Source organism: Impatiens glandulifera, chromosome 5 (assembly GCF_907164915.1).
Source record: "Impatiens glandulifera chromosome 5, dImpGla2.1, whole genome shotgun sequence".
NCBI classification, from domain to species: domain Eukaryota; kingdom Viridiplantae; phylum Streptophyta; class Magnoliopsida; order Ericales; family Balsaminaceae; genus Impatiens; species Impatiens glandulifera.
In genome coordinates, this window is record NC_061866.1 from 1,763,157 (window position 1) to 1,907,335 (window position 144,179).

At 30.5% G+C, this 144,179-nt stretch overlaps 7 protein-coding genes and 1 pseudogene across 7 annotated transcripts; 1 reads left to right on the forward strand and 7 right to left on the reverse strand.

Annotated features, from left to right (window-relative positions):
- Positions 1 to 13,612: 13,612 nt before the first annotated feature.
- On the reverse strand, positions 13,613 to 14,723 carry LOC124940651 (protein FANTASTIC FOUR 3-like). Its single transcript, XM_047481184.1, has one exon. It carries the CDS (start codon positions 14,487 to 14,489, stop codon positions 13,809 to 13,811), a length of 681 nt encoding a protein of 226 aa, XP_047337140.1. The 5' UTR covers positions 14,490 to 14,723; the 3' UTR covers positions 13,613 to 13,808.
- A 35,565-nt stretch (positions 14,724 to 50,288) lies between these two features.
- On the forward strand, positions 50,289 to 51,895 carry LOC124937579. The gene is made up of 5 exons (XM_047477865.1): positions 50,289 to 50,498; positions 50,644 to 50,952; positions 51,038 to 51,109; positions 51,278 to 51,349; positions 51,459 to 51,895. The coding sequence occupies exons 1-5, from the start codon at positions 50,442 to 50,444 to the stop codon at positions 51,648 to 51,650; spliced, it is 702 nt and encodes a 233-aa protein (XP_047333821.1). The 5' UTR covers positions 50,289 to 50,441; the 3' UTR covers positions 51,651 to 51,895.
- A 1,149-nt stretch (positions 51,896 to 53,044) lies between these two features.
- On the reverse strand, positions 53,045 to 59,061 carry LOC124937578 (ARM REPEAT PROTEIN INTERACTING WITH ABF2). The gene is made up of 19 exons (XM_047477864.1): positions 58,736 to 59,061; positions 58,476 to 58,636; positions 57,444 to 57,616; positions 57,250 to 57,370; positions 57,091 to 57,165; positions 56,905 to 56,999; positions 56,700 to 56,775; positions 56,508 to 56,615; positions 55,860 to 55,988; positions 55,668 to 55,736; positions 55,457 to 55,516; positions 54,767 to 54,890; positions 54,527 to 54,666; positions 54,334 to 54,397; positions 54,176 to 54,255; positions 53,951 to 54,015; positions 53,740 to 53,857; positions 53,538 to 53,662; positions 53,045 to 53,453 (listed from the first exon to the last, which is right to left on the reverse strand). The coding sequence occupies exons 1-19, from the start codon at positions 58,980 to 58,982 to the stop codon at positions 53,360 to 53,362; spliced, it is 2,124 nt and encodes a 707-aa protein (XP_047333820.1). The 5' UTR covers positions 58,983 to 59,061; the 3' UTR covers positions 53,045 to 53,359.
- An 18,786-nt stretch (positions 59,062 to 77,847) lies between these two features.
- On the reverse strand, positions 77,848 to 86,482 carry LOC124937799 (ARM REPEAT PROTEIN INTERACTING WITH ABF2-like). The gene is made up of 10 exons (XM_047478127.1): positions 86,204 to 86,482; positions 85,944 to 86,104; positions 79,564 to 79,736; positions 79,370 to 79,490; positions 79,211 to 79,285; positions 79,025 to 79,119; positions 78,820 to 78,895; positions 78,598 to 78,735; positions 78,055 to 78,183; positions 77,848 to 77,931 (listed from the first exon to the last, which is right to left on the reverse strand). Exons 1-10 carry the CDS (start codon positions 86,448 to 86,450, stop codon positions 77,848 to 77,850), a joined length of 1,299 nt encoding a protein of 432 aa, XP_047334083.1. The 5' UTR covers positions 86,451 to 86,482.
- Positions 86,483 to 104,577: 18,095 nt separating this feature from the next.
- Positions 104,578 to 105,857, reverse strand: LOC124940525 (probable inactive patatin-like protein 9). Its single transcript, XM_047481051.1, has 2 exons — positions 104,931 to 105,857; positions 104,578 to 104,859 (listed from the first exon to the last, which is right to left on the reverse strand). The coding sequence occupies exons 1-2, from the start codon at positions 105,855 to 105,857 to the stop codon at positions 104,659 to 104,661; spliced, it is 1,128 nt and encodes a 375-aa protein (XP_047337007.1). The 3' UTR covers positions 104,578 to 104,658.
- A 6,887-nt stretch (positions 105,858 to 112,744) lies between these two features.
- On the reverse strand, positions 112,745 to 115,247 carry LOC124937803 (annotated as a pseudogene).
- Positions 115,248 to 124,674: 9,427 nt separating this feature from the next.
- On the reverse strand, positions 124,675 to 125,216 carry LOC124937805 (mavicyanin-like). The gene is made up of 2 exons (XM_047478133.1): positions 125,093 to 125,216; positions 124,675 to 125,009 (listed from the first exon to the last, which is right to left on the reverse strand). The coding sequence occupies exons 1-2, from the start codon at positions 125,199 to 125,201 to the stop codon at positions 124,675 to 124,677; spliced, it is 444 nt and encodes a 147-aa protein (XP_047334089.1). The 5' UTR covers positions 125,202 to 125,216.
- A 13,118-nt stretch (positions 125,217 to 138,334) lies between these two features.
- LOC124940180 (transcription repressor OFP12-like) lies at positions 138,335 to 139,547 on the reverse strand. Its single transcript, XM_047480663.1, has one exon. It carries the CDS (start codon positions 139,507 to 139,509, stop codon positions 138,760 to 138,762), a length of 750 nt encoding a protein of 249 aa, XP_047336619.1. The 5' UTR covers positions 139,510 to 139,547; the 3' UTR covers positions 138,335 to 138,759.
- Positions 139,548 to 144,179: the final 4,632 nt, after the last annotated feature.

Genomic DNA, 144,179 nt, shown 5'->3' on the forward strand with positions numbered 1-144,179 from the left:
CAAATCTATGAGATTAGAGGGATTGGGAAGGCCTTTTGATAACTAATGGATGATATTGCTCTATTTTTTTCTTTTCTTTTTTGTGTACAAACGACCATTTTTCGTTGATCCACGTGCATCTAGAGTGAACATTTATTTTAGAAATGATAAAAACACTTGCAACCAAGTCATAAAACTCACCAAAAAGAATATTTTAGTATAAGTTGTGAAATTATTGGTCATAAGTTATCTTAGTTTAAACAAAAAAAAAAAAAACATTTTTACTTTATTAATGAAATTTAAACACAAAATTACACTTTCATCTAATAAGATTCACAAGTAGAAAATACATCATTAGCAACTAGCGTCGACGAACAAAATTGTCGCCCGTCGTCGCTAAAAAGTTTGTCGTTAAAAGATAATAATTATTATCGACGACGATATTCTCCTAACGCCGACGTTGATAATCCTTTCTCTCGGGTTTTTTGAACATTTCTGATTCTCTTATTAACGTCGACATTCCCCTAACGCTGACGTTAATATTGTTCTTTATTAACGTCGGCGCTCCCCTATCGCCAACGTTAATATTGATTGCTCTCGTGTTTTTGACAATTTTTTGAATTTTATTAAATCTGTTTCATATTTTGTTGTACTACTATTAGCAAAAAAGATCATTCATAAATAAAAATCATTTCCAAGTTTCAATAAAAATCTCAAATCGTATTAATACAAAAACCGCAAATCTTATGTCAATCACTACTGATCGGGGGAGGAGGGAGAATCCTAGACACAAGCGTCTGTATAGACTCTTGTTGTGCACGCATCATCGCACACGTCTCTTCTATTTCACGTCTCTATTGCGCCATTTGTTCTTGCATGTTCATGTTCTCCTCGCGCAACGCTTTCGTCTCTTGATGTTGAGACATGCGTGAGTTGCTGATGCTCAAGGACGAACTTTCCTACTGATCCTCTCTAAAGTGCGTTGGACGTACTCCTGATCCCATCCCGATCACCCTCCCGTGTCTATATGGTCCCACAACAGTCTCAAACACATCAAACAACGACATATTAGGGTTTTATTCTAGTCGCTCGCGCATCACATTCTGTAATCATTTACAACACTGTTAGTAATTTTAAACTTAGACATGCAAACTAAAACGATAGAAATGATTAGAACTTACGACGACCTGTATAACATGAGGAGAAGGCACAGGAGTCGGATCTTCGTCGGTCGCTTTCCTAGTATGCGTATGTAGGAAGAAGTCTGCATAAGTAGGGGCGTGTCCAATCTCCCTATCATTTACAAATAACATACATATCATATGTTAGATAATATGAAAATTTAATAATCTTACTAAAACATACAATCTGTCGCTCCACTTGCAAAAATGATCTGCTGTCAGTGTGGAGGGTGTATATCAATTTTGATTTGTTGCCGACGTTGGTCATACTTTGTAATGCAATTATAAGATAGTTATAGTTGTTAGTTAATAGTCTATTAAATATATAATGAATTAAAATGACTATTATACCTTAAATTTAGTCGTGAAGTAGTGATGGTCAATGAAATAATTTCTAACATCGTAGTCGAATTTAGGAGGAAGGTTTATTTTAATCGCCTCATCGTCGTCATTATGTGGTTGGATGTAGTCCCTCTTGTTCATATATCTCCACCTATCACATGCTTTATTCACACTTGGCATCGCCCTATCTCTATAGGCGTCAATGTGATTGGGTGAAGACTCGAAAGGATCCTGAAAAATAACAAGATATTTTAGGATTATGAATACTTCAAATTATAAGATAACACATTAAAAAATATCAAACTCACGGAGATGGACCGCCATATATGGTCTAACTGGGTATGTGACATATAATACCAATTTTTTAGACAACGTGGCACCACCGTGTTATTCCAGACGATGGTGCCAATATGTTGAGACCAGTAGTCGGCGTTATCACAGGTGGGCTTTCCATCCACTTCTCTAAATTCTAAACGCATCTTTTGCCTAGTTGACAGTTTCCGATAACTTTGTTTTTGTTCTTCCCCCATACTCTCCTCCTATTTGAAGACCCTACAAAATAAAAGTGAAACGACATTTTTTAAAATTTATATAATAATTTAAATATAATGTATAAGTTGTAATTAACTAGCTGCAGTCTCGGGAATAGGGGAATCCTCCTCCAGGGTGACAAACACCTCGGGAATGGTGAAATAATCTTGTCCCTCAATTTTTGGAAGTGATCCCATATAGATAATATGATTATCGGATTGTACATCATATGTATGAGCTTGAAGATCGTCTATTTTGTCTCGATAGAGCTCGTCGTGTATCCCGTCCCTTGGGTGCCATGGTATCTGCAAGAAAAATAAAGTTAAAATTTATATAGGTGATCCTATTCTATTTGACCCAAATTAAACTTAAATGTTCGAATAACGGGGATTTATTTTTTTGTGACAATTTTCTATCCAAGTCTAGATGCCATATCCATAGCGTAAAACACTTGTTGTGCTTGCCTTGTCATTACAAACGGATTATAAATCTGAGTTCTCAATGTCCTGCTCATATTAAAACTTATAAACCCATATTTATATACTTTTATACCAACGGTCCTTAGAATGTACATCAAACCATCTACACTTGAAAAGAATTATGATATTTGTGAGGACTCCGTAGTAATTTATCATTTCAGCCCCATTGTTGCAAATTACTAAGACACCACTATTTTTCCGGTTAACCATTTGTCATGCTTCTCGGTGTTGAGCTTGTACCCATTTATTTTACAAGAGTTATACTTCTTAGAATAAATTGTCGGGCCACTCCCAAGAATCTTTAGACTCAAAGTTCGATCGGATTCATCATTCAATTGCCCCACTTTTGTCTTGAAAAAACTTATGTAAAGTTTATCGCGTTCAAGATTAGAAAGATTGAGTCGCCATGTATCAGTCAACTCTTGCGTGAATTCGCTGCATATAATTAAATTAAATTTTAATTAGTTAATTACAAAATTCACACTTAGTCACCAATCAGCTTATAAACTCTTACTTTTAATATTGTTCAACTTTAAGATAATTTTTCAAAATGTATACGTGAGCACGCTCCCAATCACCCAATTCGTATGTGTAAAGTGTTGCAATCGATAAATCTTTCATTGCCAATAATATAGAAAGTGTTGAAGTTGGTTGTATCGATGTCTCTATTGACTCGTGATCTTCTAAATATTAAGCATATAAACTCATACTCTCGTGTAAAATGTAACTCTCACTGATTGACCCATCAGGAAAGTTTTTGTTTATAACGTACTTTTTCAAGATACCCATATATTGTTCAATTGGATACATCTATTGATACTGGACAGACCCTCTAGCAAAGCCTCAAAAGCCAAGTGTACAAGAAAATGTACCATTATATCAAATAATGAAGGTGAAAATATCTTTTCCAATTTATAAATGGTCAAAACAATGTAATCCTACAACTCTTTCAATTCATATCGATATAAGGATTTTTGACACAACAATCGGAAGAACCTAGACAAGTGCACTAGAACATCGTACACATCATCCAGAAGTAAGCACGTGTGGCAAGTGGAATCAAATATTGTAATAAGATGTGACAATTGTGACTATTTAATCTAGAAATATTTTCTTATCAATTACGTTTACACACCCTCCAATATTGGAGCAGAACCCTTCTGATATTCTTACATCTTTAAGAAACATACATAATCATTTCTTTTGATTTGAAGAAAGTGCGTATGGGGCTATCGGACATTGAAGAACACAATCGACCTCAACAAAATGCAATGATTGCATTATGTTCAATAATTCCAAATCTTTACGAGCTATGAGTCCATCCTTCGTTTTTTCTTTAAAATCCATTATAGTGCCCAACATGCTATTATAAATGTTTTTCTTAATATACATCATATCCAAATTATGCTTAAATAACAACGTTTTGTAGTATGGTAGTTCGAAAAATATGTTGAGTTTATTCCAATTATCACCCCGAAATTCATGAGAAATCTTTCTCTTTTTGGGACGGTATTTAGTCAAACATATGCCTTTCAAATCTCTTGCCTGCATTAATATTTTTGTTCCAGACAAAAGATCAGGTGCCGGTCTTAACTTTGTATTATCGTTAAAATAATCTATTTCCCTACCTTAACAATGAGTAGGTGGAAGAAACCGTCGATGACCCATGTAACACTCTTTCTAGTAGTGTACCAATCTTAGTGAAACTGTATTCTTATTACAACACGAACATACAAGTTTACCATTTGTACTCCATTCGGATAAATTTGCATATGCCGGAAAATCATTAATGGTCCATAACATAGATGGACGCATATTGAAATATTCTTTATGGCCCGCATCATAAGTCATCACACTAGTACGCTACAACTCTTTTAACTCGTCAATCAATGGCTGACGAAACATCTTAATCGAATCCCCGAGACTTTTTGGCCCAGGGATTAAAATGGAAAGAATGAAGTTATATTTATCTATACAAATTGTATGAGAGACATTGTAAGGGATAATAATAACATACCAAATGATATAGGAAGTTTTTTTATTTGCAAGGGGTTGGAACCCGTCACTTGCGAGAGAAAGTCTTATGTTCCGAGGCTCGGAGGAGAAATCTTTAAACTTTTCATCAAAGGACATCCATGTCATTGAATTAGCCGGATGCCTTAAAACTTAATCATCAACATTAATATTATCTTTATGTCAAGTCATCCCAGGAGTAGCTTTGGAGCACATGTACAACCTTTGCAACCTCAGTACAAGTGGAAAATATTGTAAAATTTTATTTGGAATGAACTTCTCATTCACTTTTTTCCAAAGCGTACCACTTGATTGATTGATCTTCTATCTAGACACACCGTAAACTTTACACTCATCCAAATCTTTATCTTCTTTACGGAATATCATACAATCATTCTTACAAGCGTCACTTTTTTCATATGTTATACCGATGTCTGAAATAAATTTCTTTCACTCATAGTATGAACTTGGAAACTTAAAATTAACTACTAATATTTCTTCTTTGAGAAATTTTAATAACAAATCAAATGACGTGTTGGTCTATTGACCAACATTTTGTATATGAAGTAATTTAAGTAAGGTGGAGGCTTTTGAAATTTGGGATCCTTCGTACAAGGGAAGTTTCGAATCATCCAATAACCGATAGAATACCTTAGCGTCGTCAACAGGGAATTCATTATTAGAGGCTTCGGCGGTTGAATACAAATCATTGATAGTGTCTTCCATAAATTGATTATCTTGATCAATTTCTTCATTCATTTCATCATTAATGATATTCTCTCATACTCCACCATGATTTTCATTTCTAAGGTCATCTTTTTCATCATCATCATCTTATCATCCCATTCATTCGAAGATCTTATTTCTTCATTAAAGTACAAAAAAATGTAATTTTGACCGATCCCAAACGCAATTAGATGATCTTTCACTACTGTTCTATTCTCATAATTTCGATTTGTACACTTTACACATGGACAAACAATCGTTTATGTTAGTAGACCTAATCGTGATATCTTTAAACATTTCAACCCCTTGAATATAATTTAGATCATATCGGTGTAGAGTCATCCAACTTCTATTGGGGACTTCCATTTTAACTAATTACAACACCTAATCTATAATTCCAAAATATTTCTATCAACATACAACAAATTAACATCTACTTAGTTTAATTAATATCAACATATAATCAACTAGTCAACATATTAACCTAATTTTTCAATAACCTATCAGCAAATCTATCAAATAACCTAATTTTTTAATAACTTATCCATAAACCTATAAAATATACTAACAACAAACATTATTTAAAAATAGATCAAACAATCTATCAAATAAAACCAAAAATATATCAATAATATCAAACTAAATCAAATATAAATCTATCAATAATATCAACCTAAATTAAACCTAAAATCTAAATCAAACTTAAATCTATCAATAATATCAACCTAAATCAAACCTAAAATATATCCATCTAACAACCTAAATCAAACATTATTTGAAAAAAAAATGTTACCTGGAGCGGAGCGTCGACTGGCAAACAAACGGATGGCGGACGAACAAAGCGACGACTAGCGAACAAACGGAGCGACGATTGGAGGACGAGTGGAGCAGAGACTGGCGACGACTGGTGGTGAGAGAGAGCAAAGCGAGAGAGGAAAAATCACGTGCGGAGAGAGCGAAGCGAGAAAGGGAAACCGCGGCAGAGAAGAAAGAAGAAAAAAAGAAGTGTGAAGTTTTATATTATTATTAACATTGGCATTATCGTGTGTCGACGCTAATACCCTTTTCAAAAAAATGTTTCAGTTTGGCAGAAACTCATCTTTATTAGCATTGGTGTTCCCTAAAGCCGATACTAATAATATAACATATTAATGTCGGTGTTACCCTAACGCCGACGTTACCATTGATACTCCTTTCTAAAAAACGTTTCAATTTGGTAGAAACTTCTATTTATTAGCGTCGGCATTCCATAAAGCTGACATTAATAATATAATATATTAACATCAATGTTACCCTAACGCCGACGCTGATATTCCTTTTGAAAAAACATTTCAATTTGGCAGAAACTCCTCTTTATTAGCGTTGACTTTAGGGTAAAACCGACGTTAATAGTAATAATGTTAATGAAAATGAAATAGATTGATTTTTTAAAGATTGAAATTTGTGATAGACTGAAAAATGTGAATAAGTTAAATTAGATACTTCAAATTTAAAATAGAGTTTTATTGAATATTTCAAGATCAAATGTTACTAGTACACCTCACAATCCTCAATTATTTGTTTTGGAATCATAAATAAATACTTAATTAAAATATTGCTGCATCATATCATATCATTTTTATTATTTGAAAATGGTTACACAATCCTACACCAGATCATATCTTAAGAATTAACAAAAGAATCGTTCAATCTTACACCATCATATCATTTTTATTATTATCTTGTTATGTGCTTAACAAAAGAATCAATCTCCAAACGTGTTGTTGAGAAAAGATCTAATCTAAATACACGATAAAAGAAGATTTAGAAATAAAGTGGTAAAGAATAATAAAGAACACGAGATATAACAAGGTTCGACCAATAATGCCTACATTCTCATGGAGTCGTCTATTCTATATATTTTTCATTGAATAATGGTCCAAATAACCATAGGTTACAATGTCTCTATTTGTATGAGTACATCAAAAGTCAAAAAGACTAAACTAATACTCCTAAACCCAATAAAAACTTAAAGCTCATTACAATATATAAACTCTAATAAAATATGAGCCCAAAACCCAACAATCTCCACATTGGGCGAATACCACGCTTATTGAGATGTGATGAATAAATTACAAATTCAACAATCTCCACCTCGACAAATTTCACGTCTCTTAGGAAATACACGAGCCGTACCCATCAATCTCCACCTTGAAAAAAGTCAAGCCATCAATAAATAAGTGGATTCAATAATTCAATCTTCACATTTTCTTGAGTCATTCAATAGATAAATTTTTGTACCTCCATTTCTACTTAAGAGTCCTTATAAGAATAACAATATCCACCATCACGTATATCGCTCCATCAAAAGGTTATGAGTCACACATCAATCTTTACTGCTCGAGCATTCACGAGATAAATCAATATACATCCACTTCTGCTTAAAATTCCTTAGAAGATAAAATCATAGAGTTTATAACACAAAGTAATTTAGGTAGCCACGTTATTTTAACGACGAGATACATCCAACAACTCTTCTCAATCTTTGTTCATACCTGTTGACATATGCGAAAACTAGAATTAACAATTCTTTTATGTCAAAATATTCTTTACCCTTGTTTGCGACAAACCGAGTGTCTTATTTTTCAAGTCCAACAATCGATTGAAACCAAAATACCGATTAGACCCAAAAAAACTTTTATCGTCTACTTTTTCAAAATCAGATATCTATAAAAAAACTTAGGACATCCTAAACAAACTTCCATCGTCTACTTCCTCAAAATAAGATATCGATCGAAAGCGAGTAGACCCAAGACGAACTTTTACTGTCTACTTCATAACAAATAAAATATGTTATCATGACATCTCTTTTCTCAAGCTCAAGATTTGACAAAACATTTGTCACCCATCTTGCTTTAAACGTTGCTTACTCAACCAACTTGAACCTCATACTTCTCCTTGAACAAATTAACTTTCAATCTACTAGTTTTTTTAATCAAAAAACAACTAGCAATTCAAGAATATTATTTCAAGATTCACTATCTCTCTTCAATTGTCTTCACCAATGCTTCAAATATTCATCTATAATTTCTCTGAAATAAATCGAATATTCTTCCATTTGAATTTAACCGAACCTCTCAACTAACCCTTTTTTCATGACTAGGAATCTCATTTAAGGTCTCAATCATCTCCTCAATAAGATGACAAATGAATCATTTCATTCATCTAAACTATGATCCACAATACATAGACAATTAAAATAGAACAAGAGAAGTAAAAAATCATCACCTTCGAAATAATTGAGTCTCCCATCTAGCCCCTTTTTCACGACTAAGAATATCACTCAAGATTTTATTTATCTTCTCACATTAGAAGATAATTCAATGATTTCTTCTTAGTTCGTTTGAGAGTTCCTCTCAAGATGTCTCCACCTCAACTTATAAGTGTCTTTCACTAGTCTTTCTCTTCCTGGTCTTTCATTCATATCGTGTGTTAACTAGAATTGTGTCAATCCTTAATCACCCGCCAACTCAATACAATCTTACAATTTGGCCCGGAGGATTGCCATGTCAACATGTCGACAATGTTGTCATCGATAAACACCATTTTGATAACAACTTTCCATACTCAATCATGTTTTTGTGAAGTGTAAAGCACATAATCTCACCACCGTCTTCATCTTGATTAGCTCTTCCAATATGTTTCTTCAAAATAAAAATAAAAGAGCATATCCAAAAGGATACAAACTTTTTAGTCCCAAACAAGTCAAATAAAACTCAAACAAGGCAGAAACTTTAAGCCCCAGAAAATCAAACTTCGAGATGTCCAAACCATAATCCGACCATTGAAAATGTAGAGGAATGATTTACCAACCTCTCGACAAAATTTCAGCTCAATTGGACTACGTTTAAAACTCCAATCGTCAGTTTGATAAACCCTGCGCGACTATGAGCGAAAATCTATTGCTAGATTTTCTCTCTACCTCTTTTTAATTTTGACACCGTTTTCCAAAGAAAAATCTCTCCAAAATTATTTTAGCCGAGAATTTTTTCAAGTTAAAGCCCTCAACATAGTGAATTTTTTTCTACTTTTGACTATCTCCAAGAGTATGTCAATAAAACTTCAAATAATGTCACTAATGTATGTCAAGACAACAATCGGTTATAATAAAACCTCAAACTAGTTTTCAACAAGCATGAAGATGTATCGTTTGTTCTTCATTTCTTCTAGCCAAATCATGCATAGAAAGAATCTAACAAACCATGTATATAATTAATTAATCCTAAACGCATACCTTAGAAATTATCATTCTTGGTAGAACCCTTGAAGCATTAACACCCACTTGACAACTTTGCACCAGCACTTACTAGGGACTGCCAATCAAAATTTACTCATAAGGTTTGATGCAAATCCAAATTTGGCCTTTATACACACATATCAAAACCATACTCTTGTAAACAAACCTTAAAGCCACCCGCTTTAATTAGAAAACCCTTTAACATTTTGCATCAATTGTCTTCCACTATCTACTACAACATCGAATAAGCACTCCACCTTCTTTTTCAATCTCCATATTGAAGAATATAAAATCTCTTAGAAGATAAATCACAAATTCCTATCTTTGAGAAATTCAAGTCAAACAAGCCACAATACAAATTCAAGATCAAAGCAAACAAAGCTTTAAGAACTTGATTAAAATCAAACAAGGCTTTACTTGTGAAAATTGGAATCAAATAGACCTTAAACCTATTTTGTGAAATCAAACGAGACTTAAAGAAAAAATATTAGTTGAAAAAATCTTAGTTGTTGACCGCTTCAAAGATTATTGGCTCATTCTCTATATATATTATATTATATCATAATATAGTATACATATATATGGATATATATTATTCCTTTTTTATATTTTAATAGACCTTATGTCCCAAACTAAAATAACTAAAAAATGGTGGTGATCCAAGCAGTGAAGAAAAACTTTATATGTCGATAATAATCAAGTAATTAAATAAACCACGTTGATGGACGACTTGAAGTCAATAAACCAAGACACTGAAATGACTACATGACATGGTTTTTCCTTAATTTTCTTCTTCTTCAAATAATGTTCTTCTAACCAATAGACAATCAGGCTTCCTAGGAAATCTCCATATTTAATATCTTCATCTTCAATTTCTTTCTAACCAATTGAAGATAGAGATTTCCCAGAAGAAAATTCTTTAAGGAGAAGCGAGAGAGGAGCATGTTATTTAAAGACCATGAAACTTATTTTTAACAAAGAATGTTAGCGACGACATTTGTCTGCACGCCGTTGAAAGTCTTTATAATATCAGCCACGACATTTGTCGGTGCCGTTTATCAGTCACGGTAGTATGTTATTGTCGTCCCTAATAGTCTTTAGAATATTAGCGACGGCCTTTGTCGGTGCCGTGGTTGATGATATAGATTATCAGCCACGACATTATGCTATCGCCGTCCCTAGTAGTCTTTAGAATATCAGCCACGGCAATAACATAATGTCGTGACTGATAATCTATAATATCAGCCACGGCATTATGCTATTGCCATGACTAATAATCATTTTTAAAAATGGCGGGGAAGAGCGGGGAAAACTGGCTATTAGTGACGTCTTTGACAACGAAAATCGTTGCTCATAATAGTGGCGGGAAAGCCATACTATTAGCGTTGACGTCGACAACGAAAACCGTCGCTGCTAATTTTTATCAACGTCGGTGTAACATCGCCGTCGTTAATAATATTTATTAACCACGACGGGCGCTTTGGTCACCGTCGCTAATAATATTTATTAACCACGGCGTAACTTCGTCATCGCCAAAATCCGTCGCTAATAACCCTAATTTTACTAGTGATTTTGTTTTTCTAACTTAATCTTTTCTTTTTTTTCAAAATAGTCCCCCATATCAAACAAGTTGAACTCACCCAAATTCTTTAGAACTCCTTTTAATTGTAGCCTTATCTTCACTCTCATTAAAGAAGACACAAAACATTTTGATCTTCCTCAATCTCTTTGTTGTTTGAATCCAACGAAATAATACAAACATTGCTCTTCAACTATCATCTCAAGTGTCTCAACATATCATATTACCGTAGCTGAATAAAAAGAAAAAGAAAGATATTCTACTCCAATTGTATACATAATACATTAAGCTTCTTATATGGTTATTGATCATGTGTTGTATGCATGGGGATCTCAATAAAGGAACTGAAACAATGTTGACCCTTTTGTTCTTTCACTGACATGGGCATGTGTGATCCAACCCATATGGGGGCGTCCTCTGAAATTTCACAAGTATCTCATTCATTTTATAATTATTATTTTTTTTAAAAAGAGGAAAATATCATTTACTCAATGATCTCGAGTTCTTTGTTTGGGATGTCATAACATGAAAGATTTTACATTGAAAAACTCAAAGGAAGTAGCATCGGCTATTTTGAGTTTCAACGTATAAGTTGGTACTGTTTTGTGTGACTAATAGCGTCAAATGGAAGATCATCACCTTTATTATGCAGCGACAATTATGAAATAACTTAATAACATTTTGTGGATAATGAAGGGGAAATTGTTCATTTCGAGGATATATTAAGCAAATGTGTATATATATGTTTTTTATGTAAATAATGTGTTGTGGAAAGAATATGCGTTTAAGTAACATTACTAAAACAGTTTTGACAAGTGGAGAATCCGTCCAGATAAAGAGGCGTTTTGCCCTTAGCCTTTACTGTAATAGGGCTGAAAGTGCTTTTGTTTGCTTTTCTTGTGCTTTTGCTTCTGCAACCTTTGTTTTGAATGAAAAAAACATAAACCAATTGCAAGATAATCTGAGTGTGCTGTGGGGCAAAAGCTCTCAAGAAAAGGAAGGCAGTTTTGCAGTTGTTCCTGCAAGTCCAGAATGGTATTACATATGAACTATGCACGAAAATGGTATTTAAAAACCATCATTAACTATATGAAAAACAAAAGTTTTTAGTTCAATTGTTTTTAATAGATATCGGTTTTAAATACGGTCATCATTGATCCATCTTTTTACTCTATTTTTGTTTAAGAAGTTAACACCAACCTACCGTAACAATCTCCAATTCAACTCAAAAATATTATAAGTGAGAATTGAATTCGTGAATTTTATCTATTAGACATTGGCATCATTGATCCATTTTTTCTTTATAGTAAGAAAATTAAAATAAAATCATATGTTTAAAATAGGAAATTAAGAATAGAAGGATGCTAAATATTGACCTATAGAAGATAGATATTCCTCAGATGATAGATATGGTAATTAAAGACTACAAATTGTGGGTAATCGAATATGCTAGGGATCTTTCTCTCACACACACACAACACAATATTCAAGAATCAAGGGAGAAATTAAGACCTCATAAATGAAGGGACACAATTACCCTTCCTTCTTCCCACCCATCATTTGTGGGATCTTTGCCCACTTTCCTGTAGGGTACCCCTTTACCTCATTTCCAGATTACCCATAAAGAGCAGCTAGCCTTTCCCATAATTTTTTGTTTTGCTTCTTTTTCATCTTGATCAAGAATCAATGATCGAAGACATGATTCCCATAGACCTTAATACAAAGTGGGAATGAAAGTTAGTAAAATGTTAAAGGAAGAATCTTGGAAAGAAGGTAGCATGCACATGGAGTACTTACTCTTCGATTTCTTGTGACGCCAGTACATGTTACTCTCCTGGGTCCTACTATCAAACAACACACTGTTGATCATCTCTCTCTATATATGTTTTAAAATATATAAATGAAAATTAAAGTAGAGAAAAAATTAACATTAGATTTGAATCCAGTTTGGTGTAAAGATTACCATTGTTTTTTTAGTTTTTTTTTTAATGAATTTAACAGTTTTATTGTGATTTTCGCAGTTAAATAAATAAATAAAAAACTATAAACTCAAACATTTATTCATATCAAAATTAGGGAACGTATATCGTTTCATCTTTTCCATAGTTAATCACATCAGAACTAAATATTAAACTATCATTTATTTTAAAAATAATAATTTATTTTATTATTATATATTAATATTTTTAATTTTTTTTTTATCAAAATAAAATAAAATAAATTGTAACCTCCTTAAAATCACAATTAACCAACGTTCTTTTAAATAAATCAAAATTTATTTAAAAAATTAACTCATTATCTAACATGCTCAAAACTTAAGCCCTTATCAACCAAATATGTTGATAAGGGCATAGTATTCACAAAAAGGTACTTTTAGTTTGTTTGTTTGTTTTTTTAAAAAAAAAAAAGTGTTTGGGCTAGTTTTTAAGTGTTCCACACTTTAATCTGGTGTTGTAATTGACTAGAATCAAACCTAAGATTTCAGGGTAGCCAAAACCTCAATTATTCATGTTGGTTGGATAAAGAAAAGGGTACTTTATAGAATAGAACAAACACAAGGAGTTTAGTAATAACACATTACAAATTACATAAACAAGTGGCATACATTATCTATCCATTAACTATAATAACTAACAACCACACACAAGCAAGGTGAGGTAAAACAGAAATGGAAATAGTAACAATAATTAATAATAATATAATTAGGAGATGCCCACCAAAAATGGCCCCCAATTTGACATGACTTCCTTCCCATTCCCATTCCCATCTTCTTCCTTGCAACTGTTGATCAACGTAGAAATCCCAATTTCACATTCTTCATCTTCGTCTTCATCTTGATCATGATCTTCATTTTCATCATCGGTATCATCGGATTCAGTTAAAAGGGAAAGTCTAAGCCGACCATTACATCGTTCTGCCTGAAAGTAGCCGTTGTTAGAATTAACCATCACTGTTTTGATGAGCAATCTACCTCCTTCCCTATGAGGCAAGACTTGAACAATATCAGATCCTCTAATTGAAGATATAGGAGGAGGAAAGATCATCTTCTCCTTCTTTTTCCCATTTAATTCTTGTATTTTAGTAGATGTACCAATCTGATGGAAGATGAGTTCTTCAATAATGCCTTCACTTCCTGATTCGCTTCCCAGATTCTCAGTGCACATTTCGAGGCTCTTTTTGCTAAGAATTGAAGAAGAAGTATTCTTTTCCATTGGATGAACATAGATTTTTTCAGACCCATTAATTTCACTGGGAGTTAAAGCTTGAATAAAGCTCCAACCACCCAAATTGTCATGTTTTTCTCTGTTCTTGGCTTCATCATCATAATCTTCTTGAGGGGAAGGGGAGGCTTGAGAAAGGTTGGATCTTGGTGGAGAAAACATCTTTGTTGGAATGATTAAGGTATCAAACAGATTAATTATGGTTTAATTAATGTCTGTTTGAGGTGGTTTAGAGTTGAAGATAGATGGAGATTATGGGCTTAAAGAAAACCCATATATCTGGATTTGAAGAATTGGAATGGAAGGGATGAACTTGCATCAAATGGGGAATAAAAGGGCATGCATTTATAGTGCAAAAGGTGGGTAATAAGGGGTAGGATGTGTGTGTGAGAGAGAATTATGCAACACACTAAATGAACAGGCTTTGAATGTATAAAAAGGAGTGAATGTTGTGATGACTACAAAATAATCAAATTGTAGTTTCATCTACTTTTATTTGAAAAGTTAGTTAATAATTTAATGTTACATTACATAATCAAGAAAGAAACTTAAATAAAGCTTTAATTGAAGTTTGATTTGACAAATATTGCTTAGCAATGTTTAACACCTTCACAACTAAATTCTGTTTCACAAAAAAAAAATTACAGTTGTTAATTGCATTATTAGTATGAGACAGTTAAAAGTGAAAGTTTATTTGCTAAGATTGCTAGTCATTTTATAAACTCATAAATTTAAGAGTTTATTTCAAATCTCAATGTTATGGGAATTAACTTAATTAATCAAATTTTACATTATTTTTATATTCGAATTCAGATATAAAAGGGTTTCTAAATGGAACTTAATCTAAATATGTACAATAGATGGTGATAAAGTATTTAACAAACTAGAGAAATTATTGTTTTATTTATATATTAATTAATTCTTAAGTTTTCCATAGTTAATTTTTTTATTACTATTATAAATAAATTGTTGTAAAAATTAAATAATCAATCAATAATATTAATTCAATTTTTTTTTCAAGAACTCAATCAAATAATTATTATTTATATTATCAATTCTAAAATCAAACTTGGGATCAGAGCATATAAAGGAAAAGTTTCGAAAACAATTTTAATGGAAAAACAATATAACTTCTCAGTTCTACCAATAATGACTGGAATCATAAAGCTCGATAAACACAACTATAAATCACAAGTTACTCGTATCATAATAAGTTATCATTTTATGAATATAGTAAAAGGGAATCTTAAAACTCCTCATAATTTTCTTCAAAAAACATATGATCAAAATAATACAATTCAAATCAATAATCCAAAATTTAAACAATATCCAAGATCAAAGGGTACTTGCATTTCTCTTTTCAATATTGACCGACGAGATTCGTCAACAAGTCTCAAAATTATCTTCATCGCAAAACTTTGGGAAACCCTATAGAAGATATGTGTTTCTCAATCAAAGAGCTGACTATTTCAATTACAGAGTCAACTCCTAAATGCACACAAAGGTATTGACTCTATTCTTAACTTCATTCAACATATTAGAAACTTGTGAGATGCACTTATCGTTGTTAGACAATATATTTCTGATCAAGATTTGCAACTAAGTATACTTAACGGGCTCGGAGACGAATTCGAGTCGATGATATGTGTTCTAACTTCCGGATAAGATCTATCGTTTAATTCGATGACAAATATTCTTCTAAATCATGAACAATGACTTATATTCAAGAAAAGAAATTTCCATTATGAAAATATTTCTCCCTTAAACGTTTCAAAGAATTTTGCTTATATTTATGGGCATGGAGGCAGAAAGAACCAAAGACAGAACCGAGACAATAATCGCCCGCAATGTAATTTTTATCATAAAATTAGTCATCGCTCCAAAATTTATTTCATAATCTACCTTGTCAAATATGTAATGTACAAGGATATAGTATTTTCGAGTGCCCTCATTTTAGTCATTCTATAAATCCTAGAACAATGTTAGTTACATCGTCTACTATTGTAGATCCCACTTGGTGTCCAGATTCAGGTGCTACCAACTATATCACTTCTGACCTTAATAATCTACACGTACATGCTCCTTATACATGTACTCAAACTATTAAAGTCGGAAATGATATGCCTCTTAATATTTATAATATTAATACCACTAAAATTTTAAATCAACACAAATTTATCTACTTACGTAATATCTTACACGTTCCGGATATTACTAAAAATCTTATGAGTGTCGTGAGATTTTCATCAGATAATAACGTGTTTTTTGAATTTCACATGAATGTTTGTCTTATTAAAGACCGAGATACAAAGACGATATTTATTAAGGAATTACTCAAGAACAAACTTTATTGCATTGACCCTATTGAAAGTTCATTTTTTATTGGTATTCGATCTCTTGCTCAAATTTGGCATTCACGACTTAGACATCCTTCTAGCGCTACTACATCTTTAGTCATATCACACTTTAAATTACCAATGTCAGGTAGTAATACTATTTCTTTTTTGTGGATTATGTCAATATGGGAAAACACATCAACTACCTTTTTCGGCTTCTAAATCTATATGTATCGCTCCTTTAGACCTAATTCATTCGGATGTTTAGGGACCTACTCCTGAATTTTCATCTATTGGTTAACGTTATTTCGTACGCTTTGTGAATGATTTTAGCAAATTCACATGGATATATCCGCTAAAGAAAAAGTTTGATGGTTTGAATACGTTTATCAACTTTCTTCAACTTGTTGGAATTTTGTTTAGTCGTAAAATCAAAATATTGCAAACTAATTGGGGATGAGAATATAGATATTTCAAATCATTAACGGATCATCATGGTATTTTACATCGCTTATCTTACCCACATACTAATGAGAAAAATAGTATTGCTGAATGAAAAATTCGTCACATTACGGAAACTAGTCTCACTTTATTGGATCATGCATCTATGCCACTACATTAATGGAGTGAAGCCTTTAAAACGACCACATATCTCATCAATCGTATTCCTCTCCAACATTACATTAATGATCACCATTCGAGACTGTATTTAACTCTTCTCATGACTATGATTTTTTAAGAAATTTGTGTGTTCTTGTTATCCACTTACACGATCGTACAATCAACACAAACTCACTTTTTATACTATTAAATGTGGTTTCCTTGGTTACAGCTCATTGAACAAAGGTTATAAGTGTCTTCACATTCCGTCTAGATGAACATTTATCTCTCGATATGTTATTTTTGACGAACTCACTTTTCCTTTTAAAAGTAAGGACCTTGTGCACTTGTCTAAATCACCTAAAGATAATGAGACATCTCTTCCAACATATATACTTCATTCATCTATATTATCTCATATCACTTCATCTTCTCCACCATCACCCTTTTCGACCTCCACAACATCACCAAACACTATATCATCTTCTTCTACTACTATTATCGTTACTTCAACACACCCAATTATCACAACAATTAATGCACTTAAAAATATTCTACTCATCATATGATCACACGCAACAAAGCACAATCCATGTCTTCATCAGGTCTCACTACTACTTCTTCTACTACTACACCTACGTGTTTTACGAAAGCTAATAAGGATTTGTAATGATGTTTGTATCCCTGTAAATCCCTTGTCCTGAAAAAGCTCGAGTTACGAGTAATTTCAACATCGGTTTGCGTGTCGAATTTTTTTTAATAAAATATTATTTAAAATATTTATACAAAAATGTATTTTAACATTTTAAAATTAATTAACAATAATTAATTTTTATAATCAATTTTAAATATTCTTTTGAATTTAAAATAATCAAATTACGATTTGATTAAAAGAAATCTGTATTTTAAATTAATTGAAAATAATTAATTTAAAATATTGTTTATTTGATGAAAGAGTCGTCAATTTTTTTTAATTTAAATTTAATAAAATATTTTTATATACGTATGTAAACATACATTTGATTAGAGATTTTTTCAAGTTCGATGTTTGGTGATACTCGAAAAATGGCGTTTTTCACTATATCCTCTTTACCCGTTAAAAAACAATCTCTACTTTATAAAATATTTGTTTTTGAAAAATTGGTTAATTACGCTTTATTTAACTAATTATTTTTCTAGTTCTAAATATGCATAGTTTTTTCTTGCATTTTTAAATTATAGAATAAAGTTTAAATGCTAGTATTTGCGATTGATGTCGATAATTATTGAGAAAGGTACTTAAAAATATAAGTTTAAGTCTCTTATCGAAATATATTTTTATAAAAATATTCTAAAAATATTTTGAAATTGTTTTCTGTTTTTTTTTTAGAAAATGGTTTGGGGCTTCTAATTAAAAATTAAATTTTAAAAATTAAATTCCAAACAAACAGTCCCTAAGACTGGTCTCCTCGGTCATGGGTGTTGATTCCTCGGTCGTGGACGTTAGTCCCTCGGTCAGATGCGGGGATCCTTGGTTGAGACTAGGATTTCTTAGTCGAAAACAAAGTCGGACTTGTTTTCTCGGTCGAAAATCAAGCCCATGTTGAAGTACCTCGGTCAAGTGTTGGATTTCTCGGTCAGACGCCAAGATTCCTCGGTCGGGCGCAGGATTTCTTATAGGGTTCATGGGAGGGTTCGACTTTCTCGGTCGAAAATCGAACCCGGTTGAATTCCTCGGTCGGACGTCAAAAACACCAATTGCAGGTTTGGTGATTTCAATTGAAGCCTCTATTTTTCGAACTTAAAGGATGAGGACCTTCATCTAACCTCAATCATGATTTTAATTTTAAAGGTTTGATTGGGCATAAGGAGTTTACCAATAACTTCCTTATACATGTTAAAATCAAATAGAACCAAAACATGAACACTGGTTGTTCATTTTAACCAATTCAAGAATTGAATTTTTATTTTATAAATAAATGATTTTTGATCTAACATAATTGAAATTGTTTTGAATGGATCTGAACATACTCTTAATACCTCTAGAAACATGTTAGGAAGGCTTTTGGGTTAATGTTCTTGAGTTATAACTCAATAACAGAAACTCGATTTTGAAAATTTTCAAAATCGAATTTGGGTAATTTTGATTAAGGTCGATTAATTCGAATTGGTGTAAATAGAAAGCTTGCAAATGATCTAATGGTCGTTTTTCAATTAAGAAATTGAACAATCAAGTAATATTGAAAATTGGTCGAATTGAAATGTAAAAATTTCAATTTAAATTCATAAGTTGAATTACAATTTATAATATGAATTGAAGCTTATACTGAGTTGGAGAACACTCTTGAACTCTTTTAGAAGCTCTGTGATTACTCAAAAATGACTCTTAAGACTTTACACAATATTTCAAAATTTTCAAGAAAGGCTGAAAATTTTAGTGGTGGATTTTGTGTGAAGTTGATTGAGAGTTTAAGATTCTGATCATTGCCTATGTTTTTCTTAAGGAGAGTTATTTATAGCTTCCTTAAGTTGGTTCATCGATCAAGTGGATCAAATTTTAGACAAAATATCATTAATGGCTTTTGTCTGTATTCGATTGTTCTTATAGGATTATGGCATCATTGTCTATATGCTTTTAGGCGAAATGATCACAATGTTAAGGTGATTATTTTAGCCTTTGAATCACTACATTTGGTTGAGTATTGACTGAGTCCCACTTTTGAAAAATCAAAAGTTTCGGTCGTTCATCATTCTGTTCTTCGTGAGGAAGACAACGTCATTTCGGGCTGAAATACAAATGTGTGTCTAGGCTCAGCGTTCCGTTAGTGATATATTCCATTTGGGTGTTACATATGTGTTTAGGCTAACGACGTTGAGGTGCGCTTTAGTCGATCCACTACTTCGCGAACGCGCCTTTCGTCCGTTGCAACGGCCGACACTACTTGTTGTAAAGCGTCGGATGGGGCTTGGGTGCTCATCTGATGACTGTTTGGTCTGTTGCACTGATTTTCTTTGATTTCGGCTGTAGCAGATTACATTCTTTTATCAACCTTAGGGCTTATTTTAAATTGATTTTTCTTCATTTTCTTTGGCTTTATTTTCAAAGTAAAATACACAAAATATTTTTAATAGACATATTATTTATTTTGACTATTTTTTATATTTTGGAGTTTTATAAATAATTAATTTAGTATAAAATGGATAGAACATTTTCTCAAATTATTTATTTTAATTTTTTTTAATTCTAAAAATTAATTTATGATAAAAAAGAATACAACATTTATATTAAATTATTTTATTTTATTTTTCTTAGACTTTATTATAATTAATTGGGTTTAATTAATATAATAATTATTTAATCATGATTTGGTCTTGATTTTAATTATCTTGAATAGTAGAATCAAGTAGTTCGAGCTTGGTTAGTACTCAAAAAGACAAATACTTATAAAGTTTGATACTTCATTTGGTTTGGTTCATTCTTTGACTGTGGAGGAAAGTCTTGTCTCCATTAGTTGGTTGGTTTGGTCAAGAAAGACATGGAAATTCAGTTTTGGGCGTAAAAGTTACTTTAATACGATATTTCTATATGGATAAAAAGAGCGCTTCGTCTTTCAAATGAGTTCATCTCAGATGTTTTAGTTCGTTAAGTTTGACATGAATGATAAATCATAGATCGAACCGTCGAATCTAAAAAATTGGGTGATATCATATAGTTTTGTATCGACTAAGCGCACAAGTTGGAGATAATGCTCTTGCATATACAATTGTTGATCTTTGTTGGATTTAATATCTACTTAGTGAACTTCGAGTTTCACTTTTTTCTACTTCATTTCTATGGTGTGATAATATTAGTGCCACATTCTTATCAGTAAACCCGATATTTTATGCTCGCACAAAACATATTAAAATCAATTTTCACTTTGTTCGATAAAAAGTTGCTCATAAACAACTACTCATTTAGTAAATTCTCAGTAAGAATACATTCTTACTGAAGATCAAGTGGTTGATATCTTCACCAAATGTCTTGCTTCTCATCGATTAACTCTTTTACGTAACAATCTCACAATTTGTGCCTCACATTTTCTTTTAAAAGGGATGACAAAATATTAAACAAATGAAATAAATCATTTATTTATCTCCTATTAATTAAGCTCTATATATTAATTCATTTATAAGTTTTCTAATATTAATTAACTTTTTTAATACTATTATAAATAGATAAATTATTGTAAATATTAAGCCTTCAATAAATAATATTAGTTAAATATTTTTTCAAACTGATGGACAGTAATTAATTAACTTATGAGATTCCAATATTATATTTAACTAAGAAGATTCATGTGTGATATGCACACAGATAAAAAATATAAATAAATAAAAACTAATAAGAATAATATATTCAATGTTTAAATTCTTAATAAATCACGAATAATATATTAAAATAAAAAATAGAACACTCTCATTCCACATTTTATTCACTTCGGTAAAACAATTTATCTTCTCACATATCTCATAACATATTAGTTCCGAATGAACATCTCATCTCGTGACCTTACACTTTCACTTTGGTCAATCAAATATTTGATTCATATTTTTTAACATTTAGCATTGTGACCTTACATTTTTGTCAATCAAATATTTGATTCATATTTTTTAACCACTTTCAATTGATTCCGACCTATTATATCTCGACAAATCACATCTCAATCACACTTGGTTAAAGGGTTGTACTTGTTTTGTTAGGTTTTAAGTTCTAAACATACATATATCATTTTTAATTTTATTTTTAACCGTTATAAGTTTATGGTCGGGTCAACCCACAATCCGACTAAAGTATCCATATACTCTCATATATATATTCAAATTAACCACAACTCTCAACCGGCAATCTGGACACTTTAAAATTGAGCATCATTATTTATATATATGGATTAGTTAGTTAAAAAGTTGAGTTTATATTGTTAAAATATTATGCGTTCATCAAATTTGGTGTTGAATTTAAAATATAAAATTTTATTAGCAGGGTTGTACTTGTTTTAATTAACATAAATATAGCATTTTTAATTTTATTTATAACCGTTTTAAGTTTATGGGCGGGTCAACCCACAATCCGACTCAAGTATCCATTTACTCTCACATATATATTCAAATTAATTCTTGATCCGGTAATCTAGACACATTGAAATTAAGCATCATTATATATTTATTTATTTATATATATATATATATATATATATATATATATATATATATATATATATATATATATATATATATATATATTAGAAATTAATGAAGGTGAGAGACAAAAACAAAATAAACATGATGGATTAGGTTATGGTTAGATTTTGTAACATTTTCATCGAATCACACAGACCAAATGATGAGAGCCCTAATCAAATACTGTTCAACAAACATAATACCAGGCAAAGGGAGATATTGACCCTGTTTGAAATTATTTTTTATTTTTATATTATACAAAAATACTTAGAAATTTAAGAATATTATTATTTTTATTTTTAATCATTTGTTTATAATTACTTATTGTTTCTAAAATTAAAATGTATTTTAATACTATTTTTATAGTTATATCTTCTCACTTTAGTTTAAGCTATTTTTTTTTTTAGTAACAATCAAATTTGAGACATGAAAAAAACTATTTACACTTGGAACTATTATGTGAGTGTTTGGATTGTTATTCATTTTATTTTTATTAATGTATGTAGATATTATTAGTTATTACAATTGAAACTTGTACTAACTTGCTTGATTTTGTTTTTTATCTATTAAATTTTGAATATATTAGAATATATATATATATATATATATTAGAAAATGTTTTGATTTTATACACATAATTTTATTGGAATTTTAATACATTTGTTTGTAAATATGAATTTTTTTTGTTAAACATTTAAAAAACAAATATGATCCATTATGACGAGACAATATGATATACATTTATTACCTGTAATGGTTAATTAATTAATCTTTTGATTTAAAGTTGAAAGATAGTATGACTTCAACTTCTTGTCTATATATATATATATAATGATGCTTATTTTTTAAAGTGTCCGGATTACCGGGTCGAGAGCTGTGGTTAATTTGGATATATGTGAGAGTAAATGGATACTTGGGTCGGATTGTGGGTTGACCCGTCCATAAACTTAAAACGGTTAAAAATAAAATTAAAAATGCTATAGGTATGTTCGAACTTGCAACCTAACAAAACAAGTACAACCTTTTAACCAACTAGACTAATAATACTTTATATTTTAAATTCAACCCAAAATTTGATAAACGGGTGACATTTTAACAATAAAAGTTCAACTTTTTAACTAACTAATCTATATATATATATATATATATATATATATATATATATATATATATATATATATATATATATATATATATATATATATATATATATATATATATATATATAATGATGATTAATTTTTAAAGTGTCCGGATTGCCGGGTCGAGAGTTGTGATTAATTTGGATATATGTGAGAGTAAATGGATACTTGGGTCGGATTGTGGGTTGACCCGCACATAAAAATTTTACCGTAATATTTTTTCACGGTTTTTTATATTATTATTCGTGCAAATGCACGGGATACATGCTAGTTTTTGTAATAACTCAGCATCATTTTATTAAAAAAATTCAAAAAGGTAAAATTTGACACGAGTTATTTTAATCAAGTTAGACAACCCTAAATTTGTTTTTAAAAGAAACACAAGAAACAAGAAAATATTCAAACAATTACATGAGTAAATTGAAACTACAACACAAATACAATCTTTAATCTATTAATGTGCCTTGAAGGTAGCCATTTGAGTGACTTCATTATATGAAATTCCACAATTCTTGCCTAAACTCTAATTTTGCTCATACATGGGTATTCTCCCCACGTTCTCATAAGTGAGTTGTTTTGTCCACCACAATATCCCTCTGTACCTTATCAATATTGCGTCGAACTCTATAAAAAGATCGCACGTTTCTTTCAACCCAAACATGATATACTACTAAAGCACATCAACATTTAAACACATTTGAAGAGAATCTATCACCCTTGCTGTAATGATGGCAGTCTCCACGATATCTTTCCATTCCAAGGGGAAATTGACTAGCTCCATGGACATTCAGAATCTCTTCCACAACACAATAACAAACGCGCAGCAATCGAACAAGTGATCCATAGTCTCTCCTTCTCTATCACATAATAGATATTTAGAATTCGATATGTTCATAAACCTTTTGATACGATCCCTAGTTGAGAGCATTTCCCCAAACAACAACAACGTGATAAATTGGTGCTTAAGAATGATTCTAGATGATCAAACAACATGAAACCAATCAACAATATCTCCCTATAATGAATAGAATCCCAATCAATACTCAAAACAAACTTCCACCATACTCAACAATCCAATCACGTGTCTTGACTATCAATAAAATGCATAGACGGTATATAGTTGACAATTCGCATACTTTCTAAAATTTGCCTTAAAAGTGTATTCCACTCTCCATAAATGATATCCCTAATAGTAGCAATGTGACAAACTCGCCTTATTCGATCTCTTATAAAGTCCTCTTTAAGGAAAATTGGTTCGAACCAAGGCTCATGCCAGAAAAGTGTATCAAGACCGTCACCAATACGAATACTGAATAGCGAGCTTGCACTCTCTTTTAGCTTGAGAATTTTATTGAGTGACCATGCCATATCCATCTTGATTTTACACATCCAAACACTCGACTCCTTCTTCATAAATGTAGAATGCAGCCAACGAAACCATAATGAATCTTTTTTCTTCTCAATAGCCCAAAAATGTCTATATGTAAGAGTCGTGTTCTATTCCACGCAGTTCTTTAACCAAATACATCGTTCCTCTTTTGGTTTGCAAACATCATCTCATTTGACCTTCTTTCCTCCCCTTGATTCCTCAAATGAAGTTCCTCATTATTTGATTTAACTTTTTTATAACCTTCTTCGGGAGAACCATTTGTTGAGACTAGTAGCTGATTATACCCATGATGACCTTCTTAACCAACTCAATTCTTCCTACATATAACGTCTTCTTTATATCCCATCTTATCATTGAATTTTTAACCTTCTCAATAAGTGGCTTACAATTCGAGATTTGAAGTTGCTTTGATGTAAGAGGGATTCCCAAATATCTCACAAGTAGTTCGTCTTCCTTAATGCCCATGATGCTGAAAATTGCCTCCTATGTTTCCCCCTTAATATCATCATGGAACGCAAGATTTTTTTCCTAATTGATAAAGACCTGTAACATTAGAAAATAGAATTAATGCATCCTTGATACTTTTAGTGGAATCAACATTAGCATGTGATACAATAAACAAGTTATGCATAAAACATATGTGTGTAATATCTTCCTCCTTGTAGAATGGATGGTAGTTGTATGGTCGACTCCTTAGTAACATCTTAAAGATGCAAATTATGATCTCCATGATCAGGATAAAAAGGTAAGAAGAGAGGGGATCTCCTTGCCTCACCCCATTTTCACCTTTGAAGTAACCTCGATGGATATCATTGACGTACACAATAAAGTGGGGAGTAGAAATACACTACATAATCCAATCAATATAAATATAAAGAAAACCAGAAACAATCATGAAATCATAGTTTCTCTTCTATCTAATGGAGTCAAAAGCCTTCCTAATATCAATCTTAAATGTCATTCTAGAAGATATGTTTTTCTTTCTATAACTCTTTAAGTGGCCCATTATAAGCAGAATATTGTATGAAATAGATATATCGGGGATGAATGCAGACTACCCTCTACTAATCAGACTTTAACTTAAAGCTTCTAAGTAAGAATCAAATTCATGATATTCGATTTTTAGAAACCACCCTTGTTTGAACTTACTTAGAGAATCAAATTTAAATTATAATTAATATCTAAATTATTCATGTTAATTTGACCTCAAATCATCAATCTCAATATATATATATATATATATATATATATATATATATATATATATATATATATATATATATATATATATATATATATATATATATATATATATATATATATGAATTAACCTGATATTTTGACAAGTATTTTTATTTTGGACAGATACAAATTTAATAATTGAAGCATTTGTTTAATTGACATAGGCTGTACTTTGACAGACCACCACTTTGAGTTACAAGTGTTTTCATTTTCATGCTCTTTCACTGTCATGTAATGCAACTTGTCACGATATTTCTGTTTTTTATTAGAATTTTTTTGTTTTTAATAGTTTTTAATGGTTATTTCGATGCTACCCATACAGGCAGTACCTGTATTCCACTCATAAAATGACACATATACACAAAAGTGAAGCATTACCTTCCTTATTTGTTGATTATTTTCTCTTTGTACAAATGGCAGTGCCTTAATGGATACAGGCACTACCTGTGTAGGTAGCATCGAACTAACCGTTTTTAATTAGTATAATAGTTTTTCTTTTAACCTTTTCAAGTTAACACTACCATTACTTTAATTTTATTTTTATTTTTTTAAATTAAATTCATGACTTTTGGTGTCTTATGTATGAATCTAATCACATAAATTATCATAATAAGTTAGTATATTATTTATTTTAATACTCAACTAATTTGCGATCACGGTTGTAATTATGTAAGATCTTAATTTTGTTGTCTATAATCTTTTTCAAAACAAAAATTAGTAGACTATAGAAAGGAGATAGTGATGGATTGAAAATTGAAATAGGAACATTAACAAACAATATAAGGACAATATATTCACCAATTTATGTATGTGTACTTTTTAACATTTTGTGTTGAAAGTAGATTCCTTGGCATAATAACAATTAAGTTGAGCTCTAATTAAACAATCAATGACAAAACTAATTATCAATGTAAGTACATCATGTCATGCCCTATAGAGTCATTAATTAGTTGGAGAAAGCTAATTATAAATATTAAATTAAAGGAGATGTGACAGCTGACTAGTTTAGTACCTTCATGTTCAGAAAACCATAAGCATTAAAGATTTCGTAGATTAGAGACATTTTGCTGTAAAATAACTGGTTATTAATTAATGGAAAAAGAGTAAGTGGTCCTCATTAATTTGGTTTAATAATTACCTCGTAAAAAGGTTATTAGAGCTATTCACTTTCTCTTTGAGGACAAACTTACCCCTTTACCCAAATTACCGATGAAGCTAGCTTGTTTAAAGTTTGGTTATTTGGTGGCTTTTGATATAGTTTTTAAAAAGATATTTTTGTTCAACAAAAAAAAATAGGTTATTTGGATTTCTAATTTGTTGAATTAATGTAATATTATTTTATATTTAAATATAATTTTATAAAAATAAAGTAAAAATATTTTTATATTTTAATTAATAAATTGATTGATTTACTAATTTATATATATATATATATATATATATATATATATATAAAATGGAATTGATGAGTTTTTAAATAAAAAATATATAAAAAGGAAATCAAAATTAAACTACCACATGAAGAGAGAAAAAAATGTTACTTGGTTACAGTTTTTTTTTAATTAAGAAATGACAAAAAAGTATAACAAAAATGCAAGTGATAAAGGAAATTAGGAAATTAAAATAATTTTATTGTCCTCAAAAACATCTATGATTTCTCCACCAAGAAATAAGGAGAGCATACCTAATCTAAAGAAAGATAATAAGGAAGGAAATAGATGTCATGCAATTCTTACCAAGTCGTTATTCGGTCCAATGTGAGAGTAAATAAATATTTGGGTCGAATTGTGAGTGACCCGTCCATAAATTTAAAACTTTTAAAAATAAAATTAAAAATGATATAGGTATGTTTCGAACTTGCAACCTAACAAAACAAATACAACCCTTTAACCAACTAGACTAATAACACTTTATATTTTAAATTCAATACCAAACTATAGATGAACTTAAAATATTTTAACAATATAAGTTCAACTTTTTAACTAATTAATCCCCCTCTCTCTCTCTCTCTCTCTCTATATATATATATATATATATATATATATATATATATATATATAATGATACTTAATTTTTAAAGTGTTTGGATTGCCGGTCGAGAGATGTGGTTAATTTGGATATATATGTGAGAGTAAATTGATATTTGGGTCGGATTGTGAGTTGACCCGCCAATAAACTTAAAACGATTAAAAATAAAATAAAAAATAATATATGTATGTTTCGAACTTACAACCTAACAAAACAAATACAACCCTTTAACCAAGTGTGATTGTGATGTGATTTACCGAGGGATAATAGGCCGATATCAATTGAAAGTGGTTAAAAAAATATGAATCAAATATTTGATTGACCAAATATGAGGTCACGATGTTAAATATTAAAAAATATGAATCAAATATTTGATTGACCAAGGTGAAAGTGTAAGGTCACGAGATGATAGGTTTATTCGAAAAAAATATGTGAGAAGATAAGTTGTTTTACCGAAGTGAATAAAATGTGGAATGAGAGCATTTTATTTTTATTTTAATATATTATTCGTGATTTATTAAGAATTTTAAACATTTAATACATATTATAATTATTTTTTTATTAAATTTATTTTATTAATATTTTTATCCATGTGTATCACACAGGAATCTTCCTAGTTTAAATAATAATAAGAGAGAAAAAGATGATTATTGGTGATGATTTTGAGGAGATGATAATGTGTTTTTTTAGTAAAAAAACTTAAAGGGTATTGATATATAAATAAAATAAATAATAACAGTTTAAAATAGATGGTATTTTAGTATTTTGGTTAATGAATTGATTGATTTGATGGATGAGAGGGGGAATGAAGTGATATTTGATTTTGTTGGGTTATTTGGAAAACTCAAATTCGAACAAGGCCCCAACTTTAATTTAGATGTTCTTAGGGTTTAAAATTTTAGCTATGTTATTCATCCAAGTTTTGTCGATGATATTGTATTTCATCATGGTATTGTCGTGCTTGATGTTTGTGAGTTGTGTGTGCTATTACAATCCAAATTTGAATGGTTTTTGTATGATTTATAATATTATTAAAAGCTTTCGAAATTGAGACAATGTTTATGTTTTCTCGTATTAATAAACTTGATAAAACTCATTGTTAAAGTTCAATATGAATTCCATTTGTAAGGTTCATATTGAGCTTCATCGATGAACCATAATTCTTAGTTTAACTAATACTTTCAACAATGGGTAAGTTTATTTGACCATAAATTATGTGCATTTTATATTGGTACGGAGATTTGTTAGTTATTTTTTGTGCATCGATAGTTGTAATAACTAAAATTTTACATACCTAATTTAAATATTTTAAATAAATAAAAGTAAAATAATTAAGAGTAAAGCCAAAATATGATTAAATAATTAATTAGATTAATTATTATGATAATTAAATCCTAAATAATTAAGAATAATGGCCAAAGAAAATAAATAAAATAATTTGGGATAAATGTTATACTCATTTGATCAATCTCAAATTAATTTTAAGAAAATAGGGGAGAATTAAAATGAATAATTTAGGATAAGTGTTGTATCCGTTTTACCCTAAATAAATTAATTATTAAACCTCAAAAATATAAAAATAAAATAAAATAAATTGGAAAAATAAATTTCATATTTATTAAATATTTTGTAGGTTAAAAATGGAGCAAAAGGGATTAAAAAAATTAATTTCAAACAAGCTCTAAGGCTAGAAGAGGACCGAAATTTGCTACAGCCGAAACCAAGAGGAATCAATGCAACAAATCTCACAGCCATTGAAAACCCATCCAACGCACGAGAATCATCCACTTCGCCTACTGCAACGGAGGAGACACACGTTCACGAAGCAGAAAATTGACTAATGTGTGCCTTAACACCATTGCCTAAATGCAATAGAACACCTGAACACGAACATAACACAAACAGAATGCAAACGAAGCGTCCTGTGTTTGATTTATTGCCCGAAACAACGTCGTTTCTTGTTTGATTTATCTTTAATTTTTCAAATATGGAACTTTGTCGTTTCTTCACCTTTTGACTTCGTTCAAAAGGTGAAATGATCAGCCTACTTCGATGATCATTTCTCATACATTTAGAGGCATTGTTGCAGCCTATATCGGAATCTGGCCGGAGAATAGCCAAAACTCCATCAATGGTTGTTTGACTAAATCCAACACATTTGTCGATGAACCGGCCTTGGGAGGCTATAAATAGCCTCTCCTAAGAAAACTAAATGCAATAGATCCATTGTCAAGCCCTCAAACACCTCTGAAAATAAATCTGCCATTGAAGAAGCTTTAAGCTTTTTGAAAAGTTTAAATTATTTTATAAGGATGTAAGGTCTTAATTTGGGCATCCAGGAAGCTTCCCTAAGAGTTAAGGAGTGTTCTTCAACTCCAAGCTTCCAATCACACTATAATTTGAATTACCAGTTTGAATTAAAAATTTTATATTTTAGTTTTGTTAGTTTCATATACTACCATATTATCTAATTTCTTGATTGGAAAACAATCCTATGATCATTTATAAGTTTTTTTGTTGAAACAAAACCCGATTAATCATCTTAAATCGGAAACCCTCAAATTTGATTTTGAAAACTTTCAAAACCGGGTTTTATGTTCTTGATTTATTGCTCAAAAACAATAACCCATAAAGTTGTCCAACATGTTTCTAATGATGTTGTGAACTTATTTAGACCAGTTCCAATCCATCCTGATCATGTTTGATCAAAAACTATTTTTTTATAAAAAAAACAAAAAAAAAATCTTAAATTGGTCAAAATGAACATCTAGTGTTCATGTTTTGGTTTCATCCAACCATATAAAGCATAAGGAAGTTATTGACAAACTCCTTATGCTTCATTAAAGCCTAAAACCAGAAACCCGTTTTTGTGACAAAACTGTTTGAGTTGAATGGGACCTCTTCCCGATTGAATGATACATCGGGATGATATTCTAAATGATTATGAAAACTATATGAAGTTTCCAATGCCCTTGGATCAAGGAATCAGAGCCTCAAACGAAATCATCAAACTTGTAGTTTTATGTTCTTGAGGACCGAAAAACCTAGCCCAAGTTTAGCTAGGACCGAGAATCATTTGCATCCAAGACCGATAAAAGTTAGTCCAAGGTTAACCTAGAATCGAGAATCCTTCGCACCCAGGACCGATAAAAATTAGACCAAGGCTAACCTAGGACCAAGAGTCCTTCGCACCCAACACCAAAGAAAGTTAGCCCGAAGCTAACCTAAGACCGAGTGTTCTTCATACAAGGACCGAGGAAAGTTAGCCTGGGGCTAACTTAGGACCGAGAATTCTTGCACCCGACCGAGGATTCCCGCACCCGACCGAGAGCTACTTACACTTAGGATCGATGACTCCCACACCCGACCAAGAGATGCATGCAGGACCGGTGGAAATCGTACCAAGGACCGAGAATACCCGCACCTCGACTAACGGGTTCTGACCCAGGATCTATTGTATTTATTTTATTATCATTTTGATGTATTGATATAATATGTATGTATAATTTTTACGAGATAAGATTACCAAAAATTTTAAAACAATATTTATATTACATAGATATTTACATGTTTTTGGTTTTGTTTTAGAAATGACTATCGAAACACCTACTTTCAACATGAGTATGTAAGTTCCTGTTAACCATCTGGATAAGCCAGAAAAGTTTGATGGTTCAAAATTTAGGAGATGTAAGTAGAAAATGTTCTCATATCTCACAGCTTTGAGTCTCGCACGATTCCTCACGGTGGATCCTATCACACCAAAGATTGATGAGCCAAATGTGGCTTCATCATCGGATGCAAAAGTGCATCCGAAAGTTGATGTGCAAGCGGCTTTGGCCATTGATGTTTGACACTATTTAGATTTTTTGTGTAAAAATTACGTATTGAATGGTTTGTCAGATTCATTGTGCAATGTGTATAGTGAAAAGAATACGATCAAAAAAATATGACAATCTCTTGAATGTAAATAAAAACCGAAGATGCAGGTGCAAAAAAGTTTATGGTTATTCGATTTTTAGACTACAAAATGGTAGATTCAAGACTGGTCATTAAACAAGTTCAAGAGATCGAAGTTATTTTGTACGAAATTCATGCCAAGGGAATGAATTTGGGAGAAACTTTTCAAGTGGAAGCTATTATTGAGAAGTTGACACTATCTTGGAATGATTTTAAGAACTACCTTAATCACAAGCGAAAGAAGATGAACGTATAAGAATCGGTGATTCGTCGACGCATTGAAGAGGAAAATAAAAGTTCCTCTAAGAAATACTTTAGTCAACATGTAGCTAAAGCAAATGTGGTGGAACATAGTGAAGACAAGAAGAAACACAATTCTTTTGTCAAAAATTGAAACTTCATCCTAAAGTTGAATTTCTAAGAAGTTCATGGGAAATTGTTTCAATTACAATAGCATGGGTCATAGATCTGTCGATTACAAAAAGACGAGAAGAGTTCGAGAGGTTAACTTAACTCAATAATTATTGAACATGGATTTATGTGTGGTGATATCTGAGGTTAACTTGGTGAGTTATAATCCATGAGAATAGTGGGTTTACACGTGAGCTACAAGACATGTTTGATCTAGAAAAGAAGTATTTGCAAGCCTCGAATAAGTGAAGAATGATGAAAATATGTTCAGAGAAATTCTTCCACTTCCAACATACAAAGTAGATGAAAAATGGTGTTAAGGTTTATTTAGGAAAAGACTTAACCTTGATGTATTGTATGTTCTGGATATCCGAAAATTTTTGATATTTGGTTCTCTTGTAAGTAAGCATGGTTTTAGAATTGTGATTGAGTCGGATAAAATTGTTTTATCCAAATGTGGAATGTTTATAGGTAAAGGTTATGCTATTGATGGGCTTTTTAAGCTCAATATAATGGTAGTTAAGTCATGTATGAATGAAAATAATAACTCTTTTACTTATTTGTTGGATTCTTCCATTTTATGGCATGGTAGGTTATGTCCTATTAATTATTATTCGATGCATCGATTAATAATATTGAAAAGTATACCTACATTCGAAATAAATAAGAAACACAAGTGTAAAATTTTTTTTGAAGCGGAATTGACGAGATCATCCTTTCGAAACGTTGTAATAAATAATAGATCACTTGATTTAATTCATACATGCATGTATGATTTAAAAGGAACACCAATATGTGGTAGAGGAAAATACTTTATTACTTTTATTGATGATAACACAAAATATTGTTATTTGTATATTTTTAAAAGTAAAGATGAAGCCATAGAGAAATTCACTCTTTATAAAAATTAGGTTAAAACAAACTTTGGTAAAAAAAAATCAAGATGTTAAAAAGTGATAGAGAATGTGAATATGAATCACCTTTTTTCGAGCTATGTGCTCAACATGGTATAATCCATTAGACAACAACACATTATTCTCCTCAACAAAACGGTACGACTAAGAGGAAAATGGAACATTAAAAGAAATGATGAATTCACTTCTATTAAGTTCTGGTCTACCACAGAACATGTGGGGAGAAGCTATTTTGATGGCTAATTACATTTTAAATAAGGTTTCACGAAAGAAGCTAAATAAGAGTCCATATGAGTTATGGCATGAAAGAAAATCATCATATGAATACTTACGAATGTGAGGGTGTATAGTTAAGTTAGTCGTATTATTACCCAAGAAGGTAAAAGTTGGACCAAAAAATGTTGATTGTATAATTATTGGATATGCACATAACAATAGTGCTTAATCATTTTTTTGTGTTTAAATCAGACATTCTGGATATTTATAAGAATACGACAATAGAATCGAGAAATACATTGTTCCTTGAACATGTACTTCCATATAAGTCTAATAAAGAACAATGTTCTCCAAAAAGATTTTTTGAACTAGATGAACAAGAAAAAAAATGAAACTAAGATTAAACTTAGACAAAGTAAACGAGCTAGAATAAAAAAATCATTTATTCCAAATTTTATTACTTTCATGATGGAAAGTGAACCTCAAACGTATAATGAGGCAATTACCTCGTTTGAAGAGTCTTAATGGAAAGAGGCAATTAATAGTGAGATAAAATGTATCTTGCAAAATCATACATGGGAACTAGTGGATCTACCTCCGGGAAATAAATCACTAGGTTGTCAATGGATTTTCAAAAGGAAAATGAAAGTTGATTGATCAGTTGATAAATATAAGGCAAGACTGGTGGTAAAAGAATATCGCCAATGATAAGGTCTTGATTATTTTGATATATATTTTCCGGTTACGAGAATAATTTATATTCGATTGATTCTTTTGATTGCTTCTTTGCGCAATCTAGAAGTTCATCAAATGAACGTAAAAATAATTTTTTAAAATGTTGACTTGGAAGAAGAAATTACATAGCTCAACCTCAAGGGTTTTCTGCTCAAGGGCAAGAAAATAAAGTTTGTAAATTGGCTAAGTCTTTGTATGACTTAAAACAATCTCCAAAACAATGGTATGAGAAATTTGATCATGCTATGATCTAAAGTAGATTCAAGATCAATGAATGTGAAAAATGTGTTTATATTAAAGACACAAAAAATGGTTACGTCATTTTATGTATTTATGTAGATGACATACTTATCATTGAAATTGATGATAAAATAGTTAAATCCACTAAAGATATATTAAATTCAAAATTTGACATAAAATATATGAGATTGGCTGATGTAATTTTAGGAATCAAAATGATTAGAAAATCGGAAGGGATAAGTTTAAGTCAATCGCATTATGTGGATAAGATCCTTGAAAAATTTAACAAGAATGATTCTACATTGGCTAAACACCGATAGATACGAGTCAATATCTATATAAAAATTATGGAGAGAGTGTTTCTCAATTAGAATATTCACGAATAATTGGGAATATATTGTACTTAATGAGTTGTACAAGACTAGACATAACCTATGTAGTAAGAAAACTAAGTAGATACACGAGTAATCTTGGTAATAAACATTAAAAATTCATTGTACAATTACTTAGGTATTTGAGAAATACTCGTAATTATGGTCTGCATTATACGAGACATCTTGCTATTATCAAAGGGTACACTGATGCTAATTGGATTTCATATATGAAATACTCTAAGTCAATTAGTAAATATGTATTTACACTTGGAGGTGCAGCTATATCTTGGAAATTTTCTAAGAAACTGTTATTGCTAAATCCACAATGGAATCTAAATTTATAGTTATTGACAAGTGTGGTGAAGAAGTTGAATGACTATGTCTATTCTTAGAAGATATTTCAATGTGGTTTAAGCCCGTACCATCATTTTCTATTCATTGTGATAGTCAATCTGCGATCGAACGAGATAAGAGTCATATGTATAATGATAAGTCTAGATATATATGTCGTAGAAATAATATCATCAAACAATTACTCTATACTTGAATGATCTCAATTGATTATGTAAAATCAAAAGATAATATTGTGGAATCGCTAACCAAATGGTTAAATAGAGAGTTTGTGTTAAAGTCCTCACAAGGAATGGGACTTAAGCCTACAATAAGTTAGTATGTAGAGATACCCAACCTATGATGACTAGAGATCCCAAGAACAAGGTTCAATAGGACAACCTAATTGTACTAGACTTGATAGATTGGTATGGGTATAAAATCCTATAATAAAATAGTATTTCGAACAAAGAGATAAGCACACAGGCTTTTAATGATTCTCTATGAACAAAGAGATCACCTATGTGAGATAAAAATGGGGCCGCTTCAAAAGAATTTCACGACTCAATTCTAGACCTTCTCACTGAACTAGGTGAGTGTTCATGGCCAAAACGAACACAATCATGAGAACTGACATGTATCAAGAAAAATTCTATGTGAAAGTGTGTAATCGTTTACATAAAAGGCAGAATAGTTCAAAGAAATCGAGTCTACTAAATGGTTAGTAAAGTTATGTAATTTTATAAGGAAATGTTCAAAGGGTTACACTTACCTATCATATGTAGACTTCCAATGTTGAATCTTTCATTGGGTTTAATCTTTCAATTTCCATTAATGCGGGGGATTGTTAGAATTAAACTAATTCCATTAATTAAATGAAAATAATAATTGGGCAAAAGAAATTCACACCAAATTTAAATGTGAATTAATGGTGAAATTTAATTCAAATGAAATTCACACCAAATTCAATGTGAATTAATGTAAAATTTAATTTAACTAAAAATGAATTTGTTAATTGTTACAATTAATATTAATGTCTTAAATGAGACAATTAACAAATGTTGTTAATTGCTATTATAACTACAAAATATTTAATTTTAGATGTAACTTGAAATGATGATGAAAAGGCAAGCGGGGATAACCATGGATGGATGGATTAGTGGTCGTTGGATTAAAGAATTGATGAATAGTTTTAGGGTTCAATTTCTAAATATATATCTCTCTTCACTCTAATTCATTTCCACACGTCATTTTATAATTTCTCACTCTATAATTCTAAAAATATTTCCTTATCTTTGTGAGCATTTTTCGAGTTCTTAACTCGACTCGTTCTCTTTAAACTCGGTGATTATGATCTTGATAATTTTTATAATTCGTTGTTGTAGTGGTTTTTGTGTGTTAAATTATTGCAGGTTCTGTTGTACCCTGAGAAGCAGTCACCGACAAAACTCTCCAGCACAAACGGGAGACGGTGAAACTATTTCAAAGGAATTATGATTTTCACATGGCTCAGAGCAACCAACAATATTTTTTTTGTTTTATTTAACAATATATTGTATTTATTTTATTATCATTTTGATGTATTGATATAATATGTATGTGTAATTGTTACGAGGTAAGATTACCAACAAAAACATGGTATGGTATTTATTGAGAGTTGATTCTAACATTGGGCTTTGAATGCTTGGGTGAAATGTGTAGAAGTATCCTAAGAGAAAAAATTGGGCTATGATCTTAGTTATCCTTTGTTAATGTGGGTAGAGATAAATAAATAAATAAAAGACATTAGGTAATAATAGGTAGGTCCGACCCGAAGTTTGGGCCATAATCGAAAAACAAATATTCTCATTTTTTTAATTTAAGAACTCCATTTACGTCATTAATTCAAATCTTATAAAAAACAAATTTTAAATTTTTTTAGGATAGGAGAAGGTTGCCCCTAGATGGGTGCCTAGTTTGCCTCACTATAGAACCAACCTTACAAAAGATAAGAATTCTCTAAAACTTTCTTATAACAACCCTAGCCGAGGTTTCTATTGGGAAATCATTTTCTCAATCGAGTGTAGTGTGACTATTCGAGATCTTAGATCAAGATAGTTCTTATTGTTTTTATTGGTAAGCAATATTATTGATATTATTGAGGGTATGTCATCCCTCGGTGTCTTTTTAATTTGTGAAATCTTACTAATATTGTGATAATATTTAACATATATAATATATATTAACATTCCTTCTCAAATTTAAGAAATGAGAGAATTGACAATTTTAAGTTAAAAACAAAATTCTAAAATGTTAATAATATATATATATATATTCAATCTAAATAAAATTGTAAGTGTTGTAGCCATCTAAAATAAGAAACCACAATGAAGAAGATTCGTGATTAATACGTCACAATTTGGTTGGCTTTGTGGTTGTGGAACTGTGTCCCCTAAGTCGAGGTGATAAATGAGGGTTTAATTCATTGAGTAGTTGGTTCTCGATTTGATTTACTTAAGCTATGATGCCTTTACTTATTTCTGAGACAACTAAATTTATGTCATTTTTTCTCTTAATAGCTAAGGTGATTCTAAAATAAAGAAATTTTATTTTCTTGGCCTCTATGTTACTTGTTCTCTTAGTAGTTAGGGTGATTCTGAAAGAAAGAAATTTTACTTTCATAGCTTATTTGATTTTTCCATCTTGTAAAATCATTTCTAAGTTCCATATGTTTGATCCCGTAGGTTATTGACCCATTTTCTCATTGAGTGAAGAGTACGAACAAAAATAAATATATGAAATACTCAAATTTTATTATTCCTCTATCAATATGTCATACCACCTATTTAGAATTAGATGCAAAAAAAAGAATGCCACCAATTTAACGATGATAGAAGATTGACATTGATTCATTGGTGTGATAAATAAAACGACCATAGTCGATGAATTTCACACCTTAAGTATGTCGAGAGAACGATATTTATATAAAAGTATGACATTTTAATAAAGAATGTGAGGTGGAAGGACAAATAACAGTGTTGGTGTAACAATCAACTAATAAAATAAAGAGAGAAGTTAGGGTTTTTTTATTAGCAAACATAAAATAAACTTAATGTAATGAAAGAGTTTATATAGTTAGTGACTACAATAGACTGAAATACCTTTAAGTGCTAATAGTCTAAAATATTCTTAAGTGCTAATAAAGATAATAAAAGTAATATAATTAACATCCCCTCTCAAACTCATGATACAACAACAATAAGCATTGAGTGTTTGTCAGTCAAAAAAACAAAAATGCGAAGTCGAGTGCGCTTTTGTAAATATATCAGCAATCTGCAAGGAGGAAGGAATGAATGGCAGAGTGATGGTGTGAGTTTGTAGATGATAACGAGTGACATGACAATCAATCTCGATATGTTTGGTTAGCTCATGAAAGACAGAATTTCGTGCAATCTAGATAGCACTCTAATTATCGTAATGTAGTGGAGTAGGGTGAAAAAGAGAAATACCCATATCAATAAGTAATCAGCGTAACCAAACAATTTCACAAGTAGTCGAGACCATGGCACGATACTCAACTTTTGTAGAAGACCGAGAGATGACATCTTGTTTCTTGCTCTTCCACGAAATAAGTGAATCATTGAGGAAAATACAATATCTAGTGGTCGACTTGTGGTCTGTAGGATCACTAGTCCAATCTGCATTAAAGTAGGTGCGCAACTCTAATGTAAACGTGAAAGGAAAGATGAGAATATGAAATTGAGTGCCCTGAAGATACCTGAGAATTCGAAGAATAGTAGCCCAATAAATTGTAGTAAGGGCAGCGACAAACTAACTAACCACATGAACTGCATGCGCAATATCTGGGTGAGTTACAGTAAGATAAACCAAGATGCCAACAATGGTATGATAAAGACCAGAATCCTCTAAAGGAGTGTCATCAGACATGGAGTATCTAACATTAGTCTCAAGGGGTGTATCAACAATTCGGTTGTCGGTTAGTCGAGCACGCTTAAACAAATCAGTAATATACTTAGATTGAGATAAGATGTAACCTTTTGAAGAATAAGCTACCTCAATTCCCAAAAATTAACGTAACATGCCTAGATCTTTCAGAGCAAATGAATGTGTTAACTCAGACTTCAGTGATTCAATACAATCATGATCATCACCTATAATAATCATATCATCAACATACAAGGATAGAAGAATATTTCCCGATGTTGTACGCTTGACAAATAAAGTCGAATCATGGTGACTAGGAAGCAGGCCAAGAAAAGTGATCGCCATAGAGAATTTTTCAAACCAGACACGTGGTGCTTGTTTAAGAACATAAAGAGCTTTGCGAAGCTTGCAAACTTCACCAAAATGATGAGGAACACCTGTGGGAGGCATCATATAAACCTCTTCATGAAGGTCACCATTCAAGAAATCATTCTTCACATCCAATTGATCGATTTTTTTATTGACAAACCGAAGCAACAACAATCAAAGTGCGAACAGTCGTCATTTTTACAACAGGAGAAAATTTTTCCTCATAATCAATGCCATATTTTTTAGAATATCTTTTAGCAACCATTCGAGCCTTGTATCGCTCAATGGAACCATCTAATTTTGTTTCAATGGCATGTTTTCTAGACATTAGTGAAACCAAATCCCATGTATAAGTATGATGTAAAGCAATAAGTTCTTCAATCATAATAGTCTGCCAAAAGGGATCACGAACTACCTCTCTATAGGATGAAGGCTCAGAAAAACGATGAATAGAAGTAATAAAGAAAGCAAGTGAAGTAGAATAAGAGGAGTACTTAAAATCGGGAAGTGAAGTAGAATAAGAGGAGTACTTAAAATCGGGAAATTTAGTATGCTTACGAATGCGAGTGGAGTGACGAGGAGGAAGATCCACAATCTCATCCAGCAATTGGATGGTCGTAGGAGTAGGGACATGGGAGGTGGATGTATCGTGAACTAAAGTATCGTGAACCAAAGTATCAGATAGACTAGGAAGAGGATCTGCAATCTCATCCGACATTTGGGTCGTCGTGGGAGTAGGGACATAGGAGGTGGGATGGATCGTGAACCAAAGTATCAGATAAATCTTCATCGGGCTCAATGTCAAAGGGATCAATATGAACTATATATGTTTGGGTCATATGGTGTGAACTAGCAGGAACAGAGAAGAATAAAATGTTCTCTAAACATACAACATGTTGCGAGACATACAATTTTTGACTAACTAGATCAAAACAACGATATCCCTTTTGACCAACACCATAACCCAGAAAGACACATAAGGCAGACTGGGGAGACAACTTATTACGCTTAACATGTGGTCGAAGGACAAAATAAATACAACAAAAAACATGAAACAATGAATAATCAAGTGAATGACCATATAATTTTTTAAAATGTGACAAACCTGGATTATGAGATATTGGGATTATATTGATCACATGAGCGGCGGTAAGAACTTATTCTCCCCAAAACACACTAGGAACAACGGCTGATAGCATGAAAGAACGAGTTGTTTCAACAAGATAACGATGTTTTCTTTCAGTCACTTTATTTTGTTGAGGAGTGTCGGTACATGAAGTTTGGTGAATGGTACTATCAGAGGCAAGTAACTGAGAGTAATCATTAGAAGTGTATTCAAATCCAAATCACACCTAAAATATTTAATGACTGGAGAATGTTGGGTTCTCACAAGAGCTCAAAAATTGGTGACTATAGTAAGAAATTTAGACATGCGTTTCATAAGATAAACCCAAGTATAACGAGTGAAGTCATAAACAAAACATAATATTGAGGACCTCCTTTAGAAGAAACAAAAGAAGGTCCCCACACATCAGAATGCACGAGATCATGTGGAGTAGTGGGAAAAAAATATTTTTATAAAAAGGCAATGCTAAAATTTAGCCAATTTGTAACCATTGCAATTAGAAATGTCATGACTTTCTAAGCAAACCAAAGCTCTAGTAGACACTAAAAACTTTAAACGAGATTTGAAAACATGACCCAAACGAGGATGCCAATGGTAAAATTCCAAAGATGAACGATTCAAACAAAATGATGACAAGTCAATGTTGGAGGCAGCAACATCTTATACTTTGAGTTCATCCAAAACATAAAGTCCTCCTTTCATATGGTCTGTCTCAATCACCTTCTACGACCGTGGATCCTTAACACAATAATTGGAAGAAGTAAACAAAACTATGAGACTAGAATCACACAATTGACTAACAGATGCAAGGTTTAAAGAAAGACAGGAAATATGGTACACATGTGGGAGAGAAAAACTAGATGTATGTATTAAACCAATTCTTGTCAATGGCATTGGAGTACCATCGACAGCCATGACGGAAGATGGTGGAACATAATTGACTAATACAAATGAGTTAATATTATGAGACATATGATGCGCCTGAATCTAATATCCATAAGGGAAATGATGTACCTGAATTATTAGACGATGACAAACATTTATGTAAGGAGTCGGACATGGCATGAGGCTGTGAGGTGAGAAATTGCTCAAACTTTTCAAACATATATGGATCCAAGGTTGGGGCAGCAATTGTATTACTAATATGCGGTGGAAGATAAGTTCATTGTGCACTTGATGACGAATCATTTTTACAATTAGACATGGTGAAAACAAAACAAATATGACACGACGCGGCACGATGCGGCACGAATACAAATCTCCAACGGAAACACAAATATGATACAACGCGGCACAAATACAAATCTCCAACGGCAACAAAAATACAATAGCACAAATATGGAACGATGCGACACACGCGACACGAATACAAATTTTCAAACAAAATCAACTAGAACAAAAGGAAGCGGAAACGAAAAATACCATTGACGATTGCAGACTCAAACACAAAATCCAAATCAAAAGATGTAAATTGAAATATTTAGGTTGAACAAAGAGAATCCATAAATGGAGGCTCTGATACCATAATAAAATAAAGAGAGAAGTTAGAGTTTCTTGTTGAGTTATGTCGCCTACACTTATAATAAACTCTACATTGTTAATTAGAGTTTATTGGGTTTTCTTTTTGGTTTTGGGCTTGGGCCTGACCAAAGTTATTTAGGTTTATTACCTGAATATTTACCCTATAAATATGTGATTATTAAGGGTTTACATTGAAAAGACGAAATTCTAGAGAGATAAAGTGTGAGGCAAAAACTATGTATTCCTTCTTCTTCTTCATAGTGAAATCTGGTAGTGGCTGAAGTGAATGTATCTCAATTTTAGTGAACCACTATAAATCTATGTCTTCTTGTGTTCTTCTTTATTGCATTTTTATAGATTGTTTCAAGCTGGTCAGATTTGAAGATACAAATCTTAACAACTGGTATCAGAGCAGCTAGGCTAAATCTGAGCATTGGAAACAATGGTAAATGAGAACAATATAGGACATGGGATAGGAAGATTTGATGGGACAGATTATGCCTTCTGGAGAATGCAGATTGAAGATTATCTCTATGGAAAGAAGCTTCATGTTCCTTTGAGTGAGAAACCAGAGAAGATGGATGAAGCTGAATGAAACTCCTTGATAGACAGGTTTTGGAAGTTGTCTGATTGACGCTAGCCAAGACGGTTGCTCACAATGTAGCAAAGGAGAAGACCACCATGGGTCTGATGAAAGCTCTTTCTGATATGTATGAGAAACCATCTACTAACAACAAGGTACACTTAATGAAAAGACTATTTTACTTAAGAATGGTTGATGGTACTTTTTTCACTACTCATTTGAATGAATTCAATAAAATTTTGAATCAATTGCTATCTGTTGAGATTGATTTTGGGGATGAAGTTAGTACCCTAATTTTGTTAGCATCTCTACCAAATAGTTGGGAACCTATGAGGGAAGCAATTAGTAATTCAGTTAGAAATGCTAAACTGAAATTAGTTGAAGTTAGAGATCGTATTCTTGCTGAAGAGGTTCGTAAAATTGATTCTGGTGAAACATTCAAAGGTTCTGCTCTGAATGTGGAAAATAGGGGTAGAGGTAATGATAGAAATTTCAACCGAGGTAAGAGCAGATCTATGTCAAGGAGTAGGAGGAGTCAGTCCAAGTCTGGGCGAACATTTAAGTGTTGGAATTGTGGTAAGCAGGGTCATTTAAAGAGGAACTACAAAGTACCGAAGAAAAACGGTGATGATAAAAATGATGCAGACAACGTTGTTACAGAATCTGTCACTAATGTGTTACTTCTGTCTGTTGATATCCCAATAGATTCATGGGTTTTGGACTCAGGAGCGTCTTTCCACACCACTGCTCACAAAGAATTAATAGAGAATTATGTAGCTGAAAACTATGGGAAAGTATATCTCGCAAATGGTGAGCCACTGGATATTGTTGGCATGGGGGACATCAAATTGAAGATGGAAAATTGTTCTGTTTGGAAGATCAATAAGGTGAGACACATTTCAATTTTAATGTGCAATCTGATTTTTGTTACACAACTTGATGAAGAAGGTCATAATTTTAGTTATGGAAATGGTTGCGTGGAAGGTGACTAAAGGAACAATAGTTGTTGCTCGAGGTCACAAAACTGGAACGTTATACATGACTTCAACTTGTAGAGAAACAGTTGTTGTTGTAGTTGATGACTCGAAAACAGTGAGTTGTGGCATTGCAGGTTGGGCCATATGAGCGAAAAAAATATGAAAATTCTTTTGAAGAATGGAAAGATTCTAGAACTGAAGTTTGTTGAACATCAGTTATGTAAAAACTGCATTATTGGAAAACAGAAATGGGTGAGTTTCTTAAAGATTGGGAAGGAGCTCAAGAAAGAAAGGTTAGAGTTGATACACACTGATGTGTGGGGACCTACACTTGTTTCTTCTATTGGAGGATCACAATACTACGTGACGTTTATAGATGATTTGACAAGAAAGGTATGGGTATATTTTATGAAGCACATGTCTGAAGTATTTTCTATTTTCAAGAAATAGAAGGCTTTGGTTGAAAATGAAACAAATTAGAAAGTTAAGTGCTTGAGATCCGACAACGAAGATGAATATATCAATTCAGATTTCAAAGAGTATTGTGTTGTGAATGGGATCAGTATGGTGAAGACGGTTCCCTGAACGCCTCAAGAGATTGGAGTAGCTAAACGGATGAATCGAACATTGAACGAACGTGCTAAGAGCATGAGATTACATGCAGGACTGCCGAAAACTTTCTAGACAGAAGCTATCAATACTGTTGCCTATTTGATAAATAGGGGACCTTCTGTTCCTCTTGAATTCAGAATTCTTGGAGAAGCCTGGAGCAACAAAAAGGTAAACTTTTCTTATTTGAAAGTGTTTGGTTGTTTATCATATGTTCATATTAATGAATATGATAGGAGCAAGCTTGATCCAAAGTCTAATAAATGTTTTTTCATTGGTTATGGTGATATCGAGTTTGGTTATCGTTTTTAGAATAATCAAAATCGGAAGATCATTCGTAGCAGAAATGTTATCTTCAATGAACAGGTTCTCTACAAAGATTGTGTTGGGAAGACATCAGATGGTGATTCCAAGTTGGAAGAGACTGGTACAATCGATTTGAAAGAATTTTCAGCTGAATATATACAGACTGTCGAAAAAAACAATGTATTGTTGAAGATAAAATCGTTGAGAACGTGGCCCCAGAGGTAAATCAGTAAACACCGGTTATACAGTTGCGAAGATCGTCAAGGAATCGAAAACTAGTCGAGAGGTGGTCTCTATCTCTAAACTATATATTATTGACAGATAGAGGAGAACCTGAATGCTATGAGGAAACAAATTAAGCAATACAATATGATAAATCGGTTAAGTGGGAGTCTGCGATGAAAGATGAGATGGACTCTTTGACGTTGAATTAGACTTGGGAGCTCACTAAGCTACCAAAGGGAAAGAAAGCACTTCACAACAAATGGATCTTCAGGATTAAAGAAGAGCATGATAAAACCATGAGGTACAAGGCAAGGTTGGTTGTGAAAGGATTTCAACAAAAAGAAGGTATTGACTATAATGAGATCTTCTCTCTAGTAGTTAAGTTGATGACAATCGGAACTATTTTGAGTTTGGTTGTGAAAGAAGACCTTCATCTTCAACAAATGGATGTCAAAACTATTTTTCTTCATGGTGATTTAGATGAAGATATTTACATTCGACAACCAGAAGGATTTGAAATCAAAGGAAAAGATGAGCTTGTGTGTAAGCTTCAGAAAAGTCTGTATGGTTTGAAATAAGCTCCAAGGCAATGGTACAAGAAGTTTGATAGCTTCATGAAAAGTAACAATTTTCTAAGGTGTGAAGCTGATCATTGTTGTTATATCAAGAGGTTTGATAAATCATACATTATTCTTCTTCTTTACGTTGATGACATGTTGATAGTTGGAGCAAACTTGTATGAGATTAACAAGCTCAAGAAAGAGTTGTCTGAAAAGTTTGCAATGAAAGATTTGGGTGCTGCAAAACAAATCATTGGGATGAGAATTTTCAGTGATGAAGAAGTTCTCAAGCTTTCACAAGAAGAATATGTGAAGAAAGTTCTTAGTAGGTTTAACTTGTATGATGCAAAACTAGTTACTACCCCCTTAGTTAGTCACTTCAGACTATCTAAAGATCAGTCGCCTTCAACAGAGGAGGAGAAAAATTACATGGCCATTGTTTCGTATGCCTTTGTCATTGGTTGTATTATCTATGCGATAGTTTACACAAGACCAGACATAGCACATGCAGTGGGAGTTGTTAGCAGGTTCATGAGCAACCCGGGTAGACAACATTGGGAAGTAGTAAAGTGGATACTACGATACTTAAGAGGAAGTACGGGTCTTACTTTGTGTTTTCGAAAGTCTAATATGGGTTTGAAAGGATATGTTGATGTTGACAATGGTGGTGATGTTGATAGTAGGAAGAACACAACATGGTACATTTATACTCTGGGAGGTACTGCAATCAGTTGGGTTTCAAAATTGAAGAAGATTGTTGCTCTTTCTAGTTGTGAGGCAGAGTATGTTGTTGTGACAGAGGTTGCTAAGGAGATGATGTGGTTACAACCCTTTTTGCGAGAATTGGGTCAAGACTACGAGGGAAGTGTGTTGCGATGCAAAAGTCAGAGTGTCATTCATTTGGCAAAAAATCTTGTTATCATGGAAGGACGAAGCATATACAAGTTCGTTATCATTTCACCCGGTCAGCTTTAGAAGATGGAGAATTAGCTCTTAAGAAGATTCCCGGGAGTGAGAATCTAGCTTATATGTTGACGAAAGCTGTGACAAATGAGAAACTGAAGTTGTGTGCAACTTCAGTTGGTCTTCTTCGTTAAGACACCGAATGGAAAGCCGTTATCGATCGAGAGATGATGAAGTTAGTCTCCAAGTGGGAGATTGTTGAGTTATGGAGCCTACACTTATAATAAACTCTACATTGTTAATTAGATTTTATTGGGTTTTCTTTTTGGTTTGGGGCTTGGGTCTGACCAAAGTTATTTAGGTTTATTACATTAATGTTTACCCTATAAATATGTGATTATTAAGGGTTTACATTGAAAAGACAGAATTTTAGAGAGATAAAGTGTGAGGCAAAAACTTTATATTCTTTCTTTTTCTTCATAGTGAAATCTGGTGGTGGCTGAAGTGGACGTAGGTCAATTTGAGTGAACCACTATAAATTTGTGTCTTCTTGTGTTCTTCTTTCTTGCATTTTTACAGATTGTTTCAAGCTGGTCGAATTTGGGAGATACAAATCTTAACAACTTATTAGCCAACATAAAATAAATTAAATGTAATGAAAGAGTTTATATAGTTAATGATTACAATAGACTAAAATACCATTAAGTGTTAATAAATTAAAATATCTTAAATGTTAATAAAAATAATATATTAACATCACCGATCTGATCGGGATAACAATTTGTTGACTGAATAACCGGTTAAAGTAAGACCAACAACAAATATGAACTTCTTGAAGAAAAATAACAAGTAAAATAGAACTCAAATGCATACTCCCTCTTTCTGTTCCTCCTCATAAAGTTCATTTTTTATAATAAAAAAAAATTACCTTATTATGATAGTTCATGAAAAAAAAAATCAACACAAAAATAAAGAGAAAACAAATTCTGAAACTAGAATAATCATTCTAAATGAAAGCTAAAAACTATCATTTGGTAAGATGCTCAAAACTCTATATCATATTAAAATAATATATTAGAATTACATCTTTATTTTTAATCTATAAATCTTATATTATTTATATAAGAATTATAATATCATAATATTTAAGATTTTAAATAATATTTAATAGATATTGTCTTAACAAATCAAATCAAACAATTTATCAATTTAAATATCTCTATTTGTTTATAAAAAATCATTAAATAATATATTTTCAACAAATAACCAACTTTTTATCTTTAATTCCAGTTAATCTCTCAGATAAAACCATTTATTTAAATAACCCTAAATGGGCAAGGCCTAAGATAAAATTTTAATATTCAAATATAATGGGCCTAAAACCAGATAGCAAGCATAGTAAGGTTGGTTATAGCCGGGCCTATCGAGTGGACAAAAAGTCACACAACAAAGCATCCATTATATATTTATGACCAAAAAAACATCACCAAGAAAAGGAGTCATTTGATCTTGGTATTTTTTTTAATTCTGAAAAAATATTATTTCTATCTCAATATTATTGTTAAAATACCAAAAATACTCTTATAGAGACAAGTGATTTGTATTAATCCTCATTGATAATATTATAGTTATTAATATATAATGAATGACTTTTCGATGATATAAACATTTGTTATTTAGCCATTGTTATTATCGTTATAATTTGTCTTCATTAATTAAATAAGTGTTAATTTATTTTGTTGGACTTTTTCACAAAACATAAGGGAAATTAAGAAACAGATAAATAAAGTGTCCTTAGTAGTGGCTCTTCAAAAGTTAAATGTGTGATTTGAAATGAGCTTATGTTGTTGCATAGAGGAAGAAACAAAGTTTAAAGAGTTGAAAATAAATGTAAATGCTAGTTTTTCTTTCTTTTTTTAACAAAAGTTTTTTTTTTTTTTTTAGAAAATTTGCATTATCCCATAATTATAAACTTCATTATTTCAACTTACATGTTTTTAGTGATAATTAAATTTAAAATAATTATTCATTTTAGACCATACTATTTTTATTTGAACTACCTATTGAGTTTGTTATTATAACTTATAAAGGTGATTTAAAGGGTTTAAATTTTCAAAGATAAAACTCAAAATTATGATTTTTCTTACATGCTTTAAGATGAATATCTCAATATTAGGATAGAAGGGAAATTTGACGAAATGACCCTAAAAAGGAGAGTAAATGAGCGGGTGACCAGCACATAATTTTAAATGCGTTGGTGACAATTTCATATTTTTTTGACGAAATTCTCCCTGTCGTGAAACGCAATCGGATGCCATGTGAAAAGTGCACAATCGGATTGTCAGTTGCGTCTCGCGATTGCCGATTGCGTCTCGCGAATGCGTCTCGCGATTGTCGGTTGCGTCTCGCGATTTCCGGTTGCATCTCGCGAATGCATCTTGCGATTGTCGTTGCGTCTCGCGAATGCTAGTTGTTTCTCGCAACCGGGGGTGCGTCTCGCGATTGTAGACTTTTCACATGCCATCCGGTTGCGTCTCGTAATATGGACAATTTCATCAAAAAAATATAAAGTAGTCACTAGCACATTTAAAATTATGCGCTGGTCGCCAACTCATTTACCCTTATTACGAGGATCATTTCGTCAAATTTCCCGAATAAAAATATTAAAAAAACATAAATATACTTGTACAAAATAGTTTAAAACTAGAGTTACAGAGATACATAAAATATTGTTTAATAAAAAAAATGTATTTAAGAATTGTTTAAGAAAAAATATTTTGTATTAAAAGTTTTAATTTAAAAAAAAAAGTAAAGTAAAAAATATTTTACTATTTTGATTGATAAAATAAATAATTTAATAATTAGAATACAGTGTTTAAAAAGAATTTAAAAAATAACTAAACCAGCTTTGTCAAATCAATTATATGTTTATATTATTATTATGTCATTATCTTATTCCTATCTCTATTCTTCTATAACTTATTCCTATACTTTTACAAGACACATTCATTACATTATCATTCATACAATATATATGGGATAGTTCGTAATTTTTATTATAATTATTTTTTATATTTAAGTTAAATTCGAATATTTTAAATCGAATTTGAAGTTAAAGTCGGAAATTAAGAAAGAGAAATACTCAATCGAATTCTAGAATAGAGATGATTATAGTGCAAAAATACAAACTCGAAACTATTATAATATTAAAATTTTAAAAAAAATTATTAATATTTAATGTGTCTTCATACGTGTGTCTCCGGGCAACATCACACCAATACTATCATTTATTTTGTTTTTATATATACTACATTCAAACTTTAATTTTTTAATATTTCTTTATTTTTTGCATGGTAACTGTCTTTTCCAAATTTTGGTCATATCGAGGTTCCAAGACAAATCAATGGCATATAATCCAACTGCAACAGTTGTTACACTAATAATTATTTTTATTGAAGTTGTTTTTATTTCTTAATTTTTTATAACATAAACATATAATTAGAAAAAGTATAAAATGTTTTAAAAGAGGACTTAGATTCAACTTGCTATACTCAACTTTTTTTTTTTTCTAATTTAATAAACTTTATATTTAATAATATTCTAATTAAATAATATAGTAGTTGAAAAAATGTAAAGATTTATATAATGAAGTAAAATATTTAGATTCTAATTAAATAAAAAAATTTGTTGAATAATTTAATTATTTTATTTAACTTTTTTTCAAAACATACTCACTTTTGCCACTTCTCTCTCTTATCTCCTCCAGTCACACTCTTATTACCTATTCAGATTCTCCATTAGAGAGTAGAAACAAGCTTTTTAGGTTTTTCCTTTCAAAGGAAGCTTCTCGGTTCTATAAAATCCTTCTTAGTTTTTAAGGGTTTGTGAAAGAGAGAAATGGGTCGACAGTCAAATGCAGCAAAACTCGCCGCCAAGGCTTTAATGGAGGACGAGGTATTATCTCTCTATTTTCTCCTCCTTTTTCCATCCATTTTTGTGTTTTGCTTTATTCCTTCCTTGTACAGATTTCCGATCTGTTACCCAATAGGGTTTCCTCCGCATGCATCAAGTTTTGTTATTTCTATGTTGGGTTTTGCAGAACAAGAATGCAGATCAAGAGATGGAGAACCAGGTGAAGGTAAATGCTAGAAAAAAGAGAGCAATAATGTCTGTGATAAGAAAATCTGGCCGCATTCACAAGAAAGTGACACAATCAACTAGTAAAATGGTTGAAAAAAACGTGATTGAGGAAATAAGGATTTCAGAGAGTGATAAAGATGATGGGCATCTTAACAATGATGGAAAAAGTGGTTTACCAGAGATTCAGAAGACTGTTGATGGAAGAACCTTGGAAGAGAAAGTTGAATACCTTCTTCAAGTTGTAGACCAACTGTTGAAGAAGCCCAATGTATATATATAGCTTATTTTATTTCATTTCATTCATTCATATCTATATCTGATTGAAACTTAACTGTTTTGCTCCATTGTTGAAGGTCTCCAATGATCAATACCCAAGAAAAAACACTTCCCTCAAGGGTCTGAAATCCATAGACGCCCAAAAAGAGGTTAGGACTTAATTGATCAATTTCTAGGTTTCCAAATAATCTTCATTAAATGCTCTTCTTTTGGGTATAAATAGATTATTGATTGCATAGTTGATTATTTGAAATTCTTGTGGAAACATGTAGTTTAGTTTGTTAAGATCATAGTTTTGGTATATCATCATTTGACAGATTGAATCCCTCAAGGAAGAAAATAATCAGCTTTGCAAGAAGTTGGACATTGCTGTTGGGAAATTAGAAGCGGTAGTAACTCATACCTCCTTTATTTGGTTGATTGAGAATAGAATGTTAATGATAATACTAATACTAATACTAATAATAATGTTTTGTTTGAATTTGGTTTTGGTTATAGTATGGTGAAGGAAACAGGGTTCTTCTAGACACTTTGAAGGAAGTAATTCTGAGCCCAAGTCAAGCAATGCCAACCAATACTCTACTTTTACCAGCGGCAAAAGATGCGAAAATGGATGAGGTTGTTGAGTCACCAACTAATGGTGTTGCCAAGAAACGGGGTAGAAAGGCGCAGGTGCGACAAATTGATTGATATGATTAGATGAGGAGCTTAGTTTTGGTTAGATAGCTTATTTTTGCACAAGGGGGTTATGATGCTATCTAACTATTCAAGAAGAAACTCTTATTACTATTTAATGCTTAGTGTTAAATTAAATGCTGTGGGATTTGAAAACACCAATGTTATATCTGTGGTTTTTGAGTTTGTAATTGACTTATTGGTATCTATATGTATTATTAAGACGGATGATATTTAAATGTTGTGATTCCTTATTTGTATTACTTCTTTTGATTGAGTCCAAAAATAATTATTAAGATTAAGATAATGTTTTTTTTTCACACTAAAAACACTTTTTGAGTTAAGTATGGATGATTAGTATTTTAAATTTATAAAAAATTATATATACTTTTTTATAATATATTATGAATAGTCATATAAAGATGAGTGAAACATAGTTATATTAAAAATAAAATCTTCTTTATTAAAGTATATCTTTCATATAACACATCATGAGAAATATCACAATATTTATCACTTTTATCTACCTTCATTTAATGACTTTCTCTCTTATAATAAGTAGTTACTATTTGTTTCATTTTTCTAGTAACAATTAAGTTATTTTTTTCTATATCTACAATCTTAAAATAAAAAATCAAATTTAAGGACTAATACTTACTAGTTAACTGTTGTGTACCTATTATCATCCTATATAAGGTCGGATAATAAAATAATAAATCAAATTCAATGACTAATACTTCACTAGTTAATTGTGACTTCCTATTGCCATCTCTATATAAAATTTGCAAAATTTCAGGTCTCAATATCTATAATTATTGATTCCAAACAACGGGCACCCGATTAATTACCACAAACAACGTTTGATTTATAAATTAACAAATTTTATAAAATTTTATTTGTTTTATAAAAACAACTTTTTTTTAAAAATGAGATTGTAAGTACTACTCTCAACTCACTAATTTATCTATTGTCTTAAAGAAAAGCATATTTATAAAAAATATATATATTAAAAATAATGTTTTATATAAAGTGTTACAAAAATTAAATAATAAACTTTTTTATCTTATAAAAAAATCCTAAATTAGACCCAACACAATTCTAACCGAAAACTTTTGGTTCCAGATTTACCCCCAACAGCCAGACAACGACCTAATGCCTAAACATGTGGGGGTGCATTTCAATGAATGTATCAACGTTTAATCTTTGCAGTAAAAAAAATTAATGCAAGGTAATTAGATTTAGATTTCATAACTATAACAAAATCCAAACAAGATATTGTACTTACTCAAAAGCTCAACAATGCTCTATTTACTGCAAAATTGAGTGTAATCTCTATTTAAACAAAACACATTTACTTTTAACCAATTTGATTATCATTACAAGTTAAAAAGTTTAAAAATCAGTTTGAATTCATCAAGAATTAAGTCACCATTGACCATAAAGAGTTTACAAAAACTACTAGTGATCAAAATCAAATAATATGGGGAGGCAAATTCTTCCACCTCTTACTCTTCTTTCCACTGATTATAAAATCCCCTAAAATTGTTTTCATTCTACAAGATAAAAAAAAAAAAAAAGCATCTGTAATTAGCTGCTGAAGTTGAATGAACATACCAAAACCCCTCAACTTTTTCTGCAGAATTAAAGACCAAATGCTTCCTCCACATCTTTGCCCATTTTATATACACTTGGTCAGCCTGATCATAATGCTCAAGCAAAAAAATTTACTGCTGCTGTTCAACCAGTACTCTTCTTGTTAATGCTGTTGCAAAGTAAAGTCTCATTTCGGGTAAAACACGATGAATCAGATGGGAGGTCCTGCATGTCAATATAATAGTTTCTAATAATTTAAACTTCTTTCATTGCTACATTTCAAAATAAAGACAGTTTTAAGAGACATACCCTGGCAGATTGCATAACTTGTCAAACTTCTCCAGAATAAAGAGGATACAGGCATGCTTTAATGATGTAGCATTGAAAGATTCCGACAACTCGTACATGAGCGAAACATTTTCAATAGAAATATCCTACAGAAGAAGAAACATTATCAAAATTGCAGAACCAATCCACCCGCCTTGAACAATTATTACCAACATTAAGTTACCTGAGCAATAGCATACTCGCAGAGGCGTTTGACTCCTTCCAAAAGATATTGGTCAGCCGCTCTTAGAAGCTCCTGTGCAACATCCAATTTAACATCTACCGATCCTGTATATATGTATCTGCATAAAAAAATCACATTCAATACAAAGTTTCATGTTGATTGTCGACTAGAAATAATTTTGGTATGTTTCTAAATTGGCTCAAAGTCTTACCTCATCATTAGTTCAAAAACATCCCATTTAATATTTGGAATCTCTATATCGTTAGCATCTTTCTCCTGCAAACAAGAACCATATCTACTCACTTACCAAAATGGTCAAAGATAAAGTAAATAAATTATTAACCAATACAGTGACCACATTATCACACAGATCTACTCACTAAGAATTGAATATTGAGAGGCAATATTGAAAGGGAAAAAAGAAAGTAATCAGTACCCTATAACCACCATCAAACATTGCTCTGAATGCATCAGAAGAGGCAAGGAGACAAATTCGGTGAGCATAGAATCGCTTCCCTGATGAGAAGAAAGACACTACGATAAGCAAAAAGGACTAGAAACAGCACAAAAACAAATGAATGTTCTACAAATCACCTTCAATTAAAAAAGTCACATCAGAAAGTGTAGGATTATTTACATACTGCTCGCCCAAATACACCTGCATTGAGCATCCAACAAAATTATTATGAAATCAAAGAAATTTTTCATGGAAGAAAACTGGCATGCTAAATATTTAAGAAAAAATAAGATGGATGTGCTTAGCTCATAGAAAAACAATGATATATACCTGTGGGATTGGGGAGGGGGGAGCTGCATCTACAGGAGAGATAGAACAGGGTTTGGTAGCCAATTTGTACAAAGCCACAGAAGCATCACGTTGCTGCTTAAATGTAGTTGATTCAAAAAGGTCCAGAAGCAAATCCAATCCTATATAAATAAAATATTGGCTTAGATTTTTATTTATTTTTGTGAAATCAGTTAAGCAGAAAGGTGTTATAATATTAAGCAACCAGAAAAAGAAAGTCACCATTATTATCAATAAAAATAGCTTTCTGATCGTTAGGTGAACAAAGATGGGCAAGGGCTAAAGCAACTCGTTTTTGAACTGCCTTCTCTCCAACACGCATTAAGTACAATAAATGTCTCAATACCTGCAAAAGCAATAGCAAATTGATAAAAATAATCTATGATATAGATCCAAATTGGTGGATCCTAGTTAAGTTTAAAGAATTAGTTGTTTTTTGAAAGGATAAAACCATTTTCATTAATCAGTATATTTGAGAGTGAATTTTTAGCTGTGGAATTTAGATATGATTTATTCCTAAAATATTTAGTTAATATTTTTCTAGAGAAAAAGAAAATTGAGACAGAAATTAATTCTAATAGATCAAATACAGCCTATAATGTTGCAAATCCAAGTCAATTATACAATTAATTAACTTGGATTTGACACAGTATGTTGGAACATCATTTATGATATAAAATTTTGATATTAGGATAACTTCTCTTAATATGGATTGAAATCTGATTAAAGATTATCATATATGACTGGATTTGATTGACTATTAATTTATGTTATCCTTTTATAGATGATGTAGACTATGCAAGTTAACAAATTCTTAATAATACAATTTCCCTCACTCTAATTTTCTACAGTAAAATCTCTACAAATATAGAAACGAATGGTTAATCTAAAGATTGAGAAAAACAAACCCACCCTTCCATTAATCTTTTCCTCTAATCTTTTGAGTGTTTTGGCTACACAGTCCCTTGTTGGCTGCAAGTAAAAGGATCACACGAGGATAACCAATCAAACAAATAAACAAACACAATGCAACCACATGTTTACAGAAAGGACATAAAATATTTTAAGATTTTTTTATTAACTACTCAAATAATAGGGTATGAGTTATGGTGACTGTACTTACTTGGACAATGAATTCTCCATCTTGAAGCTTTTGAACACCCCCAATCTTAACAAGATCTGCTACATTATCCTATACAAAACCAACGGCCTTAGTATATCCATTGCTATATCAGTCAATACATCATTAATTACAAAGAACAAAAGAACATTCCAGCAGAAAGAGCATCTTATAATATTTCAAATAAAGTTATACCTCATTGTCTGCAAGACCATAAAGTGCAAATGCAGCATTATGCTGCAGAGATCCATTCTTTGAATCAAGAAGCTTTAGCAATGGAGCTATACCACCATTGTGTGCAATCCCAGCTTGATTATGGTTATCCTAAAAGCAAATATGCATTTCAGAGAATTGTGGAAATAGCATGACTTGGCAGTACTTAAAAGCAACAAAGTTATATAGACTCTTGCTTAAATATATATATATATATATATATATATATATATATATATATATATATATATATATATATATATATATATATTAATTACATAGGCAACAATCACTTAAAAAATAACTATGTTGGTCAAATACAAAAATAAATACTAACAAACTAACAAGCAATCAGAAGAATATCTCAAGTAGCTTTCATCTTCCTACAATTTCTGCTTCATCTTATTTCAGCTTCTGTCCATGGCAATTGTAATGTATTGGAGAGCACAGACAGCTTAAATAGCATACTCTTTCTAGCTCACTAACTCAGGACATGTTTTGGCAGTCAATTCCCTTGTTATTTTTCTTTTCTTCAACAGAAAAATCAGCTTATATAGGAAGAAACACAGCTGACAAAACACCAACAATGGAAAGCTAAACAGAGTAGAATAAATGCCCAAATAAAAGTACCTGAGCCAGCCTTCCAAGAGCAAATGCTGCCATCTCTTTCAGTTGTGTGTCAGAAGACTGAAGCATCTCAATTAATGGTGGCACGGCACCTCTTTGCACAATGTGAACCTGAAGTATACAATTTACAAGATTAGGTGGCACATAAAATGCAATTATTGATTGCAAGTTTGAAGAATTTGCTCATTTCTTCACCTTGCAGTCAGAATCAGTAGCAGCAAATTGTCCAAGTAGCAAAGCTGCTTCTCTTTGGCTCTCCGTGCAGCAGGAACTGCAAATCACAGTCAGTAATTTAACTACAAAATATATTGCAGGATCTTAAGCAAAGTATTCAGTAGCATAATGCTTAAAACAACTTATTATAGCAAGTGAGCATTGAAGTCAAGTCAGTGGTCTAAACCTCAGCAATCCTATGACTGGTTGTAAAGCTCCAGCAAGTAGGACTTCTTTCTTTATCGAAGGTGAGGAATGCACCAAATTTCCAATGACACCAACCTAATGAAAATAAACAAAAGGGTGTAATGTAATCAATAACATGACACAACAAGAAAAACATGTAAATTCAAGTAAGAGGAATAAAGCTAACCGCTTCATAGTGTATGGTTGGATCCTCAGATCGAAGCATTAGAACAAGAGTAGGCAAAGCATTACACTCCACTATCTGCAAGATACCAATGCTAAAATGTTATGCTTGTGATGAAAATGATTCCATGAATGGATAAAATCTCAGGTAACACCAACTAACCTGATTTTTATTCTCGTCATTTTTGAATGCGAGCGTGCGCAGTGTCCCAGCAGCAGCTCTCTGGACCTTCAAATCAACGTACTCTAATAATTCAACAAGGGGAGGAATCCCACCTTCCGTTCTGTATTTGTGGTACAGATGTTACAATATATTCTACTTAGCTCACAAATGGGAAACAAGGATCCTTTACAAACCTAACACGTGTTTTAATGCAGCTATTTTCATGAGCAAGATTGGTGATAGCATCAGCTGCTCTCCTCATGACACCAACAACAGCTCTAGAGTTTTGACCATCCTTATGTCTCTTCAATAGATTCACTAAATGGGGAAGTGCTCCAGCATCTACTATGAGTCGCTGATGTTCTGGCTGTTAGTAAAAAAAGAAACAAATCAGGTGTAATTAAGAAAGAATGTCAATACTCTTGACATTTTGAGTAAATCCTTTCCTTATTTTGATATTCCGTTCATATGACGAGGATTATAAAAAATTCTTTAAGTATTAGCATTTGGATATCCAAGAGTTGCAGCAAAGTGATAATCGTTCATTACATTAATAGAAGTATAACATGGACTAACAACACTCCAAATGCATGACATAGGCACATAGCATACAAAATCTACTAAGATACTCTATATATGTTTCCAATTCCATCCATGGTAAGAAGATCCCATGACACCCTTTTCCAAATGAACACGTCTACAAACTGAACCAACCGTTCAACCAAGTTAATTATCCAGTTCATGTTTAAAATCAAAGTGGCCATATTTGAAAGATTTGCATATTAAAATGATCAATTATAATTCTCCAATAATTGATGCTACTATTTGAAATGAAGCATAAACGTCTCATTCTTCTAAGAAAAGATAATGTTCCAATTCCAATTCAATGCAAAGGTAAATCTATTCAGCTTCACTTTCCTTAAACAAATTCTAGAATGTTTCAACATTGACTATGTTAGCAGATTTTCAAATTCAATAAAGAGTCCACATACATTTCTCTAAACCATTCCAAGAAAAAGACTATCACAGCAATTGTGTAATCCAAACAATCCAAAAAATTCTACCACAGCAAAAAAGTAAAAAAAAAAAAAAAGCATATTAGGAGTCGTATGAAGATCAAAAGACCTAATTAGAGATCAAAAGATTTTGAAGAATTAAGCAAAGTTTAAAATATCATAGATAGTTAAAACAAAAGAAACTAAAAGGGAATATTGCAACTACTTTACCTTTACAGCAAGAAGTCCAAGAGTGAAAGCACTCCCTTTCTCGACTTCATGCTCGTAAAACCTCAAACCAGTATCAACATCGTTCAACGGTGGCGGCGCCTGAAGATGCGTCACCAGTGCCGGTACAGCTCCACAATCAACTATCGCATTAACAAATTCTTCTACAAGAGTCCAAATCATTACAAACACGAGTTAAAACACGAAACAATCAATAGGAGGCAGTCAATCGGAATTAAGAGCGGTAATCTAACATTCAGTACCGTTCTTCGCGAATTCAGAGAGAATATGAATAGCGTGCTTAGCGGAGGCGCGATTAGCTTCAAGCGAAGTGAAAGTAGTACGGAGGATCTGAACCTGAGAAATAACCTCTTTAACGAGATCTTCCTGTGAATCATGATGTGAAAGAGAAGCGATCTTGCGATCTACATCGTAGTCTTCTTCTAGCTTCCGTTTGAGACTCTTCCGTGCAGAGCTTGTTGGCTGCTCTTGGCGCTTCTGATTCTCCATGAGAGGGAGGAGGAGGAGAGAGATGGATGAGGAGAGAGAGAGAGATAGAGAGAGAGTGGGGGAGAGCTAGAAGAGCCTGACGTGTAAGGAGGGGTAGTTTGGAGAAAAGACCAGGTTAAAAATTAAAGGAGTAAATTTATATGCGTGCTTTGTTCTTCTTTTTTTACTTTTTACGGTTTTTACTTTTTTTTACTTAAATGGAGAAAGGGTTTGGGCGGGATCCGAATACGGCGGGCGGGGAATAATTTGGAATTTCGCGGGTTTTTAATGTCAAATAACTTGCTAACCTACGCTCCCGCCCCGTGCCTTTTGCAGAAATAAAGCTAAAATGCGCAGCTTTTTTAACTTTCCTTTCTTTTCTTTGTTGCCTAATCAGGACTCGTTAGCTAAGGGCTTGTTTGAGTTTTGGATTTTAATTTTCTTTAATATTTTTTTTATGAAACAAATGTTTATTATTTTAATTAAAATATTGTATTTTAATCTCATTTGATTGGAAATAATTCAAATTTATAAATATTAATGTATCTCGTTAATAAATATTTTAAAATGTAATCAATAATATGTTCAAGCTTCTCTTTTCATTTTCTTAAAAATGTCATATTTTGATTTTTTAACACTATGTTTCTTAGTTTTTTTTTTAAATAATTGATTATTTTAAAATTAATGATAATTAATGATTGATGATATTTGTTAGAAAATGAAGATTTTTGTAATATATTTTTTTTAAAAGGTATTAATATATATTAATAAAATAATAATTTAAAATATATAATATTTTAGTATTTAGTTAATTAATTGAATGTCTTTAAAAGATATTAATATATAATAATAAAATAATAATTTAAAATATAATAATAAACTAATAATTTAAAATATATGCTAATTAATATTTTGTAATAAATCCTGAAATTATATTTTTTTTGGATTATCTTATTTAAATAATTTTAACTGGACAAGTCCATAGTCTATTTAGTATTTTCTTTCTAAATAATGTTCTGTTATATTTATAATTTTAAATTAACTTTATTAAAGATAAAAGTTATTTTAAATGGGAAGACCAAGACCAAGCCATAATATTAAAAAACACTATTAAGTTATAAAATTTACTAAATTAAATTAGACAGATAATCAAAATATTATATTTTTTAAATGGTCAAACAAGATAATAAAAGAAAATAATGGTTTAAGTACTAGGCAATACATTATATAATAAGAGATTGTAATAATATTTTTGAGAATAATTATACTAATTTGTTTTAAAGGTATAATATCCTATGAATATAAAATCTCTATTATAATGTACAAACCATTACATTCATAAAAACAACAACTTGTCTATTTAATATTATTCAGAATAAAATTATTAGTAATGTATAATATTTTTAAATAGTTTAAAGAATAATATAAATGTATTTTAATTGAACATTAATAGAATGATTTGATGAATTATTATTGTCTATGTGATATTAGATAACTTCAAAGAATCCCTAATAATTCTTTGCCTTTAATAATAATATTACGAATTTGTTTTAAATTGGTCAATTCAATTAATGTTAAATAGTAAATATTCCTAAAATCAAAATATTGACTATTACATTAGTTTTATAATTAATTTTCCTATTTTAATAATATTATGATTATATCCCTAAATAATTTAAATTAAATAATATATATATATTAGTTCCTTTAAGAGAAATGTATTTGAAATATATAAAATAAAATAAGTTTTAATCGGAAAACTAGTTGTGATACTGATATATAGAAATTAACCCATTCACCTTGTTTTGACAAGTACAGTTCAGCGCAAACACTTAAAGTAAGAAATAAAAAATAAAATAAACAATTTTATTTACTAGTAAAAAGGGAGTAGAAATTTGAAATATATATATATATATATATATATATATATATATATATATATATATATATATATATATATATATATATATATATATATATATATATATATAATATAAGTATAATTATTTTTTCCAAATTTAATAGGCTTATTTTACTTTCAAATTTGATGGGCCCTTTGTCAAATCTTTGGGCTTTAGTGTCTACAACCTAAATTCAGAGTTTTTGTTAAAGCTAGTTTGATGTTGGATTTTTTAATTAAAATTTTAACTATTATATTTTATTTATTTTTAATAATTTATTAAATTAAAATTAAAATTTTAAATATATTAATAATTTAACTAATTAAAACCCAAATTTTAATTAAACAAGATTTTATTTATTTATTTTTATTTTTTTCAGAACGTTGTGTTCCGTTATTCCGCATATATACTTAACCATGTGCAAAACTTATTGTCTGTCGGACTCGAACCCAGAACCTTTAAAGAGGATGTGGATATTCATCTCTCGTTGTTGCTACGCTAGAAAATGGGTTAACCAATAAAAACTCAATAAAAACTTTAAATAAACAAACATCAAACAAACTCTAAAATTTGAATGGCTATTGAATAAGATGGCAAGTTGGTAAAATTTGAAACTCAGGAATCCATAAGTGGTAAAATTTTGATAATTACGTTTTCGGATGATGTAAGGGACAGTTTTGATTCAAATGAAGTCTTGTTGGGAGGGATTATTTGAAATTAGATGAATTAAGGTTCTTACTTTTCTATGTTTGTTACTTTGTTTTGATGTGATCTAAAGTTTTTGTTTTGAAATTTTGTTCCCTCCCTTAATTTGCAGATCCAATAGAATGAATTTTATTTTCTTGTTATACTAGTTAATTAGCTTTTGTTTTTCACTAATGATGGTTGAAATTTTAATATATAGTCGAACGAATAAGTTGATATATTTGTAAAACAAATCATTCTATAGTCAAAATCAATCATAGAAAAAGTTTGATAGACAAATTTTTATCAAAAATTACTCTTTTTCGTTCACTTTTCATTTAAGTTTTATTTAATTTAATTACATTTTTCATAACAAATGAAAACAAAATCTCTTCCACATTTTATTTTCACAATTATCAAAAGTGTTGAGATGGTAACAATGTCAAAATACTTATTTTTTTTCAAATAAACTTATATATTTGAGATAATAAGAATGTGTGATCAATTTGTATGTAAACTTAACCCTAAATGACTTCATGTATAAATTATAATAAAGTTTAAATTGTTAATATTAGTTAAATGTGAGATTCTAAATGGGTTTATCTCTTAATAAAAAAAGAATTGTATTTTTTTTAATAAAGAAGAATTAGCATCACACATCCCAGCTACACCTTTCGCTTAAACTCAAAACGTTTATAGTTAAATTCGAAAGTTTATCTCTTATAAATGTTTATATGGTTTATATACTGTTTTAGTGGGTTGAAAGCAATTCTATTTTAATTTTTTGCTTGATTTTATGTACTCCTATAATAGGACATTAATTGTAACATAGGTTATATTAAAAAAATAATAAAAAATGTAGTAATAAGGGGTTAAACACATAGTCCCAAAATACATTTAATCATTTAATTAGACACAAAACTTGTCGCTTGACAAGCTCAAACCCAGGACCTCTCAATGTGGCTGAGGATATCCCACTCTTGTTGGCGCTATGCTAAAAGAGAGAATACATATGTTATATTTAACAACTCACTAAATATGTAGATATTGATGACAAACATTGTTAAATCCTGGGTGTTTTGTTACCTTTACCCAAATTTCTTAGTTGCTTTGTGGTTTGGAGATCTTAATTTACAATCTTACTATTCAATAAGTTTTGAATTATACCCTCTTCTATCTTAGCGGAAAAAGGGGTGGATACCCTAGGTCCTCAACCTCTTTGAGGTTTTGGGTTCGAACCCGTTAGACGGCTAGTTCTGTTCATTTAGTAAAATTAGTTGGGTAGATTTGCGAGCCCGTTAGTTATATGTCTAACCTATTGGGATTAGATGCACTCTGAAGAAGAAACCAAATTCGAGCTCATCAAATGGGTATTTATGTTCGTCTAGTTAAATTGGTTGAGTATATTTGCGGGTTATATGTTTAATCTACTGAGATTATATGCACTCTGAAGGAGAAAACGAAACCAACGTTCTAAAAAAAATTGAATCATGTTTGTCTTTTAACAATTGGTTGAAGTAAGTCTTCCTTAATCGGATAATGAAATAGTTGTATTTTTTGAAGCCAAAGAAAGTCATTTGCTATAGATCCAACTTCATTAGAAGTTAGATATGAAGTCTTCCACGCAAAATAAAATTGTATGATTATGTTGAGTTTGGGATGCCTTAATGTATTGTGCATTGTGTGTAAAATATCTCTTCCATTCTCACAATTATATGATTAATGAGAAGAGTTTTATTTTTTAAAATAAATAAAAGATAATTGATGGGGGAGTGATAAGATCGGTGGCACCAATAGAGACAGAGTCTAGTAATTATTGACAACTTCGTGCAAAAACGGTTTGATAGAAATCATGTTAGGGATTTGTATCACTTTCTATTCTTCACAAACCCTTACAAATTAACTCTTGAATGATTCAAGTGCAGAAACGTTTGCTCAGATTTGAAGTTAAGAACCGATGAAGGAGAAGATGACATAATATAAATGACACAAGGAGATGTTTATGGATGTTCGGAGAAAAACTCTCCTACGTCACCCCTTCTTCCAACCACTAGAAAGATTCACTATAGTTTTCTTAGAATCAAATACAGTTGCAAAGTTAGCTCACTGTTGAATAGAACAAACTTTGTTCAACTTACAGTATATTGAAGAATATCATTCAGCTAGACAATACTTTGATTCTATATCTCTCTTAATGTACAAACACAGTAAAACAAGAAAGCAATTCGTGAGATTGTAAGTTCAGTAAACAAGTTTCTGTATAAAGTGTCTGGCCGTTCATCCGTTGTCCTTGAGTATCCTTAAATAGAGAGCAGATACCAACGGTTGAATCTTCTATAATGACACGTGGTAAATACCCATTGAAGAGCCTCCATAGTACATATGTACAGCAGACGCTGAGCACCATGATCGTGGCCGTACCAATCTGGTAGTGCGCCAAATATTCTTCTAGGATTGTCCTGCAAGAAACAAGTAGTGAGAAGAATATTTGTTTACGTGGCATTAATTTATTGGATGTAACTGACTGTTGTACTGATCAACACAGATAAGTGGAGCAGGAGTAGCGTACAGTTAGTTGATCGTGAGTAGACGGATGCTAGCTTCAAGCAACTGCTGAAGCAAGACATTATACGTGCTCCAATTAGACTGACAAGTTTAATGAAGTTAGACGCCCCCGTCTAATAGCAGGATCCATTAGACCACCGAGTCTAATGGAGTTAGACGACACGTCTAACTACGAGTCCTCTCAGACTAGTCTGAAGGAGTTAGACTACACGTCTAACTTTTATCTGTTAAACGACACGTCTAACTACGTCTTTTAGACTGCACGTCTAACTATGTATCTGTTAGAATGTACGTCTAACTATGTCTGTTAGATTGCACGTCTAACTACGTCTGTTAGACTGCACGTCTAACTACGTCTGTTAGACTGCACGTCTAACTACGTATCCGTTAGACTGCACGTCTAACTACGTATCCGTTAGACTGCACGTCTAACTACGAATCCGTTAGACTGCACGACTAACTACGTATCCGTTAGACTGTACGTCTAACTACGTCTGTTAGACTACACGTCTAACTACGTCTGTTAGACTGCACGTCTAACTACGTATCCGTTAGACTGCACGTCTAACTCAATGCGTCTAATAGATAGTAAGTCTAATGAACCTTATTCAGACTAAGTCTAATTTAGCACGTTTTTGATGCACCTACATAAAAACAATTAGACGACTTAGTTTCCTTCTTATTCAAGTTTATACAAACTCATCATCAAAATTTCGTTAGTTAGAATAGTTTGACCCTTAGTCAAAATAATTTGACCCAACAGAGAGCAAATGATGTTTTTTAAGATCCAACCCAATCTTGTTAAAGTTTAATATAGATGCATTCATATAGATTCAACCCCACAATCTTGAAGATAATCAAGATTTTACAATATTGTGTTTTTAATTAACAATTACTCACTAATCAATTTAGACTCTTCTAACCCACGGTGGCAACTAACAAATGATGTTTTTTAAGTTGTAAAGTGATGTTTTTTTTATCATGTGTTAGTGTAACCTTCGGTAATTGCTCTCCCCTCAACTTAGCACATGTTTGGATGACACATGACAATACAAGGGAATATCGCAGGGAGGCTCGAAGTTCGATGCGTTATAACATTGGTTTGCGTGCCATGCATATTTGTTTTTAAAATAAAATATTATTTAAAAGAGGTTTAAGAATACTTGGGAGGTTTTGAAATTAATCATGTAAAAATAATTAATTTAATTTTGTTCAAATTTTAATAATCTGGTGATCAATAAAAGGGTGTACGTGTATAAACGTACTTTATACCAAAATTTATGTAAAGGGTTCGACTTTTAATTACGCTCGGGAAAGGCTTTCGCTCTATGTCTTCTACGCCCGTCAAATAACGATTTTATTTAAAATAAATAAAGTTTGGCTATTAAAATTTTATTTATAACATTTATTTTCTTCAATTAGTAGTTTAGGGGTCCTAAATAAGGATATGTTTAGATAACGTAAATATTTGTACAAAATTATTTAAAAGGGCGTACCCTCAATTGCGTTGATATAAAACTGAGTAAAAACCCTAAAAATATCATAAGAAGTGTTAGAATTAAAAAAATAAATTCCAAACGGGGCCTTAGTCAAAAGGTTTGTTTGAGAAATATCCCGAAAATATTTAAATATCATTTTCGAACCTTTCAAAATTATTTAAAAATGAATTGGGGTTCCAAAATTATAAAAATAATTTTGGATTTTGAAAAGTGGAACCAAACAGGCCTTAAGATCGAGGTCCTAGGGTATTGGTTCAGTTTTAGCCAATTTGGGCTCGGGTGGTTCGGTCTAGACCAGGATGGTCTGGATCACGGCTCGGGAGCATGGGTCAAGAGATCGAATGGATCGGTCTCGAACTCAGAATGCTCGGTCGAGGGACTAGAGGGCTCAATCTTAGGATTTAGGAGGCTCGGTCCTAGGTATGGGGGGCTCGGTTCTAAGTCTAGGTTTTCTTAGTCGTGGACCTAGGAAGCTCGGTCCTAGGTCAAACTTCTAGGTCCGAGGTTAGAAATCTCGATCGGATTCCTCGGTCATTGCTCAAAAACATCGGTCTTGAGTCTCGGTCCTAACTCAAGAACATCGATCATCGGTCTCGATCCTAACTTAAGAACACCGGTCCTTGATCTCAGTTCGAACCGAAGATCCTTAGTCCTGTTTCTCGGTCCCGGTCCTACAAGGCTCAGTCGTCGGGGACCAAGTGTCCTTTAATTGGTCAAGAATTGAAGAATGTATAACTTTTGATACAGATCATGATTTGATCTGTAAGTTGTAGATGATTCATATGATCATGGAGAACAAAAGCCCTAACATTAATCACGATCAATCGATCTTTACAAAGATCAATTTTTAAAAAACTATTTTTATGTCAAAATTTGGGATCTTTTGAATTAGGTTATTTCAAGGTCTGATTTTTGTTCCATTAGCTTTGAAATGATGAACAAAATTGAACACAACCAAAACAAGAACATCATAGCAGCTCTGTAATAATTTTTGAAGATGAAATCAAAATTCAAAATTTTTAAAAATATAGTTTGATAAAAAATGATCGGGATGATGTTATAGTGATCTAGAAATCATCCTAACATGTTTACAAACATGTTTAGCAACTATTTGAATAAAAAAATCAAGATTAAAACTCAAGAACATGAATTTTTAAAAATCCAAATTTTCAATTCAAGTTTTTGTTTTTTAGTTTAAGATTGATTTGATCAAAACTCTTTCAATAGAAAGTTCATATAATATCTAGAGATTGATTCTAAACAAAGAAATCATACAATTGAACCATACAACAGAATAAACCGATCAAACGTGGTAAAAACAAATTTTCAATTACAAATTGAAATTCAACAGATCTTGAAGCTTACCAACAATTGGAGAACACTCCTAGAAGTTGTTGGAAGCTTTTCCAAAGCATGGATCCAAGTTGTGATGACCTGAGGAGATTTTACAAAAATCTGTTCTTGGCCGAATTCTTGAATATTTGATTTAGGCTGTAATATCTGTGAATTGTTTGATGGATTGATAGAGAAACATCTAAGGACTATTTATAGTAGCTTTAGGTCGGTTGAAGAGGAAAAATCCAAGTTCAATTCGTCGAATTGAAGTTTTATCCCTAAATCTTATCCTATTCGTGGCAGCCTAGTTCTAAGGGAAGATAAGATTAATAAGCTTAGGGCTATTGTAGGCGAGGATAAGACGAGCAAATGGGTGAAAAAATCATATGATATGGTCAAGAGATGAAGAAGCTAGAGCTTCTAGAGGATTGCTGGAGTTCGTCTCAGCATGAAGTATTTTGCGAAGAAGACGATCAAAACGACACAACCCTAATCGCGTCGTTGACGTTCCGTCTGTGTCTGGGCGGCCGCGCTAACGGGTGTGACGTCCCATTAGTTGCTTCCGTGTAGATCGGGCACGCGCATGCTCCTTTACAACAGATAGGCGTGGCAGATTCCTGGCCGCTGAATGAAAATCCAGCGCTGATCCAATGACCCAAGATCCTGCTGCAATTTAATTTTCCATTTTCAACTACACCCGACAATCAGTTTTGTTTTTTATAAAAGGGTTGTTTGAAATCGAATTTTAACCCCTTTCTTGCATTTTTCTTCACCAAAAATTCCACAAGAATTATTTCTAGAAACATAATAAAAATTATGTTTATTATTTTTATTTTTGGATATTTAGGAGTATTTATTTAATTTTTTTTAACTTTTAAGCCATAAATTATGCATAATTTGTTGAGTTATGGAGTCTACACTTATAATAAACTCTACATTGTTAATTAGAGTTTATTGGGTTTATCTTTTTTGGTTTTGGGCTTGGGCTTGGGCCTGACCAAAGTTTTTTAGGTTTATTACCTGAATGTTTACCCTATAAATATGTGATTATTAAGGGTTTACATTGAGAGACAGAATTCTAGAGAGATAAAGTGTGAGGCAAAAACTCTGTATTCCTTCTTCTTCTTCATAGTAAATCTGGTGGTGGCTGAAGTGGATGTAGCTCAATCTGAGTGAACCACTATAAATCTGTGTGTTCTTGTGTTCTTCTTTCTTGTGTTTTTACAGATTGTTTTCAAACAGGTCGGATTTGGGAGATACAAATCCTAACAACTGGTATCAGAGCAGCTAGGCTAGATCTGAGCATTGGAAATAATGGCAAGTGAGAATAGTATAGGACATGGGATTGGAAGATTTGATGGGACAGATTATGCCTTCTGGAGAATGCAGATTGAAGATTATCTCTATGGAAAGAAGCTTCATGTTCCTTTAAGTGAGAAACCAGAGAAGATGGATGAAGCTGAATGGAAACTCCTTGATAGACAGGTTTTGGGAGTTGTCCGATTGACGCTAGCCAAGACAGTTGCTCACAATGTAGCAAAGGAGAAGACCACCATGGGTCTGATGAAAGCTCTTTCTGATATGTATGAGAAACCATCTGCTAACAACAAGGTACACTTAATGAAAAGACTCTTTTACTTAAGAATGGTTGATGGTACTTCTGTCACTACTCATTTGAATGAATTCAATACAATTGTGAATCAATTGCTATCTGTTGAAATTGATTTTGGGGATGAAGTTAGTGCCCTGATTTTGTTAGCATCTACCAAATAGCTGGGAACCTATGAGAGCAGCAATTAGTAATTCAGTTGGAAATGCTAAACTGAAATTTGTTGAAGTTAGAGATCGTATTCTTGCTGAAGAGGTTCGTAAAATTGATTCTGGTGAAACATTCAAAGGTTCTGCTCTGAATGTGGAAAACAGGGGAAGAGGTAATGATAGAAATTTCAACCGAGGTAAGAGCAGATCTATGTCAAGGAGCAGGAGGAGTCAGTCCAAGTCTGGGCGGACATTTGAGTGTTGGAATTGCGGTAAGCAGGGTCATTTAAAGAGGAACTGCAAAGCACCGAAGAAAAATGGTGATGATAAAAATGATGCAGCCAACGTTATTACAGAATCTGTCACTGATGCGTTACTTCTGTCTGTTGATAGCCCGATAGATTCATGGGTTTTGGACTCGGGAGCGTCTTTTCACACCACTACCCACAAAGAATTAATGGAGAATTATGTGGCTGGAAACTGTGGGAAGTTAATCTCGCAGATGGTGAGCCACTGGATATTGTTGGCATGGGGGACATCAAATTGAAGATGACAAATGGTTCTGTTTGGAAGATTAATAAGGTGAGACACATTCCAGGTTTAATGCGCAATTTGATCTCTGTTACACAACTTGATGAAGAAGGTCACAATTTCAGTTGTGGAAATGGTGCATGGAAGGTGACTAAAGGAGCAATTGTTGTTGCTCGAGGTCACAAAACTGGAACGTTATACACGACTTCAACTTGCAGAGAAATAGTTACTGTTGTAGTTGATGACTCAAAGAACAGTGAATTGTGGCATTGCAGGTTGGGCCATATGAGCGAAAAAGGGATGAAAATTCTTGTGAAGAATGGACAGATTCCAGAACTGAAGTCTGTTGAACATCAGTTATGTGAAAATTGCATTCTTGGAAAACAGAAACGAGTGAGTTTCTTAAAAACTGGGAAGGAGCTCAAGAAAGAAAGACTAGAGTTGGTACACACTGATGTGTGGGGACCTGCACCTGTTTCTTCTATTGGCGGATCATACTACTATGTGACTTTTATAGATGATTCAACAAGAAAAGTATGAGTTTACTTTATGAAGCACAAGTCTGAAGTATTTGCTATTTTCAAGAAGTGGAAGGATTTGGTTGAAAATGAAACAAATCAGAAAGTTAAGTGCTTGAGATCCGACAACGGAGGTGAATATATCAATTCAGATTTCAAAGAGTATTGTGCTGAGAATGGGATCAGTATGGTGAAGACTGTTCCCCGAACGCCTCAAGAGAATGGAGTAGCTGAAAGAATAAATCGAACATTGAACGAGCGTGCTAGAAGCATGAGATTGCATGCAGGGCTGCCTAAAACCTTCTGGGCAGAAGCTATTAATACTGCTGCCTATTTGATAAACAGGGGACCCTCTGTTCCTCTTGAATTCAGAATTCCTGAAGAAGCTTGGAGCAATAAAAAGGTAAATCTTTCTTATTTGAAAGTGTTTGGTTGTTTATCATATGTTCATATTAATGAATGTGATAGGAGCAAGCTTGATCCAAAGTCTAATAAATATTTTTTCATTAGTTATGGTGATATCGAGTTTGGTTATCGTTTCTGGGATAATCAAAATCGGAAGATCATTCGTAGCAGAAATGTTATCTTCAATGAATAGGTTCTCTACAAAGATTATGTTGGGAAGACATCAGATGGTGATTCCAAGTTGGAAGAGACTGGTACAGTCGATTTGAGACAATTTTCAGCTGAATATATATCGGTTGTCGAAGAAGAACAATGTGTTTTTGAAGATGAAATCGTTGAGAACGTGGCTCCAGAGGTAAATCAGCAAACACCGGTTATACAGTTGAGAAGATCATCAAGGAATCGAAAACCAGTTGAGAGATGGTCTCCATCTCTGAACTATATCTTGTTGACAGATAGAGGTGAACCTGAATGTTATGAGGAAGCAATACAATCTGATGAATCGATTAAGTGGGAGTCTGCTATGAAAGATGAGATAGACTCTTTGATGTTGAATCAGACTTGGGAGCTCACTGAGCTACCAAATGGAAAGAAAGCACTTCACAATAAATGGATTTTCAGGATTAAAGAAGAACATGATAAAACCATGAGGTACAAGACAAGATTGGTTGTGAAAGGATTTCAACAGAAAGAAGGTATTGACTACAATGAGATCTTCTCTCCAGTAGTTAAATTGATGACAATCAGAACTATTTTGAGTTTGGTTGTGAAAGAAGACCTTCATCTTCAACAAATGGATGTCAAAACTGCTTTTCTTCATGGTGATTTAGATGAAGAGATTTACATGCGACAACCAGAAGGATTTGAAATCAAAGGAAAAGATGAGCTTGTGTGCAAGCTTCAGAAGAGTCTGTATGGTTTGAAACAGGCTCCAAGGCAATGGTACAAGAAGTTTGATAGCTTCATGAAAAGTAACAATTTTTTGAGGTGTGAAGCTGATCATTGCTGCTATATCAAAAGGTTTGATAAATCGTACATTATTCTTCTTCTCTACGTTGATGACATGTTGATTGCTGGAGCAAGCTTGTATGAGATTAACAAGCTTAAGAAAGAGTTGTCTGAAAAGTTTGCAATGAAGGATTTGGGTGCTGCTAAACAAATCCTTGGGATGAGAATTTTCAGGGATGAAGAAGTTCTCAAGCTTTCACAAGAAGAATATGTGAAGAAAATTCTTAGCAGGTTCAACTTGTATGATGCAAAACCAGTTACTACCCCCTTAGCTAGTCACTTCAGACTATCTAAAGATCAATCGCCTTCAACAGAGGAGGAGAAAAATTACATGGCCACTGTTCCGTATGCCTCTGCCATTGGTTGTATTATGTATGCGATGATTTGCACAAGACCAGACATAGCACATGCAGTGGGAGTTGTTAGCAGATTTATGAGCAATCCGGGTAGACAACATTGGGAAGCAGTAAAGTGGATACTACGATACTTAAGAGGAAGTACGGGTCTCGCTTTGTGTTTTCGAAAGTCTAATATGGGTTTAGAAGGATATGTTGATGCTGACAATGGCGGTGATGTTGATAGTAGGAAAAGCACAACATGGTACATTTATACTCTGGAAGGTACTACAATCAGTTGGGTATCAAAATTGCAGAAGATTGTTGCTCTTTCTAGTTGTGAAGCAGAGTATGTTGCTGTGACAGAAGCTGCTAAGGAGATGATGTGGTTACAACCCTTTTTGCGAGAATTGGGTCAAGACTACGAGGAAAGTGTGTTGCGATGCGACAGTCAGAGTGCCATTCATTTGACAAAGAATCCTGTTTATCATGGCAGGACGAAGCATATACAGGTTCGTTATCATTTCATCCGGTCAGCTTTAGAAGATGGAGTATTAGCTCTTGAGAAGATTCCCGTGAGTGAGAATCCAGCTGATATGTTGACGAAAGTTGTGACAAATGAGAAACTGAAGTTGTGTGCAACTTCAGTTGGTCTTCTTCGTTAAGAAACCGAATGGAAAGCCACTACCGATCGAGAGATGATGAAGTTAGTCTCCAAGTGGGAGATTGTTGAGTTATGGAGCCTACACTTATAATAAACTCTACATTGTTAATTAGAGTTTATTGGGTTTATCTTTTTTGGTTTTGGGCTTGGGCCTGACCAAAGTTTTTTAGGTTTATTACCTGAATGTTTACCCTATAAATATGTGATTATTAAGGGTTTACATTGAGAGACAGAATTCTAGAGAGATAAAGTGTGAGGCAAAAACTCTGTATTCCTTCTTCTTCTTCATAGTAAATCTGGTGGTGGCTGAAGTGGATGTAGCTCAATTTGAGTGAACCACTATAAATCTGTGTGTTCTTGTGTTCTTCTTTCTTGTGTTTTTACAGATTGTTTTCAAACAGGTCGGATTTGGGAGATACAAATCCTAACATAATTTATGTTTAAAATCATAATTAAATAATTTCAACCCCTTCTTGGGTTTAATTTGGGTAAAATAAATACAATATTTTTAAAAAAATAGGAAAATGGATTAAGTATGTAACTCGCAAACACACTTAACCATTTAATCAAGCGTAGAACTTGCCACCCAGCGGACTCAAACCTAGGAACTTAGGGTTAGTATTCACCTCTTATTTTAGCTAGACTAGAAGAGAGGATAAAATATGGCAACAGATTAAACATGTAGCCCACAAACACACTTAATCATTTAACTAGACACATAACTTGTCGTCTGACGGGTTCGAACCCAGAACTTTAGGGTTATAATTTATTGAGTTTGTTTAATAAATATAATATTTTAACTTCAAATTATTTTTGGATTTTTATTTAATTTTCATAATTAGGGTTTAATTATTACAATAATTAACCCTAATTTGATCCTTAATCTCTTTTTGGATTATTTTGAATATAAAAATTCAAAATATTTTTTTATTATTTATAAATTATGGAAGGTCAAATTTTAATGTTTACAGTTAATAATTTTTTTTTTTAATTGTTTGAATAGGACGTGATAACTTATGATATTTTAATTTTTAATAATATTATAACATAGAGCTAAATAATATTTTTTTAAATTATTTTTTATGATTTAGTTGGGATCTTTCTCATTAAATGTTGTGAAGTTTCTAAACTTTGGATCGATTCATTCATGAGTTTAGGGTTTGAGAAAACATAAAGAAACAAATGTTATAATCCCTGAAATATTTATCAAATATCAATGAAGTTATAAACTTATAAAATATCTACAATAAATAATATTCAATAAATTAGGCATATTCTTAGTTATAAACATATTTTCACATTCCCCTCCCATGATGAACATCCTTTAAGTTCATTCATTTTGTCTCAAAGATTAACAACAAGTCGAAGCTCCAAAAGACTTTTTAAAAATGTCATCTTGTTAAATTTTTTAATATATATTGTAATGGTATTTTATTTTTAAAAAAAAGTAGAACTAGAATGACACCCTACAACCATGACCCCTATTTAAACTCAAAACATTTTCAGATTTAATCAAACTCGTGACATTTTTGTGTCTTAAGCCGACTCAAAGCGTAATGGTTGAATAAAACTCTGTTTGAAATTGTCCCTCACAATATGACAATCTATGTTGAGGTGTTTCGTTATCTTGTGGAAGACTGAATTTTCAATAATGTGTATTGAAACTTGACTGTTATTGCATAGGGGAATCGACATATTGACTACAACATTGAAGTCTTTCAGTAGAAAAGTGATCAATTTCAGTTCACATACAGTGATGGCCATGCTTCGATATTCTATTTCTATAATGGATCGTGGGATTGTGTTTTATTTTGTATTATTTTCCAAGACACCAAAGATCCTCTAAGCTCAACACAATAACCTGTAAAGGACCTTTGACTGTCTATAAAAGTTATCCAATCGACATCTGAAAAAGCACATTATTAGTATTACAAGAGTAAAATAGTCCAAGTGAAGACGTGTCTTTAAGGTATTTGACAACTTATAAGGCAACCTCTCAGTGGACTTCTAGCGGTTTCTACATGTACTAATTTAGTTATTTAACACTAAAACCAATATATTGGCTTGTAAAACCCAAGTAAATTAAATGTCCAACTAGCCTTCTAAATATCTCTAGTTCAACTGAAATATTCTGTTCAGTGAGTTTAATCCATTTTCTCATTGAGACATCAACAAGTTTATATCTAGTAGCTATTATGGAATATCATTAGTGAAAATACTATTTAATATTATTTTGTACGATATTGATGAGTTAATTGAACTACGATTACTTGAACCGGTAGGCTTCAATCAGATCTTACTTTTACTTTTTTAAAAGTGAATCTCTTTTCTTTTGTTGATTCAGTTATTGATCAATTTTATATTGAAATTACACGAGTCACAGCGAGAAGATAATACACTATAGCGGGTAATTTTTTCATGTGAGACGGTAAGTAACCACATTAAGAGTGATAACTCCATTTGTATAGGTAGTTTCCTTTTAGTAGTCAAAGTATCAATTTTGCATAAGTCTATATTACATAACATGAATCATTATTATATAAGACAATATTAACATTATTTGGTGTACCAGCCAATATATCAAGAATGTACTTCTGTTGGTTTATATCCCGAAAATATTTTTAAAAAAATTTAAAATTGGAACCAAACATGCCTTAGGATCGGCGTCCCTCAGTCCTGGGTTCGTTTTATCGGTCGCGTTGAAAAGTCCTCAGTCCTAGGTCAGAACTCCATCGATCCTAGCTTAGGATTCTTAATCGGGGTGCTAATAGTTTCTTTATACTTCATATGATCGATATATACCAAAACATGAACACTGCATGTTTATTTGGACCAATTCAGACCTTAAGATTTTTATTTATTTTGAAAATGTTAATTTTAATCAAAATTATTGGGATGGATCAAACATGATCCAAATAGGTTCTCAATATCATTAGAAACATGTTCGGAAGCTTTCTAGACAGTTGTTCTTTAGTATTAGCTTAATAACATTAAACCTGATTTTTTTTATTTTTCCAAATTTAAATTTGGGTTTTTCTGTTTAAGATCGATTGATTCCAACCTTAATAGATAGATTGAAAATGATCTTAAGATCATTTTCCAAACAAAAAATTCAATAACTAGACAATATACAAACATATGAAAACTGAAACTTAAATTTCCAATTTCAAACTAAAAGAATGAATTAGAGGGTGATTGAAGTTTACCAAATATTGGAAAACACCTTTAGACCTTAGGAAAATGTTTGGGATGCATGGATCTGAGTTTTAAGGCCTTATACAAAATTTTGAAAAATCCAAAAAGCTTGAACTTTATTGGCGAATTTCTGATTTTTTTGATTGAGGGCTGGAGAGTTGATCTATTGTTTTCGGAATGATCAATGGAGGCTATTTATAGCCTTTCCAAGTCGGTTGATCAGCCAAGTACCGATATAGGTCATAATCACGATCCTAGATGTAGGGAAAATGATCACCATAGTAGGGTGATCATTTCACTTTTCGAATGGAGTCAAATCATCTAGAAACGCCTGAGTTTCATCTTTAAAAATTAAAGATCATTGTTGTTCTTATCTCCCAGCGTCGCGATGAAGATCAAGATCCCAAGAGAAACGACTTCGATTTGGGCAAAAACGCGGACGTGGAGTGTTCCGTCAACGTTCCATCAGCGCGCGAGCATTCCATCAGCGTTGGAGCGACATTTTGCTGATCCGCTGCTTTGTGCGCGCGTCTTCTTCTGCAGCAGCGGGCGACGCGGGCTGTTCTTGGGCGTTGGATGAAAATTCAGCGTTCATCTAAAAGTTGTAGTTTCGGCTGTAACAATCTTTCTGGATTTCGACTACACCCGATTACAAATTTTATTTTTTATTTAAAACTTAAAATTTATTTAAAATTGTTTTTTCTTTCACACTTCTGTCTTATTTTTAAATCTTTAAAATACACAAAACATTTAAAATAAATATGACAAATATTTTGTCAATTTTATTATTTTTACATATTTTTGGTTAAATAAATAATTTATTTAGAATAAAATGGATACAACATTTATCCTAAATTATATATTTTAATTCTTCAAGTTTTATCTTAAATGTTTAAATTATTCGAGTTATATCCCAAATTATATTTCTTCTAGTTATATCCCAAATTATTTTATTTGATTCTTTTGGCATTATCTTTAATTAATTAGATTTAATTATCACAATAATTAATCTAACTAATTGTTTAATTAGATTTTGAGAAATGATTGAGAGAAAGAATTTGAGGGAGGGAATGACGTGGCGCAATTTGATTAGCCAAAAAAATAACAAAATTTCTCTTTCTCCTCACCTTTTATCATTTTTCCAACCTGATGTAGTGACACATCATTCACTCTCCCATTCCCTCCCTCAAATTCCCTTCTCTATCACTCCTCTTAGATTTTAACCTTAGGAGTTAATTATTTTAATATTATTTATTCAAAAATAATCAAAATAATTATTTTAAAATTAATAAACTGCTATATAAATTTTTAGTGTTTACAATAATTAATAAAAGAAAATTATCACCTCTTAAAAAGTTTTAAAATTTAAATTAGGTCATATGTGAACCCTGGTAAATGCATAATATCATATAATTTCAGTTTTGTAAAAAGACTAACATTACCTATATGTTTTATATTATTAGACGTCAATACCTATATATTTTAGGTTATTAGATGTTCCATGAAGTAAAAATAAAAGCAATATATTTATCATCTTAACATTATTCATCAAACTCAAATCAGAACAAATATGACCGGTAACACCATTGTCTATTATCCAACAAGTTTTTCTTTACTATTACTATGCACATTTATACTACAAACATTAAAAAAAAATAGATTAGAAGACATACCTTCATAATACTTTCCATATATTTTTCTTGTGTTTGCAGCCAATTTATGACATCTTTTCACAACATCAACAATTTCATTGTTACTGAATCTTTACAATAGAAAAATAAGTTATTATAGGGGTTGCTTCATTGCTTTTTATCTTTTGATCTCGGTTTCATTTTCACCACTCTGAATAACCTGATTTTGAAGTATCTTTCTTGATCATGCCCTTCCATTCTACAATGTGTACAAAAACATGTTTGCTGTTGTTTCTCGCTTTATTATTAACTCGTATCCCTCTATTGTTCAAATAGATCCTGTAGTGTTGCAAATCCAAGTAAATTATACAATTAATTAACTTGGATTTGAAACAGTATGCTGGAACATCATTTTTTATATAAAATTTTGTTATTAAGATAATTTCTCTTAATATGGATTGAAATCTGATTAAAGATTATCATATATGACTTGATTTGATTGACTATTACTTTATGTTACCTTTTATAGATGATGTCGACTATACAAGCTAACAAATTCTTAATAACACAATTTCCCTATTACTCTAATTTTATACAGTAAAATCTAAAACAAATATAGAAACGAATGGTAATCTAAAGATTGAAAAAAAACAAACCCACCCTTTGATGAATCTTCACTTCTAATCTTTTGAGTGTTTTGGCTACAATGTCCCTTGTTGGCTGCATGTAAGAGGATCACATGAGGATAAACAATCAAACAAATAAACAAACACAATGCATGCAACCACATGTTTACAGAAAGGACATAAAATATTTTAAGAATTTTTTATTGACTAAAATAATAGGGTATGAGACTATTATGGTGACTGTACTTGGAAAATGAATTCTCCATCTTGAAGCTTTTGAACACCCCCAATCTTAACAAATTCTGTAACATTATCCTATACAAAACCAACTGCCTTAGTATATTCATTGCTATATCAATCAATGCATCATTAATTACAAAGAACCAAAGAACATTCCAGCAGAAAGAGCATCTTATAATATTTCAAATAAAGTTATACCTCATTGTCTGCAAGACCATAAAGAGCAAATGCAGCATTATTCTGCAGAGATCCATTCTTTGAATCAAGAAGTTTTAGCAATGGAGCTATACCACCATTGTGTGCAATCACAGCTTGATTGTGGTTATCCTAAAAGCAAATATGCATTTCAGAGAATTGTGGAAATAGCACGTCTAGGACATTACTTAAAAAAGCAACAAAGTTATATCAACACTTTCTTAAATATATATCTTAATTACATAGGCAACAATCACTTAAAAAAATAACTTTGTTGGTCAAATAGAAAAATAAATACAAACAAGCAATCAGCAGATTATCTCAATCTTCCTATAATTTCTGCTTCATCTTATTTCAGCTTCTGTCCATGCTAATTGTAATATATTGGAGAGCACAGCCAGCTTAAATAGCATACTCTTTCTAGCTCACTAACTCAGGACATGTTTTGGCAGTCAATTCCCTAGTTATTTTTCTTTTCTTCAACAGAAAAATCAGCTTATATAGGAAGAAACACAGCTGACAAAACACCAAGAATGGAAAGCTAACAGAGTAGAATAAATGCCCAAATAAAAGTACCTGAGCCAGCCTTCCAAGAGCAAATGCCGCCATCTCCTTCAGTTGTGTGTCAGAAGACTGAAGCATCTCAATTAATGGTGGCACCGCACCTCTTTGCACAATGTGAACCTGAAGTATACAATTTACAAGATTAGGTGGCACATAAAATGCAATTATTGATTGCAAGGTTGAAGAATTTGCTCATTTCTTCACCTTGCAGTCAGAATCAGTAACAGCAAATTGTCCAAGTAGCAAAGCTGCTTCTCTTTGGCTCTCCGTGCAGCAGGAACTGCAAATCACAGTCAGTAATTTAACTACAAAATATATTGCAGGATCTTAAACAAAGTATTCAGTAGTATAATGCTTAAAACAACTTATTATAGCAAGTGAGCATTGAAGTCAAGTCAGTGGTCTAAACCTCAGCAATCCTATGACTGGTTGTAAAGCTCCAGCAAGTAGGACTTCTTTCTTTATCGAAGGTGAGGAATGCACCAAATTTCCAATGACACCAACCTAATGAAAATAAACAAAAGGGTGCAATGTAATCAATGACATGACACAACAAGAAAAACATGTAAATTCAAGTAAGAGGAATAAAACTAACCGCTTCATAGTGTATGGTGGGATCCTCTGATCGAAGCATTAGAACAAGAGTAGGCAGAGCATTACACTCCACTATCTGCAAGATACCAATGCTAAAATGTTATGCTTGTGATGAAAATGATTCCATGAATGGATAAGATCTCAGGTAACACCAACTAACCTGATTTTTATTCTCGTCATTTTTGAATGCGAGAGTGCGCAGTGTCCCAGCAGCAGCTCTCTGGACCTTCAAATCAACGTACTCTAATAATTCAACAAGGGGAGGAATCCCACCTTCCGTTCTGTATTTGTGGTACAGATGTTACAATATATTCTACTTAGCTCACAAATGGGAAACAAGGATCCTTTACAAACCTAACACGTGTTTTAATGCAGCTATTTTCATGAGCAAGATTGGTGATAGCATCAGCTGCTCTCCTCATGACACCAACAACAGCTCTAGAGTTTTGACCATCCTTATGTCTCTTCAATAGATTCACTAGATGGGGAAGTGCTCCAGCATCTACTATGAGTCGCTGATGTTCTGGCTGTTAGTAAAAAAGAAACAAATCAGGTGTAATTAAGAAGGAATGTCAATACTCTTGACATTTTGAGTAAATCCTTTCCTTATTTTGATATTCCGCTCATACGACGAGGATTATAAAAATTTCTTTAGAAGTATTAATTAGTATTTGGACATCCAAGAGTTGCAGCAATGTGAGAATCGTTTCGTAGAATGTTGAGCTTTTGAGAGTAAATATTGAGAGTAGAGAGTGATAATATTATTCACATACGACTTATAGTTTACATAAGATGTATCTTAGTGTGATATATAAAACACATTGAGTGTAAATAAAAGAAGGAGTGACAGCAAGTAATGTGTAGAGTATAAACAAAGTAATTTTGAGTGCAAATAAATTGCATCAAATCCAAAGAAGATGGAGGGATAATTCTACACTTCCCCTCAAGTTGGGTAATAGATGTTGAGAGTGCCTAATTTTTCACATAGTTCCTCAAAATTCGACTTGAGAAGAGCTTTGATGAGTATGTCAGCCACCTCAGTGCGTGATGTAAGGAAAATGAGTGTAATAAACCCTTTATTGATGTACTCAGAAATAAAGTGACGATCAATTTCAATGTGTTTGGTTCTATCATGATGAACCGGATTCTTTGCAATACTGATTGCAACTTGATTGTCACACATCATTTGAATAGGTCCATAAGGAGGCAATCCTAACTCTTCAAGGATATGACGTATCCAAATTCCTTCACAAATTTCGAGTGCAAGAGAACGATACTCAGCTTCGGCACTGCTCCGAGCGACAACATATTGTTTCTTGCTTCTCAATGTGATGAGGTTGCCCCATACAAATGAACAATATCCAGAGATGAATTTTATCTCAGTGATGTCCCCGGCCCAATCATAATCGGTGAACACACGAATTGATTTGTCGTTTTTATTTGTGAATAGAGGGTCTTTTCCCGAAAAACCTTTTAGATACCTTAAGATCCTGAAAACTTCGTTCATATGATATTCGGAAGGCCAATTCATGAATTGGCAAACAACACTTACTATAAAGCCAATGTCGGGACAAGTGTGAGATAAGTATAGGAGTCGTCCCACGAGTCGCTGGTATTTACCTTTGTCGGTTGGAGTATCGTTGTTGTTATTTCCATGTTTGTGGACTGAATCCATGAAGATGTCGGCTGACTTACATCCAAGCATGTCGGTTTCCTTTAAAAGGTCTATGGTATACTTTCTTTTAGATAAGAAGATCCTCTTCTTTGATAGGGCAAGTTCTATTCCTAGAAAAAATTTGAGGGATCCGAGATCTTTGGTGTTGAATCGGCTACTAATGAACTCTTCCAAATTTTGAATCTTTTTTTCATCGTCCTAGTTATAATGATGTTATCAACGTAGACACTGAGGACTGTGGTCTTTTTATTCAGAGCAATCTTAACAAACATAATGTGGTCGGCTTGGCATTAAGAGAAGCCATTATCGATGATGGAGATTGATAATTTTTCGAACCATGCCCTTGGTGATTATTTGAGATCCTAGAGAGATTTATGGAAGTGACAAACTTCGTTATGTGAAACACTAATACTAGGAGGCACGTTCATGTAGACTTCTTCTTCAAGGTCTCCATTTTGAAAGAATTTTTTTACGTCGAGTTGGTGTAGTTCTCAATCTTTGTTAGCCGCTAGAGATAGAAGTATTCGGATGGTATTGAGTTTAGCAACATGCGGAAAAGTTTCTAAGTAATCTATCATATATGATTGGGAAATCATATGGCGACTAAACGAGCCTTGTACCTTTTAATTGTTCCGTCTGAGTTATGTTTCGTCTTGAAGATCCATTTACATCCAATGGATTTCTTTCCTTTTGGAAAGCTCACAAAGGGACCATGTATGATTTTTTAAAAGTGTCTCAATTTCCTCATTAACGACACGTTTTTATTCTGATTGTTCGAATGCTTCATGAATGGATGTAACTGTTTTCACGTTGTCGTAGTTGGCAATACATGCCCGGTATAAGTCCGATAAACATTTATATGAAATAAAATTTGAGATCGTGTGATTTGTGCATGATCTAACACCTTTCTGAGAGCAATAGGTAAATTAGAATGAATATCATGATTAACTGTCGTGTACCTGAAATTTATGTTGGACTCGGTCCTGAGGAGGATTCATGACGAGTGCAAGTTGTGCTCTTCGTCGAATGTAGACTTTTAACTATTTTTCCGAAGGAGGTGAATATGAGGTTGGTGAAGAATTGGTTGTGGGTTCAATTATAACTTCGATTGGAGATGATATTATAATTTCAATTACAGATCCAGGTACAAGTATGAATGTATGTGTTGTTGGTGAAGAAATGGTTGTAGATTCGGATGTAACTTCGATTGAAGATGATATTATGGTTTCAGGTACAGATTCGGGTACATGTATGAAGATATGAGGGATTATGTTTTTGGGAGGGCCATCATGTTAAAGATTGTTAAGGTTCTCCCCCTCAACATGGTGATAGAAGGGTTGATTTTTAAAGAATAAGACATCCATGGAGTAAAAAGTCTCTTTAGAGTGAGGACAATAACATTTGTATCCTTTCTGATTTGGTGAGTACTCTAGAAAGATACATTTTGTGGCACGAGGGTCGAGTTTGTCCCGATTGTGGTTATGAGTGTGGAAAAAAGAGGTTCATCTAATTTTTTTTGCGGGAGTGTGTTTGGATGTAATTTTAAAATCAAGAAGTATTTTTAAGAGAGTTTCAATTGGACTTTGAAATTGAATAATGCGTGATGGCATACGATTAATGAGGTAGGCAGCGGTGGATATGGCATTTCCCCAATATATTTTGGGAGTATTTAAATCGATTAGAAGTGATTGAGTTATCTCGAGTAGATGATGGTTTTTTCTTTCGGTTATGCCATTTTGTTGAGTTGTATCAACACAAGAGCTTAGATGAATGATGCCTTTTAATTTTAGGAAGTCGCCGATGTTTGAAGAAAAGAATTCACGTTCGTTATTGCTTTTGAAGGCTTGGATGGAGGATTGGAATTGATTTTGAATTAAGATGAAGAAGTCTTCGAAAATTTGACAAACTTCAGATTTTTCCTTCATTAGGAAAAAACAAGTGAGCGAGTGTGATCGTCGATAAAGATCACAAACCAACGTTTACCATTTAAAGTTTTAGTGCGGGCAGGTCCCCACACATCACTATAAATTAATGAGAATAGTTTAGATGGTTTATATGCAACGCTTGGGTAAGATGATCGAGTATGTTTGGAAAATTGCAAGTGTCAGAATGAAAATAAGTGGTTTCATTGATAAATAAGTTTGGAAGTATTTTAGCCAAGTACAAAAAGTTGGGATGTCCAAGTCTACGATGTCGTGTCATTATTTCGGCATGTTTGTTTGAGAGAGAAGTTGAATATCCTAAAACCTTCTCTATATGTGGGTAATGTTGCAAGCTGTTGAGTACCGAACTTAACATTTCCAATCATCCACCCCGTTCCCGTATCTTGAAATTCACAACTATTTAGATAAAATTTGGTAATACATTTTAAATCATGACAAATCTTTCTAATTGACAATAGATTGAATTCAAGATTTGGAACATAGAGAACATTTTTTAAACAAATGTTAGATTTTACATAAGCTGATCTAGTTCCTAAAACTTTTGTGGATTTGCCGTTAGCCACGCGAACGGTGAATAGATGATTTTGTATATAAAAATCATGTAGTAGAGATGAGTTCCCCGTCATGTGCTCCGATGCCCATGAATCGACAATACAATCTTTTGGGTTACATGTACCTAAGTGAGCGTTAAACGCTTTGGGGCAGCTGAAGTTGATTGTGTCGCCAAAGTGAGTTGCGGAGAAGATGATGTCGAGGGATGAAGTGTTGATGACATTCTTTTCACTCACTTCAGCGAGTGACTTTGAATCATCAGAATGTCGCTGGATGTTGATGACAATGAGTTGACTTTGAATCGTCGGAGTCGCTAGATATTTGATGACAGCGAGTTACTTTGAATTACCGTGAGTGTCACTGGATGAAAGTGATAATGTTTTGGACATAAATCTGTCGAGACACGAATACAGACATATTCGTCCGAGATATAAATTGATAGTTTTTGGAATGTAGAATGTTGAACTCTTGAGAATAAAGAGTGATAATATTATTCAAATATGACTTATAAAATGTGTGATATATAAAAGACATTAAGTGTAAATAAAGTAAGGACTCACAACAAACAATGTATAGAATATAAGTAAAGTAATTTTTGAGTGCAAGTAAATTGCATCAAATTCAATGAAGATGGAGAAATAATTCTACGCATTACATTAATAGAAGAATATCAGGACTAACAACACTCCAAATGCATGACATAGACACATAGCATACAAAATCTAGTAAGATACATTTTCTTATTTATTTATTATTTTGTTTTTTACTTCCTTTTTATAACATTTGAACACATAAAAACAAAAATATTTCCATGCATGGTAAGAAGATCCCATGACACTCTTTTCCAAGTGAACACGCCTAGAAACTGATCCAACTGTTCAACCAAGTTAATCATCCAAACATAGCTCGCAATTTGAAAAAGAAAATGTAGTGCATGTTTAAAATCAAAGTGGCCATATTTGAAAGATTGACATATTAAAATGATCAATTATATATAATTCCCCAATAATTGATACTACTATTTGAAATGAAGCATAAACGTCTCATTCTTCTAAGTAAAGATAATGTTCCAATTCAATGCAAAGGAAAATCTATTCAGCTTCACTTTGCTTAAACAAATTCTAGAATGTTTCAACATTGTCTATAGTCGCAGATTTTCAAATTCAATAAAGAGTCCGCATACATTTCCCTAAACCATTCCAAAAAATGACTAGTATGAACTGTAAGAGACCACAAACAGACATTTTCCTTAACACGATTTGTCAATTGTGAAATGGGAAGAATGTCAATTTTATTTATAAAGTTGGAGGGAGGTGTCAAATTTATTTACAAAGTTGTAAAATTCTATTTATGTATACAAACTTGTCAAAATGTGTCAAAATTATTTGACATAACGGAATGTTTCAAACGGAGTTAATTTTTTATCCACCTAGATATTTATTTTATATTTTGTTTTAACCTATTTTTTTCATTTCAAACGGACTTTTTCTTTACTCGTTTAATAAATAAATAAATAATAATTTCAATCTCTCTCCTCTTTCACCCGATTCATATTCTTCTCATTTAAATCTTAATCTCCAAAATCTCATCCACCATTTCTAAGACCCACTTTGTCTTCTCTCTCCGAATTTCACCCTATGTTCTTCTCAATTGATGTCAAAGTAATAGGTTATATATTCAATTGAAACATCAAACTAGAAATTCTGGATTTCATTTGAATAATTTGCCTGCAACTAGGGGATTAGAACAATAAGTTTTAGAATTTTGAAAAATAAAATTGAGATTTTGATAAGTTAAATGTGATATGTCACTTGTTTGTCGTTGTTTCTGATTGTTCTTCGTGAAGGAAAAACTAGTTCCAAGATCGCTTCAGCTAGGATTTTTAAACTCATTTAGTTAGATCCTCAATCACAGAAATCGCAGATAAACAAGGTTTATTACAGATATTATATTGTTTAATCGAAACTGGTCCATTAGATGAAAACAAGTCTGTATTATCAGGCCTAACAACAATATCAAAGTCTATGAATGATCTAGTTAAAAAAGAAATAGCAAAAACAGTTTGCGACGGCTGTGAAAGAGAGGGGATGAAGAAGATGGTGGGCTGCCTGCTAGTGAAGAGAGGGGATGAAGATGATGGTAGGTAGAAGAAAGAAAATTTTATTTATTTAATTTTATATATTAAATAGAAAAAGAAGGTCTGTTTGAAACCTAAAAAATAGGTTAAAAATATATAAAAAAATAAATATCCACGTGGATAAAAACTTAACACCTTTTGAGACATTCCGTTATGTTAAATAATTTTGACACATTAATTTTGACACATTTTGACAAGTTTATATACATAAATAGAATTTTGCAACTTTGTAAATAAATTTGACACCTCCTTCCAACTTTATAAATAAAATTGACATTTTTCCCATTGTGAAATCCAAAAAATCTATCTCAGCAAAAAGTAAAGGCTAATAAAAAAAAAACATATTAGGAGTCGTATGAAGATCAAAAGATGTTGAAGAATTAAGCGAAGTTTAAAATAGCATAGATAGTTATTGCAACTACTTTACCTTTACAGCAAGAAGTCCAAGAGTGAAAGCACTCCCTTTCTCGACTTCATGCTCGTAAAACCTCAAACCAGTATCAACATCGTTCAACGGTGGCGGCGCCTGAAGATGCGTCACCAGTGCCGGTACAGCTCCACAATCAACTATCGTATTAACAAATTCTTCTATAAGAGTCCAAATCATTAAAAATACATGTTAAAACACGAAACAATCAATAGGAGTCAGTCAATCGGAATTAACAGCGGTAATCTAACGTTCAGTACCGTTCTTCGCAAATTCAGAGAGAATATGAATAGCGTGCTTAGCAGAGGCGCGATTAGCTTCAAGCGAGGTGAAAGTAGTACGGAGGATCTGAGCCTGAGCAATAACCTCTCTAACGAAATCTTCCTGAGAATCATGATGCGAAAGAGAAGCGATCTTGCTATCTACATCGTAGTCTTCTTCTTGCTTCCGTTTAGGACTCTTCCTTGCAGAGCTTATTGGCTGCTCTTGGCGCTTCTGATTCTCCATGAGAGGGAGAGATGAGGAGAGAGATAGAGAGAGTGGAAAAAAAGAAGTAAAATGTCCAATTTTTTAAAAACCTTTTGACATTCTTAACTGAAGATTTCATTGCCATAGTCAATTCTTACGGCTTTGATTGATGATGAATATAAATCAACAAAGTTGACCAAAAAAAAAATATATTTTTTTATCTTGAAAGGTCATCTATAATCACATATAAAGATAATCAATAAAATATGTATTTTATAAGATCCACATGTATCTATATAAATTAATTCAAAACATTTTAAAGTTTTTAATATTTAAAATGTAACTTTCCACACTCAGAAATAAGACATATATCACAATAAAAATTCTCATTTTTATCTAAATTGTAAACCCTCTTAAGTGTTATATTAGATTGACGGCCAACGCCAAGTCTTTTATGTATTAATTTGAAATTATTACATATGTTTTCCCTAATTCAATTTCTAGTAAGTAAAGGTTCTGAAAAATATATCAATTATATATGACCTTGTTGTCCTTAACATCCTCTAATAGACAACCGTTCCTCTTATAAAGTTTTGAAACTTATATTAAGTTATATGTGAAGCCTTTTACTTGCATAACATCATATAATTTTAATTTTGCAAAAGTCTAACATTACATATATGTTTTACCTATCATTTTCACATCGGTCATCAAACTCAAATCAGAACAAATATGACCGATAACACAATTGTCTACTATCTAAACAATTTTTTCCTTACTATATATATATATATATATATATATATATATATATATATAATATCTAAACAATTTTTTCCTTACTATTTCTATGCATATATATATATATATATATATATATATATATATATATAATAATGCTTAATTTGAATTTGTCGGGTCGAGAATTGTGGTTAATTTGAATATATATGTGAGAGTAAATGGATACTTGAGTCTGATCGTGGATTGACCCGTTCATAAATTTGAAACGGTTAAAAATAAAATTAAAAATGCTATATGTATGTTTCGAATTTGCAACCTAACAAAACAAATATAACCCTCTAACCAACTAAAGTAATAAGACTTTATATTTTAAATTTTACAAAAAAATTGATGAACGCGCAACATTCCATGCTTAATTTGAATTTGCCGAGTCGAGAATTGTGGTTAATTTGGATATATATGTGAGAGTAAATGGATACTTGGGTCGGATCGTGGGTTGACCCGCCCATAAATTTGAAACGGTTAAAATAAAATTAAAAATGTTATATGTATGTTTTGAACTTGCAACCTAAAAAAATAAATACAACCGTTTAACCAACTAAGCTAATAAGACTTTATATTTTAAATTCTACACAAAATTTGATGAATGCGCAACATCCATAACAATATAATCTATATATATAATAGTGCTTAATTTGAATTTGTTTGGTCGAGAGTAGTGATTAATTTGGATATATATGTGAGAGTAATGAATATGTATGTTAGATCGTGGGTTGACTCATCCATAAACTTAAAACAGTTAAAAATAAAATTATGAATTGCTATATGTATGTTTCAAACGTGCAACCTAATAAATAAGTATAACCTTTTAACCAACTTAGAAAATAAGATTTTATATTTTAAATTCTAGACAAAATTTGATGAACGCGCGACATTTATAACAATATAATATATATAATAATAATAATGCTTAATTTGAATTTGTCGGGTGGAGAGTTGTTGTTAATTTGGATATATATGTGAGAATTAATGAATATTTGGGTCGGATCATGGGTTGACTCACCCATAAATTTGAAACGGTTAAAAATAAAATTAAAAATATTATATGTATGTTTTAAACGTGCAACCTAACAAAACAAGTCTAACCGTTTGACCAACTAAGCTAATAAGACTTTATATTTTAAATTCTACACAAAATTTAGTGAACGTGCGACATTCATAACAATACAATATAAATATAATAATGCTTAATTTGAATTTGTTGAGTCGAGAGTTGTGGTTAATTTTGATATATATATGAGAGTAAATGAATATTTGAGTCGGATTGTGGGTTGACCCGTCCATAAACTTTAAACGGTTAAAAATAAAATAAAAAATTATATATGTATTGAATGTTTGAAATGTTAGGATGCACATAAGAAACATAAAAAACAAAATAAATTCAACAACAAAAAAATTACAATAATTTTAAAATATGTACTCAACGTGTCTTATACTTAATAAATAAAATTAGGTTAATAAATTTAATTAATTTTATTATATATATATATATATATATCATTATTAACACAAATATTTTTATTTAATATTAGGATAAGAGATATAATTATTTTTATTATATATTTTTTGTATCAGTATATTCAAATTTTAACTTACAAAATATATATATATATATATATATATATATATATATATATATATATATATATATATATATATATATATATATATACACAAAATTATAAAATTATTTCAACAATTATAAGTGGTCTAGCGGTTTAAGTGTTAACATTTTATACTTAAGACTAGGGTTATTATATGTGGGTGACCAAAAAGCATAATAATTATATATATATGTGGGTGTAAGATATTTTAATAATGCATTTCTCAAACTTTATATACTCCATGAATTTAAAAATATATTTACTTTAATCTTTAATTCAAAATTTCAAATAATTTATTAAAAATTATTTTTATACCTTCACTGCATATTTATTATTTATATAATTAATTAAGTTTTCTTTTATTCATTATATGTTTTATCTATTATTAATTAACAATGATTAAATATTTATACATATATAACATTTTAAATTAAATTCAACAATCACAAGTGGTCTAGTGGTTAAAGTGTTCATATTTCATATTTGTGATCAGAGTTTGAGTCTCAATTGATGTAAATTTATAAATATTAAAATGTAAGTTATGGTTCATAAGGGTGTGAATTACAAATTTGAGGAAAGGGAGAATGATGGTTCTTATTGAAAGTGGATGCATACTTGATGTGACATATGTGAGTCCTTACGTAAATGTGTATGTTAATTTGTGGTTGATGAGGAAGGTCAAAAGTAAGGGTAATATAGCATATGTGAGTCGTGTGTGAATTTGCGGTGACGGGGAAGGTCAAAAGTAAGGGTAAGATCTTATAAATTCTTTGAATGGATGTCTATAATGAGAGATTAATTACAGAATGCTTAAAGTGAGGTCAAATATTAGTAAGTCAAAGTTTATTTTGGTGGAATATTAGTTGTTTTTAAATGAAAATTTAAAATATATTTTATTTAGTGTTAGTCACGAGATTAGTAATACGTGATATTGATTGGGAATGCCAAAAGTAAGGGTAAGATCGGTACAAAATGCTCGAAGTGAAACCTAATGATAGATCAATTAAAGAATGTTTAAAACAATGTCACAATATTAATAAATTAGAAATTTATTTTGGTAGAATATTAGTTGTTTTTAAATTAAAAATCGAACTATATTTTTATCTAACCATTATCAATATTATCTTTAAAAGATAAGATATAATAGTATATGTGAGTCAGAATTTGAGGGATGAAGAAATTATGGTTCGAATGAGAGAGTTATTGTTAGTCACAAGATTAATATACGAGAAGTCGATTGGGGAAGACCAAAAGTAAGGATATGACCGATACAAAATGTTCGAAGTGAACTCTAATGAGAGGTAATTAGAGATTGTTTACAACTTTAAAGTGAGATCACAAATAAGTCGAAGTTTATTTTAATGAATATTAGTTTTTTTTAAATGAAAAAAAATTAACTATATTTTTGTTTTACCATATTATAACTATTATTTTTTTATAAAATAATAAGATATTTTATAATAAAAAATTATAAATTAACTAACATATTAATGAACTCGAATATTAGTAATGAGCGATGGTAAAATGTCTTTACAAAATGCTCGAAGTGAAATAATGAGTAATATGAGGTTAATTAATAAATGTTTAAGTGAAATAATGAGTAATATGAGACTAATTGAGAAGTGTTTGAAGTGAAATCACAAGATTAATAAATTTTGAATTTATTTTGGGTGGTCAAAAAAATGATCAATATCATTTTCTAAAGTCAAATGAATATTAGTTTTTTTACTAATTCTTTCTAAAAAATAAAAAAATTAACTATTTTTTATTTAATATATTTATATATAAATAATATTTTGTTTATATGCACGGATCCATGCTTGTTTATACTACAAACTCTAGAAAAAAATTGGATTATAAGATATACCTTCATAATACTTGTGTTTATATTTTCTGTATTTGCAGCCATTTTATGACATATTTCACAACATCACCAATTTTAGTGTTACTAAATTTAGAGTTCTGATTTAATGATGATTCTGGTTGATCTTCACACTAAGAAAATAAGTTATTCACTATAATAGTTGCTTCATTTGTCGAGTTTTTGATCTTCTGATCTTGATTTCAATTTCACCACTCTAGATAACCTATAATTTTGAAACATCTTTCTTGATTATGTCCTTTCATCCTACAATGTGTACCAAACATGTTTGTTGTTCCTTTGTTGGTGTTGTTTCTTGCCTTGTTATTAACTCATATTCCTCTATTATTTCAAGTATTATTATGACTTTTTGGCTGATCAAAATTCTCCTTCATAAATATTACAAAATTATTTGTTTGTTCATTATTAAAGTATGCACTTTTCTTTGTCTTTTAATGCTAAGCAGCATAGCATAAGCACAATTTAAAATTGGTTTTGGATCCATGAGAAGAACTTGTTATCTTGCATTTGTGAGCAATTTTTAACGTCGCGACGAAATGTTTTTTTTAACTCCAGATCGCTTATGTGCAAATTTTGAAAAGAAATGTTAGGAGAATTAATTTTAGAGTGATCGAAAAATTAAAATTTAGAAATTGAGGCTTTTAGACGACTCCATATTCTACCTACACATATAATCTAGGAGAGATTGGGTTGTTAATGTGGAGTACATCATAGGCATTCTTTAGATTTTTCGATTTTAATTAACCTCACGACTAGAGAGTCGTCAACAAATTTTTAAAATTAGGAAAACAAATTAGGCGTATGCACACCATATTTAGAGATTCATAGTTAGTTCTTACAGATTCATAGTGAGTTTAGCGTTTGGTTATGTGTGGGAAATGGTTTCTTAAACAGTTATGTCCCATAGCACCCGAAGGTCTCTACTAGTTAATTTTGGTCGATTTTTCAAATTTCTTACGCTTTACGTTTTAGATTTTTTATTTTTATTCTAATATAGGATCAAGGAAGCCACAAACTATATTAAAACCCCAAAATAAACCTAAGTCTAGAGCAATGTTGAAATATATAAAAATATAATGTAAAGGGACAGTGGTTAGCCTCCATGGTAAAAAAATATGTCATCGGTCGAAACCGAGCTAAACTCGGTCAGACACTGAAAACTAGCGCTTTCCCTTGGTCCTAGAATGCAACGGGTCCATTCTGTCGGGCCTAGCGTACAATGGGCTTCATTCCTTCGATTCTAGCATGCAACAACTCCTTTTCTTGGTCCTAGGGTGCAACGGGTCCATTCTATTGGTCGTAGTGTGCAACGAGCTTCAATCATCGGTCTTAGCATGCATCATCCCCTTCTCTTGGTCCTCGTGTGCAACAGATCCATTATGTCGGTCCTAGTGTGCAATGGGCTTTAATTCTCAGTCCTAGCCTGCAACAACTCTTTTCTTCGGTCCTAGTGTGCAACAAAGCTCCCATTTAGTCTTAACGTGCAATGAGTTTTTCTCCTCAATTCTAGGCACGCAACAAATTCATTTCGTTAGTTTAAAGTGCAACGACTCTCCATCGGGTGCAGGATTAACATCATCTTCAACTCCGCGGTCGTAATAGTAAGAAGAATCGAGCTAGCAACCAAAGCTGGCTATCGGGTGAAGAAAACAAGCCCAATGGGGGATCTATCAGTCGAATGCGCTACAAAACTATCCAAGGTGTTCCATCGCTCGGTCGAATGGAAACCAGCAACAACAACTATCAAGCAGGCCTCTCCCTCAGTCAGAAGTGATGAGAAACTTAGTTAGGGTTTAAGTTTCTCGGTCGGGTGACTAACCTACAACAAACGGGCGCATTTCTTCGAGCATATGCGTCAGTAATGGAGAAAATGGTCTTCCTCAGTTAGGTGGAAATCAGCGGTGAGCCTGGGGTCTGTTTTCTCGGTCTGATGTATCGACAAACCTAGCCTGATGCAGAGTCTGACTAGTTTCCTTAGTCGGATGCTCAACTAACAGTAAAAATACGAAGCAAGCGTTGGGAAGGCATCAACTTCAACGCGCACAAGGAATCCTTAGTCGGTTGGCACTCCTTCTCGCTTGTGGGTGTGTTTTCTCGATCGGTGCTGCTTCTACTCACCTGTTGGTCCATTTTCTCGGTCCTAAGAGCCGCTGCAACATATAGTTACTTACCTTCCAAGTTTCTAACATAAGCCCTAATTATTAACTACATGGTGGCCAAGATTGGCCTCAAATTCAACATAAAATGGTAGAATAGTTAATAACACATATATAAAAACTATCATCAAAGAAAATTCTAAAAGACTAACATCATAAAAAAAACTAAGATCAAAGCATAAACAAAATGCTTTTTCTTGTTCTTAATTAATTTTAAGACTTTTAAGAATAATTTTCGGTCAGATATCTCTAATTCAATATTAAATTTTAATTATTCTGAGCTCAAACGTTCAACGCATTTATTAATTACTTTTAGCCAAGTAGAATCCAAATTCAAACATGACCTGGAAGTCTTTGACCGACACCGTTAAATGGTCATTTCAAAGACCGATTTTGAGTTTTAAAATTGTTTTGGATCAAGAGATCCTTCTTTTCATTTTGTTTTTTAATTTATTTTTTTACATCATTTACATGCTATAGATTTATATACATTCCATATTTTACATGTTTAAATAATAAATTAAAGCAAAATTAAATAAGCATGGAAACATGTAAATGAAAAGCAAGGCAAAGACATGCATTAGATTAAAGACCAAGACAAACAAATTAAAAAAAGGGTCAAGAGAGCTTACACGAAATTGCTTTCTTGACCTTAAGGGTCTGCAAACAAAGCTCCTAAGCAAATCTTTAGACACAACTTCAAACAAGTTGGTGTTTGTTGTGGAGGGAATGACAAGGGCAGTCTAGGAGCGTAAGGATAGTGAAAAGAATCTTGCAGCCTAGGGGCGTGAAAGTCGAAAAATCAAGGTGTGTTCAAGAGTTGTTTTCTAACGAGGAATAGGTTGTGTTATATATAGGGGATTCTAGGGAAATCCTAAGGTATAAGGCCATCTAAAACTACCCACAAATCATAAAGAATAATTATAAAAGTTTAAAGGGAGAAATCTCCAATTGACATGTCACAAAATATCAATTTCAGCCAATGTGTTTAATGAATCCCTTAGCTTTGATGATTTGTCATTTGAATTTAAAATTAAAAAATGACTAGTCTTTTTTCTCTTCCTCCTTGCTCACGGTTAGAGGTCCCTAGAAGCTTCCACCATATTCTTTTAGGTTGGATCTTGAGTCCTGGGTCAGTTCATGGGTTGGGTCATCGATTTGATCCGTCAATTGAATTCATTCCTTGACTTTGACTCTTGGAAGTGTCCACCCATTTCGAAAACTTGACCCATCTTGAATGGATCTTTTGGTGGATCTTCTTGGTGATCCTGCAAATATTTAAGTCTCCACGTTTTCCATTTCGCCTACAAAATAGTTTGTTAAACAAAAATAAAAAGGGGAAAACTATTATAATTATTCCTATTCTAAAGGAGTAATTTGTATTATTTTTAATGTTAAGCAAATAATAAAATTATTGTTAATTGTTGAATTGTGCCTAGAGTTTTGAGGTCCAATTTGGTGTGCCTCAATGTTAGGTACAAAAAGGGAAGGAAGATTTGCGCGATTATTTTTTGGATTCAAAAAGACATGAAATCACATAATGGTGAAGATGTCAATCAAATCGTATTATTATGAAAATGTTAACTAAATCACCACGATATCATATCATGGTGGAGATGTCAAAGATATCACATGATTTTTACCTTAATTATGAATTCTAAAAGCCTATATATACATTGTAAACGAGAAGAGAGTGTGAGACTAAAAATCTAGAACAAACAGAGAGAATTAGAGTGTGTAATCCCTATTATAACTCTATTGAATCGATTCTCTGAAAGTAGGACGTATAACATTATGGTCTGAACCTGGATAAGATTATTGTGTCGTTATTTCGTTTTTTATTACTTTTACGCTATTGTCTTACATTCCACTAAGGTTGCTATTATTACGCTTTCATTCTTATGGTGATAGTTTTTCACCACAAACTTGTATCAGAGCTAAATTGGGCTAAGGCGGTTGTAGTTCGATTTTTTGGTGAGTTTTCTTTATTCGGTCAATTATTTTGAAGATTTGAGATGGGTCGATTTCTAGGGTTAATATCGAGAAGCTCGATGGGATGAATGACTTTGAGTTATGGAAGATGAAGATGAGAGCACTATTAGGAAATATGGGAGTTACTAAAGCACTTAAGGGGGGGATCACAATTACCTACCTCGATAGATGCAGAGTAAAAGATGGATGCCTTGGAAAGGGCCTATAAAAACTTGATTCTTAGTCATAGTGATAAGGTGTCGCGAGAGGTTGGTAGTGTCACGATGACAACATATGTGTGGCTTTAGTTGGAGTCTTTGTATATGACAAATAAATTGTCGTCTCGGATCGACATCAAGTAGAGATCTTCAAGTTTAAAATGGTTGATGGAGGAACTTGCAGACGCATCTCGACGATTGTGTCAAGATTCTCCTTGATTTGGAAAATGCTGGGTAGAAATACAAGGACAAGGATAAGGCGTTGATGCTTTTGAATTCTTTACCGAAGTCGTTTGAGACGTTTATAGACATACTCGAGCATGGGATGAAGGAGCTTACCCTTGATGATGTGATGAGTGCGTTGAGATCGAAGGACCAAAAGAAAAAAATTAAGAGAGCAATGTTAGTGGAAATGGACTCTTGGTTCGAGGAAAAACCAAGAGGAGAGACAATAAAAACAAGAAGAATAGTCATTCGAAGTCTCTCAAGAATAAATCTACCAAGTGCTTGTGACAAGGAGGAGCACTTTAAGTGAGATTGTCTAGATTTGAGTAACAATGGGAAGAAAAGAGGAGAAGCTGCAGGTTTTCAAAAGGTCGAGAATGGGTACAAAAGTGCAGATGTTCTCGTTGTCTCCACTAATTAGTTTGACAAGCGTTGGATTATGGATTTTGGGTGTTCATTCCCTATGATACTTAACGAGAGTTGGTTCGAGACCTATGAGAAGACTTTAGTGTGCGAGATTTTGTTAGGTAACAACAAGTCTTGAAGGGTGATGGGGATCATCATAGTGCATTTGAAGATGCATGATGGAATCAAAAGGGTATTGACAGACGTACAACACGTCATAGACCTTCGGAGGAATTTAATCTCTCTCGGCTCACTAAACCAACTTGGTTTTGTATGGAAGAGTGAGAAGAACATATTGAGGGTCACAAAGATGTCACTAGTGGTAATGGAAGGTGTGTGAGAGAAGAGTCTTTACATCTTTCAAGGCAGTACCTTGGTTGGTGATATGACGGTAATGATAGAGCCTTAAGATGTATCGCCCACGAGTGAGACGATTTTGAAGGAGTTGAGAAAGAGATGCTATTTTAGCAAGGAAAAACTTGATGATTTGATGTTTTATGAGAACTACATATATGGTAAAGATACGAGGGTGAAGTTTGGGTGGGCGGTTGAGGTGACTCGGGAGACGCTCAATTATGTTCACTCAAACTTGTAGGAGGCGACGAGGACTGTAACTTGGAAGTCAGTACTTTATCACCTTTATTAATGATTATTCGCGCAAGGTTTGAGTATATATCTTAAAGCACAGGGATGATGAATTTGTTAAGTTTAAGGAGTGGAAAAAGATGGTAAAGACTCAAATCGGGAAGAAGGTTAAAAAGCTTTAAACTGATAATGGTTTGGAGTACTTATGCGAGGAGTTCAATTAGTTTATCAAGTAAGAATGGATGGTTCGTCACAAAATCGTCTGACAGACACCGCAACATAATGGCTTAGCGGAGCGAATGAACAAAACGTTATTTAAGCGTGTCCGGTGTATGTTGTTTGAGGTTGGTCTACCGAAGCGATTTTGGGGTGAGGCAGTTAACACTGTGACTTATCTTATCAATCGTTCTCCATCGACGATATTGGAATGCAAGATACCGGAAGAAGAATGGAATGACGCTCCTCCAAAACTCGATAACTTGAAGGTATTTGAGTGTGTGGCTTACATGCACCAACAGGATGGAAAGATTCGAGAGCGAAGACATATATGTTTGTTGGATAACCTAAGAGAGTAAAGGGTTGGAAACTATTTTACAAGGATAGGGAGACGACCAAGTGCATCATTAGTCGTGACGGGGCCTTTAGGGAAACCGAGTCATATTATGGAGCAACACAGTCAGTCAAAGATGGCAAAGTCGCTAAAGTGATGACCGACATTATGGAGTTTCTAAGAAGGATTAATAAAGAATCGGTAGACACGGAGGAGGCTAGTGAAGATGATGAAACAGATGACCAAGTAGAGGAGGAAGGTACAGATCTGGAAGAGAACCTTATCTCTTACTAGTTAGCGCGAGATAAAGACCATAGGACAACCCGAGCTCCGGAGAGATTTGATTACTTCGATTTGGTGGCCTTTGCATTCATTGTGACAGACGAAGTACAAGATTCAGATCTGAGATCGTTTAGAGAAGTGATAGAGATCAAAGAGAGAACCGAATGGAAGTGTGCTATGGTAAAGGAGATGACATCGCTTGACAAAAACGAGACGTGGGAATTGGTGGATAAACTCAAGAATCAACGGGTGGTTGTTCAAGGTGGGTGTTCAAGTGAAAAGAAGGTGTGTAGGGTAGTAACAAGCCAATGTTTAAGGCAATATTTGTAGTTAAGGGCTTCACACAATGTGAAGGGTCTAATTTAACGAGATCTACTCCCCGGTAATGAAGCACACGTTCATTTGTGTGTTGCTCACTCTAGTGAATTAGTTTAACTTGGAGCTCGATCAAATGGATGTAAAGACGACATTTCTTCATGGGAATTCTGAGGAGAAGATCTTCATGACGCAACCTGAGGGGTTTGTCAAACTGGTGATGAAAGAAAAGTATGTCTCCTTAAACGCTCGCTTTATGGTTTGAAACAATCCTCAAGACAATGATATTTGCGATTTGATGAGTTAATAGTTCGTACGATTTCGTGAGGAGAAATTTTGAAATTTGGGTGCATGTCAAGTGGGTTGATGGTTGCGGGATCTTCCTATTGTTATACGTAGATGATATGTTGATCGCATCGGGAAACAAGAAAGAGGTTCGCAAGGTCAAGAGTTTGTTAGGGAGTGAGTTCGAGATGAAGGATATGAGACCGACAAAGAATGTTTTGGGGATGGTGATTGAGCGGGGTCGAAAGAAAGACTCCATGCTAGTGTCTCAAAGCAACTACCTCCAAAAAGTGGTCGCCAAGTCCGGGATTTCTAACGCTAAGGTAGTTCAAACACCATTAGTTACTCATTCAAGTTCTCAAAGATATCACCGAATATCGAGGAGAAAAAAGTGAGAATGACAAACACCCCATATGTGAATACTATTGGGAGCTTAATGTATGTCATTGTATGTTGCGACCCGATTTTGCTCATGTGGTTAGTCTTGTTAGTCGCTTATGGCGAACCCAGGGAAAAGCATTGGGAGGGGACAAAGTGGGTTCTTAGTTACATTTGGGGATCCTTAAATGTCGGTTTTTGTTTTAAACGGGCGAGTGTAGGTGATGATAAGTTGAGAGGATATGTTGATGTTGATTTTGCAGGTGACTTGGACAAGAGAAGGTCCATAACGGAATATGTGTTTACCCTATTTGGATGGTAAGTTGGAAGGCACAATTACAATGCATAGTTTCCCTTTCAACAACGAAGGCCAAGTATATTGTTGTGACGGAGGGTGTCAAGGAGGCACTTTGGTTGAAGGGTCTCGTGGGTGAATTTGGGGTGAAGCACGATAAAGTTGAGTGATTTTGCGATAACCAAAGCGCCATACACTTGACCAAGAACTCGATGTTTCACGAGCGCACAAAGCACATCGACATTCAACTTCACTCATTCAAAATATTATAGCGAGTTGAGTGGTAGTTATGGAGAAGGTTCACATAGATGAGAATCTTGTACATATGGCCACGAAGGTGGTGACAAGATTCAAGTTTAGGAAATGTTGCGACTTGACCATGTCACAAAGGTTTGAACGTAATCGGAGAAGTATGAGGATCAGTTCTAGGGTATTCTTGGTAATGAGGCTCATTCGTTTGACAATAGACATAGAGACAAGGTGGAGAATTTGTGAAATTGAACATAAGGTTTTGAGGCCCAATTTGGTGTGCCTCAGTATTAGGTAGAAAAGGGGGAAGGAAGATATGTGCGATTATTTGTTGTATTCAATAAGACATGAAATCACATAATGATGAAGATGTCAATCAAATCGTATTATTATGAAAATGTCAATTAAATCACCATGATATCATACATGGTGGAGATGTCAAAAATATCATACGATATTTACCATAATTATGAATTATAAAAGACTATATATGTATATATATTGTAAACGAGAAGAGGTTGTGAGATTAAAACCTTTAACAAATAGAAATAGTTATAGTTTGTAATTGTTATAATTCTATTAAATCAATTCTCCAAAAGTATGACGCATGACATTGTTGTTCCGAACTTGAGTAAGATTCTTATGTCGTTATTTTGTTCTTTCTTATTTTTAAAATCTAATCTAATTAATAAAATAAAATTAATCTAATTAATTAAACACAATAATAAACATATAAATAACGAAATTCTACATATTTTTGTTAAAAAATTTTTATTTTATATATTTTATTTTTTTGTTTTAAATTAATATCCAAGATATTTATTTAATTAAAAAAATTGAATATTATAAGTATGATAAAATTTCCAAGTGATATAACTTAAATAAATTCATCTTTTAACTTATTAAAATCCAAAATTGACTATTCTTAAACTTAAATGTCATTTTATATATTTATTTGATTTTTTTAAAATTAATATTCAAGATATTTATTTAATTAAAAACTTTGAATATTTCTTGTTTTATATATTTAGCTATTAAAATATATTCAAGTTTTATCTCAAAACTCAATAATTATATCAATTATTTAATCAATTATTTTAATAATTTTAATATCAAAATTACTATATACTTGGAATATTTTATTTTATATTAATAAAAGTTAATATATATATATATATATATATAATATTTATTTTATTATATTTACCAACTATAGCTACTACGTACGTGGTTGTTTTAGAGTCAATATATTACTTTTTTTTTTTTTTTTTTTTATCTTTGATGGTATTTGGTCATTTACAGTAAATTAGTTTTTTCTTTCTTATACAAATAACTATTTAAAAAATAAAAATAAAACATATAACTTGACATAAAAACTGAACAATCAGCAGTAAAAACACATTTTTCAAACAAGTATAATTTGTGTTGTCACAGGAGGAGAATAGTGTGATGTGTAGTTTCAAGAGATGTCTTTTTGTGTCACGTTGATTTTCTATTTCATTTTGAATTTATATATTTTTTTTATAAGGAGAAATTTATATTTGATATAGGGTACTTTAGAGTTTTACAAATATAAATTTATTATATTCATATCCTTTTAACTAATATCATTTTAATCATCAAAACATTTAATTTTTTAGCTAAAATATCAAAATTTTATTATTTTATTTTTATTAAATTTAAATTTTAATATATATTTTTAATAATTTATTTTAAACAAAATTTAAATAACCTAACAATTTTTTTAAATGATTCATATATATTAAAAATAATAACAATAGTTAAAAAAAACATCTAATAGGGATTACTAAACAAAAAAACATGACATGAAAAAAAATTAAGTTGGATTACTAAACATCTTATCGAGTTCATAAATCCTTAAAAAAAACGAATAACTTTTCGATTTTTCAGAACAAATATCAGAAAACGTAATAATAATAACATTATTAATGATACACATCAAACAACTACGATCATTGAAGATTCGACGATTTCAACTAGATATTTCCACTAGAAAATAATCGGGATTATAACAAAAAAATATGTATACTCGATATCAATCGCCTCAATAAAACTTCGTGGCAACTATCCATAAAATAACCAATTTTTTTTTTATTAGACAATTTTTTTTTTAAATAAACACATAAAAATCTTATAAACCTCAAAATCAAACAAGCCCTTGTCAAATCAGTTTAGGTTGGTTTAAGTGAGAGAAAGTTGACGACTCTTCATTGCAACCAAACTAATTTATCTGTGTTTTGTTTGTTTCATACTCCACTACTTGGTAGGACCAGTTTGTTTTGTTCTTTTGACAAGAACAAATGGTTTCATGAAAATAGCACACTTTCTTTTTAATTGCTTTAGATCATCATTCAATTTCCACCTTCATCACTTTTATCAATTCATCATAGTGACCATCTTATATCTTTTTACATTAAAAATTCATATCTATTAAATTAATTAGTTTATTTTCTATTCTTACCATAAATCCTTAAATTAAATTGGTTAATTACATTTACTATGCAAAATATTTTTCATTTAGAGGAACTTCTTAGTTCAACTGATTATTAGTTCAACTGATTATGTTGCGGTTCTGTTTTGTGCTATTAGTAGAGGGTTTCAGTAAAAAAAAAAAAACAAGTAAATGTGAAAATTTATTTAGATCTTTGTACTGACACATGGAATCAAAATTTTAATTTGGGAAGCTTGTCTTAAATAATTACTCTAGGCTGAAAACGGTTAGCTATATGATTTATTTATTTATTTTTTTACATAGGTTAATGGTAAAATGTAATATTTGAGGAAGTGAGTTTGTTTGAGGAAAGTGTTTTTTTAAGTTTTATCTGAGTTCTTTTTAAAAATTATTATTTGATAAAAAGAATAAAAAAAAATTAATTTTTAAAATTTAAAGACTAATTTGTCTTTTGAATTTAGAGAATTTGGTTTAGGTGAAAAAATGGTGACTTAGAAAGAGAGGATAAAATTAGAGTATAGTTTTGATATTTAAATAAATTAAATTATTAATTAAATTATTAATATAATATTTTAATTTTGAAATAAAAACAGTGTTTTATCCCCCATAACCAAAACATAAAATCATTGATACTTTGTGATATCATTATTACATTCCTAACCATTTAATTGACATTGGTTATGCACTGTGCACAACACATTTCCATATTGATCTAATAATTGAAAATAAGTTTGATTTTAGATAAATATATATATAATTAAATTATCTTAAATATTTTCAAATAAGCCCAAAAAATATCATTTGAATTTGAATGTCCACACTAATATATATAATTCATTTTGTTATTGAAAGTGATGAATATATATATATATATGAATATATATATATATATATATATATATATTAATATAAAAAGTTAACATTAAATTAATATTCACTTTGAAAATATATTTTCTCCATAACAATAATTATTAAAATTATTTTTTTTTAATTAACTAGTTGTCTTTATTTTATATGATTTCTTTTTCACAAATAATAACAATGCAAGATTTACAAATATTTTATCACACTCTTGATTAAACTTAATTTATCATTTAAATTATTAAATTAAGTAATTAACTCTTAAATTTTTTATTATTCTAAAAAAGGTTAAATGATTAGATTTAATTAAAATTTTAAATTAGTTAAACTTTCATAATTTTACTAGCTTAAAATTAGTTTGATTTTAAATTTATTTACGATTTTACATAAATAAAGTTAATTTATATTTATAAATTTTAAATGAACTAAAATATTAATTTTTTAATCTCATTTATTTATTTAAAATATTTGTATACTTACTTGTATATACAAATAATAATAATATCTAGTTAATAATCTTTTAAAATAAACTAAATTACTAATTTTACATGTTTACAAATAAACAACAATTTTATACACTTTTAATTTTGAAACTTAATTAACTACTAATTTACAAGTCACAAACAGTTCTAAATAAATTTCCAGTTTTGACAAACGTGATTAAAATCGACCAAGATTTAATTTGAAATAATATTTCAATTTTGATTAGTAAATTTGCATGACTATGAAACATTTTTAATGAAAATTAAATATATAAATTTTACTTTCTAAAAACTATTTATTTTAATTACAAGTTAGTTATAAGTTAAAAACACCAGTAAAAAACAAAATAATTGTGGTTACAAGAAGAATCGTATCAAAGAAGATTAAAACTACTAAGATTTAATCATATAAAACAATTAATTAGATATAGTGGAATATTTATATGGTTAAAGATGTTGTAACTTGTAAAGGAAGAAGGAGATGTATTTGATTTGGCGCAATCTACAGGGGAGCATAATCTTTATTTACTTTTATTTTAGTATATAATAATATATTGTTTTCTATGCACAAATATTATTATTTTTTTCATAAGTAAAAAAAGGCAACTACTAGGCTGTTTTTACTTCCATTGTCTTTTTCTTCATGTATGTACTCCTTCTCCACATCTTTTTATTTTATTTTTTATTTTTTATTTTTTATTTTTATTTTTTTATTTTTTATAGGCCATCATGGAGGTTGAGAGAGAAAGAGGAAGGAGAGTCCATTGGATTGGAGTCCACAGACTTTATCTGACCAAACGCACCAACCGAAACAAGTGGATGACAATTTACAAGAGGAGAGTTGACAATTTTGGAATAGGAAAACTTTAATTTCCAAATTAAGCCAATTTTAATTGATTTATTTTATTTATTCATAATCATAAAGATTTCAGGTAAGTTATTATGAATGCTCTCTTTTTGTCCATATATATTTTCTCTATAAATAATTATTTAATTCAATCTAATATATATATATATATATATTAATTTTATAGAATAATTAGTCTATTTTTATAAGAAAATGTTGACCCTCAAGTTATTATAGTGAGTTTTATATTTATATTTTTTTAATCAAAATTGTATTTGATATTTACTCATTATCGGGAATTTAATTTATTATTTAAATAATTTTATTTTGGGTTTGACTTTGGATAGATTTTATTAAATTTTTTCACTAATGATGAACGCCCGCTTATCTTATTTTAGTATATTATTTTTTTCTTAATTAATTTATTATATTTGTAGAAACAAAATAACAATTTTTTTTTATTTATTCTCACATTTTTACATTCAAATTATATTCAACAATTTTGAATTTTAATATTTTAAGAAATATATTTAATTTAAAACACAAATATGTTCAAATTAGTAGACTACACATCAAATTATATATTTATGAAGTTTTTTGAAAAATAAATACAAAATCAATCTATATTCAATTTTTCTCAAATATTTTTTTCAATTTACACCCCTAAACCCTAAAACTAATTACGACAAATTATAATGAGTAAATTTTAAAAACAATACTCAATATTATTAAAATAAAAATACGTTCAAAAAATTTGTAAATAACATTTCATTTAAAAACACAACAAATTAATTAAAAAAATAAAATAATATGTTAAAATAAGATAACGACATTTTTTCCATTTGAAAAAAATCTCAAATGACTAAATTTTAATAATTTGAGCTTCATATAAAATAATTAAAAGTTTGAACCTCATCTACTAAAACTAGTATCCAAGTTTCAATCTCAAATAACAATTTAGCCCATTTTATTTAGTTAAAATGTTATCAAAGTAGTGTTTTTGAGATACAATCCTAACAATATTTCTAGAAAAAAAAAAACCAAAATGTTCCATTTTTAAGTTATGATTTTAATTATTCCATGATTTCCTCCAATTATATACAATGTGAGTGCAAAAACATATATTAGGTTGTTTATTTAATTACTTAAATTTGATATTTCATTTTCCATTCTTACCTAATTAACAACTATCTCAATCACAATGATCATTTTATAAGTTTTAAGGTTATAAAATACATGTCTTTGAATTAGATGCACCACCTTATCTATAATTTCAATCTAGCACATATTTAAAATTAAATAGTCACAAAATATAAAATACCATAAATAAAATATTCAATTAGATAAAGTCAATACAACTCACTCCTATCCTCAAGTTAAGATCTAACGACAGTTAATAACAGCATTAACAGTAACAGCCTTTTCCTTGCATGGACTTGGCGGAAGGCTGTCCGTAAGCCGCTGCACAAAGGTTCCAATCCGTTCTCCGTTTGTCTCCGTTAGTAACTTCTTCCCGCCAAACGGCAACGTTTCTACCCCTTTCTCCGTTAACACATCTCCGTGAATTCTTTTTTCTTCATAAGCCTACAATTTTCTGATTTTTTTAGAATTGTAATTAAATTTTAATTGTTTATAATATATAAGATCCGGTTTACCTGAATTCTAACGTAATCCGGCCGGTTGAAGCAGAATGAATTGGCGATCATTTGATCAACGGTTTCAGAAACACCGTCAACGGCGATGTTTACGATCGCCGACGTCAAGCAACGGCGGCTGTGGTTGACATGGTTGTTACGAATGGAAGAGCCGTTGCCTAGAGAAAGGACAAGGAGATCGTCAAAGCCGTTAACAGACGGAAAATCGCATTTATTATGGAGTACGTGAGTAACGGCGGCGGATGTCGGATTGTTCATGACAATGCCACCGTCGACGGCGAGGCATGATGTTTTTCCGTCAACGGATGTTAAAGGAAACGGGTTGAACAATGACGGAGCTGCTAACGTGGCGCGAATTACTTTCCAGAGATGGAAATCGTAGCTTCGGGACTGAGATGCGTCGGCTCGGGAGAAAACGAACGGGGCAGAACTGTTGAGATCGAAACAAGGGATTAAGATGGGTTTACATGTGTTCTTGAGAGTCATTAATTCGCCGTTTTTTGTTGTTAAAACGCCGGCGAGTAATTTTGTCATACTTTTTCCTGAAAATCTACGGCGACGGCGAAATGGGTTTGATGTTTTGACACGGTAGAGATCTGATTGCTTTTCTTTAACAAAATTAACAGCTTCTTTAGCGGTGAAAAGAGGGCGACCTGTTCCATCGTCGGCGGCGAGTAATGTTGCATATAAACCGCCGATTCCTGTGCCGGCGATAATATCAAAGAAATCGATGATTCGGATGTTGGGATCGGAGGTTATGGATTGAATCTGATCTTCGAGATAAATTAAGGAACTGCCTGAAACAGAGCCGGTGGTTTCGCCGCCGTCAATGGTGAGAATACGGGTTTTCTTGACATGGCAATGGTGATCAAGCCATTTTTGTTCAAGTTTTGAGAATATTTCTGGTATCATTTTACTAAGATCCATAGGGTTGTGTCAGAACTTAACTAGAGAATATTGAAAGAAAGAGAGAGTGAGAGATGACTGGAGTGAATGAGAGTTGGGGTAAGCTTTAATGGAGATGGAGACCAAATCCGTGAAAATCGATATTTATTGATGGCTCCAAACCCAACAAAGATAGAGACCTAACTCACTCTTCTTCACTTTGATATTTTCAAGATATTAAGATTTAACTAAGATAGAAATATGTTAACTTTTTAGACTAAATAAAGGTAGATTATACATTTATACCCCTTAAAATTATAAACTGTATTAATTAAAAGATTATTACTTTTCAAATAAGGAAAATGAATAAATACTCATATTTCAATGTTGGGATAATTAAAATAACAAAAATGTGTTGATTTATATGTATGGGCAAGAAAAGTTAATGACAGAGGAGGCAGGAAGGATATTCATCTCTTGTTTCTGCTATACTCTAATATTATTTAATATATGTCATCTCTACATTGCCGATAATATTAAAAAAATATCCAACCAAACTTTCAATCAATTGAGTGGTGAAAATGAGTGAAACTAGGTACGTACCCAATTCTTTCAATTATTTTCAAAGATATTTTGTAATATGATGTTCAACGTTACTAGTGAGTTTGTTTTTAGTTTAGATAAAAAGGATAGTAGATCATTTTAAGATCAATTTAAGTCTTAAAATAGTGAAGGCAATTATGAACACAAATGATTAGTTAAAAAGAGAAGGATTCAACTTATAAAAATATCATATAGATGATGAACTTGTATTGTTTAAGAAAAATGAACAAATATAAGAGAGTTAGAGTTTTGCTTATTAATTAAGTCAAATTAAGTGGGTTCTCAGTTATATTGGGAGATCCTTAAATGTCGGTCTTTGTTTTAAATAGGCGGATGTAGGTGATGATAAGTTGAAAGGATATGTTGATGTTGATTTTGCAGGTGACTTGGACAAGAGAAGGTCCATAACGGGATATGTGTTTTCCCTATTTGGAAGGCACAATTACAATGCATAGTTTCTCTTTCAACAACGGAGGCCGAGTATATCGCTGTGACGGAGGGTATCAATGAGGCACTTTGGTTGAAGGATCTCGTGGGTAAATTTAGGGTGAAGCACAATAAAGTTAAGCGGTTTTGCGATAACCAAAGCGCCTTACACTTGTCCAAGAACTCGATGTTTCACAGGCGCACAAAGCATATTGACATTCAACTTCACTACATTCAAGATATCATAGCGAGTTGAGCGGTAGTTATGGAGAAGGTTCACATAGATGAGAATCTCGTACATATGGCCACGAAGGTGGTGACGGGAATCAAGTTTAGGAAATGTTGCGACTTGACCATGTCACAAAGGTTTGAACGTAATCGGAGAATTATGAGGATCGATTCTAGGGTGTTATTGGTATTGAGGCTCATTCGTTTGACAATAGACATAGAGACAAAGTAGAGAATTTGTGAAATTGGGCCCAATTTGGTGTGCCTCAATGTTAGGTACAAAAAGGGGAAGGAAGATATGTACGATTATTTGTTGGATTCAAAAAGACATGAAATCACATAATGATAAAGATGTTAATCAAATCGTATTATTATGAAAATGTCAATTAAATCGTCATGATATCATACATGGTGGAGATGTCAAAAATATCATACGATCTTTACCATAATTATGAATTATAAAAGACTATATATATATATATTGTAAACGAGAAGAGAGTGTGAGACTAAAACTTAGAACAAATAGAAAGAGTTAGAATTTGTAATCCTTATTATAATTTTATTGAATCGATTCTCCGAAAGCAGGACGCATGACATTGTTAGTCCGAACTTTAGTAAGATTCTTGTGTCAGATTCTTGTGTCGTTATTTTGTTCTTTCTTATTTTTATGTTATTGTTCTGCATTTCGCTACAATTGTTATTATTTTATTTTCATTCTTAGGGCGATAATTTTTCATCACACTAAGCTAATAATCCTAACTAACTAATATAATTACAAAATCACATCATCTAATTTAAGCCAAATAAAATCTAATATAATTAATAAAATAAAACTAATCTAATTAATTAAACACAATAATAAACATATAAATAACGAAATTCTACATATTTTGTAAAAAAAATGTTATTTTATATATTTATATTTTTTTTTTGATTTTTTTTTTGTTTTAAATTAATATTCAAGATATTTATTTAATTAAAAAATTTAAATATTATAAGTATGATAAAATTCTTAAGTGTTATAACTTAAATAAATTAATCTTTACTTATTAAAATCCAAAATTGACTATTCTTAAACTTAAATGATATTTTATTTATTTATTTGATTTAAAAAAAATTAATATCAAAGATATTTACTTAATTAAAAACTTTGAATATTTAAAGCTTGTTTGATATTTGGTTATTAAAATATATTTAAATTTTATCTCAAAACTCAATAATCTTATCAATTATGTAATCAATTATTTTAATAATTTAAATATCAAAAATACTCTATACATCGAATATTTTATTTTATATTAACAAAAGTTAATATATATATATATATATAATATTTACTTTTTTTCTTATACAAATAACTATTTAAAAAAGAAAACGAAAACATATTATTTGACAACGATCAGCAGTAAAAATACATTTTTCGAACAAGTTAATAATTTTTGTTGTCACAGGAAGAGAAGAGTGTGATGTGTAGTTTCAAGAGATGTCTTTTTGTGTCACGTTGATTTTATATTTCATTTTGAATTTATATATTTTTTTTTATAAGGGGAAATTTATATTAGATATAGGGTACTTTAGAGTTTTAAAAATATAAAATTTATTATATTCATATTCTATTAACCAATATCATTTTAATCATCAAAATATTTCAATCTTTAATTAAAATATTAAATTAAAATTTTTAATATATATTTTTAATAATTTATTTTAAACAAAATTTAAATAACTTAATAAATTTTTTTAAATGGTTCATATATATTAAAAATAATAAAATAGTTTAAACATAACGACAAAACATGAAATTAAAAAAAAATAGATTACTAAACATATTATCGAGTTTAAATTTTTTTTAAGAAGAACGAAAAATTTCCAAATTTTCAAAACGAATATCAGAAAATATCATCATATTATGAATGATACACATCAAACAACTACGATAATTGAAAATTCAACGATTTTAACTAGATAGTCCACTAAAAAATAATCGAGAATATAGCTCAAATATGTATATATAATATATCACCGCCTCAATCAAAATTTTATGTAAATTACCTATAAAATAACCTATTCTTTTCTATTAGATAATATTTTTTTAAAAATTAACACATAAAAATCTTATAAACCTCAAAATCAAACAAGCCTTTGTCAAAATCACTTTAGGTTGGTTTAAATGAGAGAAAGTTGACAACTCTTCGTTGCAACAACAACATAATTTATCCAGTTCTGTTTGTTTCATACTCCACTATTTGGTAGGACCAATTTGTTTTGTTCTTTTGACAAGAACAAATATGGTTTCATGAAAATAGCCCACTTTCATTTTAATTGTTTTAGATCATCATTCTATTTCCACCTTCATCACTTTTTATCAATTCATCGTATTGGTCATCTTATAGCTTTTTACATTAAAAATTCTTATCTATTAAATTAATTAGTTTATATTAGATTCATTCACCTTAAATTAAATTGGTTAATTAAATTTACTATGCAAAATATTTTTCATTTAGAGGAACTTTTTAGTTCAACTGATTAGGTTGTGGTTCTGTTTTGTGCTAGTAGTAGAGGGTTTCATTAAAAAAAAATGTCAAAATTTATTTGGATCCTTAAACTGACACAAGGAATAACAAATTTAATTTGGGAAGTTTTTCTTAAATAATTACTTTAGGTTAATTGTAAAATGTAACATTTGAGCACTTGATACTTTGTGATATCATTATCACATTCCTAACAATTTAAATGTCAATTGGTTATGCACTGTGCACAACACATTTCCATATTGATGTAATAATTGAAAATAAGTTTGATTTTTGAATAAATATATATAATTAAGTTATCTTATAATAGTAAATATTTTCAAATAAGCCCCGAAAGATCATTGAATTTTGAATGTCCACACTAATATATATATATATATATATATATATATATATATATATATATATATATATATATATATATATATATATATATATATATATATATATATATAATTCATTTTGTTATTGAAAGTGATGAATTAATATTTATATATATGTTTTTTAATATTAAAAATTAACATCAAATTAATACTTTCTCTGTAAAAATAATTATTAATATTAATTTTTTTAATTAACTAGTTGTCCTTATTTTATATGATTACCTTTTCACAAATAATAACAATGCAAGAATACAAATATTTTATCACACTCTCCATTAAACTTAATTTATCATTTAAAATATTAAATTAAGTAATTAACTCTTAAAATTGTTATTATTCTAAAAAAGGTTAAATAATTAGATTTAATTAAAATTTCAAATTAGTTAAACTTTAATAATTTTAAACTTATATAATTTTAAAATTATGTAATTTTACGAGTTTAAAATTAGTTTGATTTTAAATTTATATACGATTTTACATAAATAAAATTAATTTATATATATTTATAAATTTTAAAAATAAGTTATTATTTATTCAAATAAATGAATTCAAATATTAACTTTTTTTAGTCTCATTTATTTATTTAAAATATTTTTATACTTACTTGTTTATACAAATAATAATATATAATTAATAATCTTTTAAAATAAACAATTATAATTAAGTAAATTATTGCTTTTATTTATAAGAACTTTTAATTTTGAAACTTAATTAATTACTAATTTACAAGTCACAAACAGTTCTAAAAAAAATTCCAGTTCTCAAAAACTTGATTAAAATCGACTAAGCTTTAATTTGAAATAATAATATTTTAATTTTGATTAGTAAATTTGCATGACTCAAATTACAATTTATGATAATTTTTAATGAAAATTAAATATATAAATTTTATTTTCTAAAAACTATTTATTTTAATTACCAGTTATTAGTTAAAAACACTAGTAAAAAACAAAATAATTGTGGTTACAAGAAGAATCGTATCAAAGAAGATTAAAACTAATAAGATTTAATCATATAAAACAATTAATTAGATATAATGGAATATTTATAAGGTTAAAGAAGTTGTAACTTGTAAAGGAAGAAGGAGATGTATTTGATTTGTCGCAATCTATGGGGAGCAGAATCTTTATTTACTTTTATTTTAGTATATAATAATATATCGTTTTCTATGCACAAATATTATTATTTTTTTCATCAGTAAAAAAGAGAACTACTAGGCTGTTTTTACTTTATTGTCTTTTTCTTCATGTATGTACTCCTTCTCCACATCTTTTTATTTTTATTTATTTATTTATATTTTTTTATACACCATTATGGTTGAGAGAGAAGGAGAAAGAAGAGTCCATTGAATTAGAGTAGAGATGAGCATCTTACATAAACGTTCGTATTCGACTCGGGCAAGTCGTGTTAGACTCTCAATCGTGTCGTGTCTAAATCTTATGTGTGTCGTATCGTGTCTTGACTCACTCAAACTATTATGATTCACGGATTCTTTCGTGTCGTGTTATTCGTGTCCACGAGTTTATTCGTGTCATACTAACTCGTGTTTAAATTCGTGTTTCGTATTATTCCGACTAAATTTTGTTATCGTGTCAACATAATTGTGGCTGGACACTCATGTTATTTATTTATTTATATATATTAAATTATATTATTAATAAAATTTATAAAATATTATTATATTATCAAAGTTAAATTATTATCATATATTTTGTTTTAATGTTTTAATAATAATTAAAATTTTAAAATAATTTAAAATTTAAAAAATAATAGATAAATTAATAAAAATAATATGAGAGATAATTATTATGAGACTCAAATTTCTATTCATATAATTTATTTAATATTTATATTTTAATATTAATTTAGTATATTTAATTATAATTATATATATATTACATTTATAAAATTAAATAATTTATAAATTTAATGAAAATGTAAATATATTCAGAGAGACGTGTCCATTTGATAATGTTAAGGTAAAAGTGGGTAATTTGAAAAAGAAAATGGGATAGAAAGTGGGAAGGTGGGTAAAATTTATAAATATATATTATTATATTATTAAAATTAAAATTATTATCATATATTTATTATTTAATGTATTAATAATAATTGAAAGTATAAATAAAAAATAATAATAAGTAATTAATAAAATAATATCGAAGAGAATTATTAATTAATAGACTCACATTTTTATTCATATAATTTATTTTTTATTTATATTTTATTTTAATTTATATTATTTAAGTTAATACTTTATTTTAATATTATATTTGAGTGTGTTTAATTTTAATTATAAATATTACATTTATGAAATTAAATAATTTATTAATTGAATAAAAATGTAATAGGTTTAGAGAATGTTAATTGGGTAGCTTGGGTCATTTGACTAATTGTGTTTATGTTGTTTCGTGTGTATATTCGTGCTCGTGTCGTGTCTATACTTGTGTCGTGTCTATACTCGTGTCGTTTTCGTGTCGACTCGTAACCGTGTTTCAATCGTATAAACTCATAATCGGGTAATGACTGTGTCGTCTCGTGCCTATATCGTGTCAACCCAAGACCTGAGTGAGATAATATCGTATCGTGTCGTTCCGTACAAATATCGTGTCGGTTCGTATTTAGTTAATCCATTGCCCAGCTCTAATCCCAACACCCGAATCATCGATTTCTTCGATATTATCGCCGGCACAGGAATCAACGGTTTATACGCAACATTACTCGCCGCCGACGATGGAACATGTCGCCCTCTTTTCAATTAGATAACAGCATTAACATTAACAGTAACAGCCTTTTCCTTACATGGACTTGGCGGAAGGCTGCCCGTAAGCCGCAGCACAAAGGTTCCAATCCGTTCTTCGTTTGTCTCCATTAGTAACTTCTTCCCGTCAAACGACAAGGTTTCCACCTCTTTCTCCGTTAACACATCTCCGTTAATTATTTTCTCTTCATCAGCCTACAATTTTCTGATTTTTTTAGAATTGTAATTAAATTTTAATTGTTTAAAATATATAAGATCCCGTTTACTTGAATTCTAACGTAATCCGGCCTGTTCAAGCCGAATGAATTGTCGATCATTTGATCCACGGTTTCAGAAACGTCGTCCACGGCGATGTTTACGATCGCCGACGTCAAGCAAGGCGGTTGTGGTGGTTACGAATGGAAGAGCCGTTGCCTAGAGAAAGGACAAGGAGATCGTCAAGACCGTTAACAGACGGAAAATCGCGTTTGTTATGGAGTACGTGAGTAACGATGGCGGATGTCGGATTGTTCATGACAATGCCGTCGTCAACAGCGAGACATGATGTTTTTCCGTCAACGGATGTTAAAGGAAACGAGTCGAACAATGACGGAGCTGCTAACGTGGCGCGAATTACTTTCTAGAGATGGAAATCGTAGCTTCGAGACTGAGATGCGTCGGCTCGGGAGAAAACGAACGGGGGCAAAACTGTTGAAATCGAAACAAGGGATTAAGATGGGTTTACATGTGTTCTTGAGAGTCATTAGTTCGCCGTTTTTTTTTGTTAAAACGCCGGCGAGTAATTTTGTCATACTGTTTACTGAAAATTTACGGCGGCGACGAAATGAGTTTGAGGTTTTGACGCGGTAGAGATCTGATTTCTTTTCATTAATGAAATTAACAGCTTCTTTGCCGGTGAAAAGAGGGAGACCTGTTCCATCGTCGGCGGCGAGTAATGTTGCGTATAAACCGACGATTCCTGTGCCGGCGATAATATCGAAGAAATCGATGATTCGGATGTTGGGATTAGAACTGGGCAATGAGTTAGATAAATACGAACCGACATGATACAACACGATGTTTGTACGGAACGACACGATACAATATTATATCACTCGGGTCTTGGGTTGACACGATACAAGCACGAGATGACACGGTCACGACCCGATTATGAGTTTATACGATCGAAACACGGTTACGAGTCGACATGAACACGACACGAGTATAGACACGACACAAGTATAGACACGACACGAGCACGAGTATACACACGAAACGACATAAACACAATTAGTCAAATGACATAAGTTACCCAATTAACATTCTCTAAACCTATTAAATTTTTATTCAATTAATAAATTATTTAATTTCATAAATGTAATATTTATAATTAAAATTAAACACTAAAATATAATATTAAAATAAAATATTAACTTAAGTAATATAAATTAAAATAAAATATCAATAAAAAATAAATTATATGAATAAAATTGTGAGTCTATTAATTAATAATTCTTTTCGATATTATTTTATTAATTACTTATTAATTTTTTTATTATTTATACTTTCAATTATTATTAATACATTAAATAATAAATATATGATAATAATTTTAATTTTAATAATATAATAATATATATTTATAAATTTACCCACCATTCCCACTTTCTCTCCCATTTCTTTCTCAAACTACCCACTTTTACCTTAAAATTATCAAATTATCAAATGGACAGTCTCTCTAAATATATTTACATTTTCATTAAATTTATAAATTATTTAATTTTATAAATGTAATATATATATATATAATTAAAATTAAATATACTAAATTAATATTAAAATATAAATATTAAATAAATTATATGAATAGAAATTTGAGTCTCATAATAATTATCTCACATATTATTTTTATTAATTTATATATTATTTTTAAAATTTTAAATTATTTTAAAATTTTAATTGTTATTAAAACATTCAAACAAAATATATGATAATAATTTAACTTTGATAATATAATATTATAATATAAATTTTGCTATTAACATGAGTGTCGAGACACAATTGTGTTGACACGATAACAAAATTTAGTCGGAATAATATGAAACACGATTTAGTACGACACAAATAAACTTGTGAACACGAATAACACGACACAAAAGAGTCCGTGAATCATAATATTTTGAGTGGGTCAAGACACGATACGACATATATAAGATTTAGACACGATACAACACGACACGATTGAGAGTCTAACACGACTTGTCCGAGTCGAATACGAACGTTTATGTACGATGCCCAGCTCTAGTTGGCATCGGAGGTTATGGATTGAATCTGATCTTCGAGATAAGTTAAGGAAGTGCCTGAAACAGAGCCGTTGGTTTCGCCGCCGTCAATGGTGAGAATACGAGTTTTCTTGACATGGCAATGGTGATCAAGCCATTTTTGTTCGAGTTTTGAGAATATTTCTGGTATCATTTTACTGAGGTCCATAGGGTTGTGTCAGAACTTAGACAAGAGAATATTGAAAGAAAGAGAGAGTGAGATGACTGGAGTGAATGAGAGTTGGGAAAGCTTTAATGGAGATGGATACCAAATCCGTGAAAATCGATATTCATTGACTCCAAACCCAACAAAGATAGAGACTACACTCACTCTTCTTCACATTGATATTTTTAAGATATTAAGATTTAATTAAGATATAAATATGTTAACTTTTTAGACTAAATAAAGGTAAATTATACACCTTAAAAATTATAAACTGTATCAATTAAAAGATTATTACTTTTCAAATAAGGAAAATTAATAAATACTCATATTTCAATATCGGGATAATTAAAATAACAAAAATGTGTTGATTTATATGTATGGGCAAGAAAAATTAATGATAGAGGAGGCGTGAGTAGAGTTGGACATCGTACATTAACGTTCGTATTTGACTCGGGCAAGTCGTGTTAGACTCTCAATCGTGTCGTGTTGTGTCGTGTCTAAATCTTATGCGTGTCGTATCGTGTCTTGACCTACTCAAAATATTATGATTCATGGACTCTTTTGTGTCTTGTATTTCGTGTCCACGAGTTTATTCGTGTCGTACTAACTCGTGTTTAACTTCGTGTTTCGTATTATTCCGACTAGATTTTGTTATCGTGTCAACACAACCGTGTCTTGACACTCATGTTAATTATTTATTTATTTATTTATATATATTAAATTATATTGTTAGTAAAACTTATAAAATATTATTATATTATCAAAGTTAAATTATTATCATATTTTTTGTTGGAATGTTTTAATAATAATTAAAATTTTAAAATAATTTAAAATTTTAAAAATAATATGTAATTAATAAAAGTAATATATGAGATAATTATTACGAGACTCAAATTTCTATTCATATAATTTATTTAATATTAATATTTTAATATTTTAGTATATTTAATTTTAATTATATATATTACATTTATAAAATTAAATAATTTATAATTTTAATTAAAATGTAAATATATTTAGAGAAACGTGGTCATTTGATAATATTAATATAAAAGTGGGTAGTTTGAGAAAGAAAATAGGAGAAAAAGTGGAAAAGGTGAGTAAAATTTATAAATATATATTATTATATTATTAAAATTAAAATTATTATCATATATTTATTATTTAATGTATTAATAATAATTAAAATTATAAATAATTAAAAAATTAATTAATAAAATAATATTAAAGAGAATTATTAATAAACTCACATTTTTATTTATATTTATATTTATATTATTTAAGTTAATATTTTATTTTAGTGTGTTTAATTTTAATTATTAATATTACATTTATGAAATTAAATAATTTATTAATTGAATAAAAATATAATATGTTTAGACAATTTTTTTTTTTGGAAAATAGGTTTAGAGAATGTTAATGTGGGTAACTTATGTCATTTGACTATTCATTTCGTGTGTATACTCGTGCTCGTGTCTTGTCTATATTTGTATCGTGTCTATACTCGTGTCCGTGTCGACTCGTAACCGTGTTTTGATCGTATAAACTCATAATCGTGTCGTGACTGTGTCGTCTCGTGTTTGTATCGTGTCAACCCAAGACCCGAGTGAGATAATATTGTATTGTGTCGTTCCGTACAAATATCATGTTGGATCATGTCGGTTCGTATTTAGTTAACCCATTGCCTAACTCTAAGCGTGAGGGATATCCATCTCTTGTTGCCGCTATGCTAGAAGAGGGGATGAAAATAAATAGATTTAATATTAATTTAATTATAAAAACATAATTTTTGAAAATCAAATTAAAATGTAATTATATGTAATATTATTTAATATATATCATCTCTATATCGACGATAATATTAAAAAAATATCCAACCAAACTTTCAATTATTTGAGTGGTGAAAATGAGTGAAACTAGGTACGTACCCAATTCTTTTAATTCTTTCAATTAGTTTCAAGAATATTTTGTAATCTGATGTTCTAAAATGGTGAAGGTAATGATATGCACAAATGATTAGTTAAAAGGAGAAGGATTCAACTTATAAAAATATCATACAGATGATGAACTTGTATTGTTCAAGAAAAATGAACAAATTGAAAAGAGTTAGAGTTTTGTTTATTAATTAAATCAAATTAACTAATATTTATCATTATTATTATTATTATTATTATTATTATTATTATTATTATTATTATTATTATTATTATCTAACATAAATTATATTATCAATTTATAAAAAATAATTACAGATACAAATGCGGTTGAAGACTGAATCTCCCTCTGTCGTCTTCACTTTAGTCTAACTTGCTATAATTATGTTTATTCATTTTACTCCAATTTTTGTAACTAAAATTAATTTTTAATATTTCTTAGTTTTTATAAATATTAAATTTTAAAAAGTATATTTTATTTTATAATAAATATCTTCAATTTTTTGTTTTGTGTAATGTTTATGTAGTAACTATATTTTTTTGAGTTAATATGTTTTTAGGTATGAAAAGTATAATACAAATATCGTACTGAAATCAAAGTAAAATAATGGTATAAATTTTTCTATACCAAAACTTTCGATAAGGTATAAAGTATGGATAAAAAATTAAGGTATACCGTACCGACCCACTACTATCTATATGCTAAAATAATATTAACAATTTTAATTTTGTAAAATAACCAATGTATTAATTTTATTTCTCTAGAAAAAAAAAAATTATATGAGAAGTCATTCTTAGTAAAATTTTCTCATGAAATCAACATTTTCACAAAAGTGATCATGAGATAAAGAGGGTAAAGTCACACATTGGAAATAATTATTGGAGACCTATCTCCGATGCGTGTAATGTTCTAGAGGAAGGCTAATTCTTTTCTTAACGCGAGGTCGTGCGGATCGCTTAGAAGACAGAAAACTTTAGGTGAATGTTTAAGGTAAAGAACCACAGAACATTGTGAGAGGGTTGGGAGAGTCGAAGGGTCATATCACTCATCGATTTTTAATCGGCTTTGTCATCAACCCTAAGGTACGGTACCATCCTTGAGAATTGAGATCCCTAGTCCGTGTAAAAAAACGTGAAAAAATAATTTGGTTACCCTAATTATAGTTTAAAAGTGGTTCAAAATTTTTTTTAATGAGTGTTGAACCCATTAATTAAAATGTCTTGTCTTTTCATCTTGAACCACCATGCTAAACATTTATTTTTATTAAAATAATAAATTTAACTATTTTTTTAATAAATGGGTTGCCCAAACCTGTGGGCTTGAAGCTTACCCTATGGCTGATCCTGTTAAGGGCACTTCATGCGTGTGGGTCTAGAGAGACTATACTTTGTACCACGAATGTCATTAGTGATAGATGGAGGGTTCAAAAAGGGGTTGGTCCTCAACTAGACTTAGTGTTTAAAATCAAAGGAATGAGAAGTATTTGGTTAACACACGCAACTGAGGCAATAAACTAAGCTCAAAGTGGTGCAACCAAAACCTCGTGCGACCAAAGCTCAAACCTTTACATCGATGGTAAGTGATAGGAAATATGTTATTCGGGTTGATTGGACAAAGGTGGTTAATGTTAGATTTAAATCTATTGAAGTTTAAACGTTGGAGGCATGTACGAGAGTTGTGGTATCTTGGAAATTTAGAATAGGAAAAAAAGAACGATTGAGGTTGATTTAATCAAATTAAAGTTGTTATGTTGGGCTCTTCAGACGTTGACTTGGAACCGAGGGCGTCTTGAACTTAGACCTAATGAGTGCTTCTTTTGATATGTATTCAATTCTCGAGTAAGATATGTTGCTCTATGAAAATAATTTAAAACAACATTTATCATGCCAACTAATAAGTGTATTAGACCATTAGTCGAGGAAGCAATCCAACGACTCAATAATGGTCGATCAGTTAATATTGAAAACTCACATGTTGTGCCTGAACACAACATAAGACCACCTAGAGATAGAGAGGGTACAATGATTTGATTGATTGGAATGACACCATATATGTGGAATCATTATCTTCTTAGTTGGGTCAGTAATGATCTTGGGAGATTTATTAAACTCGACGAGGATCTCAATTAATGTAGGAGAATAGTTGTGTTAGAATCAAGGTGCATCATTTCGATCCACAAAGTCATTACCTTAAATCCATTTGTATTGATAACGTGATGCGGGTATATAAGGTGATGGTGTGGTCCGAACGTGTTATTGGTGTGTCTCCTTCACTAGGATCTTCTTTATTAGAAAACGAAGGAGAATCTTGTCAAATCCTCCTATGTTAGAGTCGTCAACTTTGTCTAGGATAATGAGATAGTTATTGATATCCTCATTTTACGTCGATTGAATTTGTATGATGAAGCTTATAGATGTTGAAAGACTAGTTATTTAGATGAAAATTTTGGGGAGATTTAACATGGATGGGAGGGATATTGAGAAGGTTAATACTAGACTAAATGAGCTAATAGATTTTAGTGATGATGAGATCAAGGATCATCTTCACACCAAGCGGGTTGGGATGTCATCCCGATTATCGAAAAATGGAGACTAGACTATGTTGGTGTATCAAGATTTGGTGAAAGGGTGGTGGTGTATCAAGATTTGAGATCATCAACTCCTAGTCCTATTTCGGATTTGTTGTCCGAGAAAGAAGCAATTGACGAGGTAGAAAATAAATTTTGGTCACTATTAGAACACTTTATTCTGAGATTAATGCTCTTGAATTACTAGTTTTCGTTCGTGATTTTTCTGATGAGGATCGGTGGTAATTGAGCCAAATTATGATGTCAACGAGAAGAACCATGTAGAGTTCTCGACACATAATATGATAATGAATGAAAACAAATCCTCCATAAAGGAGGTCATTGAACTATATACTGAATTGTGGTCAAATATGCACGAAAATTCACCCTATTGTATATTTTCTACCCAACCCCTTTTCGTCGAAAAAACTACTAATATTGTTAAATGAAGAAGCTAAATCATCTGATGCAGGGTTATATGCAAGAAGGAAAACGTGTATCGAAGTCGAGAAAGGGTTACTTCGACTATATTTTATCAATAATTGGAAAGATAATTACTTGAAACGTTTATAGGATAATGATGGTGTGAAGAGAGGCGTTATTAAGACACTGATGAGAACCCTTGATTTTGGTATATATTGTTTAAGTGGGACTAAAATTCAGAAGATGAATTAGTGGATTGTAAGGGATTTATGTAATTGGTGGTTGTGCAATTGGGAGGCTCTTGATTATATATAGGCGTCGGGTGGAATTTTTGAGACATGAAATGAAGAAATGTATGAGAACATGGATGTTAGTTTGAGTAGATACTCGGTTAACATTCATTTAAGAAATCAGAAGGATAAATTATATTCGATAATTTTGGTAGTTTATGGTTCGATTTTTAACAATTTAAAATAAAATAATTCAATGAGACGAAAAACATGGCTAGTATTTGAGTTTTACCAATTGTTTTTTAAGGCAACATGAACAAAGTTATATCACCGTTTTAAAGAAAAATGGTCAATATGCCTAGTATCCCAATTCACGAGTTTTTAGAGACAAATTATCCCGTATGAAAGATTTCTAATTAGTGAATCAAATTTTAAAAAAAATCAAATTTGTTTCAGTGTTCCTTGTATGAATATATCACCGATCGATCTTAACGACCGTCGAGTGTTGGTGACAATATTGTTAGAAAATTAAAAAAAGACTTTTAAGAGAGAAATATATTTTATAATTGTTTTGATGATTAGACTTGAATTACAAAGCCTTAATATATAGATTATAAAATATTTGAAAAATCTTGATAATCAATATGATGATTCTAATGTTTCGCTCATAATTGATTTAAAATAAAAGGTACGAAAATAATGTAATTAATTGTTAAGTTTTTATAATAATATCTAATCAATATGGTGGAGGTTACACCACATTAATTTTAACACTCCCCCTTAATGTGTTGTCAAATTCTAAGTTTAGCTCGGAGTTGTTGGAATCTATCTTTTGAAAGTTTTTTTGTGAGAATGACAATACTTGTTCTTCAGATCGACAAAACTCAAATTGAATTTCTTTTTCTTTTATCGCTTGTCGAATAAAATGATGTTTGAGTGCTATATGTCGAGTTCGACTGTGGTAAACTGTGTTCTTAGCCATAGTAATTGCAAACTTGTTGTCGTAGTACATCATGACTGCTTCATTCTTATGATGACCGAGATTAACTAAAAAATTTCGAATCCATATTGCTTGTGAAGTGGCTAGTGATGTTGAGACATACTCGGCTTAGTAGATGATTGTGCAACAGTTTGTTATTTCTTGGACAACCATGAGAAAATCGTCGAACCAAAAGAAAATAGTATTCCAATGTGCTTTTCATTTTGTCTAAGGAATCACCAAGATCACTATCACAATAATTGACAAGGTTAAGTGCATGATTTTTCTAAAAGCTTGGACCGATGTTGTTTGTTCCTTGGACATAGCGTAATGCACGTTTTGTTGCACCGAGGTGGAAATGACTTGGGCTCTATATAAATCTTGAGAGTAAACTTGCAACATACATGAGATCAGGTTGGGTTGCTGTAAGATATAGTAGATTAACGATGAGACTACGGTAATAAGTGACATATACTATTTCTCCTCCATCTTATTTCTTCAATTTCTTCCCCATAATTAGTGGTGTAGAGACGGGATTAGATCCGAACATGTTGAATTTCTTCAAAATCTTTTATGTATACCTCTTTTGGCAAATAAAGACTGTATCTTATTCTTGGTAGATCTCAATGCCCAATAAATTTCGATGTAGGCCATATCGCTCATTTCATACTTTTGAGTCATGTCATCTTTGAACTCTTCGATCATGCCCAATAAATACTCATATTTAATTAATATTACCCAAATGTGTCCGATCTATATGCTAAAATAATATTAACAATATTAATTTTGTAAAATTACTTTGGATTATAAATAGAGCATTTTCTTGTATTTAAGCAATAGAGTGTAATAATAAAGGTTAGTATGATTGAGTTATTTTATTTTTAATGTAAGATAATAGTGTACCTGCATTTTAAGTGAAAAATTAAGTTGTCATATTTGATTTCTTAAAAATTATTTTTATCATTTCAGTCAGTTAGTTTGATCTATCTTATTTATTATTCATTAGTAACATTTTTATTTTAAATATTTGATAGCATTTAACTTATTAGTTAATCGTTCTACTAATTAATGAATATATATATATATATATAAATAAATAAAGAGAAAAGAAGATTTATTATGTCTTTTTCATTTAACTAATTTTCTTAATCTACACTACTTAATTATAGAAAAAAAACCAAGGTTTTAAAATACGCGGTCCGACCGGCGGTCCAACCGGTTCGACCGCGAAACAGTTTGGTGAGCGGTCCGGGTTTTATCTTCAAAACGGTTACCTTTCGAACCAGTCAAAATCTAGTCCGACCGTCCGGCCTAACCTGAAAAACAAACCGGTTTTTTCCTGTTGGAAAAGTAAATTTTATAAAATTTATATAATTATTATTATAATATTATTATAATAATATTTAATTATTTCTTTGTTAGTATTATTCACTTATTCAATCTCACTTATTTAATCTATTGAGCTATGACTGTTATTAATTTATTACTTTTTATTTTTTTGTTTTTACTTTTGTTTTACCTTTTTCTTTATTTAGTTATTACTTATTAATTTATTAATTATTACATTAAAGAGAAACAGAGAAGAGAAAAGAAAGAATTATATATATATAATTATTAAATTTAGTTATTATTAAATTTAATTGACAATTATTAAGTTCAATGAGCATTTTTTTTATATACCTAACTAATTTATATATATAATTTATGTATTAATATATTTAAATTTATTTTTTAAAAAAGAAAAAAAATCCGATTCAACCAGTGGTTTAACCGGTCGGACCGAAGTACACCACAAAAACCGGGTTGATGACCGAAACGGTTTTCAAAACCTTGAAAAAAACTATACAATCAAACATTAAAAAATTGTAATAAGAAAGAATTAAGAGAGTAAACCTCACTAGCTCAAGTCATAAAAATGACTCTTGGGATGAAAAACATTTATCAATATCTTTTTCTCTTAAATTTAAAGAGGAGATTTTTATTGTTTTCAAAAAAATGTTTATATCATTTTATTAAATCCATATAAATAAAATAAAATTCTTTCAAGAACAAACAAAATTTTAAACCACAATACAAACATAAGGTTAATCATAAACAAAATTAAAACAAACATTAAAATAAATTAGTTTGAATAACAAAATATATTGTGATCGATTGGTTCCTTAATATGAAAGATATTAATCTTCTTTCTATAATGTTTTAGTTGACTATTCATTTCCAATACAATTAAAAGATTTGATTATAACTAATAGATTTGATTAAAATTAAAAAAAAAATTGATTGTATATTATCTTTTCTATATAATTGTAATTGAGATACAGTTTTATGACCCCCTAATTTTGGGAGAGTATTTAATAATGCATCCTACAAAATGATGAATTTGCTTAGGAATTAAAACATAGCTAGAAATGAATATAGTCAAATTTATTTAAGCATCATGGAAAAAAGAATCATTTGAGAATTCTTTTCCAATATATAAATTAGAGTAATAATTACAAAATTAAACTAATTAATAATTTTTTATTATTTTTGAATTAATGGAGAAATTTACATTTCCTTTAAAAAGGGATTTGTTTTAAGAATCCAAAAATTAAGGAAATTTTGACTCAAATAATAAAAAGTTTGATCATTTACATAACTAAGAAAATTATTGAAAAATAAAATGATTAGATTGTTAATTGACTAACAAAAAACAAAACAATTCTCTTTTTATGTATAACATAATTCAATAAATTGTTTACCTAAATATACCATAAGCACACACTTTGTTTGTATCAAAGATTAATGAAAAGAGAATAAACACAAAATATATTTGAATTTTAGACCAAATAACCAGATGTGACAAGATCCAAAAATGACCAAATATTAAAAGACACAATCAACTCACAACCATAAGAGCACCTATAACTTTTATTATATTGAGAATCCTAATAAGAAAAAATTTATATTCTGACTTTAGATGTTTGCAAGAATGAATACTCAATTATTAAGCAAACTATTAAGATGTATATAAGATAATAAAGATCACAAGCCTTAAGTTAGTTAATGTGGTGGTAATTTTCTAAAAGATAAAAAAAATAAAAACCATTCTAAACAAATGATGAAAATATTAAGTAGATATTCAAATATAACTGAAAATGAAATTAATGTAATCAAAACTTAGTCACCATTATGGAAAAAAGAATCATTTAAATAAATATTTTAAATTATTAAAATACCAAATCAAAACATAAGCTTCCAAGCAAAAGTAACAATCATAATCTCAAAAAACATAATAATAAAGACAATAATAACAATAATAATAAAAGTGACATAAATATGAATCTAATCAATAAACAAAAGTTGAAGCTAGAAAAACCAAAAAGAAAAACAAACAAGAAGACGAAGAGATAGAAATTGCAGCATTCTTATAGTGTGGTGAAGGTGCAGGAGACTGTGCTGGAGAAGTCGGTTGAAGACCCGACCCGACCCGAATATCAACCTTCTGACCCGATAAGCAATGACCCGGAAATCCAGAAATAAAGAAAAAATGACCCGGTTTCATTATGGTTATGGAGTCGGCGCCGGAGCTAAGATTGTAGTATCCGGCCGTCGAATTGCAAGAGTTGAAGTTCTTGTGGGTTACCCTTACAACGTTATCAAACTGTGGTTTGTATTCAAACACTGTTCATGCGAATAAGGCAGATAGCTATAAGTAATGAAAGAAATTGGAAAAATAAAGAAAGAAAGATGGAAAAAAAGAATACCAATTGTATCGCCGACTTGGAAAGTCTTAGTGGAAGACCAAGATTTGTAATTGAAAGAACCGTTGTTTGTCCAACCGACAGAATCGCCGACATTGTAGATTGCACCCATTGAAACACTACTACAAACATAGATGAAAACAAAAAGAGAGATCATTATTGGTTTCATTGTTCTTGTTCTATGGATGAATGGTTATAGGAAGAGAAGAGTTTATGTATATATATATATATATACATACTCAAGGGTTGTTCATGGCTGATTAATTAGGTCAAAATGTTATTAATGGTATAAATGTCTTTTAGAATTCTTCACTGTTTTCGGTAGTATTCTTTGACTCTTAGTCATTAAGATCTCTCTAATTTAATCACTCTAATTAATTTATTTATGTAACTCGAATGTGAACCATTTTTACTATATAAGACTAGAATTCTGATTCATGTTTCTTTATTAAAAGTAATTAACTGTATAGTATTTAATAATTACTTGGTAAAAATCATCGTATTTGACCGATATATTTATCATCGATATGATGTTTTTTTCATATTTGTTATGGAAAAATTCCGTAAAGTTGGTTAAGGAGTTTATCATCTTTATTGAACACATTATTGTTAATTTGTTGGTTTTAATTTTCAATTTTGAAGTACACATCTCCGGATATGATTTTTATTTGACTACCCGAACTTCAATCCGACGGGTATTTCCATCCCCAATTTGTCGGGTACTCGATACCTGACGGATACCTATTAGCCGATTAAATTTGTATAAGATTGTAATTGTTGAAAAATAAAAAATATAATTTTATTAAATCATAATTAATTTTAAAACTAATAATACCAAAAATAAAAAAGTAAAAACATTACTTATGTTATAGTAGTGTTGTAGTGGTTGAAAAATATAATAACTTTATCCTAAAGAATAAATATAAAAAAATAAGTTAAGGAATAATATTGAAGATAAAAGTGGAACAATTTTATTGTTTAAAAATGTGAAGATGAATAGTTTTAAAATAAGTGAGAAGTGTTGGTAAAACTATAATAAATAATATATATTTGTTGAATTGATTAAGAATTTGAAAAATCAAATGCATTAAAAAAAAAGAGTATTTATATATATTATTATTAATATAGTTGGTAATTTGGTTTAGGGTTTGGGGGTCGCACACTCGATAACATCCCCTTCTCATTCCCGACCCAAATTTAAAATATCCAACCCTAACCATTGATCAACATAAGTCACATGGCACACTCGGTTAATCTAAGACCCGACCAGTTCCACACCCGAGTCATCTCCTTCATCGTCTGATATCCTTTAGGCTAGAATTTCTAATGAGTAAATAAGAAACGAGAATAAAATTGAATTGACCCATGAATCCATTTATATTACAAAGTCTTTTAAAGAGAATAAACCTAAACAATTTTGGACAGTGTAAGTGGTTTTGGTACATTATTGTCAAAGATACCATCTTTGACAAGAATAGTTGTATTTTCCATAGCTTTTAGCATACTATTCTTCTTTTCTTTGGGCAATAGAAATTGCGAAATGGGCAATTGATCGTTTGAACGAAAAGAACCCCAATTAAATTTGGGAGAAAGAATGAAGTTGCTTTGAATATATAAGAATGTGAATCCACATTTATAGAATCATGTAACGCCAAGGCCATTATAGGGACTGGAGTTCGTGTGCCTTCTAGATATCTTTAGAAGAAGAGGATCTGTTGTATCGAAGGGAGAAGGTGTGAGTTCGTTTGAGCAACCAACTCTCAAAAAAGAAAAAATGGTGTAAGATAGAGAAAAAATGGAGTAAAATACAATTTATTTTGTGGTTTTAAAAAATGGAACAGAAGGTGAGACAATAATGTGAGATAACGTACTACCACGATATAACTAATCAAATATTTGTTAAATGAGTAAAAAAATGTGTTACTTGAGATATTAAATTATGGTTGAGTAAATATAATATGGTTCAAGTTTTGTTGTATTTAAAAAATTAATTTTTTTATAATATATTATTTAAAAAAGGAAAAATATCAAGAGAGTCGTAGAGGGATGTAAATGAAAAAGTCAATATGACTAAAAAGAAATGTTAAATTTAGAGTTTTTAAATACGGGGAATCAAAGTTGGACGGCAAAGAGTAACTTGGCCTAATTAATTTGGGAGGTTTTAAACTTTATTTTAATTATATAACACTCATAAAATTGATTAACTAGTCTATTTATATCAAAATAATATCATTTATTTAAACAAGCTCTAAATCATTTTATGTTAATTAACAAAATAGTCAACAACAAAAATTCCGTTCAAATATAAAATTTTATAATAAAATAAAACAAAAATTGAAGGACACTTTTCAAAGAACAAATAACTATTTAAGGACTAGTTTATGTTTTATTTTTGTTAAAATAAAAATAATTAGTAACATAAAAAATCAGCACTTTGCATCCTACCATAAAACCCTGATTATCTTTTTTTTTTAATATATAGAACATACATTAAAAAACAGTTTTTAGTGAAAATTTTAATTTGAAAATTTTAATCTCTAGTCTATACTTTTGCCTTTTCAACTACAATATATATCTAATAGAACTCAAGATTTTAATGGTTATCACTAAACTAAAAAATAAACTGAGTAAATAATGAGAATTACCAAAATACCCACAATCCCTTATCAAGGAAAATGACCAAATGCATTCAAAATTTAAGTTGAGATTAAACAAGTAGAGGGTTAAATGAGTTGAGTATTAATTAATTAAATTTTTATACTTGTGTTGCAACTTGCATGAAATCTTATGATTATTCAAGTTTGAATTAGACTCAAATATATATTTAATTGGCATACTATTTTATTTCATGTGTTTATTTATGGAAGTACTCAAAATTTAACTACAAACAGGTCATGTGGGATCATATTTTCCTAAATTAAAATAAGGGAAAAAAAAAAAAAGATGGAACTTATATTTATTTTATTTTTATTTTTTTTAGAACACTGAGTTTCGCTTCTCCTTTGGAGTGCGACTAATCCCCGCAAGTAAAGTAAATAGCTCACAAACAAACTTAATCATTTAACCCGATGCAAAACTTGTTGCCTGACGGTCTCGAACCTAAAACCTGAAAGAGGCTGGAAATATGCCTATCTTGTTATCACCCTATATTCTTAAACTATATGGGCAACTAAAAATAGTTATGTCACAACTAAAAAATCACTCGATTCTTATTAAATCCTAATTTTTTTCCATGACAAAGAGAACAAATAGAGAAAAAAAAAGAACTAATTACTAATTTTCATTGAATGCACAAAATTAAGGTGAGATGTTATATAGCTTGGAGTTCTGCAAAATTTGGTAAGCACTCTTTAATGGATTGACGGACCCATGTATGTTGTATTGTGGTGGGTCAAACCCAAACATGGACAAGCCCATGTTAACATAATTGTCTAATGTCATAACTCATATGGGCCCAATTTGAGCCAGACAGATAACATATAGGGCCTAGTTTGATTATTGAATTTAATCTAAACAGTGATTTCGTGTTTAATAATTATTTGTGTGTTACTATTTATAAGAAATGAATTTATATTTAAAGAATTAAAATGAGAATAAGAATTCATGTATAATGGCCATTATAACCATATTTTATATACAACAATTTTACAAACCAATAGTCCAATATTTGAATGTCAATGCAAATATAGTAAATATAGTGTAACTCATTTAAAAAATATATTATAAACACACATATATATATATATATATATATATACATATATTCAATTTATTCTATATCATTTTACTAGATTAAACTTTATATTTAACAAATTTAATGTTTTATTTTGAATTGGGTTTTTCATGGGAGACTAACATTACCTTCTTTAAAATTTGAACGTTTTTAAGTAAGAATCGAAAAGATAAAATCATTGTTTATTATATTTTTGAATTAGGAAGAACTAACATATAACATCTCACCGTCATAACCCTTCCGTTTTCATTCAAAATACATTAAGTGGTAATCGAATCTGTGACATTTTGGTTTTTTAGACAAGACCTCTTCTCACCCGGCTATTCTAGTGGGGTAAATTTTTGTTTATTACCAATATACACGAATGGATATGAACTATATTGACCTACCCTTATATTGTTATATACTTTAGACTTTTGTGAGTATTGGTACATATTTTATTGACCATAGATTAATAAATCTAAGTGGAGAGGGACCAAAACAAATAAACCCATTCTTTTGATATTGGATATTACCACTGCTAAGTGCCTAAGTACATATATATTATATGAGCCAAAAAGAAGAAGAAAGAAAGTATTATAATGAGTGAAGAATCTTGGTTGGATGAAAGACTTGTCTTAAAATAAAAGATTCCTTGATCTTTGTCTTTAGCTAGATATATCATATTTTTAACAGCATTAATGAATTAATTAATTCCATGCTTGCTGTCTGGATCTAGCTAGCTAGGCGAATCAAACACAACAAGCACAGACAACAAATCATAGTCAATATTCAATATTAATGGGATATATGGGATCAGTTTTGAACTTAAAAAGATTAATTAAACATGTCACATGTCTATATATATATATAATATATAATACATATCATAATATGTTAATAATTAGGTTAAAAGGGAAACATCCATGCATGAAGTAGGAAGAAGACACCAATTCTTTCATATACCAACAAGAAGTGATCAAATTAACTCAAAATCTAATGCAAATTTAAATGCATGTTTATATATACATTTTCAAATAATCTTTTACGGGAAAATGTTGAGGGGAGCTAGGCAGCCACTTAGGACCTCCCCCTCCCCCTGGCTCCTTTAAAAAAAATGAAAAATATTTTGTACATAATTTGAAGTTGTAACCTTAAAAGTGATGTTGAGGCATTTAAAAATTATATTCCTTTTGTTAATTTAAAAACAAAACTATTGTATATTTTCAATATATATAAGTTCAATAAATAATAAGATTTTTTTTCTTCCGAATAGGCCCCAAACATCGGGCGATCAAGACTATTTGTCAAAAATGTTTGTGGAATCGAGAGTGATAGATCAATCATTCTTGAAGTCATGGTTTCTTTTTAGATTATTTATATGATCAAGCTCATGGCTATAGTTGCATGAAATTGTTATATAATAATAATTAATTATTCCAAATTCAGTAATAAGGGGGTGTATGCAATATTTTTAAGAAAGTTAAGAAATATAAATATAAATATATTTTAACATTAAAATGAAAGATAAAAAATAAAATAATAATTTAACTTAATTAGTAAATTGTGATTGTTATAACCTTAATGAATTTAATGGTTCAAATTAAATCTTATTGAGAAACATATTTTAGTTATTATTATTAATTTTGTAAATGGTCTTATAATTTTTTTTATTATATATGTAGATTAAGGTAGTGTTTGTAAGTATTACAAATTATATAGGGTATAAGTTATATATAAGTATAAATTGTAATGATATATAAATTATATATATATATAGAGTATGGTAGTATGAGTGGTATATGTTATTAATGTTTGGTATGAGTTATAATAAATTGTATAAGTTGTATATAGTTTATAATTTTGTGTTTAGTATATAATATAAGAATGTAATATAAATTGTATAAATATGAATTTAAAATTAATATTATTATTATTATTATTATTATTATTTATATTTACTTATATTATGAATAATATAATTTATTATTATTATTATTATTATTATTTATATTTACTTATATTATGAATAATATTGTTTATTTTTATAAATTATTTTACTGTTATTATTTAATAATTAATGTAGTTCTAATTAAAATATAAAAAATTAACTGTAAATTATATATATTTAATTTAAATATTATTAATTATTGTAATAAAATAAACTTAAAATAAAAATAATATATAAAATAAACAAGATTATTTATAATATAAATAAATATAAAAATGCTAATTAAATTATTATTATAAAAATAAATAATATTTTTTAATTAAAATATTAAATTATTTAAAAATTATATATTAAATATATATATATATAATAATATTAAAAATAAATAAAATATATTTAATATATTATATAGTAATAAGTTATATATAATATTAATAAAAAGTATAATAAGAAATAAAAAAATTAAGTGTTATAAAAAAATTGGTATACTAAGAGAGACTAAAAATAAGAATAAAATAAAATATTACAAAACATTAAATAAAAACATTATACTCAAAAGGTTTTCAAGTTCAAATTTTTTTTAAGAAAAACGAATAACTCTCTAACGGATCCTACTAACTTTTTAAAACAAATACCTGAAAAATTCATTATATATAAATTGTTTTGGGAATATTAAAAATTTGCAAAGACGGATTCAAAAGATAAAGTTAGGTGTGTGTGGATTTTTTTAAATGGGTTTATTGAAAATAAAATATAGATAAAGATAATCGATTCTAGTGTATGATATAAAAAAATATGTCACAGAACCCACTAGATAGATAATATAATTATTATTAATTATAAAAAGTTGGGATATATATAGATTTTATTGATAATAAATTAATATTATTTTTTTGGTTGGAATTCAGCCAGATCCGTCTTTACTATTTACATTGTTTTCCATTAATAGTTTTGTTAGCACGTAAATTCATTGCCTAAAATGTTTTTCATATTAAACATAATAATAATAATATATTTTTGATTTTAATATAAAAAAAATATTTTTAATTTTAATATAAAAAATTAACCTGAAACCAAGTTTATAACTTCTTAATAAATATTAGAAACAACTCATTAATATAATAAGTAAAACAATTATTTCATTTCATTGAACATTTATGCAAATATTTATCCACTTTTCATATTGTCTTTTAAATAATGGCTTGGTTTGAACATCATTTTATTTATCATTTTCCTTCAAATTATTGAGTTAGACAACACAGAAAAATAAATGTTCCTGTAACAAGTATAATTAATTCAGAAGTATAAAACCTTTATGAATTGGCATATTTTAACACTAACTCAGATCTATATTTTTGTGATGATATAAATCACTCATTATAAAGAATTCTATTAGATATAACTATTTTTTTAATTTTCTAATTTATTATAAATGATGTTGATAATAAAAGAAACAAAAATGTCATTTTAGCAAATATACAATTTCATCTATCCAAGTGCACGATAAATTATTAAATTTGACGAAATATTTGATCGATGTGTATGACATTATACACACATGGAGAAGTGCCCCAATCCCGTAACATAATTGGAGAACAGGTCAAAGCTCGAGTATTTTTTAATATTTTTTGAATATAAGATGCTAGCATGACCTCCCACAGTCATTACTATTATAATTTGGATCTCTATATCTGACCTGCTTGAAACGATCTACAAAAACGCAAAAAAAAAAAACATAAGAAAACACAAATTTATAGTGGTTCACTCAAAAGAGCTATGTCCACTTTAGCCGCCACTCAATTTCACTAGGAAGAAAAAAAATGAATAAATAGTTTTTTTTACTCACACTGTTAATCTCTATATAATTATCTCTTCTATGTAAACTTTTAAGAATAACATATTTAAGGGTAAACATTAAGATAATAAAACATAAATAACTCTTGGTTAGACCCAAACTCAAATCCAATAAACTCTAATTAATTTTTGTAGAGTTTATTATTATAAGTGTAGACTCGACAACTCAACAATCTCCCACTTGGAGACTAACTTAATCTTCTCTCAATTGTTATTGACTCTCCATCTAGTGTCTTAACGAAAAAGGCCAGCTAAAGTTGCACACAATTTTAGTTTCTCGTTTGTCACAACTTTCGTAAGCATATTAAATGAATTCTCGCTCTCGAGAATCTTCTCAAGAGCTAACACTTCATTTTCTAAAACTAGTCGGATGAAATGATAACGAACATGTATATGCTTCGTCCTACCATGATAAACCAAATTATTTGCCAAATAAATGACACTATAACTATTGCAATGCAACACACTTCCCTCGTAGTCTTAAAGCTTACACACAACTTCAACTTTTCTTTTTACTTCAAAACCTTGTGGATGTTGCAAGTAAGTCTCTTCATCCAAATCATTGTGAAGAAAATCGGGTTTGACATCCATTTGCCCAAGATGAAGACCTTCTTTCACAACCAAACTCAAAATAGTTCTGATTGTCATCAATTTGACCACTAGAGAAAAGATTTTGTTGTAGTCAATACCTTCATTCTGTTTAAATCCTTTTACAACCAATTTTGCCTTGTACCTCATGATTTTATCAAGTTCTTCATTAATCCCGAAGATCCATTTATTGTGAAGTGATTTCTTCCTCTTTGGTAGTTCGGCGAGCTGTCAAGTTTGATTCGACTTCAAAGAGTCCATCTCATCTTTCATCGCAGACTCCCTCTTAACTGATTCATTTGATTGTATTGATTCATCGTAGAATTTAGGTTCACCTCTATTTGTCAACAAGATGTAGTCTAGAGATGAGAACCACCGCTCGACTAATTTCGATTTTTTGACGATCTTCTCAACTATATAACCGGTGTTTATTGATTTGCCTATAAAGCCACAATCTCAATGATTTCATCTTCAACAACAAATTGGTCTTCTTCGATAGTCGGTATATATTTAGCTGAAAATCTCTCAAATCGACCATAGTAGACTCTTCAATTTTAGAATCATCATCTAATGTATTACCAACACAATCTTTATAAAGAACCTGTTCATTGAAGATGACGTTCCTTCTATGAATGATCTTCCGATTTTGATTATCCAAAAAAATGATAACCAAACTCGATATACCATTAACCAACGAAAAAATACTTATTAAACTTTAGATCAAGTTTAGTTCTATCATATTCATTAATATGCACATATGTTAAACAACCAAGCACTTTCAAATAACAAATGTTACCTTTTTATTGTTCCAAACTTCTTCTCGAATTCTAAATTCAAAAGGAATATAGGATCCTATATTTATAAAATAGGCAACATTGTTGATAACTTTTGCCTATAATATTTTAGGTAGCCCATCGTACAATCTCATGTTTCTAGCATGCTCATTCAATGTTTGATTCATGCGTTCAACTACCTCATTCTCTTGAGACATTCAGAGAACAGTCTTCACAATACTTATCACATTTACATCACAATACTCTTTGAAATATAAATTAATGTACTCGTCTCCGTTATCAAATCTCAAGAACTTAACCTTCTCGTTTATTTCATTTTCAACCAAAATCTCACTTCTTGAAAACAACAAATATATCAGACTTGTTCTTCATAAAGTAAACACATACTTTTCTTGTCAAATAATCTATAAACAACATATAATAGTGTGATCATTCAATAAATGAAACATGCGCAGGTTCTCACACATTAGTGTGTACCAACTCTAGAATTTTTTTTCTTGAGCTCCTTCCCAATCTTTAAGAAACTCATATGTTTCTGTTTTCCAAAAATACAATTTTCACATAACTGATGCTCAATAGACTTTAGTTTTTGATTTTAACCATTCTTCAAAAGCATTTTTATCCATTTTTTGCTCATATGGCCTAACATGTAATGCCATAACTCATTGTTCTTAAAGTCACGAACAACATAAGTAAATGTATCTCTAAATGTGACGTTATGTATAACGTTTTAGTTTTGTGACCTCGAACAACTATTGCTCATTTAGTCACCTTTCACGCACTATTTCCACAACTAAAATTGTGACTTTCTTCATCAAGCTGTGTAAGAGAAGTCATTGCACATTAAACGTGGAATGTGTCTCACCTTATTAATCTTCCAAACAAAACCATTTGTCATCTTTAATTTGATGTCCCCCATGCCAGCAATATCTAGTGGCTCATCATTTGCGAGATAAACTTTCCCACAGTTTCCAGCAACAAAATTATCCATTAATTCTTTGTGAATAAGGTGTGAAAAGACGCTCCAAGTCCAAAACCTATGAGCATCAAGATATTAACTCATAGAATCAACACATTAATGATAATTTCTATAACTGTATTGGCTGCATTGTCTGCATCAGTTTTATCATCACTATTTCTCTTTTATGCTTTGTAGTTAATCTTCAAGTGACCCTGTTTACCACAATTCTAACAATCAAATATTCACCAATATTTGAACTGACTAGTTGTAGCCCCCATAGGTTTCCAATTATTCGATAAAGTTGCTAACAAAATCAGGACACTAATTTCGTCCCCAAAATCAATCTCAACGTATAACAATTGATTCATAATTGTATTAAATTCATTCAAATGAGTAGTGACAAAAGTACCATCAACCATTCTTAAATTGAAGATCATTTTCATTAAATGTACATTGTTGTTAGAAGATGATTTCTCATATATATCATACAGTGTTTTTTTTTATCAAACTCATGGTGGTATTCTCCTTTGCTAAGTTGTGAGCAACAATCATGGCTAGTGTCAATCAAACAACTCCCAAAACCTATCCATCTAGGAGTTTCTATTAAGCTTCATCCATCTTCTCTAGTTTCTCACTTAAAATATGAAGTTTCTTTCCATAGAGATAATCTTCAATAGAAATCCTCCAAAACGTATAATTTGTTCCATCGAATCTTCCAATGTCTTGTCCTATACTATTCTCGTTTACCATCATTTCAAATGCTTCGATCTAGCCTAAAAACTCGGATACCATTTGTTAGGATTTGGATCCACCAAATCTGACCTACTTGAAATGATATATAAAAATGCAAGAAAATAAGAACACAAGAATACACAGATTTACTGTGATTTACTCAAAAAAGTTGTGTTCACTTTAGCCGACACCTGATTTCACTATGAATTAAGTAGAAGAAGAAAGAATACACAATTTTTTTTGTCTCATATTGTTTATCTCGATCTCTAGAATTATCTCTTCTATGTAAACCCTTAACAATAACATATTTACAAAGTAAATATTAAGGTAAATAAAATCTAAATAACTTTGTGTTAGACACACACCCAAACTCAAACACAAATTCAATATATCTAATTAACTTATGTAAAGTTTATTACAAGTTTTAGTTCCACAACTCAATGAAACATACTTTAACTTAAGGCGTTTTAAGTTAAAATCGAACTTGTAACCTTTAGCCTCTTAAGAAACATGTCAAAGTCCGAATATTGAGTATGCTGAAGTTAAAAATAAAAATAAAAATAAAATAACAATTCAATATTAAGCAAAACAGTTAGATTTTTGTATGCATTATTTTAACAATTCGATTAATTGTTTAATTCTGTTTGAAAGTTATGAATATGATGAGATAAAAGTTTATTTTACCCCATAGAAACAATTATATTTTAAAATACTTTTAATAAAAACTTACAAGACACTTCTCTTAAAATAATAAAAATACAATTCTATTGTATTTTTTTTTTCTTTCTAAACCATAGTTTATTATTTTAAATAAGCTATCATAACATTTCAATGTGATGACCCTACTTTCAATTAAGCTTTTAATGAAGATTGAGCAGATAAAATTCTTTATAAAATTGTCAAGGTGAATACATTTTCAATGAAAAATGAATGAAAGTTTGTCAATTTTTTTTATCATGTTGTAACTTTAATTTATTTTTATTTGAATAATCCTTTTTACAAAATTGTAAAAGAACATCTCAAAATAAAAATGAAGGGATTGAAATCATATTTATTATATGAAGCAAGCTATACAACATTTCACAATTATGAGTCCACTTTAAATGAAAATGATTTTAAGTAGGAATTGAAACTAAGTTTTTGAATGAAGAATGAAAGAATTTAACACATTTACAAAATTAGATAAAATGACTAATCTAGAAGAACATCTAAAAATAAAGGCATTGAAATCATATGTAACCCCACTAATAATCTAATGAAAGAAACAATTAATGAAGAATTGGCATTAATTTTGAGAGGACATAAATATGCATGGAAAGTCGAAATAAGCCCTCAAAATAATAAATTCTATCAAATCAAATCCCTGTCACAGCTGCCACACCATAACTTTTAGCTGAGACAGAAAAACGGACTGGTCCACTTACAACGTACTAACCATGCCAAATTTTATTATTGAATCTAAACAGTTTTATTATCTTATTAGTTAATTAATTACTTATATAATATTTAGTTTATTCAAATACCTAAATTATGAGTGTATTTCATTCCAGGGTCTACTTTATTTTTTTTTATTTTTTTTTAATGCAAAATAACACAATTTAAATATTATTTCTATTTAGAGTGGTAAAGTGATTGCTAATTGAAACGATTTAAATGATTTTTTTTTAAAAATATTTTTGTTTGATATGGATTATTAAAAAATGTAATATTGAGTGAAAAAGTTTAGGGAGAATAAATAAAAAAACATAATATAGGTGTGGTTATAGAGAACAACATACTCTTGTTCTGGTTGATGACTAGTGACCCATTTTTGAGATTATTTGTTTTTCTAATTAGATATCTTAATTATATTTTAGTAAAAATTGAGTTTCAAAATAAATTGTATTGTGGCTTAACTATTAATGATATATCAAGATAAGTTGATGAAAAATATTTATATTTAAATTTTATAAAATTAAAATGTTGGTTAATAAATTTTGATGTTAGATTGTTGAAATGAAATAAGATAGATTTAATTTTTTATTTTTTGGAAATTCAAAAATGACCCTCAAATTAAAATGAGCTATTAAAGTATTGACTTACTGTTTTTTTTTTATAGTTGATGTGATATATGTTGGAATTATTAAAAAAAGTAAATAGATAATATTTTAATATTTAAGTGGATAAATTAATTAATAAAAAGATAAATGAGAAAATAAAATGATTTATTCAAATAATCCTTTATCCACCATGCCGTTCTCTATGATTTTAATGAAATTTCATTTATTTTAAAAAGCAAACAATTATGATATTTGATTTATTATATATTTTTTATTATTATAATTAAAAAATTTGAAGATGGATCATTTAGGGTTAGTTTGATTCACCTTCTAAAGTTAAATAAATGATGATTGTCTAATAAGTTGATAGAGTAACATCAACTACAAATAAATTATCGAGATTAAAGCGTATCAAACAAACAAACTATAGGTTAATATCATCAAATTGTATGTATTAATTTATTTCATTAATAAAATGTATACCACATGTCATCTCAATTATTTTTCTAGCAAGTTTGATTGAGTAGATAAAGATGTACATAATAATGTCAATTATTTTTTCATTTTGTCCCACAAGTTAGCTAGCCAGTACTACTGTACATTAATCAAAAAAATGAGCAAACCAACCAACCCACAATTTCAAATAATTTACTATGTAACCCTAAAGGTAAAAAACCCTTAGAATATGCCAAAAGAAACTTACCAAAGGACAAACATTCAAGATGTGAGCTTTACATCAAAACCGTACTTTACATTAAATAATTGATTCAAAGATGGATAAGAATAGGGATTGAATAATGATGATCATGACATGATCGAACTGGACCATGTCATGTTGGAAGAAGAAGAAGAAGTAGGGTTTGGTAAATAGTAATAATGCCAATCTTTTACGTTTCCAATAGTAAATCAGACAAGAAAATAAACTGCTATTTTGATTTATAGTTCCATTTACTTACCTTCTTCCATAATTCAAGAAAACCAAACCAAACCAAACCCACCAACCCACCATACAAACAAACAAACAAAAGTACACATATAACTACTCACTGCCGCCGCCGGCGGTGGCGGCGGCGGTGGCGGTGGCGATGCATCCGGCGCCAGTGCTATACCCAGATTGAGAATCCATTAAACTAACAAGCAAATCTGAGAAAGCACCGACGATGAACTTATGATTACTCTTAGGATTAAGAGCAAGATAACATAGCAACAATTCGTGCAAGCATTCCCAGTTAGATCTTACGTCGAACAAGTTACGTGCCTCCACCATCTCTTCCATCGATCGTCTGAAATCAAGATATGGGTCCGGCGAGTACGTCGGCACCGCGACTCCCCCGATTTCCGGCGACTCCTCCCCCTCCTCCTCCGGTGGATTTGACGAAGAGGGTGACGTCAGAGAAAGTGAGGAGGAAGAAGAGTCGACGATTGAGTTTGAACGGCCTGGAGATGCGAAGAAGAAGCGTTGTGAAGCGTAAACGGTGGCGATATCGGGAATTGTTTCAGGGGATTCGATTGAATTTACGTCGTCGGAGAAGGTGGAAGATGAAATGTGAGTTCTTAAAGGTTTGGGTATGGAGGAAGTGAGGTCGTAGAGTGAATTGAATGTCTTTGTAATGGTTGAATCTCCATCGCCGCCGTCGCCACCGCCGCCGACGACTGAGGTATTTACAGAGCGTTTGCGATATTGATCATCATCTTCTTCTTGATAAAAATATGTGGGTTCAATAGGAATCGAGCGTTTGAAATTTGTAAAACAGAGATTTAGGAGATTTCTTCCTATTATGCTCCGCATTGCTTTCTTTTCTTGAGAAGAAGAAAGAAGAAAATGGTAATAGTTATGGAGGATTGGAGCCCTCATCTATATTTATATATATATACATCATTTTGGAATTTTCTTATTTAATATTATTTTCAAATAGTTTTTTTAATCTATTTCAGTATTAAATTTCTTTCATCAAAATAAATTCATTCATATATATTATAATTTGGGAGAAATTTAATTTATACACAATCAGTCACATCAAGATTTTCACTTGATTTGATTGTTTTTATTGATAATAAAAAAGTAAAATTCTTTTAATAAAATAATCAGAAAAATCCAAATTGACATGAATTATTCAAAATAATACAAGATTACCCACATTGGAAGCCTTGGTTGATATTTAGGTTATTCAGAATAAACTTTAAATAAGTCATTATCTTTCAATTATTTTTGAGTTAATCATATTAACTAATTAAGGCAATCTAACCCTATAATGCAAAGCTTTATTATCCTCCAAAATGTTGAAAACGATGCGACGTAATAAATTGTCAACATCAAATATCTCTTAATACTAACGTCTTTAATAATGTAAGTAGATAATCTAACCAGTTAAATATTTTTTTTATTATGAGGTAGGAAATCACAAGTATTTTTAATTAAAAATAGTGGGGATATTAGTAATTGATACATCCCAACCTTATTCGGTCTAGACTAGAGTTGGGCAATGAGTTGGATAAATACGAACTGGTACGATCCAACACGATATTTGTATGAAACGACACGATACGATATTATCTCACTCGGGTCATGGGTTAACATGATACGAGCACGAGACGACACAGTTACATGGTGCATGTCCACATTTTAACTTTTGCTTATGTTTAGTTCAGATCAGGACGAATTTATGAACTTGAGTTCGGGTGGTTTTGAAAAATATTTGGGATTAGTTTAAAAAATAATAAAATTTTTTTAGATAAAACGAACGGATAATGGTAAATTTTACAATTATTTTAATAATTAGATATACAAATAGTGAATTAAATTAAAAAATTAAATGGTCACGACACGATTATGAGTTTATACAAACGAAATACGGTTACGAATCGACACGGACACAACACAAGTATAGACACGATACAAGAATAGACACGATACGAGCACGAGTATACACACGAAACGACATAAACACGATTAGTCAAATAACCTAAGCTAATCACATTAACCATCTCTAAACCTATTACATTTTTAATCAATTAATAAATTATTTGATTTCATAAATGTGATATTTATAATTAAAATTAAACACACTAAAATATAATATTAAAATAAAATATTAACTTAAATAATATAAATTAAAATAAAATATAAATTAAAATGTAAATTATATGAATAAAAATATAAATTTATTAATAATTATTTTCTATATTACTTTAATTAATTGTTTTTTAATTTTTTAATTTTTTTTGACTATTTATAATTTTAATTATTACTAATAAATTAAATAATAAATATATAATAATAATTTTAATTTTAATAATATAATAATGTGTATTTATAATTTTTACCCACTTTCCCACTTTCTTTCCAATTTTTTTACTCAAACTTCCCATATTTACATCAACATTATCTCACGTCTCTAAATATATTTACATTTTTATTAAATTTATAAATTATTTAATTTTATAAATATAATATAGATAATTAAAATAAAATATACTAAAATATTAAAATAAAATATAAATATTAAATAAATTATATGAATAATTTGAATCTCATCATAATTTCTCACATATTACTTTTACTAATATTTATATTTATTTTTAAAATTTTAAATTATTTTATAATTTAAATTATTATTAATACATTCAAACAAAATATATGATTAACTTTAAAACAACAAATTTAACTAATATTACTTGGATAATTATTTGTATGTTTTAAAACACGTTTTAAATAATTGACATTCAAATTATTATTTATGAAATTATATGTTAAAATTTATATCTACACATTTTACATATTAAATAACTTTTTAAATAAATTTAATACATTTAACTTATTAAATAAATTTAAATTTTCTAAATTAAAATAAATTAATAATCATATTTTATTATTTTTACTAACAATATAATTTAATATATATAAATAAATAATTAATTAATATGAGTGTGTCAAGACACAAGTGTGTTGACACGATAACAAAATCTAGTCGGAATAACACGAAACACGAATTTAAACAAGAGTTAGTACGACACGAATAAACTCGTTGACACAAATAACACGACACGAAAGAGTCCGTGAATTATAATAATTTGAGTGGGTTAAGACACGATACGACATGCATACGATTGAGACACGACACAACACAACACGATTAAGAGTCTAACACAACTTACCCGAGTCGAATACAAACGTTTATGCACGATGCCCAACTCTAGTCTAGACCATTTAATGTTTATGGGTAGACGACAATTACGATACAAAAACTCTATGAAGAAAAATAATAGAAAATTAAATAGATGAAAGAAAACATTTTTTATGGTGAAAATTCACATCTTGTGATGCCTTGTTAGCAAATCAAATGTCCACCGAATGCGACCGGTACTTGTTAGCCAATCAAATGTCCACCGAATGCAACCGGTACTTGTAACATATTCTTCTTCTCTGACTTTTCTCAATATCTCCTAACTTATTCTTCATGTCTGACTTTCTTCAATTCCTTCTTTTTGTTTCATTAGTTACTAAACTAAGATCAAGTGGAAGATGGAAACAATTTGTTGCGCTTCATATGAGGGCCAGTTATATAAATCAGAAAAACGGATCTAGGAATTAAGTTGCTGTGGACTTAGATTTATTTTTGAAAAATTATAAATGAAACATAAATCAACTTAAGTTTTTTTTTTGGTCTGCTTTTAAGAATTAGATAAATAATAAATTAATAAACAATAGAAAATTAGGAACTACGTAACATTTTTAAAAAATTAGGGACTACGTAACATTTTTAACGTAAAAAAATATATTTATTAATGATTCTTTTTTTTGGGTTGGGCTTGAATCCACCTCAAATACCTACCTGGTAGATTCCGATGGAGACTAGAACTCTTTCATGTACACCTAGGCATAACTGATATATGCTAAGAATGAAAATACATTTTCTATAATTACAAATCTCAACATGAATTGCCTCTCATTGAAAATGAATTTTTTGGAAGGATTCCTGTCCACAAGCTCCTACGAGAAAGAAATTTTGTAGTTACAATTTTTTTTATCAACACTAAGAAGCTTTTTACACTTTATCCGCACATGTATATATGCGTCGCCAAAATCATTACGACGTTTATCCTTTTGTAACATTAGATGTCTTTAACAAACACTAGCATATATCCCGTGTATTTGCACGAGTAATAATATAAAAATCATAAAAAAATATTACGGTAAAAATGTAATAGCATTTTTAATTATTTTAAGTTTATATGCGGATCAACCCACAATCCGACTCAAATATCTATTTACTCTCACATTGCATAACGATCTCTAAAAAAATTGATACAGTTTGATTTCTTAACTCAATTAGTTTGACCTCTAGAGTCCACTTCTTCCTCATACAACGAATGTAAGGGAAAATGTAAAGACTACCATTAAAATAGCCAAAATGAGACTTACTATATCTATATGAATTATGTCCACTATCTCTATAAATATGACGAAATTCTTCCATTATTGCTCACTAATAATAGTGAAATTTATAACGCAAAGTTCAAAAAGAATTATGACCGATTAAAAAAAAACTATTGATGAACCACCGCGTTCATCAAATATGGTGTTGAATTTAAAATATAAAGTGTTATTAGCCTAGCTGGTTAAAAGATTTTACTTGTTTTGTTAGGTTGCAAGCTCAAACTATACCTATAATATTTTTAATTTTATTTTTAATCGTTTTAAGTTTATGTGCGGGTTAACCCACAATCCGACCCAAATTAACAACAACTCTCGACCCGGCAATCTGGACACTTTAAAAATTAAGCTCATTATATATATATATATATATATATATATATATATATATATATATATATATTAAAAACTAATAATAGTGAAATCTATAGCGTAGAGTCAAAAAAGAATTATGACTGATTAAACACTATTGATGAACCACCGCGTTCATCAAATTTTGTATTGAATTTAAAATATAAAGTGTTATTAGCCTAGTTGGTTAAAGTGTTGTATTTGTTTTTTTAGGTTGCAAGTTCGAACCATACCTATTTCATTTATAATTTTATTTTTAACCGTTTTAAATTTATGGGCGGGTCAACCAACAATCTGACCCAAGTATCCATTTAATCTCATATATATATCCAAATTAACAACAGTTCTCGACCCGGCAATTCAGACACTTTAAAAATTAAGCTCATTATATATATATATATATAAATATAGATTAAAAACTAATAATAGTGAAATTTATAGCGTAGAGTCAAAAAAGAATTATGACAGATTAAAAACTATTGATGAACTACCGTGTTTATCAAATTTGATGTTGAATTTAAAATATAAAGTATTATTAATCTAGTTGGTTAAAGTGTTGTACTTGTTCTTTTAGATTGCAAGTTCAAACCATACTTATATCATTTTAAATTTTATTTTTAACCGTTTTATGTTTATGGGTGGGTCAACCAACAATCCGACCCAAGTATCCATTT

Bases quoted from the DNA above. Each gene is read 5' to 3' on its own strand.
- LOC124940651 (XM_047481184.1), bottom strand. From the start codon at position 14,489: ATGTTTTCTCCACCAAGATCCAACCTTTCTCAAGCCTCCCCTTCCCCT.
- LOC124937579 (XM_047477865.1), top strand. From the start codon at position 50,442: ATGGGTCGACAGTCAAATGCAGCAAAACTCGCCGCCAAGGCTTTAATG. The intron at 50,499-50,643 runs GTATTATCTCTC...TGGGTTTTGCAG, and splicing joins AGGCTTTAATGGAGGACGAG to AACAAGAATGCAGATCAAGA. The intron at 50,953-51,037 runs GTATATATATAG...CCATTGTTGAAG, and splicing joins AACTGTTGAAGAAGCCCAAT to GTCTCCAATGATCAATACCC.
- LOC124937578 (XM_047477864.1), bottom strand. From the start codon at position 58,982: ATGGAGAATCAGAAGCGCCAAGAGCAGCCAACAAGCTCTGCACGGAAG. The intron at 56,616-56,699 runs GTGAAGAAATGA...TGTATACTTCAG, and splicing joins CTACTGATTCTGACTGCAAG to GTTCACATTGTGCAAAGAGG. The intron at 55,737-55,859 runs GTATAACTTTAT...GGTTTTGTATAG, and splicing joins ATGGTCTTGCAGACAATGAG to GATAATGTAGCAGATCTTGT.
- LOC124937799 (XM_047478127.1), bottom strand. From the start codon at position 86,450: ATGGAGAATCAGAAGCGCCAAGAGCAGCCAATAAGCTCTGCAAGGAAG. The intron at 86,105-86,203 runs GTACTGAACGTT...GGACTCTTATAG, and splicing joins CTCTGAATTTGCGAAGAACG to AAGAATTTGTTAATACGATA. The intron at 78,736-78,819 runs GTGAAGAAATGA...TGTATACTTCAG, and splicing joins TTACTGATTCTGACTGCAAG to GTTCACATTGTGCAAAGAGG.
- LOC124940525 (XM_047481051.1), bottom strand. From the start codon at position 105,857: ATGGATCTTAGTAAAATGATACCAGAAATATTCTCAAAACTTGAACAA. The intron at 104,860-104,930 runs GTAAACCGGATC...AGAAAATTGTAG, and splicing joins CGGATTACGTTAGAATTCAG to GCTTATGAAGAAAAAAGAAT.
- LOC124937805 (XM_047478133.1), bottom strand. From the start codon at position 125,201: ATGGGTGCAATCTACAATGTCGGCGATTCTGTCGGTTGGACAAACAAC. The intron at 125,010-125,092 runs GTATTCTTTTTT...TCGCATGAACAG, and splicing joins CCAAGTCGGCGATACAATTG to TGTTTGAATACAAACCACAG.
- LOC124940180 (XM_047480663.1), bottom strand. From the start codon at position 139,509: ATGCGGAGCATAATAGGAAGAAATCTCCTAAATCTCTGTTTTACAAAT.